Consider the following 107,929-nt stretch of genomic DNA (forward strand, 5'->3'; position numbering starts at 1 on the left):
GTATCATGCTGTCTTGATGATTACAGCTTTGTAAAAGAGCTTGAAGTCTGGAATTGTGATGCCTCTAGCTTTGGTTTTCTTTTTCAAGATTGCTTTGCCTATTTGGGGTCTTTCCTGCTTCCATACAAATTTTAGAATTGTTTGCTCTAGCTCTGTAAAGAATGCTGGTGTTATTTTGATAGGAATTGTATTGAATATGTAGATTGCTTTGGATAGTATTGATATTTTAACAATATTTGTTCTTCCAATCCATGAGCATGGAATGTTTTTCCATTTGTGTGTGTGTCCTCTTCAATTTCTTTCATGCATGTTCTATAGTTTTCAGTGTACAGATATTTTACCTCTTTGGTTAGGTTTATTCCTTGATATCTTACAGTTTTTGGTGTAATTGTAAATGAGATTGATTCCTTGATTTCTCTTTCTGATTCTTCATTGTTGGTGTATAGAAATGCAATTGGTTTCTGTACATTGATTTTATATCCTGTGATTTTGCCAAATTCACATATCAGTTGTAGCCATTTTTTGATGGAGTCTTTTGGGTTTTCCAAGTATAGTATCATGTCATCTGTGAGGAGTGAAAGTTTGACTTCTCCATTGCTAATTTGGATGTTTTATTTCTTTTTGTCTGATCACTGAAGCTAGGACTTCTAGTACTATGTTGAACAACAGTGGTGAGAGTGAACATCCCTGTCGTGCTCCTGACCTTAGTAGGAAAGCTCTCAGGTTTTCCTCATTGAGGATGAGATTAGCTGTGGGTATTTCATACATGGCCTTTATGATGTTGAGGTATGTTCCTTCTATCCCTACTTTCTTTAAAGTTTTTATAAAGAAAGGATGCTGTATTTTGTCAAATGCTCCTTTCTTTTATTAATGTGGTGTATCATGTTCATTGGTTTGTATATACTGAACAAGCCCTGCAGCCCAGGAATAAATCCCACTTGATCATGGTGAATAATTATTTTAGTGTACTATTGAATTCGATTTGCTAGTATCTTGTTGAGAATTTTTGCATCCAGGTTCATCAGGGATATTGACCTGTAATTCTTCTTTTTAGTGGGGTCTCTGTCTGGTTTTGAAATCTAGGTATTGCTGGCTTCATAAAACGTGTTTGGAAGCTTTCCTTACATTTCTACCTTTTGGAACAGTTTGAGAAGAATAGGTATTAATTCTTCTTTAAGTGTCTGGTAGAATTCCCCCATGGAAACCATCTGGCCCAGGACTCTTATTTGTTGGGAGATTTTTTGATAACTGATTCAATTTCTTTGTTGATTATGGGTCTGTTCAAATTTTGTATTTCTTCCTGTTTCAGTTTTGGTAGTGTGTGAGTTTCTAGGAATTTGTCTATTTCTTGCAGATTATCCAGTTTGTTGGCATATAATTTTTCATAGTACAGTAAAACCTTGGATTGCAAGTAACTTGTTCTGTGAGTGTTCCACAAGATGAGCAAATATTTCTAATAAATTTTAACTTGTTAAAAAAGCAATGTCTTGCAATATGACTAGTATGTGATGCTGAACATCACATGATCACAGCTGAACCAATGTTTCTTTTCTCTCTTTCTCTGCGGGATTATGCATCGTCTCCTATGCTCAGAGGTTTGGTATCAGGCCGTGGTGTTTGGCAGCAGTCGGTGTTTTTTCAGAATATTGGAAGGTGCCCACAACTGGCACTGGTGTATTTTTTGTTACTTCAAAGCACCTATGGACAGTCCTTTGCTTTTCTGTACAAGTTAAGCTTAGGAATGCATTGCCTCATTTTAGGTCAGGTTGCCCGCAGATATATACCTTTTTGTCTGCTGCCTTATTGTCAACTACATTAAATACAGTATATGACAAGAATTTGTTAATACCGTACTGTAGTCAACATTTGTGCGAGCATATACAATGGCCCCCATGCAGAAAAATGTTGACAAGAAAGGCAGTAAGAAGAAGGAGATGATTACAGTGGAAGTTAAGGAGGGAATTGTTGAGAAGTATGAATGAGGTATGCAAGTGGCCATAATTGCAAGATTTTATAAGAAGTCTACGTCTGCATCTTGCCTACAGAGGAGAAGGAGAAAAAGGCAGAGGAATCCCCTCACTTCAAATGAGATTAGGAAGATGTATAAAATATGGGAAACAGTGCAAAATTTTGCAGAAAAGCATCACCCAAATAAGGCTGTAGCAGTGTGAGCAATGAATCTGTTTAACAACAATGCAGTATCACATTTCCACGAAATTGTTAAAAGAAGGCAAAAGCAAGTGTTATTGGATAGGTTTCTTGTTAAAGTTGCACAAAAAGAAAAAGATTCCATTGAGCCAATAGATAGCAGTGATTCCTTTAGTGATAGTGAAAGTCGTCCTACACACCATCCCTCCTCTCTCTTGTCTCTCACACCAGCCACGAAGGTTTTCAAAGGTAAGTGCAGGTTAATTTATTTGTCTTTCTATTTTTATTTTTTTATTATTTTGTATTACAGTATTTTAACCATTTTTATATGAATATTTTTGGATTGTGGAATGAAATCTGAGTTTCCATAATTTATTATGGGGAAATTCGCTTTGATATACAAGTGCTTTGGATTACAAACATGTTTCCAGAATGAATTCTGCTCTCAAACCAAGGTTTTACAATATTCTGTTATAATTGTATTTCTGTGGTGTTGGTTGTGATTTCTCCTCTTTCATTCGTGATTTTATCTATTTGAGTCCTCTCTCTCTCTTTTTTTTTTTTTTTTTTTTTTTTTTGAGAAGTCTGGCTAGGGGGTTATCGATTTTGTTTATTCTTTCAATAAACAGTTCTTAGTTTCATTGATCTATTCTACTGTTTTTTTTAATTATTATTCTATATCGTTTATTTCTGCTCTAATCTTTATTATTTCCCTTCTGCTGGTTTTGGGCTTTATTTGTTGTTCATTTTCTAGCTCCTTTAGGTATAAGATTAGGTTGTGTATTTGGGACCTTTCTATCTTTCTTGCTCTTGAGATAGGCCTGAATTGCAATGTATTTTCCTCTCAAGACTGCTTTTTCTGCCTCCCAAAGGGTTCAGACTGTCGTGTTTTCATTTCATTTGCTTCCATGTATTTTTAAATTTCTTCTACAGTTTCCTGGTTAACCTATTCATTCTTTAGTAGGATGTTCTTTAATCTCCATGTATTGGAGGGTTTTCCACATTTTTTCTCCTGGTTCATTTCAAGTTTCATAGCATTGTGATCTGAAAATATACATGGTATGATCGTGATTTTTTTGTACTTGTTTGGGGATGATTTGTGAACCGGTATGTGATCTATTCTGGAGAATGTTCCATGTGTACTCGAGAAGAATGTGTATTCCACTGCTTTAGGATGAAATGTTCTGAATAGATATGTTAAGTCCATCTGGTCCAGTGTGTCATTCAAAGCCATTGTTTCCTTGTTGACTTTCTGCTTACATGATCTTTCCATTGCTGTAAGTGGAGCATTTAAATCTCCTACCAGAGGCACCTGGTGGCTCAGTCAGTTGTGTCCAATTCGTGGTTTCAGCTCAGGTCATGATCTCACAGTCTATGACTTTGAGCCCGGTGTTGGGCTCCAAGCTGACAGTGCAGAGCCTGCTTGAGATTCTCTCTGTCTCCCTCTCTCCCTGCCCCTGCTTGTGCTCTCTCTCTCTCTCTCTCAAAATAAATCAATAAACTTTTTTAAAAAGTAAAATAAAGTCTCTTACTATTATGGTATTATTACCACTGAGTTTCTTTATGTTTGTTATTAATTAATTGATTCATATATTTGGGTTCTTCAAGTTAGGGCCATAAATATTTACAATTGTTAGATCTTTTTAATGGATAGGCTCTCTAATTATGACATAATGCCCTTCCTCATCTCTTATTAAAGTCTTTCTTTTAAAATCTAGTTTGTCTGATATGCATATGGCTACTCCAGCTTTCTTTTGACCTCCAAGAGCATGATAGTTTGCCCTCCATCCCCTCATTTTCAACCTACAGTTGTCTTTAGGTCTAAAATGAGTCTCTTGTAGACAGAACATAAATAGATCTTGTTTTTTTATCCACTCTGATACCCTATGTCTTTTGATTGGAGCATTTAATTCATTTACATTCGGAGTGGTTATTGAACAATATGAATTTATTGCCATTGTGTTACCTGTAGAGTTGATGTTTCTGGTGATGTTGTCTGATCCTTTGTAGTTTTTGTTGCCTTGGTCTTTGTTTTTTGGGTTTTTTTTTTTCCTTTACACTCAGAGTCTCCCAGAAAATTTCTTATTTTAGTGGTTTAGTGGTCATGAACTCCTCCAGTTTTTGTTTGTCTGGGAAACTCTTTATTTCTCCTTCTATTCTGAATGACTGCATTGCTAGATAAAGAATTTTTGGCTGCATATTTTTCCCATTCAACACATTGAAAATTTCCTGCCACTCCTCTCTGGTCTGCCAAGTTTCAGTGGATAGGTTTGCTGCTAACCTTATGTGTCTACCCTTGTAAGGTTAAGAACCTTTTGTCCCTAGCAGCTTTCAGAATTCTCTTTATCTTTGTATTTTGCAAGTTTCACTATGATATGTTATGGTATTGAGCTGTTTTTGTTGGTTTTTGGGAGAGTTCTCTGTGCTTCTTGGACTTGTATGTATGTTTCCTTCCCCAGATTAGGGAAGTTCTCAGCTATAATTGGTTCAAATAAACCTTCTGCTCCTTTTTCTTGTTCTTCTTCTTCTGGGACTCCTATGATACAGATATTGTTTTATTTCATGGAATCACTTAGTTCTCTGATATAATAATTTCCTTTCCTTCTTTTTTTTCAGCTTAATATTTTCCATAATTTTATCTTCTCTTTTACCTATTCTCTCCTCTGCTTTTTCACTCCTTGTTGCCCCGTATCCAGTTTGTTTTGCATCTCAGTAATAGTATTTTTTATTTCATCTTGATGAGTTTGTAAGTCTTTGATCTCTGCAATAAGTGTTTCTCTGGTGTCTTCTATGCTTTTTTCAAGTCCAGCTAGTAGTCTTATGAATGTTGTTCTAAATTATTTTCAGATAAATTGCTTATATCTGTTTTGATCAAGTCCCTGTCTGTGATTTCTTCTTGACCTTTCTTTCTTTTTTATTTTTACTTTTTGCAGAGAGAGACAGAGACAGAGAGAGAGAGTGAACACTAGTGGGGGAGGAGCAGAGAGAGAGGGAGACAGATAATCCCAAGCAGGCTCTATGCTGTCATCAGGGTAGATCCCAATGCAGGGCTCCAAGTCATAAACCATGAGATCATGACCTGAGCCAAAATCAAGAGTCAGACACCCAACTGGCTGAGTCACACAGGCACCCCACTTCTTGACCTTTCTTTTGGGGAGAATTCTTCTGTCTTATCATTTTGGCTAAGTTTCTGTCTTTTCCATGTTTTAAAAGCTCATTGTGTCCTACACCTGAGAATACTGCTATATTAAAAAGGGCTTATACGCTGTCCAAGGCCTGACACTTCAGGAAGTGTTTCTGGTGTATGCTGTGTGCATTGTGCTATTGTGTTTTGGCTGTTTTTTCCCTCTTGTCAGTCCTCTGCAGAACTCCTCCTTGCTTGAAATGGTTGTGTGTTTGGACCTTTAATTAGGTGTGCTTTGATTTGTTTGTTGAAGTAACCCTGGAAAAAGTGGAGGGGAGGGGAACCTGATCCAAAAAAAAAAGAGTAAAGAAAAAGAAACAAAAACCAAACAGAGAATAAAAAGACTATAAGGCTGTTTCCAAAGAAAAACAAAGGAGGGAAAAAATAAGAAAATAAAAAAATAAGGAAAAAGAAAAGAAAAAAAAAAAGCCTGATCCAAAAAAAGAAAAAAGGAAACGAAACAAAACAAAACAAACAGAAAGGAACTATGAGCCTGATTCCAAAAGAAAAAAGAAGAAGAAAGAAACAAAGCCTGTAGGTGTCATTTTGATGCCCTGGATTTCCAGTGTACTTGGTGCATTGGGGATGTTGGCTGTGCTGGTCTTCTGGAGGAGAGGTCCACTGCTTTGGCTTAGAGTCAGTCTTGCCCCAGTAAATAAGCAGTTGCCAGGAACGTAGGGTAGGGTTTGGTGTCAGCGGTCCTGCCTCCCCTGGACACTGCTGTTGCTCTCTGAAGTCCCATTGTGTTGGTGTTGGGGGAGGAATGGTGCCACCCCAATCTCTCAGCCCCAGACCAGGAAGCTCACACACTCACCATTCAGGCAGCTCTCACAGAATGATGAGGACAGTCAACTCGCCCTGCACCACAGCTCTCCTGAGTTTTATCTTTGGTGCGTGGCTGGGATTCAAAACCCAAGGTCCTAAAGGACCTGGTACCACGTGGATCTGCTCCTCTCCTCCAGAGTAGAGCCTCTCCACACTAAGTGAAGTCCTCTGTCCCTGAGAAACAGTCCCACGCCTGCAGTGTATGGCATCTATGGTGTAGCACCACTAAAAGCAGCAAAGGCTATATTCCCTCTGGGTGCACCTCTGTCCCCCAGCAATGAAAGGCCTTTTGCTGGCACCTGTAGGGCCTTTTGTCCTTAGGTGGCAATAAATCCTCTTCCAAAAGTATTCCCAGTGTGCCCCATAGATCACTGCACCATAGTATGCACCCCGGGGCCAGCTCCCTCCTCCCCAGGAGTGAGAGCCACAGCTCCAGTCTGGAGAAAGTTGCACAACTCCAAAATCTTAGAGTTTGAGCTCCAAACATTGTTTGCAAAAAAAAAAAAAAAACAAACAAAAACAAAAACTGGGACAGTCAGTACTTCTCACTCCCCCAGTCCATGGTCCAGAGAGGTTTTCATTCTGTATGAACTCAGTGCAGCACTTTCTTAACCCCTCTCTCTTTCTCTCCCTTTTGTCTTTCCATAGAAAGGGTTTCATCCCCTCCAAGGCACCATCGTTTTTCTCTCCCCCAATTCACTTTCATGCACCTCACACCTGCCAAGCTGTCTCCCTCTCAACTGTGGACATCCTTCTGTCACTCTGAAGATCTATTTCCTTGGTTTTCAAAGTGATCTGATCTCAATACAGCTGTGTTTGAGAAAAAAGGAAAGCCTAGGGTCCCCCCTACTTCTCTGCCATCTTAACTTCTCCAGAGATCAGAATATTCTGACCCCATCCCACTTCCCACTTTGGAATAGCTGCCAGGACATGCTTCCAGAGGCTCAGATAAGTTGAGGGTAAACCCCTCAGTTGTCCATCCCCAGAACTAAGTAACCTGCACCATTTGGTAGTCCCATTGACTGATTAGATGAAAACCGCTTTTAGTCAGTTGGGTAGATTCAGGGTGAATAACAGCTGAATAGTGCTTTGCATTTGGAGTGAACACAGGATGACACTGGCTAGTCTCTATCACTTGGAGTTGTACCTTTTCTATCATCTTTAAAATGAAAGCATCATAGAAAGGGAAAGCTTTCTTAAATTTGGTGGACCCTAAGATATCACTAGAAATAATTAAGGAGAAATCTGAGCTTCTTTCTTCTTCTTCTTCCTCTTTTTTTTTCCTAAGAAAAACCAAGAAGGCCAATTGTACAATCCTATGATCCTGTGAAGGCTTTGCCAAGTCATAAGAGCTGAAATCAGATGGTTTGTGAGAAACAACAAAATGGATTTGAATTCCAGTGTGTCTAATATCACTTTTCTTACCAAAACGGTTTCCAGCACATGGGTGGGTTTTCTCAGAATTACATTTATGACTAGTTCTGAAGATCTCCCTGAAATCATTCTAATACTGTCTTTGATCTGCACAGTTGGAGGTAGGTGTAACTATTTCTTTGAGTTTGTTCTATGGATATATCTTGTAAATGTCGCCATATAGAATTGAGGACAGTAGCAGTAATAGAATATTAGAATTTTGTTCCTAAATTTATACTTTTAACCCAAGATTACCAACCAAATGAATCCAATGATAATCTGTCCCTGAGAAGAGACATGCAGAGTCTGATTCATTGTCTTCATCCTCTTTGGGTTCAAAGTATTCATGTCTTTTTACTTGGTAGGTCATGGTTAGATTTAAATGATTGAAAGAATTGAAGCAGATAGTCAAAAACTCAAGGGTTGGTGTATTTTTCTTGTTATCTGCTTTATCATAAACTATTCACATATTAAAGCTAGTCGTGTACTGCTTTGTTCACTTGAACAAAGAATTTTTGGGTCTTCTGAATGTGTCAGTTACTTTTTAAGCACTTGGTAGGGTGTCCCATAGGTTTTGTTCAAATGATAAATTATGTTTAGCCTTTATGAGAAGAAAAGAATACTATAGAAATCAAAAGATTTCTTTTTTTTTTGCATTCTTTGACTGATTAGAAATTATATTACAAAAAAGTGGAAAAAAGAAAACATTAAACTGAAGGAAATGCGAAGATATTGCTTATTGTACTTTGATAGAAATTCATTATAGGCTGCCTAATGCATAGTAGATAACCAGTAATAGGAAGCTAGTTTTTCTCATTGGGCAAATTATTATACCTAGTTCCTCATTGTTATTTTGAAAATCATCCAGGAGATTTCATTAAACTTTAATTATTTATTAACCTCTTGCTGCAGGATTGCTGAAGAAACTAATATCTGATTTATAACATGTAAAAAAATTCCTATAAGTGTTTAGTAATAACCCAAGAGCCAGTGATTGCTAGCAATATTTACTAAAGATTCTAAGGAAATGAGATATTTCATACAAGAGGAAAATACAGAATCCAGCAGATTAGCAATTACACTGATTCAGTGTGCTTAAGTATGAGAGAGGCTTTTAATTACTGGAATTAAATAAGTAAAAAGTGGAACAGTATTTCATTGTCCTCAGCATTAAGAAATTATATCAAATTAAAGTTCTGTGTCATATTTCATTGCCTTTCAGTAAAAATGTATTTTTCTGCAGCATTTTTGAACCTGCACTTAAAAGACTTTCCAATTCCTCTCCCTGTGATATTATTTTTAATTGGATGCAGTTTTGAAATATTAAGTTTTACATCTGACAAGGTGTGTATAGTAAATATTTTGTGTTATGCCTCAAATTCATACAAATTCAAAGATGGAATTTTAAGGAAATTTGTAAAAAAATACTTGCCAATTCACTGTTCTGCCAGTTGATAGATGCTTGTGATATGGATACTATCAGATCAGATATGTGAAAAAAGGAACCAGGCATGGAAGAGCTGAGATCCAGCTAAACACAGTCAAAACAGAGCCACTGTCTGGAAGGGGGTGGGCAGCTCAGAGAATGAGTACACATACAGCTACTGAGAGTGTGAGCAGCTAATGAGAGTTTAAGCAGAATTCAAAAGTTTAGACAAGAATTGGTACATAAGATAGAAGCACAGAGAGAGGGGGTGCCTGGGTGGCTCAGTTGGTTAAGTGTCCGACTTTGGCTCAGGTTACAAATCTTGTGGCTTGTGGGTTCCAGCTCTGTGTTGGGCTCTGTGCTGACAGCTCAGAGCCTGGAGCCTGCTTTCGATTCTGTCTCCCTCTCTCTCTGCCCCTCCCCTGCTCATGCCCTGTCTCTGTCTCTGTCTCTCTCTCTCTCAAAAATAAATAAAAACATTAAATTTTTTTTTTAAAAAAGAAGAAGAAGAGGAAGAAGGAAGAAGAAGAAGTCCAGAGAGATTAAGCTGCTAGTACAGGTCTCTTGTAGCAAGATAATTCTGACATTGAACCAATCTATTGCTTCAGTTAGGAATATTTTACAAGATTCCTATTACAATAGAGGCTAGTCTTTAAGTGTGTATGGCTTACAAGATTTCAAGAAACAGATGTTGGACCACTTACCTGGAGTTGGAAGTAAGGAGGAAGGCAAACTGTAGATATAGTCATGGCAGCTGCAGTGTTACAAAAAGTTGAGAACAACTGGAATCAGGTAGAGAAGAAAGACTATCTTACAATAAGGGACGTAGAATGCATTATTGACACATTAAATAGTTCTCTAGCCTCGGGGTTGGCAGCAAACTTTTTCTATAGAAGACCGTCTAGTAAATATTTTAGATTATACAGGCCATATGAGCTCTGTCACAATTACTCAACTCTGCCATTACAATTCGAAAGCAACCATAGACAATATGTAAGGAGTGGCATGGCTGTGCTCCAGTAAGACTTTACAAAAACAGGCATTGAGTCGGATTTGGCCCAGGGCCATAATTTTCCATCACCTGCTCTAGTCAATCAGAACATGAATGAGAACAAACAGATGTGATATTAACAAACATTATGGAAAACATGTATTCGTATAAGAGCCAGAAGTATTCTTACTTCATTTGTTATGAGCACATTATTACTATGAACATGTTATGTAACCGTACGATTTTGACTTATATGCAATATTAAGTACTTCTATAAACTTTTATATTTGTCAGTAACCTTTTAGAAGAAGAGAACATAAGAACTCTGAAGGGCCTAAGATTTTACTCTGCCTGCAAGTAATAAGTTAGCCTGTCACAGTTTCATGGTCCTGGCAAAAGACAAGGGACTTCTGGGCCCGAGACAAAGGACTTTAGTACTGACAGTAATAGCAGAAACCAGACTATCAGCATCTTCTTGTGCCTGTTCCATGAGCCCCGGGAGCCGCAGGGAGAAGCCAAGAGGGTCCATGAAACCCACATACACAATGGATTGCATTATAAGAGAAGAAACCTTAGTTTAAAGAACTTGAATATTTTGTGATGGGCAGTAAGCTCATCCCACCTCTTGCCCTAGAGAGAGACACTATCTTTATTGCACTGTACAGTATAGTAAACCAATTCTTTTCTCTAGAAGGAGACACTTGGCTCTCTCTTCCAAAGCTGTTAGCCATACAAATATTTTTGAAAGATAGTCTGGAAGAAAAGCAATCAATGCCTCCACTCATAAGATATGGGGAAACAAGAGAGACCCAGGCAGAATCATCTCCCAAAGGCAAAGATATCACCTCACACAGCAAGTAACCAGTGTTTCCTTAATAAACAAATGTTGAGTGGATGCCCATAAGAGGATTTATCAACTAAATATTTTATGACAAACACCATTAATTAATCATTTCATTAACAGCATAACTTCTGAGTTTTTATTCCTACTATTCTTCCATGCACATTTTCCATATAAGCCATGGTTAATTATTTGTAGTTTCTGAAATGCGATATGATTGTTTATTCATTTGTACACATCGTGCATGATAATCCATCTACGTGAAACCTGTCTTCCTCTTGTATGCCTGAAAATCTCCTACACATTCTTTTGTACCCATATCAATGTAGTTTCTATAGCCGCTATTTAAAAAATAAAATGGGCATGGAGATGTGCATTAACGTTCCTCTGTTACTGGTAATAATCTGATGGAAAATTATGAAAATGCAGTAGAGTTAAGACTTTAGCACCTATTACATTGTGATATATCTTTCTCTTTTGCTAGAGAGAGGGGTGTCTGGCATGTGTTGTATGCTAATAGGAGGATGGATAAGTGAGAAATGATGTACTTTTATATTATTAGGTGCAAAGATACACAGATGCCATACAATGGATGAGTCCAAAATTATTTTTTAATATATTTACACCAATAATTATCTTTAACGTTGCATTCGACATGGATGTTTACATGCTCCAAAAGTTATTTTGGCAGGTAAGAAGTAATCTTTTCCAATAATATCATTCACTCATGAACTACTATATGTTATCTATGCTCCGAATTTTTAAAATTTTGCTCTAAATTATAAAACAAAGAAGACAAGGGAAAAGTACGAAGTGTGGGAGAAGTAAATTTAGCTTTATATTTTAGTGAATAAACCATATCTTAGCGACTGACCAGCATATTGAGGGCTCAGGAAAAAAAAAATTACAGAGGAAAAAAAAGTAATTCTGAGAATCTGATTTGCAGGGCTTAATGCCAGTTATAATTTTAACTCTGAGATGCTATTAGAGAGCTATTATGAAAACATTTGGTCCAGTTTTTTAAATTATTGTTGATAAAAGTCTTTTTTAAAATACCCACCTTCTAAAACTTCTCTTACTCACATCAACAAAAACAGAGAATACTCATAGAAACAGCTATAACTTTAAATCACAAACCATTATGTTATCCTAATCATGTGATATTTGAACCCCATCAAGGAAAGAGCTTGAAGAAAAAATACTCCAAATCTTAAGCAGGGTATACATTTCTTATAAAGTAATTAAAACAGCTTTGTAAATATAAGGCCATTACCTAAATTACATTAGAAGCAAAACTATTAAAATAAGCTGCACTTTCTATACATATACATATATATTGCTTTTTTTCTTTAATATTGGTAGTAAGAGCATTTTTCCACATCGTTACAAAATTTTTATAATTTTTAAAAATTTTTTAGTTGAGATATAATTGACATACAACATAATATTAGTTTCAGGTATACAACGTAATGATTTGATACTTGTTGTATTTTGAAATCATCACCGGGGTGCCTGGGTGGCTCAGTCAGTTAAGCGTCTGACTTCGGCTTAGGTCATGATCTCACGGTTCTTGAGTTCAAGCCCCACATCGGGCTCTGTGCTGATAGCCTAGAGCCTGGAGCCTGCTTCAGATTCTGTGTCTCCCTCTCTCTCTGGCCCTTCCCCTCTTGAGCTCTGTCTCTCTCTCTGTCTCTCAAAAATAAATAAACATTAAAAAAAATTTGAAATGATCACCAAAATAAATCTAGTTAACATCCATCACCACAGTATTATAAAAATTTTTTATCATAATTTTAAGATCTACTCTCTTAACAACTTTCAAATATACAGTACAGTATTATTCACTACAGTCACCATGCTGTACATTGAATCCCATGACTTATTTATTTTACAATTGGAAGATTGTACCTTTTGACCCCCTTCATCTCTTTTCCCAACCTCCTGAGTCCTCACTTCTGGCTATTGACAATCTGTTCTTTGTATCAATGAGCTCAGGGTTTGTTGTTGTTGTTGTTGTTTTAAGATTCCACATATAAGTTAGGTCATATGACATTTGTCTTTTTCTATCTGACTTATCTCATGTAGCATAATGCCTTCAGGTTTCATCTATGCTGTCCCAAATAGCAAGATTTCCTTCTATTTTATGGTTAAGTAATATTCCATTGCATATATAATACATTTTCTTTATCCACTCATCTATAGATAGACACTTAGGTTGCTTCCATGTCTTATTACTGTAAATAAGTATTGTAAATAGTGTAAATTCACATTATTGTAAATAATGTTACAATGAACACAGAGGTGCAGTTCTGAATTCTTATAGGTAGCTTCAGGCACAGTCACATTTCTCCAAGACCATCTGGCAATGAAATCTTACAACATAGCTGCCACTGATAGAATAAAAGAAAGTAGAAGGCAATGGTGGGAAGGCAGAAGGCCAGGTTCCAGTTCTAGAATAATAGAATTTTTCTTCCCATCTTTTCTATAGTCCTCTGCCAATTCTCTACATTCTTTCTATTTTATTTTCTCCTCCTTTTCCTCTTTTGTAACTTCTTTGTAAACTTGTGTTCTTTTTCTCTCTGTTAATAGGCTAGGTTTCAGTTTTATGCATAGTTAAATGTGTATATATAAGTGTGAGTATATATGGTGTGTATGCATATACCTTTACACATACATATTTATATTCAATGACCTTATCAAGAAATTTAAAAGTTCCCTTTTAATTATATGCTATTTCTTACAAGTGCTGTGTCATAGGTCCTAAGAATCTCATTGCAATATTTGCCTCTTATTTCCAGACTTGCAAGCACATATTTGTTAAATAAGATAATTTAAAATTTCCCTTTGATGGATTCAGTGTGATTCTGTATCTCTAATAATCCTGATAATCTGCTTTTCAAAATAGGATAAAAAGGCAATCTGATTTTTCTATACATAAAATTTCTTTGCAGATAATTTTAATTACAATTCCTGGCTTTTTTATGAATTATACATTAATTCTTTGGTATCTGGCATCTGTGAATAAATTACTTTTGAAAACCACTCCATGGTTATTATTTGCAACTATCCTCATGAGTTCAGATCCCATGCTGACTGCAGCTGCTATAAGAGACCTTGGTAGGTATATGTTTTCCTCTTTTTCTACACTTAAAATATCATATTCTGCATTTAATGTGTCTAGTGTTAAGATCTTTTGCTCACTGTAGCTTCTCACTATATGAAATGAGGTTCTGGGCATTGGGAATTAAGCATAGAGATTCAGGTTGCTGATGCTTAGAACAAAATGAAATGCTAGTGATGGGCTTACCTAGTATACATATTTTTAAAATCTTTCATCCCCTTGTGGAATAAGACAGGGGATTATTTGGAATCCTTGACTTTACACATGCTTCTACCTTAAACCAAAAGTTCTGAGGGTGAACAATTTGCATATACATTGTGATGACATTTCTATTGTCAAATACTGCTTTTCCTTTGAAAATACTTTAATTAGGATAATGCCATCTGTAAAAAAACAAAAAAATTTGGAGTCATCACCATTAAGACCAAAAAATGCAGAAAGTCAAAAACAGTAAAGTCACTAATCTTACAGTGTTTTCAGAGTGTAGTATTTTAGGAGAAATAAATCTATATTTAAAATTAAGTACCAAGTCAGGGTGCCTGGGTGGCTCAGCCGGTTAATCCTCCGACTGTGGCTTCAGTCATGATCTCGCTGTTCCCAAGTTCCAGCCCCATGTCAGGTTCTGTGCTGACAGCTCAGAGCCTGGAACCCTGTATCTCAGACTCTTTATCTACCTTTTTGCCCGTCCCCCACTCACACTCTGTCTCTCTCTCTCAAAAATAAATAAACATTAAAAATTTTTTAAACAAATAAAGTACCAAGTTGATGTAACACACACACACACGCGCACACACACACACACACACACACACACACACACACACATACACACTTCTCATTTTATGACCATTATAGGGGGAGAAGCTACTAGAGGGAAGTAGAAATAGAATAGAGGAAACACATCAATGTACCTAAATGAATAAAGGAAAGCCAATTCTCAAATCAAAGAGATTAAGATTGTGAGGTAAGAGTTTTGGTGCCTGGGTGGCTTAGTTGGTTAAGCGTCAGACTTCGGCTCAGGTCATAATCTCAAAGTTGGCCAGGCTCTGTGCTGACAGTTCAGAGCCTGGAGCCTGCCTCGGATTCTGTGTCTCCCTCTTTTTCTCCCCCTCCCCCACTCATGCTCTGTTTCTGTCTCTCTCTCAAGAATAAACATTAAACAAAATGGTTTAATTAAAAAAGAAAAACAGAAAGGAGAGGAGGCCCCAGCGTCTATCCCCCAGCCCTGCCTCTATGGGACTCTGTCAGTGCCCGCCCCTTTTCCACTCACAGGACTTAGTGAAGTTTTGTGCTACCTGACAGCATTACATACTTCTTTCAACTTTATAATCTTATAATCTGGTTAGTAATCCAGTGATTGCCTGGCCTATCATTGTTGAATGTAAATTATTGGGTTATCTTCCAAAGTTATGCTCATACGTTTTGGCCATCTTGCCGTGACTTTTGGAATATTGTTTTTCTCCTCACTTTGTAGTTTTTAAAAAAATAAAAATAAAGTACTTTTCTCTTGGCAACATTTTTGCCTGAGTTGACAAAGCAAGATTTTTATATTTGTTTTCTTTTACTCCCACACACCTACAAAATCTGCCTATGCTTATGAGTGCATGAGTACCTTCACACCGTCTGTTGTCAACATGGTCTGTTGACTCTTATGCCCCCATGTCAGTTGTGTATTTTCACATATTTACAATTTGTTATAGTTCTATTTTCCAAGTTGGAATAATTATATAACAGTACCAGTTAGTTTTTTCTCAGTTAAGAACAACTCTGAGTTTCAACAACTGAGTAAGAAAAAACACAGTGGCTTCAAACAACAGTTATTTATTCTTTTTCGTGAGTCTGGCAGTTGTGATGATACGGCCTGGGCTCACTAATGAATCTACAGTCAGATGGAAGATCATCCAGGGGCTAAGTGATCTAGGATGGACCCTTGGAGAAATCTACCTTTCTTCCACATATTTTCACAATCCTCCAGTAGCACAGCCAGGGGACATTATAGTGGTGGTGGCAGAGGTACCCGAGATAGGAAGCAAAAATGCTTCCCAAGCCTCTGCTTGCATCAAGTCTCATAACAGAACAGACTGGATCTCTTAGAGGAGAGAAACTGTAGTTTTACAGGAAAGGGCATGGATGCATAATGAGGTGAAGAATTAGACCATCAGTGCACTTCCCCTCCACAAGAACACACTGCCTTGACTTGACTTGTCTTGCAACAGCATACTTAGTGTGTTAGGTTGTGATCATAGAATGGTTGGGTCATGAAATAACATTTCCTTCCTACAGACATCTAGAAAGTCATTAAAGATGCTCAAAGTTACAGTTTTGCCGCTACAGGCATATTTAATAGAGAAAAATGATCATTGATCGCTAAACTTAGAGTATCACCACAAGTGGAGGGAAATTAGGATGGGAGTACATAATATGAGGGTGCTTTCCATTTCATAGAGCTTAATCTCTAAAACCTTTGACAGGAATGTATGGAAAAGTCAGAGAATTTCTAATCATAGTGAGATTATCTTGACAATTGCATGAATACTTTGCTTAGGCACCATGTTATAAAGCTTGGCTTATGAATTTCCTTTATCCCTCTGTCATTGTTCCTTATCTTGCCTTAAATATATAATGTGTATTTATATTGACTATATCACCAAATTAAAAAAATAATGAACTTCATGTTTTCATCTGGGCTTTAAAACAAGCAATAACAGCTCTAGCTTATTATCTTAGTTAAATAAACCATACTCAACCACAATAAATTTGGTTCCTAATTATGGAAGTCTAGACTTAACTTAAAGTTGATATATAATTAAATTTCCTTGAAGGGAGTTTTCAAATATGACCAAAGTCTATTTAAGTATATGGGAAAAGTATGTGATATAAATCTATAGATAAGAATATACTTCTACTTGCTAATAAAAGTTTAATCTTTAATATTGATGATTTTCTTTAGTGAAACAAAATATTTTCTTTTCCATAGGTCTTTCTAGAAGCCTCACCAATTTAATTAATGGAGAAAGTCTGATGACCTCTATAATGTCTTTGATTATGTTTAATAGTATTGAAGATATTAATGGCAACCTACAAAAGGGGAACAATTCATTAGGTAAGGACCTATTTTTTCCCTAAATTTCTTAAAATTAGAATCTTATATTTTCTAAAAGCTGATATGGATATTGTAATCTTTTACCGTACTTTATGCTTGTACAAATATAATTGTGAGCATTAGTATAATGATTTACCCTTTACAAAGCACTACCACATATCTCTTATTTAATATTTGTTGTGGTTTTATTGTGAGACTTGGTTGAGACTTTTCATGAGGACTCTTATAGGGGAAGCATTCTACAGACCTAGGCTGAGTCCAAATGCTCAACAACAAGAACATGAGAGATGTTGTTTTCTATGAGTTGAAGATGAACTCGGAAGACAAGCTAGGCAGTGCACTTGCTGGTGGTGAGAGGCATACAGCCGTTGCCCTTGGCTTCACTGGGGCAACATGGAAAGCTGTCAGCTTAAAGAGCAAGTATGAGTGACATGGCCATCTTCAGGGCCTGAGAACAGGGCTTTAAGCAGAGAGATTGCAAGGCCTTCATGAGTTCATTTACCACATTCAGAAAACCCTGAACCTAAGTATCGTTGATTACTTTATCATATGTTTGTGTATTTTATATATATAATGAATGATACATGCACACTATGATGAATGATTATAAAATACATAGATGTGTAATTATCACTCAGGACAAGAAATATAGTGTCACCAGCAATCCCAGAACCATCTTATATGCCCCTCCCTGATCAAAACCCCATACCCTCTTCCTGCAACAGTGGTTCTCAGAGGATAGTCACTACCTTGGGCAGGGCGGCGGGAGAGGGTGTCCACAGGACCCTTTAAGGATGTCTATGAAGTCAAATATTTTCAAAGTAATATTAAGAAGTTATTTACTTTTTTTAGTGTGCTGCCATTTGCACCGATTTTGGAAAAGTGATGATTAGAGGCTCCTGGAGAAAATTCTTGACGTATACTATTCCACTCACTGGATGTCTTTTGTGCCCTAAGGCCTTCTGTGGCATTATCTCATTTCACCCTTCTATCGTCCTGAAAAAAAGAGCATTTAAGGGGTGCTTCCAGACTACATTCTAGTGCATCAAAGGGGTCTTTAAGATGACAAATAATACGTTATATTGGAGCCAGATCCTTCTACTACCCCCTTTCCCCAGCAATTAAGTATATCTCAAATTACTTTTCTAATCACTCAGGAAGAGGAAGTTTTAGCTATATGTAGTGGCTTTCATGGTCCCTGGAAACTACCTCGCTGTTGGGCAGCCAATGTTCCTGTTTACCTCTCTTCTGACCCATCTTTGCCTTATATCTTTATAATCAATGCCTAAAACTAAGAATTAAAGATTATTTTTTCTGAAGAACACACATTCTAGGGATCATCACCCCTCTCATGTCTTCCTCAAGGGAGCTCGTCCACATGGTGGACAGTTACCCTACTTGGGCATCAGGAGAACCCACCTTTAGCCTTGCTCTACATCCAGTTAGCTTACCCAAGCCATGGCAACTTGGAACATCTGTGGTGACCCTGGAAACCCAATTTAGCACAGGAAGGTATATCTTCTTTAAGTGCTTCATATATTCCATCTGTGGTATGTGAGAAAGTCTAACCACCATAGACATTCAACCTCTTCCAAAATCCAGACCACACAAGCAAGTGATATAATATGTCACTCAGAGAGTTTTTACCATAAGACCTCCTGCAGATAGGGCTTTCCTGAAGAAGACCAGGGTGAGCAACACAGAGAGGTCTATGTTCAGAAATATCTTAAAAACTCAAGGGCCACTCTTGGGGGAAACTGAAAAATGCAGAGAGGTATCATCATACACGCTGGTTGGAAGGATCCATGCCCAGGCCCAAACTTGGTCCAATATTCTACTAAGCTCCATTTAAGATAGTAAATATTGACCACAGAATGTCAGAGAACCTTATCAGAGTTGACATCTACAGTCTAATCGAGAGAACATGTTTTATATTCACTGGCAAGTCAAAAGAATATAGGGGGGTACTGATATGGAAATTCATTCATTAACCCATTCATTCATTCATTAATACAACAATTATTTATTGATATGTACTATGTGACAGTTACTATTCTAGGCCTTAGTGCTTCAACCATGAACATAATAGTCCCTGCTTTCACAGAGTTTGCTTCATAATTTTGATAATAATTAATGGAATAGAATTTTGTGTTTAGGTTTCAGAGGAGTAAATACTATAAGTAGTCACTCTACAATAATAAAAACTCTGCTGAAGGAGGAAGAGAACAGTGAACTTATCCCCTCAGCCCTTAGGAGTTTCTCTGAATTTTTAACAGCTTTGAAAGAAAACTTTCCTTTAAGAAAAAAGATGTATGACAAGATTTGCTGATATTTCATTTATACCAATTGACACAATAGTGAATCAATAATTTTTGGATAACTCAGATAATAATTATTACCTTTAAAAACTCATGAAATTATTTAAACAGTGTTGCTCTGTCTTTTGAAGTTAGCGCATATTTCATAAAGAGAAAAATTAAGAAGAGTTACTGTACTTAGAGGTCTGTCTTTTCCAATTTGCATGTTAGGAGTTTAAAAAAGTTGTAAGAAATATTGGATTTGCTTTGAGGTTTTTCCCAGTCTAATAATTCCATTCAGTAAATATTTTCCTGATTAGAAACTATTTTCCTTTCTTAAAAAAGAAACTGGGGTGCTTGGGTGGCTCAGTCAGTTAGTCATCTGACTTCAACTCAGGTCATGATCTCACAGGTAGGTTCCTGAGTTCAAGCCATGCTTCAGGCTCTGTGCTGACAGCTCAGAGCCTAGAGCCTGCTTCAGATTCTGTGTCTCCATCTCTCTCTTCCCCTCCCCCACTCACACTCTGTCTGTCTCTCTTTCTCTCTCTCAGAAATAAACATTAAAAAGAGAAGAAGAAAGCAACTTTCTTCTTTTTTGTTTATTTATTTTATTTTGAGAGAGAGTGCGAGCATGTACCTGCATGCCTGTGGGTGCAAGTGGGGGAGGGGCAGAGAGAGAGGGAAACAAATAATCCCAAGCAGGATCCAAGCTGTCAGCGCAGAACCTGACATGGGGCTCGAACTCTTGAACCATGAGATCATGACCTGAGCCCAAATCAAAAGTCGGACACTTAACTGACCGAATCACCCAGGCACCTCAAAAAAGAAAGCAACCTTCAAATTGGGTCTTCTAACTCCCATTCCCTGCATCCTTCTGAAACCAGAGTCAACCTCCATTCTTTGTTTCAGTTGCAGGAGGTACTAGACTCCCCAGATTGCCATTACGGGTAACCCCATGCCTTGAACAGGTATGACCTAGAAGGCCACTCCTGAAACTCCCCTTCCATGTTCATACTATCCCTACAGATGCTACATCTTTCCACTTAGCAGACCTAGAAACATGGGCACAGGACTAGGTAAGAAGGAATCTAAATTGTCTCAGCACTCTGAGCAGTGTCCTCTCCCACAGTGGACGTTTATAAATGGGACTCATAAAAGATTTTTTTCTCTTTCATTTTGCCACCTCAGAACACAGTTCAAGATTTACTTATTCTCAAATTTAGTCTCGCTTTTTGTTGTGGTTGCTCTGACTATTTTCTGTTGGCCATTCTTTGTTTTCATTTCGTTCTTGCTCTCCACCTATTCTGTTGCAGTTGACCCTTCTGCTTTCCTGACCCCAGAACCTGCTTTTATCTGTGATTCAAATTCTATTCCTCTGTTCCTCACCCTGTAAAAGTGGGGGGATTTCCTCACCCACTGGCATGCCTGATTCCAGCAACCAAGGCCATCAAGGGCTTAGGCTTCCTGTTTTCCTGGGAAGGACATCATAACGATTGTGGAAAGAAATTTGGCAAAATATGACAATATCAGTAAAGGAGCAACTATTCTTTAGTGCAAATTCCACTTCTGGAGCCTAAGGAAGTAATCAGAGAAGTACAAAAAACCATGTGCAGAAATATACACAATATACAATGCAGCATTTTATCAGGGAAAAAACTGGAAGCAAATGAAATACTCAACAATAAGGAACCAATCAGTTGCTTTGACAAGCCACAACAATACAGGAGATTCACTAAGCTGGGACCCAGAGGCATTCCTTTTCTGTATTTCCTGTGTGTATCATGTTAGATATAGAATATAAGTTCCAAAAGTTTGGGGACTTTCTACTTCTTATTCATTACTGTATCTCCAAAATTTATTACACTGTTTGGCACTGAATAAAAATGTATATTTCTTACCGGGGATCGAAAGAAGCTCTTTAATGAAACTGACTGAATTTTACCAACTTGTATGGCTCTCAGCGTTTGAATAGAAACTCTTTCAATGTAGGAATAAGAAAATGCCATACATCTACCCCAATGGCTAGTTTTAAAGATAGGAACAAAAAGAAAAGTTGACCCAGATTATCACTTAAAATTAAGATCAAGTAAGCTCTATTAACTATTTTCTGTTTGTTCCCCTTTCTTTCAGTTTTTGACATCCTATTTGAACTTTGGTCTTATTTTCTAGCAAGTTTCTTGTTTGGAATTCTGAGTTCAAAACTGATCCAATTGTGGATGGCTACTGTTTTTGGTGATGATGTCAATCACATAAGTCTCAGCTTGTCAATTCTGTACCTCATCTTTTTTATTTGTAAGTCTGGGGCCTATGCCTAAAATTAAATGACACAAAAAAACTCAATACAAAGATATGGGAAGATACATACCAGGCAAAGTTGGTAAAATAAACCATTCAATTTATCTGGAGGAATGTTTTTTTAAAATAACCTATCAGAAGAGATAAAAATATTAGTATCTATACAACAGAAATCAATGTGTCAAGATATATAAAGTAAATGCCATTATAAAAGACAAAAGAATTTGACAAAATCACAATTTCAATGAGATACTTTATCATGCCTTTCCCAGATAATTTCATAACCAATTGAACAAAAAATAATTATGGCTATAAAAAGATATAAATAAACACTTAAGTGTTTGGTTTATAAGATATACAGTCTTATCTCCCCAAACCAAATACATATCCTTTACATATATACCTGTAGACCATTTAAGGAAATGAACTAGACTCAAAGAGCATTTTAATAAAATCCCAAATATTGTTCAATCACAATGCAATTATAATTTACTAATTACAAAAGGAGGGTCTTTAAAAATAGTCATTCTAACAGCCTGAAATTAAATATACTTTTCTGGACAGCTTTTAGATCAAAAAGGAAATCAAAATAGAAGTTTCATATCAAGTAAGTCTAAATATTAGAAAATCTATCAATATTATTAATCCCTTTGCCACCATTTCTTCCTCACAGGAGTATGGTAGTTATTAATCATTCATCATATTATTGTTTTCTGATGCAGCCTCAGAATCTCATTCAACCCTGCTCTTCAAGACAGCCCTGCAAAGGACTTGGAGTTAGCATGTGCAGTAAATAGAGTAAAACCTTGGTTTGTGAACATAATTCTTTCCAGAAACGTGCTTGTAATCCACAGCACTTTGTTTATCAAAGTGAATTTCAAGAACCATTCGCCCAGTTGTGATCACATGGTGTTTGGTGTCACATACTACTTGTATGGAAAGACATCACTTGTTTATCAAGTTAAAATTTCTTAGAAATGTTTGCTCATTTTGTGGAACACTCACAGAACAAGTTATTCGCAATCCAAGGTTTTACTCTAATACCTAGTTATCTAGTTACCAACTTATACTGTGCACTTTCATTTACATTTAGGAGTAAAACAGTTGCCTATTCTCATATTGATGATTTAAAGTAGCTCTGGAAGCTTTAGCTAATGCAATAAGAAAAAAAAAAAAGAAAGACATTTATCCATAATTTTAAAAGAGAAAATGATTTCATTAGTGACAACATTTTAAATTACGTAGAAAACTCAAAAGAATTAATTAGTAAACTAAGCCCAAAAGGCTTTTTAATAGCTTGATATAAGATAAATATACAAAAAAATCGTGTTCTTATAAGCCAGCAGTAGTTAGTTAGAAAATATAATGAAAATTTGATACTCGTTACATTGGCAAAAAGTTATAAAATATAAAGGAATAAATTTAAGAAGTTTGAGTCTAAACATGGAAAATTATAAGAGTTTACTGAGAAATATAAAATTGGAATAAACTGAAACAGAGAAAATCTTTTTAGATTTGCTAGACTAACAAGAGTCATTATTTTCATGTCTGAGGAAGGAAAGGTAGAATATAGGATCTTGAGGCTTCCTAACTAATCAGGAGATTAAAGCCAATTATAACCAAGTGAGTTTATAGAATCAAGTTAATGAATTAATAGACATCTAGGGAACAGCCAGTACAGATACATTCATCACGTACTACTTTAATTGTGGATACCTAAATTTCTACAAAAATATATTCCAGAAAATATAATTTTTCTCTAACATTAATTAGTAAGTGAGCATAGCCTCAAGGTTAAGGGTTATACCCCCCAAAATAATTATAAACTTTTAGAGTTAAAATGTCTTTATAAATATTTTAGAAAGAAAACTTCTAGGACAGAATTTCCTGAAAACAAGGTACAGAGGAAATATAAATCTAATGTAAAAGGACTTTCACTCCGACCTGGCTTAATGTTCATATTATTAGTATCTTCAAGATATTCCCTATAAATATTTTTCAGGTGTCACTGTTACCTAATAAATTACAATGACTAGTCCAGGACTTGATCTCCTCAAAGTGCCTATGTCCACATTTCCTGAAAACAAGGTACAGAGGAAATATAAATCTAATGTAAAAGGACTTTCACTCCGACCTGGCTTAATGTTCATATTATTAGTATCTTCAAGATATTCCCTATAAATATTTTTCAGGTGTCACTGTTACCTAATAAATTACAATGACTAGTCCAGGACTTGATCTCCTCAAAGTGCCTATGTCCACATTTTTCTCTTCTTTTATATTTCAAAACTGACTTAAGGTACCACTTCCCGGCTTAAGGTACCATTTCTAGCCAGGACTAAACTAAAGAATATAAAACTTGTAATTTTCCATCTCTGGAAGGGAAAGACTCGGTAGTGTGATAATGATACCAATTTCATAAAATTAAAATGTATTACAGTCCGAATTAAATAATAGAAATTTGAGGGGGGGGGTTGAAATTTTACAAAACAATTTGAAATATCATCTGGAAATACTAAATGTGAGAATAGACAAGATAGCTTAAAAAAAAGTGGAGAACTTTCTCTACTAGGTAGGTATTAAATATTTAACAAGGCACCAGTAAATAAAATACAACTGTTGTAACAAAGCAATGTAAAGTAAGCCAAAGAGATGGAAGGGAAAATAACTGATCCAAATACACCTGGCAATTGACAAGTAATGACAATATGATAAAGGTGGAATATCCACAATACTCTTTACTATTAAAACAAATTTTAATTTTAATTTTTATTTTTATTTATTAACTAGAACAGAGTCTGCTAAACAGTAAGTGGAAAAAAGAAACTAGTTACAGAACTCTACTACTGTACAATCTCATTATAGCTTTTTTTACTGTGTGACTTTGTGTGCATGTATGCTTGATGTATGCCATGGTGAGTGTTCACTGGGAACTCACTCCCCTGCTCTCAAAAATCTTGATCCAATTATCTTAAATTCCCAGTTCTTTAGCCTCTGAGCACCCAAAGATCTATCTCCTCATGATTTCTGAAAAATTTTGTAGGTTAGCTCCTCATTATCTCTGCTACCTCCTTTTAAATATATAGATGTTTTTGGTTCTTAGTAAATTTTACTGAAGATGGGGACAAGGAAGCTCATAAGGGAAGTTACATTATGTAATTCATGATTTCATAAAACCTGATAGCTACCTTTAATCTCACTTTTCCATGTTTCCTGCTTAATTTTTACCACTTGTGTCCAGTATTGTAATTCAGCAAGTATCCTTTAATACTTGAAGCTCCTTTTTGGGTCTCATTCTCTATTCTCAACTAGCTTATCAAATTATTTCTTCTGAGAAAATGTAGTCCTCTCCATTATAGAAATTCCAATAAATTTTTTGTTAAAATTATACCTATCCTGCTTGACTTAGAGTGGGCCTATGTGTTAATAAACCCATCGTATGTTGAAAATTTCTTAAGTCAAAAATGCATTTAGTATATCTAACCTACTGAACATCATAGCTTAGCCCAGTCTACCTTAAACCTGCTCAGAACATTTACATTAGTCTACAGTTGGGCAAATCATCTCACACAAAGTCTATTTTATGATAAAGTAGATCTCATGTAATTTATTGAGTGCTGACTCAAAGAGAAAACCAGAATGGTTGTAAGTGTATTGGTTGTTCACCCTCATGATCACCTGGCTGATTGGGAGCTGCGGCTCACTGCCACTGCCCAGCATCACAAGAGGTAATGTTCCCGCATATTGCTAGACTGAGAAAAAAAAATCAACATTCAAAATTTGAAGTACCATTTCTACTGGATGCATACTGCTTTCACACCATTGTAAAGTCAAAAAACTAGAAGTCAAACTTGCATAAGTTGGGGATGATCTGGACCTGAAGCCTGGGTCGTTGAATTATGGGTCCTCTTTAAAAAAATAAAAATTAAAAAATTTATACACACACACACACACACATATATATAAAATCTCTATACTGTACCATATTATTTGGATTTTTTACATTGATAATATGCTACTTTCATATTGCAAGAGGGAATATAACTCTACTACAGCTACTTTTAAGAATATTCCAGTTTTTCATGCTTTTCATTCTCACACAGTAAATGCACCCAAACAAAATTAAACTGGGGAAGTATATCCTTATTGGGTTTCTACCAGTTTGACTCCCTTAGTCCTGCCACAAAGTCAAACCATTTCTATCTCCTACTGTCTCCCAAGAAAGAAAGCATATGAAGTGGGCTAGTCCAAAGAACTCATTTGCTCACTTCCATTTTATCCCTCCAGAGCCCCTCTAAAAACATGACTCCTGTAGAGGGTGCTTTGGCTGCACGAGAACACATTAAAAGAGTTTTATGAGCTTCAAATTGTTGGCAATGATCTGAAGCCAAAACTGTGCAAGAATGTTAGACGCCACCATACAGTTGGGTGTGAATCTGAGGAGGAAGAAGGACAATAGGTGGTGGTAATAACCTGCAATATAATCCAGTTGAAACCAAGTAGGGTAGCCTCTCTATAAAGTTACTATACTATCAAGATATCTGATATTTTCATCTTGAGCAAAATTTGTACCACTGTTGATCTTAAATTAATACTTTATATTTATTTCTTTTTAAAATAGGTGACCTAGTTGGAATGTCTGGAATATTTACCCTGGCCATTATGGGACTTTTTTTAAATTCTACCAGTTTTAAACCAGGAGTTGAAGCACTTCTTCTAGAGTGAGTAGCTAGCATATTTTCATATTTTTTCATGCATTGGCCGCTATAATATTGTAATAATAGCTATATCTACATATCTATCAAAGTAAGATATTGACTTGAAAACTACTCAATAAAAACCTTTCCTAGAAACTCTATTGCTTGTGTCTTCTAATCCTCTAATTTTTTTTTTTAATTTTTTTTTCAACGTTTATTTTTGGGACAGAGAGAGACAGAGCATGAACGGGGGAGGGGCAGAGAGAGAGGGAGACACAGAATCGGAAACAGGCTCCAGGCTCTGAGCCATCAGCCCAGAGCCCGACGCGGGGCTCGAACTCACGGACCGCGAGATCGTGACCTGGCTGAAGTCGGACGCTTAACCGACTGCGCCACCCAGGCGCCCCTAATCCTCTAATTTTAAGCAAAATTTGTAACCTTACCTGAGTTCATGTTGGCTCTATTTTCCCCCTAATTCTCTCAAGTCTCTGACCATCTACTCGGTAATTCCCAGTGTAATCCCACTAGACAAGGCGAGGACTAAGGTAAGGCAAGCGAGACACTCATCACAAGCACAAAATTTAAGAAGGTGCCAAAAGACTCAGTAATCAAGATAAATAATCTTTTAATGCAATACTTTTTGGGGGCGCCTGGGTGGCTCAGTCAGTTAAGCGTCTTTCTTCGGCTCAAGTCATGATCTCAAAGTTCATGGGTCCGAGTCCTGCGTCTGATCTGTGCTGACAGCTCAGAGCCTGGAGCCTGCTTCAGATTCTGTGTCCCCCTCTCTCTCTGCCCCTCCCCTGCTCACAATCTGTCTCTCTTTCTCAAAAATAAATAAACATTTTTTTAAATTTTTAATTAAATTTTAATGCATTATTTTTGGAAAAAAAAAAGAAATTAATGCAAAAAACCCCTGGTGAAAATGTAAACATTTTAAAGAAATATTAGAACAAGACTACTGATAGTTCCTTTTGCTTCAAGCTCCAATATGGCTCAGCCTGGCGCTACTGCTAGAAGACCAATATTTTAAGGACAATGAAGAGATGGCATGCAAAGCAAATTAAAAGATAAAGCTAGGGCATTTGAAGAGGACTGGCAGTGTTATAAAAGAAAATATGGCCATATGTACAAATTTACAAATTGTGCCCTGCTCAAGGGCATCCAGCTTAGGGGAGAGTGGAATTTGTGCCAGCCTGCTAGAAGGGTGCTTTCTGTAATGATACAACACACAGGCTGAGAACTTGACTTAACTCGCACAATGACAACATAGAGTAACAGAGGCCCTGAACATAATCAATGATTTTTGGAGTTTTGCAGAATGTTATAGAAGATAGAATAAACTCAGAAGTCAGAAATTTGAAAGTATAGAATCTTAATAGAATTTTGGAACTCTTTACTAAAATTTCATGTCAATTACAAAGGAAGCCAATTGTACCAACACCTACGCAGAATTACTTGGGCCACAATTAATTATTGTAGGAAGAAATAAAAATGTTACATGTTTTAAATCTGATTTTGGGAAGTGATTCTGAAGTCTCCCTTCACCTTTTTGCTCTAACTAAATGCTGGATCTCCCCTGAAGGCATTTACTCCCTTGCTTTCTTTAGAAGTTGTTTTTCTCACCCACATCCTGGGTACTACTGAGCCTAGAGTTGAGGCTGGTGATCTTTCTATACCTTAAAGTCATTTCTAGATCATACTTTCTCATTCTTCCCGAGAAGAACCCAGTTTTGAAGCTCATGCCATCAGATTTTACTATCTGCCACTCTCTTGACTGTAGTTATGTCTAGATCCCTGAATCACACTCTCCATTTCGTGAAGATATTGACCATCCTCTCACTGTGACTCTCCAGCACCATTGCCCTATCACCATTCTCAGTGATTTCGGTTCATACCCACACAGTTGATCCTTCTATTCCACCTTTCAGTTCCTGGACCTCCTCTCTTCCTATGAACCTGTTCAGCCCCCCTACTTCAGCCACCCACGTACATGGTCATATAAATGAGCACATCATAATCTCAATGTTAAGAATCTTACTGTCAAAAATATGACATGTGTCAGGTCCTACTCTCCAAGACAGTAAAAACCTAAGATGACAATAGCAAATCCTCCTAGATTCTACAACAATCTGCTGCAGGGCCTTGCGACTCTCCAAGACAAGAGGATCATCATCTCCCATGTTTTCAGCTTACAGCCTCTAGGACCCAGATTTGAACAGTTCTGCAAATATGCTGACACTACACTGTGTCAATCTTATGACCTTTTACTGATCTTCATCCACCTCACTTCCTTCTTACCCAAATCATTTCTTTTGTTTAAAACCACCCAATAATTTCTCATCTCTTTTGGTAACAGGTAAAATCTTTTTAAAAATTTTTTTATTTGTTTTTTTTACCTTTTTTAAATTAATTTTCAAAATTTAAATCCCAATTAGTTAACATGTAGTGTAATAATGGTTTCAGGAGTAGAATTTAGTGATTCATCACTTATAACACCCAGTGCTCATCCCAACAAGTGCCCTTCTTAGTATCCATCACCCATTTAGCCCATTCCCCTACCCAACACTTGAGAGCAACCCTCAGTTTGTTCTCTGTACTTAAGAGTCTTTAATGCTTTGTCTCTCTCTCTGTTTTAATCTTATTTTTGCTTTTCTTCCCCTATGTTCATCTATTTTGTTTCTTAAATTCCCCATATGAATAAAATCATATTTTTATTTGTCTTTCTCTGACTGACTTCTTTCACTTAACATTATACACTCTAGTTCCATCCACATTGTTGCAAATGGCAAGATTTCATTATTTTTGATGGCTGAGTAATATTCCATTGTACATATATACCACTATTTCTTTGTCCGTTCATCAGTAGATGGACATTTGGGCTCTTTCTACAATTTGACTATTGTTGATAGTACTTCTGTAAACATTGGGGTGCATGTGCCCCTTTGAATAAGCATTTTCATATCCTTTGGATAAATACCTAGTAGTACAATTGTTGGTTTGTTGGATAGTTCTACTTTTAATTTTTGAGGAATCTCCATACTGTTTTCCAGGGTGGCTACACCAGTTTGCATTCCTGAACAGTGGTAGAATAGGTGGATAAAGGTGTCCTCTTTATCTGCATCCTTGCCAACATCTGTTGCTGCCTGAGTTAATTTTAGCCATTCTGACAGGTGTGAGGTAGTATCTCATCGTGGTTTTGATTTCTATTTGTCTGGTGATGAAGGATGAGCATTTTTTCATGTGTCTGTTAGCCATCTGGATGTCTTCTTTGGAAAAGTGTCTATTCATATCTTATGCCCATTTCTTCACTGGGTTATTTGGCTTTTTGGGTGTTGAGTTTGATAAGTTCTTTATAGATTTTGGATACTAACCCTTTATCTGATATGTCATTTGAAAATATCTTCTCTCATTCTCTTGGTTGCCTCTTAGTTTTACTGATTGTTTCCTTCACTGTGCAAAAGCTTTTTATCTTGATGAGGTTCCAATAGTTCATTTTTGCTTTTGTTTCCCTTGCCTCCAGAGACACGTCAAGTAAGAAGTTGCTGCAGCTAAGGTCAAAAAGGTTCTTATCTGCTTTCTCCTCTAAGATTTTGATGGCTTCTTGTCCTATGTTTAGGTCTTTCATCCATTTTGAGTTTATTTTTGTGTCTGGTGTAAGAGAGTACTCCAGGTTCATTCTTCTGCATGGAGCTGTCCAGTTTTCACAACACTTTTTGCTGAAGAGATTGTCTTTTATCCATTGGATATTATTTCCAGCTTTGTCAAAGATTAGTTGGCAATACATCGGTGGGTCTGTTTCTGGGTCCTCTATTCTGTTCCATTGATCTGAGTGTCTGTTTTTTAGCCAGTGCCATACTGTCTTGATGATTACAGTTTTGTAATACAGCTTGAGTCCAGAATTGTGATGCCTCCAGCTTTGGCTTTCTTTTTCAACATTACTTTGGCTATCTGGGGTCTTTTCTGGTTCCATACAAATTTTAGAATTGTTTGTTCTAGCTCTGTGAAGAATGCTGGTATTATTTTGATAGGGATTGCTTTGCATACATAAGTTGCTTTGGATAGTATTGATATTTTAACAATATTTGTTCTTCCAATCCGTGAGCATTGAATATTTTTCCATTTCTTTGTGTCTTCTTCAATTTCTTTCATAAGCTTTCTATAGTTTCAGTGTATAGATTTTTTACCTCTTTGGTTGGATTTATTCCTAGGTATTTTATGGCTTTTGGTGCAATTGTAAATGGGATTGATCCCTGATTTCTCTTTCTGCTGTTTCATTAATTGGTGTATTGAAATGCAACCGATTTCTGTATGTTAATTTTATATCCTGTGACTTTGCTGAATTCAGGTACCAGTTCTAGCAGTTTCTTGATGGAGTCTTTTGGGTTTTCCACGTAAAGTATCATGTCATCTGCAAAGAGTGAAAATTTGACTTCCTCCTTGGTGATTTGAATGCTGGTCACAGCCTAGAGTAATTAGCCTAAATTCAGTCATAAAGAAAGTATTTTGAATGTTTTGACTTAACATTTCCTAATATAGGATGTTTTATATTGAATTTTTCTCTAATAATGCCTAGGTATTTGTGGTTCTTAAATATAGTTCAAAACTGAAAATTCTTATTTTTTTTAAGTTTATTTATTTATTTTGAGAGAGAAAGAGAGAGTAGAAGGGGCAGAGAGAGAGGGGGAGAGAGAGAGAAAATCCCAAGCAGGTTTTGCACCATCAGTGCAAAGCCCCACCAGTGTGGGGCTTGAATTCACAAACCGTGAGATCATGATCTGAGCTGAAGTCAGACGCTTAACTGACTGAGCCACCCAGGCACCCCTGAAAATTCTTATTAATGTAACAGGGAAAGATTTAATTTTTATACTGAATTTGTTTTTTGGCCAATTAGGAGTCCTGGAGAAAAAATAATCATTATCTTTAAAGGGTAGCATATGGTTAAACCAAGCTACCTTCATCTCATAAAATGGTATTCATGTACCCTTCTAATCTTTTCAATTTATTTTTTTATGAATATAATATTGTGACATTGAATACATAAAATTCATAGAATGTACACATGCTCACAAATCCCCAGTGGAAAATCTACAAAGGGCACTCATTAGAATAAAGGATTAATTTACATCTTCTAAGGACTAGCTAGATTTTAGGACAAGCCTTCATCCTATCATTGTGTAAAGCAGACTGGCAGTTTAGTATTCCTTTTAAAGATAAATGATTTTAGCTCTTTCCAATGATACAAGGAGTTCACAATCAGTATTCCTAAGCTACATGAACCATAATGCCCGAATAAATTCTGTCAAATAGTACAACTACAACCAAAACATGTTTTCAAAATCAATCCAAAAGAAAGACACTAATTTACCTGTAGTGTAAACTGATTAAAGTTGCTTTAGAATTATTTATTTACTTGTCTGAGTGCTCCTCTCTTCCCAGTTAAATTATAAGCCCCTTGAGTGTGTAGGTAAATGTGTTAATTACCTTTATTTTCTTCTTCTTTTTCTTCTTCTTCTTCTTCTTCTTCTTCTTCTTCTTCTTCTTCTTATTTTAATGTTTCATTTATTTTTGAGGGGGTGCAGACAGAGGGGAGGGAGGATCTGAATCGGGCTCTGCACTGACAGCAGTGAGCCCAATAGAGGGCTCAAGCTCACAAGTCATGAGATCATGACTTGAACCAAAATTGGACGTTCAACTGACTGAGCCACCCAGGTGCCCTATCTTTATTTTTTTGACTAGACCTAGCACAATGCCTCACATAGATAAGCCTTATGATAAATGTGTTAGATTAGTTAACTATAATTAACTACATTTTTTTTTTCTGAAAATGCAGATTCTGGAATTGTCTATCATTTGTTGCTTTTCTTATGGTGTTTACCTTCACTGGACTTCTAATTCCTGCACATACATATTTATATATATCATTTTCTGATATATATTATTCATTAAATATCTATTTCACACTTATTGTTTTAAGGTAAGAATTTCATTTGAATTTTTCTATTTATAAGGCATTGACTAAACCCAAAGAGATTTTTTAAGTAGAAATGTTTCAGGGCGCCTTGGTGGTGCAGTCGGTTAAGCGTCCGACTTCAGCCAGGTCACGATCTCACGGTCCGTGAGTTCGAGCCCCGCGTCGGGCTCTGGGCTGACGGCTCGGAGCCTGGAGCCTGTTTCAGATTCTGTGTCTCCCTTTCTCTCTGCCCCTCCCCGTTCATGCTCTGTCTCTCTCTGTCCCAAAAATAAATAAACGTTGAAAAAAAATTTAAATAAATAAATAAATAAATAAATAAATAGAAATGTTTCATTCCTTAGCATGAAGAATTGCCTTTTAAACTTGCCAAGGAATCACTAGCAAATTAGTGTTTTAGTGTTTTTTGTAACTGTATTAATTCCAGTTTTAACTGAATTTCAAAGCAATCTAAGCACTTTATAAAATTTTTGATAATTAGAAGGAAAAAAACGTTTCATAATTTTACTACCTAGAGACAACTGCTATTAACATTTGGTATATTTCATCCAATGTTATCTTTCCGATGAGGTTTCATAAAGTTCAACACTGATCTTAAATAAAAATTCTATGTTGCTTTAGTTTGCCTAATATTATATAACAAATAATTTCCTGTTGTGATTAAATTATAGTTAGAAATAGCTTTTTAACAATCATAAGAATATCTTCTTTGTAAATGTCCTTTTTGCCTAAATAATTTTTGTAGCTCTCTTTCAATGATAAGAGGTGGGAAAGAGTCTGCCTTGCCCTTGTAAGGGAAGAGGAGGTGACACAGAGGAGGAACAACCACCATCACTGCAGTCTCAGGATTCTTCAATCTCCATCACTAGTGTTGTTAACATGCTGCTTCCATCTAGGAAAATTAATAGAGAGTTGACATCAGTTGGCTAGTGCCAAATAAATAGAAATGAGTCCGAAATTATGAGATACAACTAGTGTAAAATGTAGGAGATGTGCGATTAAAAGAAAAAAATAAAAATGAATTGGCCAATATTAGATAAATTCAGCAAGATTAAAATCTACAAAGGAAAAAAAAAGGAGGGCACTTTTTCCCTTCACTTCTCACTCATTAGATTTGCTTTTATTTCTTTTTGGGATCCAGAATAAAATATATCAACAAAGCATCTCTAACTTTTTCTTTCTACCTCAAGAAACGCCACTCAAGGGTGATGTGGAATTAACCTTCTACAAACCTAACAGAAATAAATGAAGAGAATAATGCCATACTCTTGTATCTCTCCATGAAATGCCCTTCTGCCTTTTTTTTTTTTTTTTTTTTTTGGTGCCATGCTAACAGTGTGTGAAATATGGCTCATTTGTTTGAGAGTTGGTATTCCACAGGGAATATATTGGAGTAGAATAGAATGAAATGGGGGTAGTGGTGAAAATATCTATGGCAACAATAACTTTTAAAAATCTCTTTTGTCTTCTAGACTTCTGGTTTTTCTATTAATGAGCCCTCTTTTGTCTCGACTTGGTCATGGGTTCAACTGGCGTTGGGCGTTCATAATGATCTGGAGTGAAATGAAAGGAACACCTAATATAAACATGGCTCTTCTCCTTGCCTACTCTGACCTTTCTCTTGGAACTGAGAGGGAAAAATCTCAAGTAAAGATAAATGATTTGGTTTTTTTGAACATATTATGAATACTGTTGCTGTGTACTTAAAATATATTTTCATAGTGAGGTAGCTCATGCCACTTGGACTGTGGGAGTGATTTAGCCATGATGCCAAGATTGGATAGAGGAAGAACACCTGGCAACATTCCTCTTCCTGGGGAACATTCTGGCTTAGGAATTCCTAAATCCTTTCATTACATTCTTAAAATAGGTTTATTACAAAGGTTAAAGGAATTAAAACTTATAAATAATTTAAGGAACACCTGGGGGCTCAGTTGATAAAGCATCTAACACTTAATTTTGGTTCAGGTCATGATCTCATGGTCATGGGATTGAGCCCTGTGTATGGCTCTGTACTCACAGCATGGAGCTTGCTTGGGATTCTCTCTTCCTCTCTCTCTGCCCCTTCCCCATGTGCACAAGCACACGCGCTCTCTCTCGGTGTCTCTCCAATAAATAAATGAACCTAAAAAATACTTATAAATAATTTAAAATAGTACCTGAAACAGAGTATGTACCTAATAAGTGTTTTTATTTTTACTTACTCCTAATACCCATTTGAGAAAAGCAGAAACCTCCTTATTATTGGCTCTATTGCTTTCTGTAACTTTGTGAAGCCACATTTAGTAATGCTAGGAATCAGAACATTTTAATTGTCAAGTGAAGTTACCTTTTCACTTACAGTTACCCCAAACTCTACCTAACAGAACATAATGGGCTTGACTCTCCCTCTACCTTATTTCAAGGTAAGATCATTACAAGGAGCTCTGTAAGAAATTTCCTGTGCGGATATCACAAGCATCTAATACTTCCATTGTGGTGTTTTTTGTTTTTGTTTTCTTTTACACATAAATTCCAAATATAAAGGAAAGAGCATCCAGGGAATATTTGTGTGTCTAATTAGATAATAGTCCAAACATTAAAAAATTAAGCATTCAAACACTTCTTTTAATTTTTTTTTTAACGTTTATTTATTTTTGAGACAGAGAGAGACAGAGCATGAACGGGGGAGGTCAGAGAGAGAGGGAGACACAGAATCTGAAACAGGCTCCAGGCTCTGAGCTGTCAGCACAGAGCCCGACGCGGGGCTCGAACTCACGGACCGCGAGATCGTGACCTGAGCCGAAGTCGGCTGCCCAACCGACTGAGCCACCCAGGCGCCCCAAACACTTCTTTTAAAACCGAAACTATCTATTATCCCATGACCTTCTCTTCCTTTTTAACCTATATACACATGCCTAAAGAATCAAGGTCAGTTCCTTACCATACATATTGACCAGTTCAATGGTAGACATCACGCACAGATCTGGGTTCTGAAATTTCTAGTTGACTGCTATTTGCTGGGTCACCATCACCAAGTTATTTAATTCCTACCTCATTGCACATGTCCGTTTCATCATTCTAAAACGGACTTAATACCAATGGTTGAGGCACGTGGGTGGCTCAGTCAGTTGGGTGTCCAACTTCGGCTCAGGTCACGATCTCACAGCTTTGTGAGTTCAAGCCCCGTGTCAGGCTCTGTGCTGACAGCTCAGAGCCTGGAGCCTGCTTGGGATTCGATGTCCCTCTGTCACACTGCCCCCACCCCCCTCAAGAATAAATAAACATAGGGGCGCCTGGGTGGCGCAGTCGGTTAAGCGTCCGACTTCAGCCAGGTCACGATCTTGCAGTCCGTGAGTTCGAGCCCCGCGTCGGGCTCTGGGCTGATGGCTCAGAGCCTGGAGCCTGTTTCCGATTCTGTGTCTCCCTCTCTCTCTGCCCCTCCCCCGTTCATGCTCTGTCTCTCTCTGTCCCAAAAATAAAAAAATAAAATGTTGAAAAAAAAAATTAAAAAAAAAAAAAAAGAATAAATAAACATTAAAAAAATTAAAAGATAATAATACCAATGGTTGTTTTAGCAAATGTTTACAAATAACTTTTGTAGGGGTCAGAGGGAGTCCTAATTTGTAGTATTTGCCAATTTCCATTGTGTAATCACTCTCACTAAGAGAACATCAATCAGCTCAATAACTTCCTGAAAATTTAATGATCAGCTCTCATGAACTGGGAAAAACCAGCTCTAGCACACCACTATCTCAAAGGGTTAGTATGAGAAATAGAAAATGTACATAAAATGCTTAATACATTGTTTAGCATATAGTAAATGTACAATAAATATGAGCTATGTTGATGATTATAATGCTTTGAGATAAAACCTTAGTAAATAAAATCATTTAGTGAGATGCCCTCACTAGAGTAGTAACTAGTTGAAAAGAAAGTAACACTTCATTTAATTTGGCTGAACCCTATAGCTAACCTTTTAATACTTTTTAATACTCACAAAGCAGCACTAGAGTAAAGGTTAAAAATAACTTAACCTTGTGTCTACTACTCACAAGTTTATTGACCTTGGCTAAGTGACAGTGCCTAAGTTTCCCATCTGTGCAATTGGACAATATTGGTATTCACTTCACAGAACTGTTGTGAGGATTAAATAAGCCTGATATATCGTGCTCTATGCTTACTATACAGAAGTTAACTTTTATTACTATTAAATTAACAAACTTAGTGATCCTCAATTTTGGACGCACTTTAGAGTGCTTCAGGAACTTTTAGAAAATTATCAGTGCGTGTGAAATTCTGGCCACGGCCATGATGAATAGTGGATATCAGACTTATATCCTATAGTAAACAACTATAAAACTGGTTAAAATATATGAAGCGATCGAATACAGTTTTCAAATTTTCTACAATTTTATAATAAACGAAAAACAGCCTAATTTTTTAAAACAGGCAAAAGAGATAAACAGATACTTCACAAAGAAAGATATATCTACCACTAAGCACATTAAAAATGCTCAACATCACTTCTTTAGGGAAGTGCAAATTAAAACTACAATGAGAAACATAATGTTCATTTACATGAAGGTTTTAGAATTGGTAGTTTTTGTCTATAGAAGTAGAAATCAGACCTCCTGTGGGGTAGGGGATTGATTGGCAAGGAGAACTAGAGATATTTGGGGGGGGTGGGATATAAGAATATTTTACATCTTGATAGGATTGAGGGTTATGTGGGTGTATACAATGTCAAAATTTATCAAATGGTAAACAACTACATTTCAACGTATATACATTATACCTCAGTTTTTCTAATTACTAATGTGTGGGCTCCACCCTCGTATAAATCAAAATATTCAGTGGAGCATCTTGGGCACCAGTATTTTAAAGTTTCCCCATGATTCTAATATGCCACCTGGAGAGTCTCTGGTGTGGTTTCACGCTCTGTCTCTAACCTCCATCTGTAGCCACAAAAAAAGGAAAGGCTGGGGGTATGACATAAGTTCTGGAAATTAGAGTTATGTAAGTCAACAGAAGTGTGCAGTCTTAGATTGAAAAGTATTGTTCCAACTGGGAGTATAAGCAGAGAAAAAAATCAAGTGGCACCAGAGATATTAATTGCCCCTCCCTCCTGACAATGAAGGGATGGCAGAGAGGCAAAACATGAGGTAAGCAAACATAGCAAGACCCCCGAGCTCTTCTCTTACCCCAGATGAGGAGAATTATTTGATACAGAGGTGCCTGGTATTGTTGAACACAGAACTTCATGGTTATGCCCATGGTGGCGTGTGTAGTGAATAAGAACCGATAAAGTACAAGCATATTCCCAAGGCCCAAGAAGTGCAGCAGTGAAATTTAAGGACAAGCTTTTTATGTTCCCAATGTCTCCATAAGTATTTGTTTACTTGTCAGATCATGTGTCCTGAGTATTGATTTGGTTCCAAAAGCATGAATAAAATCTATGCAGGGAGATAGAGAATACCCAGAGTACTTTCATCATGCCTGACATTCATATTCTTCTCTACTATGAGCATTTATTGACTTAATACAGCCTGGTTTAACTTACATTAGCAAATATAGAATATAGTGCATGAAATTGTCATGATTACTTACTTTGTATTTTTCTTTCTACTCTAGGTATTATTTCATGGAGTGTCAGTTTGCTTAGTTACCTTGATTGTCAATAGATTTATTTTGCCAATGGCAGTTAGTAAACTAGGTAAGCCCTACTAATTACTATTCTGAGTGAAGAGAAACATTTTCTAATAACATTTTTAAAAATGTTTATTTGTTTTGAAAGAGAGTTCAAGTAGGGGAAGGGAAGTCAGAGAGACAGAGAGAGAGAGGGAGAGAGAAAGGAGGGGAGGGAGAGGGAGGGAGAGCGAATCCCAAGCAGGCTCCACACTGTCAGCAAAAGGAATTTCTTGGCTGGTTTTAAGCAAGTAAGTGTAATTATATGGTTAACTCTACTTCTGTGGATAACTGATTGTGGGATGAAGAGCATTAAAGCAGAAATAGCAATTTTAGGAAGCAACTGCATTATGCAATATGTCCGTTTTCATCCCTTACTTTTTAACAATTGAAAAGTCGAGATCTAGAGTTAAAAATTCATGTGGCAGTTGAAAACCTAGAAAAAAAAATGGCCCTGATGTTTTAATCCATTATATTCTCAACTGCTCTATCACCCTTCCCATTGCACACAGCGTTTTCTCTCTAATGGCAATTCATTTTTTAATTTAAGAGAGAGAGAGGAAGGAAGAGAGGGAGAGGGAGAGGGAGACAGAGAGACAGAGAGACAGAGAGAGACAGAGAGAATGAGTGAGGGACGGGCAGACAGAGAGGGAGAGAGAGAATCCCAAGATGGTTCTGTGCTATCAGCACAGAGCCGGACACAGGACTCCAACTCATGAAACTGTGAGATCATGACCTAAGCCAAGGCTTAACTGACTGAGCCACCCAAGTGCCCCTCTAATGGCATTTTTAATCAATCTGAGAGTCCATCTTTATGAATGGTATTTCATTACCCAATCTGCATTCCTTCCTTGTATTTGTAACAAAATCTTTTCTCTTTACTTTTTTAAATTCTCTGAGCCTTAACATAGTAAATTGGGAAGAAAAGATTAAAGAGGGAAAGTTTTGCAAAGAGCATCATATGTTCTACTTAATAGCTAAATAAACTTAAAATTCTTATTGTGGAGTATGTTTACTTGCACTAAGAGCAGTGAACATTTGCTTACAGAACATCATTGCTTTCCAAGGAAATGTCTATGGCTCATAAAAAGGAATTTGTGCTTAATATTGAGAGTCCTTCAAACCTTAATGAGGTCTGGAGACAAATACATATCAAACACTTATCATATAAATATATACAATATTATATTTAGTAGGGTAGATGTGTATATGTATATATACTCTGTATATATATGTATATATCTATATCAATACCTCCTGCATGTGTATCTCTTGCATATATGTATATTTACATATATTCTGTATATTTGTACATATGTACATATATATGAGATGTATATGTCAGGATGTCTATGTCAGAAGTACAGATATATGAATGTGTAGATATATATCTCCTATATCTCACATATATATGTATATGTCATCTATTCTGTATATGATATTATATGTATATATCATATATTTATAAAGAGATTTACAATAAGAAGTTGGCTCACATGATTATGGAAGCTGAGAAGCCCCAAGATCTACAGTCCAAAGGTCTGAGAACCAGGAAAACCAATAGTGTAAGTTCCTGTCCAAATTGTGAAGGCAGGAAAGGACTGAATCCCAACTCAAAGACTATGAGGCAGAGAGAATGAATTTTCCTTTGTTCTGTTCAGGCCTCCAATGGTTTTGATGAGGCCTGCCTGCATTGAAGAGGTCAATCGGCTTTGCTCAAGTCTACCAAGTTAAATATTATTCTTATCCAGAAACACCTTCACAGACACATCAAATATCTGGTTATCTTGTAACCCAGTCAAGTTGACACATAAAATTAATCATCACACCTCTTTTCTTCTGTCTCCTCATCTATCAAACTGGGAAAAGGGACTTACCTTAAAAGGTGGGTAAGGTAATCAGAGACAATACATTCAAGGTGCTGAGATGTGTTTTTCAGCATATGTTAAGCACTTGATAATTATTAACTATTACTGTTACCATTATGTACCTCAGTGTTTTTGAGGAGTATGAAAGTAGAAAAGCTTAAAATTGTCAGGGTTCCCATTATTAAACAATATATGCTGAGTCTTTAACTTAAATCAAAAATACAAAGGGAAACTTATAATCCATATTCAAAATGGTGGCATCTTTATTATTGATAAAACATGTTCTTTGTATCAAAGGTCTTCATGACGTCACATCAACAAAATATAAATCTCTTTATTGTACATTTCAACACTTTCAAGAGCTAACCAAATCTGCAGCTTCCGCACTCAAATTTGACAAAGATCTTGCTAATGCAGATTGGAATATGGTTGAGAAAGCAATTGTCCTTCAAAACCCATATGCAGTAAGCAAATAGTATCTTTTGTTGATTCTTTCAAAGCAGATATAACTAATTATCTTAAGTATAAATGTTGTAAATATTAATTCACAATTTTTAATACTTGTAATACAGAAGTTGTACTGGGGGCTCACTGTCATAATAGTAATAAGGGGATCTTAGGGAATTTTGTGATCATTGTGGGGCAGCATAGAAGTGACAACCTCTTTGAGTAGGTAGAAAATAAGTGGTGTAAAATTCAAAAGAAGGAGTGATGAATTGGAGCTCCCTTTAAAAGTTACCATAAAAAGAGGAGAGTGAGTCTTAGAAAATGGCTAGTTTTTTGCTAGATTGACGGTGGACAGGTGTCTTTGTTCAGCATTTATTTACACTACTGTATTTGCCAAGCACCTGCTAGCCCCTAACTTATGATTAATATTATTTTTTGATATAAAACAGAATTCAAAGCCAGTGTCATAAGTTTAGGTGTGAGTGAGATGTCACCTCCTGCTTCTGAGATATGCTTTAGAATATCTGTGGTTGAAGCATATGTAACTCACCAATCAGTAATGGTTGCCATAAGAAGAAATAATAAAAGTTGTTCTGGAATCTTCTCAATGTTACTGCTGTTTTGCTATCTCCTATGTCATGTCCAGTTCTCAATGCAGTGTTTTAATGCATATTGTATGATGCAGTTTTTGCAGTGTTTTTCTGCATCATACAATATGAGGAGCCAAATTCTAGGAGTATAGCCATAAGATAATTGGTTTCTATAAAGTAGGATTCCTCAAAATCCATTTCATATCCACTAACGAGTACTTGACGCTCTAGATGGGGATCCAGAACCAAGCCCCCCCATCTATAGGAATACTGCCAGGAATTTCCGGATAAGACAAGTACCAAATCAAATTCAATTATTTTCTATAATAGCTCCCAATTTCTGATTGTGGACTTTTGCTAACCTGGCTGCATCAGAATCTTCTAGAAAGTTTATTAAAATATGGCTTTATTTCCCAGCCCCTCCCCCGGAAATTCTGATGCAAGTGGCCTGAAGAGGGTCCTAAGAATATGTATTTTTATTCCATTTACCCAGCTGATTCTACTTCAGAGTCAACATTGAGGCCCCCACTCTGAAACCTTATCTGTTTCAGATAGCAGGTGACCAAACAATTGCTTTCTCCTCTTTAGAGTGCAGACAAGGGGGACTATAACAGTATAACAGAGCACTGGCCTTGGACTCAGAAAATCTGGGTTCGTATCCTAGCTTTGTCACTTTAATAAATAGCTTTGTGATCTTGAGCAAATGTTTTATTTTCTCTAAGCTTCAGCTTTTCTCATATGTAAAATGAAATTATCCATAACTCCCATCTCTCAAGGCCAAGTTCATTTTCTATTCTACCTTAATCGATAAGGTTAAAGCAGTGATTGTCAAACTCTAACTGCAGCAAGAATCATGGGATGGGTTTGTAAAATCACAGATTTCTGCCCTGTTCCCCCAGACGTGAATTTGCATTTCTAACAATTTTCAGGTGATTCTGAGGCTGCAGGGGGACCACACTTTCAGAACCATTGGCTTAAAGTGGGATTATATACATGGTAGCTTTATAAACTCTCAATAATGCCATGTAAAGGTAAAAATATGATATAACTCCTTTTCCCAAAAACTGGCAATTATTTTACCTTCTAGATAACTGTGAAATGATGACGAAACTCATCTGAACATTTTTTCTGTATCTAGCAGATTTTCTATAATTTTCAAACCAAATTGTTATGTGAATTGCTTGAGGGTTATGCTAAACAATATATTAATATTCATGTATTACTTTTTTGTTATTTCTTTCTACTTAGTTGAGCCAAGGAGAAACAACAGAACATCAAAAGGTGAAATGTCTAACTTGTAACAAGGAAATAGATGAGACCCTTAACATTGAAGCAATGGAGTTGGCCAACAGGCGTCTCTTGTCAGCACAAATAGTTAGTACTCGATTATACACTTTTAAAATGATATTTGTGGGGGCTTCTGGGTGGCTGAGTTGGCTGAGCATCCAACTCTTGATTTTGACTCTGGTCTTGATCCTAGGGTCCTGAGATTGAGCCCTGCATCAGGCTCTGCACTGACAGCATGGGGCGTGCTTGGGATTCTCTCTCTCTCTCTCTCTCTCTCGCTCTCGCTCTCGCTCTCGCTCTCGCTCTCTGCCTCTCTCCCCCTCTCCCTCTCTCTCCCACTTCAGCTCTATCTCTCTCTAAAATAAAAAAAATAAAATTATATTTTGGCCTAAAATTGTACTGAAAGCTTTCTCCCTTGCTAAAGACATCTAGATTTTGCTTACCTGCTGAACTGAATAGATTGTTATAAAGGCAAAGGGAAGTTTGGCATTGTCTTAGGAATCTGCTTGATTGCCAAAAGAGAGAAAAGAAAAATGGATCCATCCAAATTGGCCTAAGTAAAAGGTGTTTTATTAAGAGGATTTGGGAATCTCACAGATCCCAATGGCAGGAATTACAGTTGAATTCAACCTTCACACGTGTTATGCGGTCATTTCGATGACACCATCCACCTCCAGTTCCACGCCAGGTTTTCATGAAAGATACCACCAAGTCTGCTAATAACTGAAAATAGAGAGTAGTAGCTTCCAGATCAAATCTTGAATAAAAATTAGAGAAATTCTGTGACACAGCCACAGAGCAGATTCTGTGGGAATTTGCTAATAGCTTATTTACTATTGTTCATGTTGGGCCTTCCTCATTGCATATGGAACTGTCATGCATGTCTCATCTATTCTAGCCATACAGGATTCCAAGCATTCTATATGTTCAATCTAACTTGGGAAATGGAAGGTTTGTAGGGTATAATTGTTCTCTCTTCAGCAGTAGTCCTGGCAGACAGGTTGAATCTCAAAGGCAGCTTTTCCAAGGACCTGAATAAATTTCATTAAGCAATTGAGGCAGTGCCATTAAGGATGAACTTATGCCCATATGGTGCTTTGCTCTACCAGCAGATTTTATGACATCATGTCTTTGAGTCACTTCCAGATTTTTAATTTATTTCAGGAAAATATGTATTCAAGATCTCTCAAAATCAATACAGGACATTCCATTTTGGATCTTGCTTTTCATTAATAATATGATGTATGTCTTAGGATTTATTCTTTTTCAGTCTTTATTCTCTCCATTCATAAAATAGGAAAATGCTAACTACAGGAACTCTTAGGTTCTTTCCATATATGATATTCTACATTTTCTGCAACATATCGACCATGAATCTTTTTGGTTTCTTTCCCTAAATGTTTGTTTTCTACCATTATATCTTTGTTGATTTTTGTGCTACGTGTTGGGTCTGAATCAGGAAATACTTTTGTTTGTTTTTGTTGTTGTTTATTTTTGAGAAAGAGCATGGGAGCACAAGTGAGGGGGGCAGAGACTGTGAGAGAGAGAGGAAGAGAGAGGCTCTATGCTAGCAGTGCAGAGCTCAATGCAGGTCTCAGTTCTAAGAACCATGGGATCACAACCTGAAACAAAAATCAAGAGTCAGATGCTCAGCCTACTGAGCCACCCAGGTGCCCCAGGAAATCCTTTTTTTTTTTTTTTTAATTTTTTTTCAACATTTATTTATTTTTGGGACAGAGAGAGACAGAGCATGAACAGGGAAGGGGCAGAGAGAGAGGGAGACACAGAATCGGAAACAGGCTCCAGGCTCTGAGCCATCAGCCCAGAGCCTGACGCGGGGCTCGAACTCACTTTTTTTTTTTTTTTTTAGGAAATCCTTATTTTTTAAAGTAAGTTGGATCTTTCTGCTCTGTTCTCCAGCTCTTTATCTCGCCTCACATCTTTTTAGCCATTCTTTGTTCTAGACATATTTTCACGCTTACCTTGGTTAGTTGATTTGGTTTCTACAATGTCAATTCTAATGCTCACTGCTCCAACCATAATATTAATTGGTCTATTACAGTTTTTAAAGCTTTGATAGTTTTTATTTAAATCTCAGTCACTGTGCTGACAGCACAACGCCTGCTTGGGATTCTCTCTCTCTCCTGCTCCCACTTGCACTCTCTCTCTCTATTATAAATAAATAAACATTAAAAAAAATAAATCTCGGCCATTTACTGTTTTTTTGTTTTGTTTTAAGATTTTATTTATTTATTTTGAGAGAGAGAGAGAGAGAGAGAGAGGGAGAGGGGCAGAGAGAGACCAAGGTGGGGGAGGGGGAGAGGAGAGAATCCCAAGCAGGCTATGGGCTCGACATTGGTCTCGATCCCACGAACTGTGATATCATGACCTGAACCAAAATCAAGAGCTGGACACTTAACTGACTGGGCCACCCAGGCGCTCCTCAGTCAGGTATTGTTCACTGGGACAATATCTTCTCTACTATTGTACATTAGAAGAGGAAGCACAGCATGGTGAGACAGTGGTATAGAAGAGGCAACAACCCCCAACCATAATGGGGGGAAGAGGAGACAGGTTTTAAATTCAGAGAGAACTGGGTTTCTAATGTGATCTTGGGAAAATGACTTAATTCTCTGAGCCTCAGCTTTCTCATATGAAATACAGATTAAAATATCTTCCCCATAAGTTTCCTGCAAGAATTAAATAATTCTGCATAAAACATGTCAGTTAATGTAATAGTATGGTAGGGAGATCAATAAATGGTGGTTATTTTAAGGAATCAACCACTCTCTAAATTCTTCTTACATTTTGGTGTGAATGATCACTTAAGAATTAACATATTTCTAGTATCTTAACTGTGTTGTCATTTGTGTTGCTAAGCTTTCATGAGTTCCATATTACTTTCAGTTTCCTTAGTTTTCTACATACTATGGTGTTTACTTTTGAGGATATTGAAAATATGTTCATCTCACATTATTTTATAAATATTATAATGAAGCTTAAGTAGACTGTTGAATTCCTGTATCATGGACAAACAACCTTTTGTTCCCTCATTCTTTTTTTTTTTTTTTAATTTTTAAAAATTTTTTTTTTCAACGTTTATTTATTTTTGGGACAGAGAGAGACAGAGCATGAACAGGGGAGGGGCAGAGAGAGAGGGAGACACAGAATCAGAAACAGGCTCCAGGCTCCGAGCCATCAGCCCAGAGCCCGACACGGGGCTTGAACTCCCGGACCGTGAGATCGTGACCTGGCTGAAGTCGGAAGCTTAACCGACTGCGCCACCCAGGCGCCCCAGTTCCCTCATTCTTTAAATTAGTTCTATCCCTTTCTGGCATCCCCCAAGAACAAAAATGCATTTTAATATCCATATCCTGTACAGACAGGACATGTTCTATGAAAGCAGAAGTCTTTAGTTACATCATGCATTCCAATTTAGAAAGTTGGTTCATACAGAGATTTTTAACAGTGTCAGTACTCTGAGGCCAGGGCAGTGTTGGACAATGGTTTCTTCAGCATCAAAAGTAGTGCCTGAAGCAAAGTGGTCTCTCAGTATACAGACTGAATAAACAAATGAATATTTTCTGTACACAGTGGCAATTCACTTAATACTTATAATAGATTGGAGAAAACAAGAGTTCTGTTGTCAAAACATTTGGAAAAATTAAAGATATAAACCAGGATCCTCTACTACAGGATTTCTCAGAGCCTTTAAATTTCTAAGATGCATTATAAGCTTTTAAGATAGGGATATACTCGCAGCAGGAACTTCCCACATTTATTGGGCCCCAGAACTCCACTTATTCTTGAAAGTCTAGTTCACATCTAGCAGGAACCTAGTTTCCCATAGAACCAGTTTGATTCCACCCAAAGCACAGACAGACCTCCTACACTGATCTCAAGATCTGGACTTTACAGAAACATTCTTTTTATAACGATACTAGATTATTTAGGGATTTTGACTTTTTTTCTCACAGACTGTTTTTCCATAAAGGGAATACTAATTTGTTATCATTAACCATGCTACATAACAATTGGACTGCACGTTTCTTTTAGGCAAGCTACCAGAGACAGTACACGAATGAGACTCTGTCCCAGAGTGCGGCCCAGGTGCTGGTGGGTGCAGTGGGAAGCTTCGGTGAAAAGAAGGGAGAGTAAGTATATTGGCAAGAAAACACCGCCATCCTCAGCCACTGCATTTAGGGAATCGGGCAAATGAGTTTTCTCGCTCTTTCTGAGACTTTGGGATCATCCCATATTATGTGTGAAAGCCACTGACTGCTCTACACCCCCAAATCAGGCCAAATGACCCACTTTTAATTTCCCAACTTGCTCTACTTTTTCACACTTCTGTAAATTTGAACAAGGCGCTTCTTCTGACTGAGATTCTCTTCCCTTTCTCCTTTTGCCTCCAAAGCTGAGCTGTGGTAAAAGACTCTTGTAGACTACTTGAATGCCTCAGTAAGGTCAAAGACTTCCTTAATTCCTCCAGGCACATCTTTTAATGAGTATTCTCTCTTTTTTTAATTTTAATTTTTGTTTTTAAAGTAGGCTCCATGCCTTACTGTGGAGCCCAATGCAGGGCTTGAACTCATGACCCTGAGATCAAGACCTGAGCTGAAACCAAGAGTCGGATGCTCAACTGACTGAGCCATCCAGGTGCCCCTATATGTTCTCTCTTAATCCTCAGCATGTTCTTGTAATAGTTACATTTGCTGTAAGCCTCTGTAGTACACAGCAAGTTCCTTAAAGTCAGCACATTAAGAATAGCCTCAGATCTCCTTGGAAGGACGCAAGATATTTGAGCGGGCAAAGGGACGAGTTAAACTGTCATGCAGGTACATGATGGCCACCCAAAACTCGGACATACCTTCTTATTCTAGACCACACCCCTGGTGCTAAGGACCCCAATAATCTGCTCAGATGGTCCTCAGCTCATTTGTAAGGCCCTCTTGAGCCTTTCCCCTGGGCCATTATCTCACAAGCAAACTGGGCCTTTGGTGTGCACCCCCTGAGAGCCAAGAGAAGTGCCACCATGGTGTCCACTCACATGTACTGGCCTGTGGCACAGAGAGGGATAAAGCCGTGTGTTGGAAGAGAAGCAGCCAGACTGGAGTCTCATTGCAGCAGTCTCATTGCAGTTCAAGTACAGATGTTGAAGAGTATAAGAGATTCCATTTCAAGCCTAGCCATACAAATAATTATAACATTATATTGTCAAGGTAGGAAGATAAAATATATCTTACTTAAAATTTTGTTTTCTTGATTAATGAGTATAAGTACAAGGCCTCCATTCCCCACCCCGCCAGCTCGAGGCCGTTCAAATGCTTATGGGACCTCAGTGGTGTTAGGGGACTGGGGAAGAGGGCTGGGCAAATGTGATCACTTTAAAACAATATGATGAACACTTTTTTTTTTTAGTTTTTTTAAAAACAGCTTTATTGGTGTATAATTGATATACAAAGAAATGTGCATATTTAGTGAATACAATTTGATGAGTTTCCCCATATGCAAACACCCATGATGCCATTACCACAGTCAAGGTAATAGGCATATCCAACACATCCCAAATTTCTTTATGTCCTCCCCCGACCCTTTTTCATGATAAGAACTCTTAACATGAGATCTAGCCTCTTTATTTTTATTTTTTTATTTGTAAAAGTGATATTCTTTATTCAGTTTTTTTTTTATCAGACTGACACGCTGCCTGCTGAGCTAAGATGGCACCTATTCAGTTTTTTTTTAATTTAATTTACTTTTTTAAATTTACATCCAAGTTAGTTAGCACATAGTGCAACAATGATTTCAGGAATAGATTCCTTAATGCCCCTTACCCATTTAGCCCATCCCCCCTCCCACTGCCCCTCCAGTAACCCTCAGTTTGTTCTCCATATTTAAGAGTCTCTTCTGTTTTGTTCCCCTCCCTGTCTTTATATTCTTTTTGCTTACCTTCCCTTATGTTCATCTGTTTTGTATCTTAAAGTCCTCATATGAGTGAAGTCATATGATATTTGTCTTTCTCTGACTGACTAATTTCACTAGAGGTAGTATAATACCCTCTAGTTCCATCCACATAGTTGCAAATGGCAAGATTTCATTCTTTCTGATTGCCGATTAATACTCCATTGTATATATATACCACATCTTCTTTATCCATTCATAGTGCTGCTATAAACATGGGGGTGCATGTGCCCCTTTGAAACAGCACTCCTGTATCCTTTGGATAAATACCTAGTGGTGCAATTGCTGGGTCGTAGGGTAGTTCTATTTTTAATTTTTTGAGGAACCTCCATACTGTTTTCCAGAGTGGCTGCACCAGTTTGCATTCCCACCAGCATTGCAAAAGAGATCCTCTTTGTCCACATCCTTGCCAACATCTGTTGTTGCCTGAGTTGTTAATGTTAGCCATTCTGACAGATATGAGGTGGTATCTCATTGTGGTTTTGATTTGTATTTCCTTGATGATGAGTGATGTTGAGCATTTTTTCATGTGTCGGTTGGCCATCTGGATGTCTTCTTTGGAGAAGTGTCTATTCATGTCTTTTGCCCATTTCTTCACTGGATTATTTGTTTTTTGAGTGTTGAGTTTGATAAATTCATTACAGATTTTGGATACTAACCCTTTATCTGATATGTCATTTGCCAATATCTTCTCCCATTCCATCGGTTGCCTTTAGTGTTGCTGATTGTTTCCTTCGCTGTGCAGAAGCTTTTTATTTTGATGAGGTCCCAGTAGTTCATTTTTGCTTTTTTTTTTTCCCTTGCCTCCAGAGACGTGTTGAGTAAGAAGTTGCTGCGGCCAAGGTTAAAGAGGTTTTTGCCTGCTTTCTCCTTGAGGATTTTGATGGCTTTCTGTCTTACCTTGAGGTCTTTCATCCATTTTGAGTTTATTTCTGTGTATGGTGTAAGAAAGTGGTTGAGGTTCATTTTTCTGCATGTCACTGTCCAGTTTTCCCAGCACCACTTGCTGAAGAGACTGTCTTTATTCCATTGGATATTCTTCCCTGATTTGTCAAAGATTAGTTGGCTATACATTTGTGGGTCCATTTCTGGGTTCTCTATTCTGTTCCATTGATCTGAGTATCTGTCTTTGTGCCAGTACCATACTGTCTTGATGATTACACCTTTGTAATACAACTCAAAGTCCGGGATTGTGATACCTCCTACTTTAGTTTTCTTTTTCAATATTGCTTTGGCCATTTAGGGTCTTTTCTGGTTCCATACAAATTTTAGGATTGTTTGTTCTCACTCTGTGAAGAATGCTGATGTTATTTTGATAGGTATTGCATTGAATATGTAGATCGCTTTGGGTAGTATTGACATTTTAACAATATTGTTCTTCCTATCCAGGAGCATGGAATAGTTTTCCATTTTGTGTGTGTGTGTGTCTTCTTCAATTTCTTTCATAAGCTTTCTATAGTTTTCAGTGTACAGATGTTTCACTTCTTTCATTAGATTTATTCCTAGCTGTTTTATGGGTTTTGGTGCAATTGGAAATGGGATCGATTCCTTGATATCTCTTTCTGTTGCTTAATTATTGGTGTATAGGAATGCAACCGATTTCAGTGCATTGATTTTATATCCTGTAACTTTGCTGAAATCATGGATCAGTTCTAGCAGGTTTTTGGTGGAACCTTTTGGATTTTCCATATAGAGTATCCAATATAATGAACACTTAAAGAAGACAGATGTACAGTGGAAGTTTATAAAAGAATGAATATAACATGCTGAAAAGCATTATTGCTGCATTGTTCAGGCAAGGTTAATATAAAAAAAAGCAACATTGAGCAATTCAACCCAATGCCTGGATTTTTCCTCTTTAAATCCTCCAGGAAGGCAGAAACAATATATGCCTATGATGACCCAAAACCAGGAGGCCAACAGTGGGAGAAGGGGGTCAAAGTGTTGAACAGACTCATAGTGGACAACAAAGGCAAATTTTAGAATATATAATTTTTTAGTCACACATGAAGGAGATAAATATGAAATACTAATATGTGCAAAGGTGTATGCCAAGTACTGTGGGGAATAGCAAGATAAGTGGAATGGTGTTCCAATCCCCAGAGAGCTTCCTGTTAATTACACTTATATTCAGTACTTGCTTCTTTGCTGGGCTGCCTTGGCATTTACTTTGCCATTTGCTGGTCGTTCCTACCAGTAGCCTGTGTGTTGGTGTGTCCTGTGGCAAGAAAACAAGTCTAAGGAGATAAAGAGTTGGGGATTTAAACAGGTCCTGTGCTAACTGCCTGTGTCATTGCCTAAGAAAGAATTCTTTGAATAGAGAGCTTCTATTTATTAAGTGCTGTGCCAAGCATAGGTTTAAACATGTTACATGTACTACCAATTTAATGTTCTAAGATTCCTGTGAGGTAAGTGCTATTATCTTCATTTTGCAGATGAGAAACGAAGAGGCACTAAGAGATTATAAACAGTTTACCCCATGTCACTTGAATAATAGATTACAGAGCTCCCATTCAAAGTTTAAGCTGCCTCACCATCCAACCAAAGAGATATAACTGTTTTCCTAAATCAGGTCTAAGCAGTGAATGTGTTGGTAAAAAATAAGAATTCAGGAGCTTGAATTACTTAGTTGTTTGGGCTGTAAAATACCACAGAATTACTGGTATCACAGAATTCTAGGATTGGTAGGAACTAATCAAATGACCAGATCTTAGTTGAGTCATTAATTCCTTCAGGAGGGTTTCCTGATTCCCCAAGACTATATTAAATGCCCCCATTTGATGGATCCACAGTGCCCTACTGTTTATCATCTCCCCAGCAACACTTACTGCCCTTCACTACAATTGTTATTTTCATGTTTTACTCCACTTATCTGCTGGATCCTTGCGGGCAGAGATCCATATTCGTTTATGGTTTCTCCCCAGCTTTTAGCAAACATAATACGTTCAATAAATATTTTTAAGATTAGGAACAAATCAAGTCCTACATATGTTGGTGATTTTCCATGTAATTGCTACATTATTTTATTGAATCACAAAGAATTCAGTGACTTTCTTCTTTTCAATTATGCCTGTATCCTTGCAGCAGAGAAATTGTTCAAATTTCAGAGTAAGAACAGTATAATCAAGAGGAAGGACAAGGTACACCTTTGAATGCAAGTCACCAATGCCCTTCTATTTAAGGCATATTTTAAAGTGGGGCTTCAGACCCAAAGACAAAACCCTATCCTCTTTCTGGTGAAGATAATGAAAACCAAGGGACTTGCCTAAGCAAGACCAAATCACAGCATATAGATCTGAGCTGCCTCAATAAAAAGCCAGAAGAAACCTGGAGACAATGGGATACATGCTACCAAATTGTCTTTTGGGGTTTTATGACCACTGATTTTCCTAAGTACCCATAACTCTTTACCCACCACGTGTATATTCCCCCTAAGTTTCCCAACTACCTGCCCAGAAGGTAAAATCAAAGGAATAAGAGGATGTGTGAGACAGGCTGGATGTTTCATATCTACTTTCTCATTTAATTATCCCCGACTGGCATAAATATTTTTACATCTATTTTATAGAGCAAACAGGTTAGTGAGGTAATTTGTTTATTGCTTCACTAGGTAATGGGGGATCCAACATGAAAGCCTGGATGTATTTGAATTCCAAATATTTAAATCGTGTTATTCTTTCCTTCCCCAAACCTTGACCTCTCCATTATAAACCATGTTTCTCTGGGTTTTTTATACTCTAATGAGTGAGCCCCACAATCCAAATTCATAATTATATATCTACTTGTATCTACAACTTTGTGACTTGGACCTATGTTCATGAGAGTGCCCTAATCCCAGTTATCGATGGACAAAATTGTCTTGGTACTTTCTGATAATACTACATTATATCTATCCCCCAAATTTTAAAGCATATTTAATGATTGTTTCCCCCCCCCAGATATATGAGTCCTGAGACAATAAAGACTTATTCTGAAAGCAAAAAACTTCTTGCCTTTATTAGAAAAGTATTGCTCAATTGGGTGTACAATACTAAAAAGGAAAAAGGGATCCCATCAAGGTAAGTGATTTTAAATCTTACTAGAAGTGCTATTTTATTGATTTTAAATTCCCTTTTAATTTTTTAAATTTATATCCTGGGAGCGCCTGGCTGACTCAGTCCATAGAGCATGTGACTCTTGATCTCAGGGTTGTAAGTTCAAGACCCACATTGGGTATGGAGATTACTTAAAAATAAAATATTTTACAAACTTTTTTAAATTATATCCTGAATAAATTGGAAAATATTTGGGGGTAGTTTATAAATAAATTACTTATATACATACAAAAAATTACTTGAAGAAAAAAAGAAACAGTATAACAACTTTTTTTATTATGGAAGTAAACTTCACATAACAAGATTAACCATTTTTAAGTGTATCATTCAGTGTTACTTAGTACATTCACAATGTTTGGCAACCATCATCTCTATCAAATTCCATGACATTTTTATTGCATCCAGTGTAAATTCAGCACTCATTAGTTACTCCCCAATCTCCCTGCTCCCCAGCTCCTGCATAGCACAAGTCTGCTTTGTCTCTATGAATTTACCTGTTCTGAATGTTTCATATAATTATAATCATACAATACATAGATTTTTGTTTCTGGCTTTTCACTCAGCACAATGTTTTCATCCACATGGTAGAATGTATCAGTAACATGAGTTTCATCCACTTTGTAGCATGTATCAAGACTTTATTCCTTCCTATGGCTTAATTGTACAGATATATCATTTTCTTTATCTACTCATCATTGATGAACATTTGGGTTGTTTTCACCTTTTGGTTATTGTGAACAGTGCTGCTATGAACATTTATGTACAAGTATTTGAATACCTGCTTTCTGTCTTTTGGGTGTGCACCTAGGAATGAAATTGCTGGAGCATATCATAATTTTATGTTTAATTTATTGAGGAACCACCAAATTGCTCCATAGCTGTTATACAATTTCAAGATCAGGAAATATAAATCTATCAAATTTACTCTCTTTTTCAAGATTGGCGTAATGATGTAGGTAGTTCCATATAAATTTTACGATGTGCTTAGTTAGTTCTGCAAAAAACAAAACCAAATGGCATTGAGACTTTCATAGGGATTTTGCACTGATCTGCAGTATTGCCATCTTAACAATATGAAGGTTTCCAAATCATGAACTTGAGGTGACTTTTCATTTATTTAGGTCTTTAATTTCTTTCAGGAATATCATGTAGTTTTCGGCAAAGAAATCTTTGGTTAAAATTAATCCTACATATTTTTTTTCTTTTTGATGCTATTATAAATGAAACTTTTCTCTTTCTTTTATTTTAAATTATTTATTTACTTTATTTATTTATTTTGAGAGAGAGAAAGAGGGCATGAGCAGGGGAGGAGCAGAGAGAGGGAGAGAGAGAGAATACCAAGCACATTCCACACTGTCAGCGCAGAGCCCTATGTGGGGCTCAGACTCACAAACTGCAATATTATGACCTGAGCCAAAGCCAGGAGCTGGATGCTTAACTGACTAAGCCACCCAGGTGCCCTGAAACTGTTAATTTCATTTTTGGATTGTCCATTCCTAGTATATGATTTTTGTATATTAACTTTGCATCCTGAGGCTTTGCTGAATTCATTGATTAGCTCTTCTGCTTTTTTGTGAATTTGCTAGCATTTTCTATATACGAGACTATGTCATCTATGAATAGAGATCATTTTGCTTCCTCTTTTCCAATTTGGATGCCTTTTATTTCTTTTCTTAGATGTAACTGGAAGAAATATAGACCCCTCTTCTCAATAAGAGTATCAAAGGTTATATGGCTCTCTTTAATCTACCATACTCAATAAATACTAGAAAGATATTTTCATATTATAGTTTTTTAAGCCTTCAATACTGACTAAAGCTACAACTTTCTGAGTAATTATTTTTGATGATGAAACTTGAAAGAGAGATTTTAAAAACTATAATTGATAGTGTACCCTGTAGGCTGTCTCTAAATATCATTCATCTCAAAGAAGTGCAGATTCTGGAGTCCCAATGGCTTGGTTTAGAATCTCAGTCTCTGCCATTTATTATCTGAATGAGCTTTTCAGTTCTCAACATCTGTGTCATATTCTAGAGGCTGATATGTAAGGCCTCTGACAAGGTAACTGACCCACAATGGGTACAAAGTATGCCAGTTGGGTTCTCCTCTGTTCCTCCTGGGACTGTGGGAAAGAATGTATAGTGTGTTTATAAGCACCTAGTCCAGGGACTAGCACTGGGTAAGTACTTACCAGATAGGAGCATTTATTACTAAGTGCTGAATAACATTCCAATAATGTAAATATGTAAAAAATATGTGATGGAATCACAAACGTGAACAAGTCCAATCACTGAAAGAAACTGGATACAAAAACACACATAATTCTTAAAATTAAAAATTCAACTTAAATGATTCCGAATCGAACGAAAAGTGGGTATAGTGTATCTGTTTTAAGGGGACGCAACTAGAGCTGCACGAAGAAGAAGAAATGCCTAGAGCAATGACAAGGCTTCTGTGTCAGTATGAGGGCTCTGAGAGAAAAAGGTCAGGACACTGAGATCTAAAGTGGTAACACTTGGATGGATAGAGCTGAGGATCTTGAACCCCCACATGCTTGTGTATACGCTAACCTGGCAGAGGAGCCATCTTTTTTCCTGCTAGAGAATAGTAGCCTTCTGTCACCTTCAGTGCCCACAAATATATCACAAGGTAAAGCTTTTCTTTGTTTCCAGGTTATTCTCTACCACCTTTCATTGCTTCTAAGGTAATTTCCCGGGTCAGATCTCAACACGGTCAGAGGGGAAAATATAGTGCCTTCTTTAGGAGACTACAACTCATCTACTGAAGGAATTACAGGGCCTGACTAATACTACCAAATACTAGTAGAACATATAAGAGAATGGGTCTTGAGGGTATTGGACCACAAGGTTACAACATAAGGCCAGATTGGGGAGGATTTATTGGCATAGTGGTCTTATCCATGATGATTCAGGGTTCAACATTCTGCCAAGGACACTTGGAGCCGGTACTATTATACTCTTGGGATGGTTCTTTGAAGCTTGACCAGGCCAATAAATTACAGTAAATGAAGTGCAGATGATAAAAATTGGAATATTTAACTAGATCATTATATGAGAATGAAGGACCCACCACATGACTTTGCTCCCTGGAAAGGACCAGAGGACATTTAGTTTCACGAGGCAACACTGAGAAACTCAATGATAGATGTCTTCTGCAAGGCACGGTTGACAGTAGTGGGGGCTGCCATGGAATTCATCTTACCAGTATCGAAAGGATTTGGGAATAGCAGAAGACAGATGGCAGCACTTAAGTGTCAGAAGCAAGGTGAGCATACTTTCTTTTGTGGACAGCAAACCTGGAGTAGCGGTCAGAGTACCTTGACCTGGGAATGGTTAACAAATAATGTGTGTCAAAGGGCAATATAGACAAACAGTTAACTACATTTTACTTGACTTTTCTAAAGATAGAGAACTGGTGAGCAAAGGGATCAGATCAACTACTACAAAGGAAGATCATGATTCCCCACCCTTTCCTTCTGAGTCAGTTCTCAGAACCAGAGCCCTTGAGAAAGATCTACAGCAATACCACAAATACATGGGATAAATACTGCCTCAATCTTTTCTCAGATCGACCTTTAAGTCACTTTACCAGAGTTACTTTGCATTGAGAAAAAGAAAATACCCTGGGGAGCCTGGGTGGCTCAGTCGATTAAGTGTTCAACTTCGGCTCAGGTCATGATCTCTCGGTCCATGAGTTCGAGCCCTGCATCGGGCTCTGTGCTGACAGCTCAGAGCCTGGAGCCTGTTTCAGATTCTGTGTCTCCCTCTCTGTCTGACCCTTCCCCGTTCATGCTCTGTCTCTCTCTGTCTCGAAAATAAATAAACGTTAAAAAAATTAAAAAAAAAAAAAAAAGAATACCCAGACTTTTTTAAAGACCATGGGATATGGCATTAGAAATGGTACTGATACCAAAGGCTTGAAATGTTGTTATAGCTCTCAAGTTAGACAGGAAGCTTTTAGGCCAGATAATATATGGGAGTCTCTGACCCAATCTGTTTCATAATAATCCAGCAAGTCCACTGTGTGGTTATTTCCCTGAATCCCCGAGTGTACAGATGGGATGAGTATATCAATGATATACAATGAGGGAATTACAGTCTTTTCAGTAAATGACATTGGGAAAACTGGACAGCTACATGCAAAATAATGAAACTAGACCACTATCTGACACCATACACAAAAATAATCTTGAAATGGACTAAAGTCTTGAATGTAAGACATGAAACCATAAAACTCCCAGAGGAAAACATGGGAGATACACTCCATGATAGCAGTCATGGCAATGACTTTTTGGATTTGTCACCAAAAACAAAGTCAACAAAACCAAAAGTAAACAAGTGGTACTAGATCAAACTAAAAATTTTCTGCACATGGTCTCCTGGGTGGCTCAGTTGGGTAAGCATCTGACTCTTGATTTTGGCTCAGGCCACAATGATCTCACAGTCAGGGGATAGGCGTGGAATCTGCTTAAGATTCTCCCTCTCTCTCCCTCTCTCTCTACCCCTCTGCCACTCATGTGTGTGCACGTGCTCTCTCTCTCTCTCTCTCTCTCAAAAATAAATAAATAGGGACACCTGGGTAGCTCAGTCAGTTGAGCATCCAACTTTGGCTTAGGTCATGATCTCATGGCTCGTGGATTTGAGCCCCATGTCAGGCTCTGTGCTGACAGCTTAGAGCCTGGAATCCACTTTGGATTCTGTGTCTCCCTCTCTCTCTACTCCCTTGCCCCTGCTCATACTCTGTCTCTCCTTCAAAAATAAATAAACATTAAAAAATATTTTTTAATTAAAAAATAAATAAAACAAGTGATCTTAAAATTAAAATAAATAAAAAATAAAAACCTTCTGCACAGAAAAAAAACAAAATTAAAAGCTATGGAGTGGGAGAAAATATTTGCAAATCATATATCTGATAAGGGGTTAGTAACTGATAGGTGTAAAGAACTCATACAATTCAATAACAACAACAATAAAAAAGCAAAACAACACCCTATTAAATAATGCTCAGAGGAAATAAATAGATACTTTTCCAAAGAAGACATACAAATGGTAAAAAAAAAATACCTGAAAATGTGCTTAATATCACTACTCCTCAGGGGAATGCAAATCAAAATGCAATGAAATATCACCTCACACCTGTTAGAATGCCTATCATCAAAAAGACAAGAGATAGTACCTGTTGGCAAAGATGTGGAAAAAAAGGAACCCTTGTACACTGTTGATAAGTATGTAAACTGATGCAGCCACTATGGAAAGCAGCTTGGAGATTCCTCAAAATAATCAAAATAGAACTACCATATGATCTAGCAATCCAGTGAAAACTCCTTTCATATCCAAGGGAAATAAAAACAAGATATCAAAGAGATCTGCACTCCCATGTTCAATGCAACATTAATCACAGTAGCCAAGATATGAAAATAACCTAATTGTCCATCAGTGTATGATTGATTGAAGAAAATAAGGTATATGAGAATATTATTTGCCATGAGAAAGAAGGAAATCCTTCCCTTTGCAACAATACAGATGGACGTCAAGGGCATTATGATAAGTGAAAATAAGCCCGAAAAAGACAACTGCATGATATCACTAATGTGTTGAGTATACAAAAGAAAAAAATGAAAAAATCAACTCATAGAAATAGAGAATAGCAAAGTGGTTACCTGGTTACCAGCTGAGGGGTTGAAGAAATAAAGAAAGGATGGTAAAAGGTTACAAACTTTCAGCTAGAAGATGAATCGGGTCTGAGAATCTGATATAAGACACGGTGACTCTAGCTGAAAACCCTCAATAGTATAGTTGAAATTTGTTAAAGGAGTAGAACCTGAAAGGTCTCATCCCCCACAGAAGGTAATCATAGGACATGATGGGTATGTTAATTCATTAGTGTGGGGACTCTTCACAATGTATACATTAAATCACCACGATGTACACTTTAAATATCTACAATTTTATATCTAATTATACCTCAATACAGCTGAAAGTTTAAAAAAGGTAAAAATAGCATTCTGGAGATAGAACTGAGATGGGCAGAATTTGACAAGGCTTCGCTTATACTCTGGTTTCTCTTCAAATCATATAAATAGTACGCCTTTTAACAAGGCTTCACTCTATGGCTCCTCCCTCACACAGTCACTGCCAAAGGCTTTAGAGGTCCCTGGGAATGTGAAGACAGGATCATAATTTATTCCTAATGTCATCTTCAGGGTCCCAAATTGTAAAAGTTTCAGGTCCTGAGTAATACAGATCCACCTCTGAGAGTAGGGAGACCCACTACTTACCTAATCTGAATTCAGCAGCTGATTAATCACGTCACTTGAGTTTTAACAATATAATGCATTATTATATTACCTGAAAAATGAAAAAATAAAAATAAGTAAATCCTTGTATCCACAGTTCCACTCCCTGGCATACTTGGTACAGAAACTATTCTTCAAAACATATGCATGAATTTACATTTTTTGGTGAAGTGTGGATGTATACTATTCCACTACCACACCTCCTGGGATTTTTTTCCCTCAGATTTTATGCCTTGACAAAGAAAGATGTTCATGACACATTGTTAAGAGAAAAGAAAAAAAAATTACAGAACAAAACGTATAATTTCTTTTGTGTTTATAGATAATGATTACATTTAGAACAGTATTCAAACTATTAATCATAGTCATCTCCGGAAGGTGGAAGGGATTGACTTTGTTTTATGATTTTTTTTAATGTTTGTTTACTTATTTGTCTGTTTATTTTTAATGTTTATTTCTTTTTAAGAGAAAGAGACAGAGCACGAGTGGGGGAGGGGCAGAGACAGGAGGAGACAATCCAAGCAGGCTCCAGATTCCAAGCTATCAGCACAGAGCCCTATGCAGGGCTGGAACCCACACACCATGAGATCATGACCTGAGCCGAAGTCGGGGGCTTCACTGACTGAGCCCCCCAGGCGCCCCAATGTTTATTTATTTTTGACAGAGAGACAGGGGCGGGGGGGGGGGGGAGGGCACTGAGAGAGGGAGACACAGAATCTGGAGCAGGGTCCAGGCTCTGAGCTGTCAGCACAGAGCCCAATGCAGGACTCGAATTCACAAACTATGAGATCATGACCGGATCTGAAGTCGGAGGCTTGACTGACTGAGCCACCCAGGTGCCCCTGTTTTATGATTTTTTAAAATACTTTCAGTTTGCATTATTCCCCATCTGTGACCAAAAGTATTTCTATTAAAAGTAAAAGTGAATGAAAGTTGACGAAGGTGGGGGAAAAAGAAAGGAAATCAGCCTGAAGACATTTAGCAGAGGAGGAAATTAAAAGGACAGCATCTGAAGTCGGATGCCAGAAAGTGTTAGGGAGTGACTGTTCCTACCCAGAACTAAGCTGGCTTCTGTGCTATAGATGATTAGAACATAGCTGAGCATATAATGAAAATAATTCCGTATAATTATTTTATCAGATAAAACTTATTATTTTTTTTTGCAGACATTGCTTTCTTCAGTCATGCCATAAAATCGTATTTACTAATGAATTTGAGTATGTTGGATATCTTGTGATAATGATGAATATGTTTCCGATTACAATTTCTTGGATACCTGAATTAAATGATATCTATGAGCATGAATTAAAATATTCTAACTACCTTTTTCTTACGTTTTATATCATGGAGGCCCTACTTAAGGTAATCCAAAATTGTGTGTGTATGTGTGTGTGTATGTGCATGAACATGCTATATGTCTCACAGAGAGATTCCCTAACTTCATTTTTCAGCATTAGCTACACACAATTTTCTAAAGGAGTATGTGAAATTCTCTTTCACTTCTCAAACAAATAAACTTTAATTTTTAAAGGTAAATTTTTGGGGCGCCTGGGTGGTTCAGTTGGTTTAGCATCCGACTTCAGCTCAGGTCACGATCTCACCGTCCATGGGTGTGAGTCCCGCATCAGGCTCTGTGCTGACAGCTCAGAGCCTGGAGCTTGCTTCAGATTCTGTGTCTCCCTCTCTCTCTGCCCCTCCCCTGCTCGCGCTCTATCTCTCAAAAATAAATAAAACGTTAAAGGTAAGTAAATTTTTAAGGTAACTCAATAGCCAACATCCATACTTTAAGAACTGATTTTGTATTTGCAAAAATAAATTTCAAAATGGTGTGTGTTGAAGGGAGTTTCAAAGATGTTGGCAGTGTTCTTAAACTTAGCAGGGTAGTAGTGTTCATTTTATTTTTTTAATACTAGATAGATAAACAGATAGGTAGAGTGATACATATCCCTGTAAACTTGAAAAACATTTCATGATTTGATTTTTAAATCAAATATAAAGGTAGTTGTAAAATGAGGAAATAAACCCCCACAAATTGATTATAGTATTGTGTCATATGGATCGAAAAGTGGAGGTTGAGTATGTGAGTACATAGCTTGATGAACAAAAATAAGGGAAAAGTCAGAAGCAACACTAGGACGCCCACAAGAAACATCACTCCCAGTGACTGGAGCTTAGGGATGGGTTGGTCAGCATGGTGATTGGAAAGGTGTTAGATTTGCATGAAGGATATGGAATATGAGATAGGAGATGTGGACGTAAAGAATAAAGAGCTTCACACACCATGCCTATCTCATTCACTTCCCTGGCATCAACTACCATTTATAGTCTAATGACTTCCCAATTCAGTTCCCTGCTCAGATTTTATCAAGAACCTCAGATGATATAGACAACTGATGACTGGATCTCCCCAACAAAATACTGTGCAAACATCTCAAACAGCATATTCTTAACAAACTTATCTTCTGTAAGCCTACTCTCCCTTCAAAATTCCACTGGAAATCCAATTTCCCAGGCTTGAATCCAGTCATTTTTAATACTTCCCATTCTTTTAGCTATAGTAGGTTTTCTGAAACAAAGAAGGAATGAAAGAATGAACTGTCATAAAATAGTAAGGAATTTTGAATATTTTCCCCCTTGGAATGGATGCTTCAATATTCCAACCATTTTAATTTCAAGTTAATATGATTATTTACTAGTATTTCAGACAAGTAGTCTTAAGGTAGATCAGAGAAAAAAATCTAATGAGTGATATTTCAGTTATTGTAGAAAATGTTGCAGTAAAAGCAAAAACAAACAAGATAATGTATTGTTGTTTTTTTTAAATCAACAGATGGCTGCAATGAGGAAGGAATATTTTTCACATACCTGGAATCTATTTGAGTTGACAATTACATTAGTTGGCATCATAGATGTAATTCTTATTGAGACAAATTACATTACTTATACTTTTGAATTTATTCAAACTCTAATCTTTTTTAAAATTGTTCGATTTTTTCGCATACTACGTATTTTAAAGGTAAAGAACTATAAAATCATTCATTTTCAAATTCTAATGACTGCTTCATGAAATATGGACTAAAGTTTACTAGTTTTATGGCTTCCACTTTCTATTGGAATGATGTTTATATTTCAAATGTTATATCCCTTTCACAAATTAAATTTTGTAACAGTGTTTTATGAGTATCCAAATTATATTTGTAGTTTACTTAGCATATGAAAGTATAGAAATGTTCATCACAGCTTTTCCTTGAATAGAGAGTACATGACAAATTCCGTATTAATGTAAATATAAACTAACCCCCAAATTATGTATATTTTTATAGATACCTGGTATAGATACCTGGTATAAAATCAACAAAACAACCATGCAAACCATTCACAGTGACAAAACAAATAGTATAAATTCATACACATCACAAAACCAAAAAATGCACATTTCATGTTATATAAATTCATAGTAATATAAAATCACAGCATCAAAATGACCTTTGATTGTCTAATACACCTTTCTATGACAAGTATGATATTTTTTCTATACAGTTATTTCAATGACATGAAACTCACTCATCACAAAGCATATGAAGTGTGTATATGGATACAGATATACTCTCCCTCTCTCTCACCACCTCTCTCTCTCTTCATCCACAAATAAGGTACATACACATACAAGCACTGTGAGAGATACAAGGCTAAGTAAAACATAGGTCATCTAGAAATAAAACTAATAGGTTAGAATCTTTACATTTAACGTTTTCTTACATATGCTTAAAAAATAATTATGCTACCAAGAGAAATAACTAGGTCTAAAAGTATGCAACTCGTAGCTTTTCCAGTTTTACTACTAAATGAGACCGTAAGTAATGCTAGTGTGCAATTTGACCTAAGGAAGGCAAGTAAAGTGTATTCAGTGACTACTTAAGTCTTTCTGATGGGAAGATACGCAGAGTCTACCAAATATTTTAAATGAAAAAAACTGGTAAACAACTTAAGAAAAGTTTGTATATATATTCAGGAAACTCTGAACTCTTATCTTATGTCAGATGATAGTCCTTGGAACATGAAGACAAATTATCTGTACTCTCTACCCCCAGAGAACTCATTGTAGAAGGGAAATGATATGTCATCTAGATGTTCCAATGTTATATTGTAGAATATACAAGTGCAAAACAGAGTCTGTACACAACGCTAATGAGATTAAAAAAAAAAAAAAAGACTTCCTTTATTAGGTGATACTTGTGATACTTGAACTGAATCTTGAAAGATGAACATAAACTAGCTCTTCTAGGATTAATGGCAGGTGGTTGGAAGGCAGACTATGGAGGTTATGGAGCATAGACAGGACACCAGAAATAGCCAACTCTACTGAAGTGAGGTGATTGCTCAGTGGTAAGAGATAATCTGGAAATGTAAACTTCAGCAAAGAAACAACGAGAAGTTAATGGTGGGGTCACACAAGAAGCATAATTGTGGTGGGTTCTAACCCCCAAATAAACCTTCTAGCAAGAAGATTAGTAGGAGATTTTGCAGGTAAAATAGCAATACTTTATAGACATTTTTTGACTTAAGCCCAAAAGATTAATTGCTTTGTTTTCCAAGAAGTTAAGCCAGTTGAAAATAACATCCAGTTCTCTATAAGGGACATAAGTAAAGAGGAAAGTCATCACTTCACATAGGTGCCCAATGTTATTAGTTACTAGGAAATAGCTGTAGTCATGAAGTTATAAAGTTATCATGAATAAAATAACTAAGAACCTCGACAGGTTACTATAGTTACCGTTGAAAGAATGTTATTTCTTAGCATTATCTACTTTAGGTAAACTAATAGACATATAATTAACTAAATGTATACAATTTATACTAAATAGTAGTTCTGCTTTTTTCAGCTCATAACCCCCAAGTTGCTGCAAATAATAGATAAAAAGATGAGTCATCAGCTATCCTTTAAATATGCTATACTAAAAGGTTATATCCAAGGTGAAGCAGACATAATGACTATAATTGATCAAATTTCAAGTTCTAAGCAAGTTAAACAGGTGAGAAAAACTTTAAATACTAAGGAGAGGGTTTATTCCTCCAGTCCCTCTGTTGCCCCACCCATTATGTTCTCTGTCTCTATGTGTAGGTGTGGTCCCTGACTCCTGATTCCCTGAGTGATTTCTGTAAAAACTTAAACTAGCCTACACCTGTATTACTCAAATGCCTCCTTACTGAAATGTCTGTGCCACAGTAGCAAGTCATGAGGCTTTTGCAACCCACCTTTTCATTCTTGTGGAAGCTCTTGTGAAGCCTGTGTGCAGTGGGTAGTTCCCTCCTGATCCAAGTTGCAGGATCTTTCAGCTATAGCTGTGCTCAACAGGAAACACTAGAGGATGAGACGTGATGGCAGTGTTGATCAACCAGAATTTCCTCATAGTTCCCAAAGGCTCCCCTCCTATCTATATGCCTCATTTCCCCACGGTAAATAGTAATAGAAGCAAAGGTTGGGGATCTGGAAACTGGGAAGAGTAATAATAACTCATCTAGAAGGAAACCTTGTCTAATTCTTTCATTACACAGTTAAGGGGGGGGGGGAGCCAAGAGAGGTTGAATGATTATGCTCAAAGTCACATAGGTAGTAAACAGCAAAGAGAATTCTAGGGCATAAGTTCTAGATTTTAGTTTTCTTTTTTCTTTCTTTTCTTTTTCCTTTTCTTTTTTCTTTCTTTTTTTTTTTTTTTTTTTTTTTAGTGAGCTCTACACCCAATGTGTGGCTCCAACAGTTGCATGCTCTACTGACTGAGCCAGCCAGACACCCCCTAGATTTTGTTTTTTACTGTTTTGACTGAGGCAGACTAACACTACGTTCTCACAAGTTTGTCAGCTATGTGAAACATTTACCTTTCAAGGCAATTTAGAACATCTAAATTCTGTGTAATGTACCCAAATCTTGATAGTCAGGAAAATTGAACTGATGATATGTAGTAGAACACAAAAGTATCTTTCCTTTCTTTATCACCTGGAACTTTAAAACTGTTTTCTTGGCGGTGCCTGGGTGGTTCAGTCGGTTGAACATCTGACTCTTGGTTTCTACTCAGGTCATGATCTCATGGTTCATGGCTTCAAGACCCACATCAGGCTCTGAGCTGACAATGAGGAGCTTGCTTGGGATTCTGTCTCTCCCTCTCTCTCTGACCCTCCCCTGCTCATGCTGTCTCTGTCTCTCTCAAAATAAATAAACATAAAAAAATAAATAAATCAAACTGTTTTCCTGAATTTTGTTACCTTTTCTAACCTGGAAAAGGATATTTAGCCCTGGAGTTTGAGAATACACAGTAGGAAATATAAAAGGACCTGAATCTCTAAGATGTTGTCTGGTTTTAGTCCCTACTGCTCTCACACAGCTTGGCCAAACATTTTACCTCATTTAAGATTGAAAGCTTCCCCTGTATCCCCAATTTAGAGGCTTTAATAACATTGAAGAGGAAAATATCTACCATGTGTGTGTTTTTCAGAATCAATAGTAACCTAAAGCAAGTTACTTTTAGAGAAAAAAAAATATGACTTGCCTTCAGGCTTCTCAAAATCAACCTGTTATGCCACTTTTTACTCTCTCTACCACTCTTCCTGGAGCAAATTAAGGTTATTGCACAAAACTCAGTTCTAATCCCTAAAAAGCTCCCCATCATATTTTTCTTTCAAGTTATTAGGTTAAAAATCCATCAGCTGCAAATGTAAAGACATTTTATAACAGCTTGTTTTCCAATGGGGATAATGCTTCTTTTATTTCGTAGATATTATTAAGGAGGATAATGAAGAATACAGGACATGCTCTGAAAGAGCTAGGTAGGTAACCCTCGTTCTAAAGATTAAGCACAACCATCTCTTATTATCATTACTTCTGAAAGGCAGTTGTTTTGACAACTAAACCGATTGTTAAGGCAACATATTTATTACTAATAATAAAGTGAGTAACTTCAATAATCAACATGATCATATCTTTGGCTGCATGGGTTTAGTGTAATATTACCTCTCCACGCTTGTTCTTTCTGCCTTATACCCCAATGAAGACCTTTTAATTCCTCTTTAAAGGAAACACATTAGCACTGCATGTTTATACACACTATTATCACCTTATAAATTCTATTTTCTTCCAAACCAAAAGTACATATACCTCCCTGAGCAATACAGGGGAAAAAGTTACTTTTTCTCTCCACTTGCCATAGAGTTGTCATGTGAAGATTTAGTTTTATAAGGTGAAATCACAACCGAGCTTCACAGATCTCTGATATGTCTCCTGGAAGGCTCTATGCCTAAACATGGCACCAGCTTATTCCCTGAGTCATGCCACATCATGCTCTTAGTAGAGGATTAATACTGGAAGTGGGACAGACACACTCCTATAGTATAGTGTTCATGTGTGAGGAGAAGGAGGGGGTTGATACCAGATGGTGGGCAGTAAAAGGGTACAGCAAGCATGAGAATGGAACTGGACTTGAGAGATCTTGCATGGCAGATAGTCATCAAGCCAGACAAGAAGTCATCACCAAGGAAAAGCCCAAATGTAGAATCTAAGTGAATGAAACTCTGTGGGCATTTAGGAATCCAGATAAGACAGGCAGAAGAGCATAGATGGATGAGTCATCTAGACGCACAGGCATGCTGGGTGGGCAATGAGCCAGGATGAATGAGAGGACTTAATCAGAAGCCATATCTAAGTGCACAGTTTGTAGTCAAAAATCCTAATTCAAACAGAATGGAAAAGCGGGACATAAACCCCAGACCTAGAAACCAGAAGAGCCTCTCAGTGTTCCATGCAAGTGGATCAGTGTAATTGCTAATCCTACGACTGGGGCTGTCTGTCCTTCCTCGTGGGCATAGGTGTAAGTACAAGCCGACAAGAAAATGGTAAACAGAACTATGCTGCTGCTGGTGAATTATGATTGATTGCAGAGGACTCATCAGGGAGATATATATTACTCTGTGTTGAGGGTTGTACTCCATGGATTTAGAGCAAAAATATTGAGCTTATTGTCCACATGAAATATTTAAATAATGTTCTTATTTTTTCTGAAAATATTGTGTTATTTTTCAGGCTACTTAGAGTATGATCACCCGGAAATTGCTATTACTATGAAAACAAAGGAGGAGATTAATGTCATGCTCAATTTGGCTAGAGAAATTGTTAAGGTTTTTAGGTCAAAAGGGATTATTCATAAAATTGAAGGTTCTGAAATTAATAAGGTAAGGTAGCATATTTTAAAAACAAATATACTTTCTTGATATATAGTCATCCATGATCTTCAAATCTACTTTTGATTTTCCATTACAGACCATCTCTGGTATATGAATATCCACATTAAAATAATTGTCTAAAGAAAAGCACATACCATAAAGCATTTCCTTCTTGAATTCCAGTGGTCAGCTTTTCTTTCCATTTCTTGCCAAAGTGAGGGACCATCTCTTTCTATGCTTTGCTCCCAAATCAGGGGTATGATAAAACTACTCATCACTAGGCTAGAGTGGGTATCAATATTTTCCTGGGAATTATCTGTGCCACCGAAACAGCTTTTCCCATAGAATTCCATGATTTATAAGAACACCCAACTATAGGGTGAAAAATAACTACATTTCCTTTCTCTAAGTTATTTATTAGTACCATGACATATAAAAATATAGAGGGTCCCACTAATTCCATAAGTAGAAAATTTATTCCCCAATTGGGAACCGTATAAAAAAAAATCCAAAAGCTATTATGCTTGTGAATACATATACAAAACTTTTAAACATAATAGTAGCTAATTGAATCTTGTAACATATTAAAAGTTTAGTAAGTATATATTATTAGTAAGTAATATATTAGTAAGTAATATATATTATATATTAAATATATATTAGTAAGTAATATACTATGACTAAGAAGGTTTTAGCTCATAAAATAGCTATAGAACTTATTCAAAGATTTAAAAAGAAGAAAAAACATTTGATAAAATTCATTGTTCAAAATATTTTTAAAAATTCTTACAAGACTAATAAATAGCATCTTTAATCCAATAAAGAGTTTCTATTAAAAATTTAAAATGGGGGCGCCTGGGTGGCGCAGTCGGCTAAGCGTCCGACTTCAGTCAGGTCACGATCTCGCGGTCCGTGAGTTCGAGCCCCGCGTCGGGCTCTGGGCTGATGGCTCAGAGCCTGGAGCCTGTTTCCGATTCTGTGTCTCCCTCTCTCTCTGCCCCTCCCCCGTTCATGCTCTGTCTCTCTCTGTCCCAAAAATAAATAAACGTTGAAAAAAAAAATTTAAAAAAAAAAAATTTAAAATGAACATAGTATTAGATGTCAAAACACTTATAAGTATACCATTTAAAGTCAGGAAAAAGAAGTCTTAGCCAGGTCAAGAAAAAAAAAAGGAAATTGAGAGATAAAATTTTGGGGAAAAGGAAAAGACAGTTATTATATGTTGATGGTTTAATTTAAAATCCTAGAGAATTAATAGGCTTAATAAGATATATTAAGCCTAATAATATAGGCTTAATAAGATAAATTATAGAATATTCAGAAATACTATCAACATTCAAAATTCTTCCCCAACGAAAGAAAATATAGAAAAATATTCTATTCACAGTATTAATTAAAAACTAAATCCTTAAGTGTGAACCTAACATTAAATATATAACACTTATGTGGCAAGAACTGAAAGGCATATTTGAACATGTAGAAAAAAAATCAGTCACATTGAAGACAAAACAATGGGAATTATCATATTTGAGGAACAGAAAGAAAAAGACTGAAGAAAAGTGAACAAAATCTAAGGGACTTGTGCGATCCAACATATGCACTGTGGGAATCTCACAAGGAGAGAGAGAGAGAGGGACAGAGGGAATATTTGAAGAAATAATAGCTGAAAACTTCCCAAATTAGATGAAAGACATAAATATTAACATTCAAGAAGGTCAATACATTCCAAGTTGGATGAACTCAAAAAAACCCACACCAAGACACATTGTAATCAAGCTGTCAAAAGACAAAGTGAAAATTTTTAAATCAGCCACAGAGAAGCAACTCATCACACATGAGCAATCCTCAATACAATTATTATCAGATTTCTCATCAGAAACTTCAGAGATCAGAAAGAAGCAGGCTGATATATTCAAAGTGCTAAAAGAAAAAAACACTATCAACCAAAAATCCTATGTCCAGCAAAACTGTCCTGCAGAAGTGAGGGAGAAATTAAGACATTCCCAGGTGAACAAAAGTGGAGGGAGTTTATTATGACTAGATCTTCCCTGAAAGAAATGTTAAAAGGAGCCCTACAAATTGAAAGAGCAGAAGACAATAACTGGAACCCATATGAAGAAATAAAGATCTTAGTAAAGATAACTACATGGGCAATGATAAAAGATAATATTATTGTAATAATTTTTTTGCAACTCCACTTTTTTTTTTGTTTTCTACATGATTAAGAGACTAGAACATTTGAAACAATTATTAGTCTAAAAGCTAACATTATGATAATGTTGGCTTGTAAGTCTATATGTTGTTTCCTACATCATATAAGAGACTACGCATTTAAAAACATATATATTTTGGACACACAACGTATAAAGATATAAATTTGTAACAACAGAAAGGAGTGTGGATGGAACTATTGAAGGGGCAGAGTTTTATATGTCATGAAAGTTAAGCTGATATACATTTAAATTAGAGTACTACACTCTAGGGTGTTAAATGTAATCATCATGGAAATTAAAAGGTAAATAACAAAGAATATACCCAAAAAATAAATGAGAAAGGAATTTAATTGTTTCACTCCAAAAAAAAAACAAAAAACAAAACAAAAACAAACAAACAAAACAAAACAAAACAAAAAACCCTACGTGCAAAAGAAGCCAGTATGTAGGAAATAAAGGACAAAAAGCTATATGTAGGAAAAATAGTAAAATAATGGAAGTAACTGTTCCCTTATAAGTAATTACTTTAAATATAAATGGATTTGACTCTCCAAACAAAACACAAAGATTGGCAAAATAGACAAAAAACATGATCCAACTATATGACGTTCCTGGGAAACCTGGATATCCTCATGCAAAAGAATGAAGTTGCACGGCTACCTGACACCATTTACAAAATTAACTCAAAATGAATCCATGAACTAATGTAAGACCTAACACTGTAAAACTCTTAGAAGAAAATAGAGGGCAAAATTTCATGATACTGTATTTGACAATAAGTTATTAAAATAACATCAAAGGCACGGGCAACAAAAGAAAAAAATAGAAAACGTGGACTTCATCAAAATTAGAAAATTAAAAAAAAAAGGTACATTATGACCTTCATGTGCATCAAAAGGCACTATCCCCAAAATAAAAATGCAACAAACAGAATAGGAGAAAATATTTGCAAATCATGTATTGGATAAGGAATTAATATACAGAATATATAGAGAACTCTTGAAAGTCAACAACAAAAACCAAGCAGCTCAATTCAAAAATAGGCAAAGGACTTGGATAGATATTTTTTTCAAAAAAGATACACAAATAACCAATAAACACACGAAAAGATGCTTAACATTTCCTTAATTATTAAGGAAATGCAAATCAAAACTACAATGAAATCTTCATACCAATTAAGATGAGTATCATCAAAGAAACCAAAACCAAAAACCCTGTACATCATTGGTGGGGATGTAAAATGGTACAGCCACTGTGAAAAACAGTATGGCACTTAAGAAGAATTTCCCTAAGTTTTAGCAATTCCACTTCTGAGAATATACTTTAAAAAACTGAGAGTAGGATCTCAAAGAGATCCCAGCGGCATTCCTTTGTTTTTGTTTTTGTTTTTATTCTCAAGTTAGTTAACATACAGTGTAGTCTTGGCTTCAAGAGTAGAACCCAATGATTCATCTCTTACATAAGACACCCAGTGCTCATCCCAAAAAGTGCTCCTTAATGCCTGTCACCCACTTAACCCACCCCCTACCCACATCCTCCCCATCAACCCTCAGTTTGTTCTCTGTATTTAAGAGTCTCTTATGGCTTGTCTCCCTCTTTGTTTTTATCTTATTTTTCCTTCCCTTGCCCTATGTTCATCTGTTAAGTTTCTCAAATTCCACATATGAGTTAAATCATATATCTCTCTGATTTATTTCACTTAGCATAATACCCTCTAGTTCCATCCACGTTGTTGCAAATGGCAAGATTTCATTCTTTTTCATACCAAGTAGTATTCCATTGTATATGTATATACCACATCTTCTCAACCAATTCATCAATTGATGGACATTTGGGCTCTCTCCATAATTTGGCTATTGTTGATAGCACTCCAGCAGCATTGTTTACACTAGCTAAGAAAAAGAAGCAATCGAAGTGTCCACTGATGGATGAATGGGTAAGCAAAATGTGGTATATACTCAGAATGGAATACTATTCAGCCTTTTAAAAAAGAAGAAAATTCTGGGGCGCCTGGGTGGCTCAGTCGGTTAAGCGTCCGACTTCAGCTCAGGTCACGATCTTGCGGTCTGTGAGTTCGAGCCCCGCGTCGGGCTCGGCTGATGGCTCAGAGCCTGGAGACTGCTTCTGATTCTGTGTCTCCCTTTCTCTCTGCTCCTCCCCCGTTCATGCTCTGTCTCTCTCTGTCTCAAAAATAAATAAACGTTAAAAAAATTTTAAAAAGAAAAAAAAGAAGAAAATTCTGACACGTGCCACAACATGGATGAACCTCAAGGACAGTCTAAATGATATAAGATAGTCACAAAAACACAAATACAATATGATTCCACTTCTGTATAGAGTCAAAATCTTAACAGACAGAAAGTAGAATGGTGGTGACACTGGGCTGGCTCAGTCAGAAAAGCATGTGATTCTTGATCTTGGGGTCATGAGTTCAGGCCAACATTGGGTGTAGAGATTACTTAAATGAATGAATAAATAAAAAGTTAAAAAAAAAGAAAGAAAGAAAGAAAGAAAGTAGAATGGTGATTTCCAGGAGCTGAGGAGAGAGAAGAATAAGGAATTATTGTTTGATGGACATAGAACTTCAGTTTTGCTAGATGAAAAGAGTTCTGAAAATGAATAGTGCTATGATTCCACAGTATGAATGTACACTTAAAATAGAACTGTACACTTAAAAATACTCAAGACAGGGGTGCCTGGGTGGCTCAGTTGGTTAAGCAACTGACTTCAGCTCAGGTCATGATCTTGCAGTCTGTGGGTTCAAGCCCCACACCGAGCTCTGTGCTGATGGCTCAGAGCCTACAGCCTGCTTCGGATTCTGTGTCTCCCTCTGTCTCTGCCCCTCCCCAGCTGGCACTCTGTCTCTGTCTCTCTCAAAAATAAATAAACATTAAAAAAAATTTTTTTAATTACACACAAAGTAGTGATAGCAATAATGCCTAAAAAGTTCCCACAAATCAATGATAAAGAATCCTATAGAAAGTGAGAGAAGAATATGAAACAGGCATTTCACAGGCAAAAAGAAAAGTTGTTAATGAATGTTTGAAAAGATATTTGACATCTCTAGTAACTAAGGAAATAGAAACTGAATTATTAATACATACCACATTTTGCCCATTAAATCAGCAATAATGGGGTGGGGGGGGAGTCAGTGTTCAATGCTAATGAGGTTATGAGAAAATGGATTTAAATAGAGCAGAATGATGAGGCACCTGGGTGTCTCAGTCAGTTAAGCATTTGACTTTAGCTCAGGTAATGATTTCATTACAGGTTTGTGAGTTTGTGAGTTCAAGCTCCGAATTGGGTGAGCTCAAACTCCACTTCTGGTGAGCATGAGCCCCGCTTTGAGTGAGCCCTGTCTCTCTCTCTCTCTCTCTCTCTGTCTCTCTATCTCTCTCTGCCCCTCATGGGATTCTCTCCCCACCTCTCTCTGCTTCTCACTCACACCCTTTCTCTCTCTAAAAAAAACAACAACTAAGACTGGGGTCACCTGGGTAGCTCAGTCAGTTAAGTGTCAGACTCTTGATTTCGGCTCAGGGAATGATCTCATCATCCTTAGTCCAAGACCCGCATCAGGCTCTCTCTCTCTCCCTCTCTCTCTCAAAATAAATAAATAAACAAGAAAAAAAAAACACTAAGACCAATATACCTGATTATGGGAAAAGTTTACTCTGTAGAAAATAGAAATAATAACCCAAACCAATGTTATTGATTGATTGAGCAAAAAATCATACCAGTTTATTAATTAGGGGATTTTAACATTAAGGGTTTTCTCTCTCTCTCTTTCAAATTTTTTTTTTAAAAATTTTTTAACATGTATTTATTTTTGAGAGAGAGAGAAAGAGCACGCGAGCGAGAGCATGAGTGGGGGAGGAGCAAAGAGATGGAAACAGAATCTGAAGCAGGCTCCAGCCTCTGAGCTGTCAGCACAGAGCCTGATGCAGGACTTGAACCCACGGACTGTAAGATCATGACCTGAGCCGAAGTTGGATGCTTAACCCACTGAGCCACCCAGACACCCCTCAAATTTTTATTTAAATTCTAGTTCGTTAACCTATCATGTAACATTGGTTTCAGGAGTAGAATTTAGTGATTCATCACTTACATATAACACCCAGTGCTCAACACAAGTGCCCTCCTTAATACCTATCACCCATTTAGCCCATCACCCCACCCACATCCCTCCATCAACCCTCAGTTTGTTCTCTACTGTTAAGGGTCTCTAGAATGCCTTACATAACAATGCTAGGTTAAAATTAACATTTTTTTCCAGGGCCCCTGGGTGGCTCAGTTGGTTGAGCATCCAACTTCAGCTCAGGTCATGATCTCACGGTTCGTGAGTTCAAGCCCCATGTCAGGCTCTGTGCTGACAGCTCAGAGCCTGGAGCCTGCTTCTGATTCTGTGTCTCCCTCTCTCTCTAGCCCTCCCCCACTCACACTCCTCTCTTTCTCTTAAAAAAAATAATTAACATTTTGTTCCTATATGGGTAATCAATTGACTCAACCTCATTTATAGAAATGATTATCATACCCTATTAAACTTCAGTGGAGTATTTCATGAATTAAATGACTGTGTATGTGTTGATGAGTTTCTGGATTCTTGTTTCATCGTTTTATTTATCTGCCATTGAATCTTTCTCAATGTATATCACATCATCTTATACTGGAACTTAATAATAAATCTTCATATCTGATTTTATGTATTTTCCAGCTTTTGCTCTTTTCTTCAAGATTATTTTGACTAGTTTTGGCATTTTGTATTTTCAAATAAACATTAGAATCAACTTGTCAATTTCCATTAAATAATCTAATGAACTTTCCATTGGGATTCCAAGAAGCCTGTATGTCATTTTAGAGACAACTGACATCTTAGTAATATTGACAATCTATTAACGTATCTCTCCACTTTAGTTTTAACTTTGGCTCAGTAGTTCTTGTGTTTTTCTGTTCTTCAACCTATTTCATTCATGAACCTGAACTCTTATCTCACACCACACACGAAAAAATCAATTTTAGATGGATTGTACATAACTGTAAGAGGTAAAACAATAAACTTCTAGAAGATAATATAAGATAATTTGTATGATATTGGCATAGGCAAAGATTTCTTAAACAGGATAGAAAATTGGATTTCAATAACATAAAAATTGAGAACTTCTCTTTATTAAGAAAACAAGAGAATTAAAAGACAAGCCACAAAAAGGTAGGGGATATTTTCAAAACAAATATATCCAACAAAGGGCTTATGTCCAGAATACCTGATGGTTTTTAACTGGCAATACCAACTGTAGGCCATCATGTGGAACAACTGGAACATCAGAGTGAGAGTGTAAAGTAATGAAACACTTTGGAAAATTGGTAGGCAGAAGCTTCTAAATTTGAACATATATATATGACACACCAATTGGATTACAGAACCATATAGTCACAGAACTGTGCACATATGTACAGCAAGCAAATACAGCAGCATTACAAAAGCCCAGAATTGGAGCACCCCAAATGTTGATGAATAGTAGATCAATAGTAGACAAACCAGACACAAACAAGTACATACTCATTGATTTCATGCAGATAAAGCTCAAAACCAAACAAAGGTAAACTCTGGTGATAGAAGAGTGGTTGTCTTTGGATACAAGAAATGACTGGAAGAGAATATAAGAGAGGATTTTAGAGTGCAGTAAATGTTTTATTTCTTAATCTGGGTGCTGGTTACCCAGATCTTTTCATATTGTAAATGTTCTTTCTGTGGACATTTATAATTTGTGCACTTTTGAGGTCAACACTAAACCATCCTGCACACCTAGAAAACTGATTTGAGGATTAACACAACAATGTGCACAACCTGAACCACAGAATTCAGCAGGTACACAGTGCAGAGAGGTGAACTGGGGGAGAGAGAAACCACGGAGGGCAGGGAGCTGTTTTTGCTTGCAGAGAGAGGAGAGACTGGGGTTGGGGGGGGGGGGCGGGTACGGGAAAAGCACTCCTCCCCAAAAGCAGCTGGAGAGAAAGTGGAAAAGTGGAAACAGCCGCAGGGACTGAACAAAAAAGGGAGAAAGGAGAAAGGAGAGGGTTTAAGTCCCATTTAAACTCCATTAGACTCTATAATTTGTGTGTTTTTTGTTTATCTGCTATAGTTCAGTAAAAAGGTTTAGTTTTAAGTGTTTAATCTATGATTTCAGAATAATGATACCAGAAAAAGGATATCAGTGGGGAGAGGTTGAAGGGTTCCATAGAAGAACAAAATCTCAGAAGAGCAAGAAAAGGAAATAGTACAAAGTCATATTTTTTAAACATTCTGTGAACACAATTTTATTCATCCTTTTTCTTAAATTTTATGGTTTTAGTTAATAATGGCCAAAAAAAGAGAGATACTTGATTTTCAACCTGTTATCAAACCACTTACTGTTGAAGAAGCACTCTACAATATTCCATGGCTAGATAAAGAAAAAGATCATATAAGCTTCATTCAGGTAATATTTTTATTTCCTGGTAATACCATTTTTAATGTGCCAACAAATGATTTTCTAAAAAGAGACTATGATACTCTCCAGCTTAAAAGTCTTTAAATGTCATTGACCGCCTGTAGGATAAAATCCCCAAATCCCTTTAAATGACATGCAAAGTCTATCCACAGTCTGTCTCTTGCCTCCCTTTCCATTTTAATCTTCTGTTGCCTATTCATCATATACCTCATACTGAACCTTGCATGGTGCCCCAAGCCCTTTAACACTGTTTTCTAATTCCATTCTTCTGGGGGTGCTACTTTTCTTGAAACGCCCTTTGTTTTTACTTTTTTTTTTTTTTTCCAAATCTTGCTTCTCTGGAAACATCCTTACAAAATACTCAGAAAAGTAGGCTTTGGAGGCAAATATCCCACCAATAGAAGATCAACCTGTGATCCTTTCTGAGTTTGGAGGACCAAAGGTGTCAGCGTTGTATCCATTATATACTTTCATTATAGCATTAAGTACATTGCATTACAATTACCTTTACATCTCTCTTCTGTACTATACTCTTTTTTTAATGTTTATTTAGAGAGAGAGAGAGAGACAGAGTGTGAGTGGGGAGGGGGAGGGGGGCAAAGAGAGAGGGAGACACAGTATCTGAAGCAGGCTCCAGGCTCTGAGCTGTCAGCACAGAGCCCGTCGCGGGGCTCGAACACATGAACCATGAGATCATGACCTGAGCCAAAGTCGGATGCTTAACCAACGGAGCCACCCAGGAGCCCCTGTACTATACTCTCTAGCTCATCCATATTTTGTATACCCAAACCCTAGCACTCTGCATATTACACAGAGAGTGCTCAAAGAGTGTTTGTTGAATACGGAAATAAATAGGTCTAACTTGTTCTAATAACATTCTCTTTTTGTATCTACTTGGTGCCAAAGGACCAATTATATTTATCCACCTGCTTAATATATTTTGAATGAATGAATTTTTTATTTCTTTATCTGTTGTTTACAATATAACTATGTAAGAGACATATATATGACATTAGCCTGCATCCGTTCTCATTATTGTCCATCCAGATTAAATATTTTTTTATCTTTCCCTTACATTCTTATTCTTACATTAAATTATTTCTGTTCTAATCCATGTATAAATACCCCATTTATGAAGTTATATAGATCTATGAATATCCACTTTCTTTCTTTGATATTCGTAATTCCTATCTTCTCTTACAAATTTACTAACACAACATGTCAGATCTTATTGAGTGGTATTTTAAAATGCAAAAAATTTATTAAAATATAAATTTCAACATCACCAACTACTGCTAAAATAGTATTTATATCTTATATATTTGGTGATATTTTTAAGGAAAGAGCCAGAGTGGTAACATTTGATTGCGGAAATGATATATTTGAAGAAGGTGATGAGCCCAAAGGAATTTATATAATAATATCAGGTATGGTGAAGGTAAGTCAGAGTTATTCATAAATGCATTTGTGAACATTAGTTAAAAACTCTATAAAATTGAGAATTCATAGTTTTCCATGTTAAGAACTGCATTATTCCTTTATTTAGGACAATAGCTTCCATTCAATTTTCTTATTCAAACATAATGGTTAGCATTATGTATCACCTTTTAAGTGATACTTTCCCATAGATAGTAAGAAACCATCCAAAGGATCATCTTTATGATGGAATATTATCGTATAAGTTGTTTTCTTCTTATGTTTATCTGAATCAGGTATTTAGCCATCCTAAAGCAGGTATAGGTTAGTTGAGTAGCAGAAGAAATCAGAAAGACTGCAGTATCTAAGAATTCTTTTCTTTCTAAGTTATTGCTAATTTAATAAATTTGATTTAAAAGGTACAAGTAATAAATATCCTCAAAATAATATGTACATATTAAAATTGTTAAAACCAAAAGAAAAAAGTCAAAATTTAGACAGTTTGGGTAATTGGCATATGTTTTTTTATCTTTCTTTGTTCTGAACAGCTTCAAAGATCAAAGCCTGGCTTGGGAATTGACCAAATGCTCTGGGAGTCAGAGGAGAATGATGATCAGATAACTTACACAGACTTTATGATCAGTGGGGAAATAATAGGAGAGTTAAACTGCTTAACGAATAAACCCATGATATGTTCTGCTACCTGCAAAACTGTAGTGGAGGTCAGAAAACATCACATTGTGTCTTACTGTTGTATCTCATTCAATATCTAGTATCAAATTTAAGGTTGTTTCTGTACCTAGCATATGTTTGCTGTCTGATGATAATTTTAAAAAATATAGGAATAGTAAGGGAGCAAACCTTGTTACCAAATTATACTTACCCAGTATAATGCCCTGGCAAAATGGCTTATAAATATTGCTCTGCCATGTTGAAAAAAAGATTTTAACCAGAAAAACTGATTAAATGAGGTCTCTCATGGGGAAATTAGAGGAGATATTTTAACTGTAAACACCATAATTTGGGGGACTAAGTAAGGAAAAAAGAGAACTAATAGCTATTAATAAAAAAGTTGAACAAAGTAGATGGAAGTTTCCCTAGACACAATGAGGACAAAATTCTCAAAAAAACAGGGGAACTCACTGGCCTAATTTGAACTCTAAAAGAACAATGACTGCAAACAATTGACCCCACAATATATAAAAATCCATAAGTTGATAATGATACCAAAATTCATTTAATTTCCAATAAGGTTTTTGGAATATCAACATACTACTCTAAACATGGATTGTTCTTTTAAAAAATAGAAAGAATTAAACATTTATCCTGCCTTTCCTCTATGAACTTTTTCAAGGTAACAACAACAAAAAATGAAGTAATATTCTTCTATACAGAATTTCAGCTAACAAATATAGAAGCAGAGACCTAGCATATTTCATTTTGCCATCTGAAATGAAATAATGTAAATAAGCAACAACTATCAACTGATGCTGAAACAACTAAGTGTAATGTTAATGGGAAACATCATAATGAAAGGACCAGGCTTGCACCACCTAAAAACAATTGTAGCATCACTAAAAGTTGGACAATTGGACATCACGTACCTCATGATATGATGCAGCAGAAGTACTGGCACCACCATGAAGTCTTCTTGAATGAGAAAAAACTAAAAGCCTATATATATATTTGTGGATTGTTTTTTTTTTGAGAGAGAGAGAGAGAGAGAGCATGCCTGTGGGAGTCAGGGAAAGTCAGAGAGAGGGAGAGAGATAATCCCAAACAGACTCCATGATGTCAGCACGGAGTCTGACACAGGGCTCAAACTCATGAACCATGAGATCATCACCTCAACCAAAACCAAGAGATGGATGTTAACCAACTGAGTCACCTAGGTGCCCCCTTTCTTTAATTAAAAAAAAAATTGAAAGAGTAAAAACATATAGATCTAACCAGTTTATAAAAAACTCAGGAAGGAGAGAAACAAGTTAATTGACATCAGAAGGGAATAACTAGCTAAATCCAAAGATGTGGGAGGTCCACAGAATGAATGATCCATTTTTTTTTCTCAACACACCAATGACATATAAAGAGGAATGGGAGAAGGAGGAGGGTAAGGGAAAACTTTATGTGTCTATTATTCAGTGATGGATATTAGAATATTTACAAGTAAAATTATATGATACCTGAGATTTTCATAAACATATTATAGCCTTCTGTTTCTGGTTACAGAATAACAATGAATTACTAAACAAACAAACATGATAATGTGGTCTATAGTGTGAAAAAAGTGCACAATGTATAGAAAACAACATTGAAATTGCCCAAAATATGGATTAGGCACTAAATAATTATTAATAATAGATTTGAAGAACTATGTTCTTTGAAATATGTTCAAAAAATTAAAGGAAAATATATCCTTAGTGAGAAACGAGATAGAAAATATCAGGATATTGTGGAAATATAGAAAAGAGTCAAATGGAAATTTTAGAGCTAAAAACACCTAATTGGAGATAGCAGTAAAAAAGAGTCAAGGGTGCCTGGGTGGCTCAGTTGGTTGAGTGTCAGACAGCTTGGGGCTTGTGAGTTCAAGCTCCAAGTGGGGCTCTGTGCTGACAGCTCAGAGCCTGGAGCCTGCTTCGGATTCTGTGTCCCTCTCTCACTCTGCCCCTCCCTCACTCATGCTCTGTCTTTCTCTCTCTCAAGAATAAATAAAACATTACAGAAAACATTTTAAGAGTCAAAGAACTAGAAGACAAATAATAGAAATAATAAGGAAAGAATAGGTGAAATAGAAGATAAAATAATTGGGGCACCTGGGTGACTCAGTCAGTTGAGCATCCGACTTCGGCTCAGGTCATGATCTCACAGCTCGTGGGTTCGAGCCCCTGTGTTGGACTCTGTGCTGACAGCTCAGAGCCTGGAGCCTGCTTTGGATTCTGTGCCTCCCTCTCTCTCTGCCCCAACCCACTTGCATTCTGTCTCTGTCTCTCTCAAAAATAAATAAACATAAAAAAAAATTAGAAGATAAAATTATTGAAAATGATGAAACTGAAAAAAGGAGGGAACAGAAATTACTAGATCACCAGGGAGAATTAGAGAGCTAAGTGATTCCATAAAACGAAACAATATCTGGGAGCATCTGGGTGGCCCAGTCAGGGAGGCATCCAACTTCTGCCACTTAGGTCATGATCTCACAGTTCATGTGTTCGGGCCTTGCCCTGGGTCTAGCTCCCCTCCCTGCCAGGTGCACACAATGGCCAGCTCTGGTCTGGAGAAAGTTGTGCGTTTTTGAAACCTCCAAGTTTCAAACGGCTGTTGCAAAATAGAAACTGGTTCTCTTCATATTTCTCATTTGCTAGTCCATGGTCTGGAGAGGTTTTCCTCTTGTGCTAACTCAATACCGCAATTTCACAGCCCCTCTTTTCTTTTTCTCCTTTTGTCTCTCCACAGAAGGGGTTCCATACCCTCTGTGCCTATGCCATTTTATCTCCCCAATTCACATACATGCACCTCAATCCCACCAAGCTGTCTCCCTCCACCTGTGGAGATCCTTCTGCCACTCCACAGATTGATTTTCTGGGTGTTCCAAGTGATTTGACTTCAATTCAGATGTGTTTGAGGGACAAGGAAAATCCTGGTCCCCCTACTTTTCTGCCGTCTTCACTCCTCTCCCCTCCCCCCAGCCTAATCTGATGAAAGAAATTAAGATGTTCCATGCTCTTAGCTTGGAGCAACAAATATTGTTACAGTGTCTGTACTACCCAAAGTAATCTACAGATTTAATGTAACCCCTATCAAAATACCAACAGCATTTTTTCACAGAACTAGAACAAACAATCCTAAAATATGAATGAAACCACAAAATAATCCAAACAGTGAAAGCAATCTTGAAAAACAAAGCTGTAGGTATTGCAATTCCAGATTTCACATTATAATACAAAGTTGTAGTAATCAAAACAGTATGGTACTGGCACAAAAAGAAACACATAGATCAATGGAATAGAATAAAAAATCCAGAAATAAACCCACAATTATATGGTCATTTGACAAAGGAGACAAGAATAATAAATGGGGGGAAAACAACAGTATCTTCAAAAAATGGTGTTGGGAAAACAGGACAGCTACATGCAAAAAAGTAGACCACTTTTTTACACCATACACAAAAGTAAACTCAAAATGGATTAAGGACCTAAATGTGAGACCTGAAACTATAAAAATCCTAGAATAGAGGTGCCTGACTGTCTCAGTCAGTAGAGCATGTGACTCTTGATCTCACGGTCATGAGTTTAAACCCCATGTTGGGCATAGAGTTGACTTAAATAAATAAATAAATAAATAAATAAATAAATAATAAAATTTTAGAACAGAGAACAGGTGGTAATTTCTCTGACATTGGCTGTAACAGTATCTTTCTAATTATGTCTCCTGAAGCAAGGGAAATAAAAACAAAAATTAACTAGTTGAGACTACATGACAATAAAAACCTTCTGCACAGTGAAGGAAACAACCAACAAAACTAAAAGATAACTAGGTTTCTGGGTGGCTCAGTCGGTTAAACATCTAAATTTGGCTCAGGTTATGATCTCATAGTTCATGAGTTCAAGTCCCACTTTGGGTGAGCTCAAACCCCACTTTGGGTCCCCATGAGCCCCACTTCAGGTGAGCCTCACTTTTCTCTCTCTTTCCCTCTCTCTCTCTCTCTCTCTGCCCCTCATGGAATTCTGTCTCCCTCTCCCTCCCTCTCACTTTCTGCCCTTCACTCACTTGTACCCTTTCTCTCTACCTCTCTCTCAAAACAAAACAAAACAAAACACTAAAAGATAACCTACTGAATGGGAGAAGATATTTGCAAATGACATATTTGATAAAGAGTTAGTATCCAAAATATATAAAGAACTTATACAACCCAACACCAGAAAATAAATAATAATCCAATTTTAAAATGGGCAAAACATATAAATAGACATTTCTTAAGAAGACATACAGATGGCCAACAGACACAACATCACTCATTATAAGAGAAATGCAAATCAAAACTACAATGAGATATCTTCTCACACCTGTCAGAATGGCTAAAATCAAAAACTCAAGGAAAAAAAAGTGTTCACAAAGATGTGGAGAAAAAGGACCCCTTGTGCACTATTGGTGGGAATGCAAATTAATGCAGCCACGGTGGAAACAGTATGGAGTTTCCTCAAAGAAATTAAGAATAAAACTACCCTAAGATACACTAATTGCACTGGGTATTTACCCAAAGAATTTGAAAACACTAATTTGAAGGGATATATAGTTAATACTCAAATTGCAATAGTCAATTTATGGAAGCAGCCCAAGCATCCATCAATAGATGAATGGATAAACTGAATGGGTAAACAAGATCTAGTATATATGTATATACAATGGAATATTATACAATGGAATATTATTCATCCATTAAAAAAGAATGAAATCTTGCCATTTGCATCAACATGGATGGATCTAGAGAGTATAATGCTAAATGAAATAAGTCAGTCAGAGAAAGACAAATGCCATATGATTTCATTGGAATTTAAAAAACAAACAAACAAACAAACAAAGGGGGGAAAGAGAGAGAGAGAGAGAAACTGAAAAACAGACTCTTAACTTTAGAGAATAAACAAGTGGTCACCAGAGGGGAGGAAGATGGGGGGATGGGTGAAATAGGTGAAGAGAATTTAGAGTACACTTACCTTTTTTTTTAAATGTGTTTATTTATTTTTGAGAGAGAGAGACAGAGACAGATAGCGAGCAGGGGAGGAGCAAAGGGAAAGGAAGACACAGAATCTGAAGCAGCTCCAGGCTCCAAGCTGTTAGCACAGAGCCCGATGAGGGGCTCAAACTTATGGACCATGAGATCATGACCTGAGCTAAAGTTGGATGCTTAACCAACTGAGCCACCCAGGAGCCCCAGGAGTACACTTATCTTGATGAGCACTGACTAATATATGGAATTGTTGAGTTACTTTATTATACACCTGAAATTAATATAACACTGTATATTACATACACGTCAATTAAAACTTATAAAAGAATAATGTTAGACAAACTATACCATCTAACTTAAAGCCTTATTATAAAACCTTATAATCAAAACTGTGTGGAATGAGCTTAAGATTAAGACAATATAGATCAGTGGAATAAGGAAGAAAATCCAGAAACAGATTCATATATACACAGTCAATCGATCTTTGACAATAATATCATTTTCAACAAACGATCCTGAAAATTCCAAATATCCACATGGAAGCTATGAGCCTTGGCCCCACACACTATGCACAAAAATTGATTTGGAATGATTGTAGACTTAAACATAAAAATTAGAGCTATAAAAATTCTAAAGGGACACAAAGATCTTGATGTAGGCAAAGATTTCTTAGCAGGACACAAAAAACACTAACCATAAAAGGAAATACTGATAAATGGAATGTCACTAGTATTAAAATCTTCTTCTGTTTTAAAGGACACCATAAAGAATATGGAACACAGACGGTGGGGAATTTTTCACAATATCTATCTGAAAAATTACTTGACAATGGAACTTATAAAGAATTCTTACAACTCAAAAATGAGAAGACAAACCACCAAATTAAAAATTGGGCAAAATGGGGTGCCTATGTGGCTCAGTTGGCTAAGTGTCCTCCAACTCTTGGTTTCAGCTCAGGTCAGGATCTTGAGTTCGAGCCCTGCATCAGTCTCTGCGCTGGCAGCACAAAACCGGCTTTGGATTCTCTCTCTCCGTCTTTCTCTCTGCCCTTCCCTTACTCAAGCTGTCTCTGTCTCTCTCAAAATAAATAAATAAACTTAAAAAAATTGTTTTTAATTACACAAAGGATTTGAACAAACATTTCACAAAAGAAGCACATAGAGAAGATGTTTGATATCATTAGCTCTCAGAGAAATTCAGATTAAAAGTCGTGATGAGGTATCACTACATACCCACTACTTCGGCTAAAAATAAAGATAATGAGTACCACGTATTGGCAAGGACGTAAAGCAACTAAAATTCCCACCCGTGGCTGATGAGACTGTAAAATGTCTCAACCCTTTCTTATAAAGTTAAACACACAATTACCGTATTACCCAGCAATACCACTCATACATACTTACCCATGAGAAATAAAAAGCAACATACACAGTGTCTTGTATATTCTTAATAGCCTATTCCTGATAGCCAATATTCTGATCATTGCTAGCATTGGCATTTTACTGTTAGTTAAAAAGTTTACTTCTCTAAAATAATGTATTTTTAGAAATATTCATATCTTTAGTTAAAGTTTAAATAATTTTTTATACTTTATTTTCTTTTTTTTTCAGAATCTATAACAATAATAAAGAACATCTCATTGGAGCATGTAGCCTTTTAATATTTAATTTATGACAAGATCACACCAATATTTACTACTGTACACATCTTATCAGATTTCCAGGCAACAACATGAATGTTACATCATTTAAATTCTTAGTTTTAATGTTATACGTAAATGAGAAAACCTTATCTCCTTAAACTATAGGTGTACAGAATGAAATATTAAATTTGTATCCTCCTTTTTTCAGACATGTTTTATTCCCAAAAGTCACTTGTATGAAGCTTTTGAGCAATGTTGTCCTCACATTGAATATAAAATGTGGCTAAAACTTGGTCTTTCTATTACTGCCAAAAAAATCAGGGAACGTTTATCTTATAAGGTAAGAAGTGTTTGTATAAACTCACTCTTCTCTCTGAATGGAGTTTTATTAAAGTACTGTTATTAACTATTTAGGAATTTATATTAAACCTTATAAACCATAGGTTATGAAACTGTGTTTTCCTTGTAGGATTGGAACTACAAGATGCAATTAAAACTCTGTAACGTCTGCATAAAGGACATACCAAAGAACACCAAAACTGATATCTATGATGAAACTGTAATCTATGTCATCCTCATACATGGAGCTGTAGAAGATTGTCAGTTACGGAAAGCTTATAAGGCACCTTCTTTAATTCCTATAACATGCTATCAGGTAGGGAAATGTTGATTCATGTCTTCGGGTCAATATGCCATATGTCCAACAATGTGTTAACATTACAAAAATTGCCACTTTTCCACCTTTCCATCCTCTCCCTTTCCCTTACCACTCCAGAAGCACACATACACAGCACACACACCCCAAGTTCGCTGATACCTTTGGCAATGGGTAGCCCAAACACCAAGATATCCCTGTTCAATGTTAATGAGGCTGGCCAAGTTGTACCTCTTGGCTATAGTTAGATTTTGGTGCTGTTGTAAATAACAAAAGAGGGTCTATTAAGTTCATTTACACAATGCAGAAGGACCACTTTCTCTGGACTGCATCAACAGTACTCTAGAAAGGCTCTGCCAGGCCCATGCTGAACTGAGTATCAGTGGTATTTCCTCAGCTACTTTTCAAGTGAATATAGAAGTGAAAGACTCCTCATATTTAAGCTCTGTGTGTGTGTGTGTGTGTGTGTGTGTGTGTGTTGGGTAGCAAAAGAGAGGCACATGTCAGGAGGAATCAGGGGACATACAAAATATAGCTACAGAAAGTAAATTGAAAGAGGTACCCAGAGTCAATTAAATTAGGCATATATTTTTAAGCAATTAATATATGACAGAAACAGTGCTAGATGCTAAAGTGATCAAGACAAATGAGATCTGCAGCTTGCCCTCAAAAAATCTGCCAACTAAGTGAAAAGAAAAACATATAAATTTATTAAGAAAACGTGTGCAGCTATGATAGAAGTACTTACAGGGTAGATTTGAGACACAAGAAAAACATGAGGTGAGGATAAGAGGAATCCCAAGGTGAGAAGGGGTCACAAGAAAAAATTTTCTGAGTGGACGCCACCAGCACCAACGTGATAGCCACATGAGAGGAAGTAAGACATTACTCTTAACTGTGGTGCTCCCTACCTCTATGCTTGAATACATAATAACAGAGCTTGGGTGTGGGTGCTGGTTGGGAATTTAGATGGCCAACTAAGAGATTCTCAAGGGAGCCTAAAACTTACCCAAGTCTGTCTACTCTCCTAGACAGAAAGCCCCACTTACTGTAGATTTGAGTACCAATGTGATTCAAAAAATACCAAAACCACCCACAGGTTGAAGGATTTCTTGAAATCCACTATTTTAAAAAAAAATTGTTTAATGGTTATTTAGTTTTGAAAGAAAGAGAGACAAAGCGTGCGCAGGGAGGGGCAGAGAGAGAGGGAGACACAGAATCAGAAGCAGGCTCCAGGCTCTGAGCTGCAGCACAGAGCTGTGAGATCATGACCTGAGCCCCATTAGGACACTTAAGTAGGACACGACTAAGCCACACAGGCACCCTGAAATCCACTATTTTTTAAACTTTCTTTTCGCCACATAGAAAATCTCTCTGGGTGATGTTTTAAAGGACCATTAATGATTAACTCTCAATCATTTTTCTCATTTGTAAGAGAAATGAGCGAAACTTTAAAAATCAGGGAAAGTATATGGAATATTGAGTTTCAAAAAGCCAACACATCCAGGTACTTTAAGGTAGCTGTCTCATATTTATGTTTACTTTTCAGCCCAGATATTTAGAGAGGTCTTGAGATAGTTAGGAGCTTACCAGAGAAACATTTAATTGTATGACATATACTCATTTATTACCTTATATTCTGTCAAACTTCAGGTGCAAGGTACTGAAGATTTCACAAAGGTAATGATTGTTCAAACTTTCGTTGATGTGAAAAAATTCAGATGGAACACTAGAAAGTATGTACCTTCACATAAAGCATCTCTTCCAACAACACCAACATGTGAGTTAGATTTCTTTGAGTAACTGAGAACTTACTTTCCATTTATAAAATACACATAGATGTATTTGGGAACTATTGTATGAATTCTATCTAGAGCATTGAGAAATAATTTTAATTGCCATATTTGATATCCAATGGGTGAATTCAGACTGAGAATATCCATGTTATGGTAGAAATTATTCTATATTTCAACTATAAGAATAAACATGTATAATCATGTAATCAAAATAATATGGGGGAAAAGTTTAATGAGAGAATTTTAGCTCTTCCCCCAAATTAAAATATTTTATATAGTAGTAATAATGACAGTAGTGTTGCACTGCATGACTGTTCCAATTACCAGTGGGCCCGGCATTCATTCTCAACACACATTAACATAAATGTGTTTGAGACGATAGAACAACAGGTAATTTTTTCTCTTTCCAAACTTTGTTTGTTACATAATCTTTTTTAAAATGTACTTATTTATCTATTTTCAGAGAAAGAGAGAGAGAGCAAGTAGGGGAGGGGCAGGGAGAGAGAGAGAGAGAGAGACAATCTCAAGCAAGCTCTGTGCTATCAGCACAGAGCCAGATGCAGGGCTTGAACTCATGAACCGTGAGAGCATGACCTGAGCCAAAATCAAGAGTGGGACACTTAACCAACTGACTCACCCAGGTGTCACTACATAATGTTTATAATAAAAGACTTTTAAGCCTTTTTTGAAAAAGGTGACCCTTCTTCCCACCAATTGAGTTTACCACCAATTTCAAATCACAGGCCCTGAGTGTGAATGATTAAACCTGGTCTAATGTGATAGTTGGATTAATTGAAATAGTCCTTTGTTTCAGTGCTTGAACTAACACAGTCTTTTTTGAACCAGCTACAAGCAGACTATATAAAGATCTTCAATGTGAAACAAAGAGTGAGGTAAGTTAAAACAGTACTTTTAAAAGCTTTATTTTGGGGGAAAAGAGTGTCTGGAATTTAAACTCTTAATTGGGAGGAGTTTACCTGCTAATCATTTTACAGATTTCGATATGAGCACTGTCTCTTAGACTAGGGTACAGTGGCAATTGTATTTATATTTTTAGCTAAATATTAAATGACAAAGAGAAAGAAAGTTCAGAAGATACCAGAATGTTCCTTTTGAATCACATTAGCAACCACGTACTACTGGGGTGGCAAGGGTTGTCATGTACATAAGCTCCTCCCATGTTTCCACCTGGGGCTGAAATTTTGACTGGTCTGAAGCCTTCATTGCTACCTTGGCTTTGCATCCAGGAGCTCCCAACCTGAAGACAGTTTGCCCGATTATCCACAAGGCCTGTCACAAAGCAGGAGCTCAGTAATAAATGCACTAATTTAATCTACCCCAGGCTAACCTAAGTTCTTCAGAAAATCCCCTAAATATTAATTTTACACTCTGCTATGAACTTTGATAGGTCATTTGGGGATCTCCTGGGATCTTCAAAATCCTGGGCCAACTTTACAGCAAGATCCCAAGTTATGAAACACTGTAGGGCCCTGGAAATGAAACTGGGGCAGAGGAATAAAATGGAAGTACCTCACTACATCTACACCAGCATGCCTGTAGACTGAATCTTTGAGAGTTCCAGATAGGGTAGAGAATTTATTTTTAAATCTAGTTTGTGCCAAGCTGTTTGTATTACTCCAGGAGATGCTGATTATAGTACCCAGAATCTGAGAGATGTCTGCTAAAAATATACAAGCCAGAAAATTGTGTATTTGGTTATTAGAAATAGGTTTTACATCAAGTCCATTTTGCCCATTAGCACTGCATATGTAACTCTGAGAACGCATGCTCCTTCTCCCCTGAATCTCTACTCACAAATGTATGTTGAATGAAAGGTGATTACAGGTTCTGTGGGGGAGGCTGAAGGTGTTTCTCTTGTGTCTCTCTGATCTTCAAGAGGCCAACACTTCTTTTAAATACTCATTGCCCATCCCCTGCATAAAAGCAGGAAGTTCACTCCCTCCCTTAATATTTTGGGGTCTTTCTGGGGCACCTGGGTGGGTCAGTCAGATAAGCATCTGACTTTGGCTCAGGTCATGATCTCGTGGTTGAGAGTTTGAGCCCCGCGTGGGGCTCTGTGCTGACAGCTCAGAGCCTGGAGCCTGCTTCAGATTCTTTGTCTCCCTCTGTCTCTGACCCTAGCCCGTTCAATGCTCTGTCTCACTCTGTCTCGAAAATAAATATATCATCTAATCAAAAATCAGCAAGAAAACAATGGCTTTGAATGACACATTGGACCAGATGGACTTAACAGATATATTCAGAACATTCCATCCTAAAGCAGCATAATATACAGTCTTCTCCAGTGTAAATGGAACATTCTCCAGAATAGACCATATACTGTCACACAAATCAGCCCTAAGTAAGTACAAAAAGATCGAGATCATACCGTGCATATTTTCAGACCACAACGCTATGAAACTCAAAATCAACCACAAGAAAAAATTTGGAAAGGTAACAAATACTTGGAAACTGAAGAACATCCTACTACAGAATTAATGGGCTAACCAAGCACTTAAAAAGGAAATTAAAAAGTATATGGAAGTCAATCAAAATGATAACACCAAAACTGAAAACCTTTGGGATGCAGCAAAGGCAGTCATAAGAGGAAAGTATATAGCAATCCAGGCCATCCTAAAGAAGGAAGAAAGATCTCAGATACACAACCTAACTTACACCTTAAGAAGTTGGGGAAAGAACAGCAGATAAAACCCAAAACCAGCAGAAGACAGGAAATAATAAAGACTAGAGCAGAAATTAATGCTATTGAAACCAAAACAAACAAACAAACAAACAAAAAACAGTAGAACAGATCAATGAAACTAGAAGCTGGTTCTCTAAAAGAATTTAAAAAATTGATAAACCACTAGCCAGTTTGATCAAAAAGAAACAGGAAAGGATCCAAATAAATAAAATCAAGAATGAAAGAGGAGAGATCACAACCAACACAACAGAAATAAAGACAATAATAAGAGAATATTATAAGCAACTATATGCCAATAAAATGGGCAATCTGGAAGAAATGGACAAATTCATAGAAACATATACACTAGCAAAACTGAAACAGGAAGAAATAGAAAATTTGAACAGACCCATAACCAGTAAGGAAATGGAGGTAGTAATCAAAACTCTCCCAAAAAACAAGAGTCCAGGGCCAGATGACATTCCAGGGAATTCTACCAAACATTTAAGGAAGAGTTAACACCTATTCTCTTGAAACTATTCCAAAAAATAGAAATGGAAGAAAGACTTCCAAACTATTTCTATGAAGCCGGCATTACCTTCATTCCAAAACCAGAGACCCCACTAAAAAGGAAAACTATGGACCAGTTTCCCTGATGAACATGGATGCAAAAATCCTCAACAAGATATTAGCCACCCAATCCAAAAAACCATTGAAAAAATTATTCACCACGACCAAGTGGGATTTGTACCTGGGATGCAGGGCTGGTTCAATATCCACAAAACAATTAACATGATTCATCTCATCAATAAAGGAAAGGACAAGAACCATATGATCCTCTCAACAGATGCAGAGAAAGCATTTGACAAAATACAGCATCCTTTCTGGATAAAAACTCTCAAGAAAGTAGGGATAGAAGGAGCGTACCTTGAGATCATTAAAACCATATACAAATGACCCAACGCTAATATCATCCTCAGTGGGGAAAAACTGAGAGCTTTCCCTTTAAGGTCAGGAACAAGACAGGGATGTCCACTCTCGCCACTGTTATTCAACATAGTACTGGAAGTCTTAGCCTCTGCAATCAGGCAACACAAAGAAATAAAAGGCATCCAAATCAGCCAGGAGGAGGTCAAACTTCCACTCTTCTCAGATGACATGATACTTTATATGGAAAACCCAAAAGGTTCCACCAAAAAACTGCTAGAACTGAATCATCAATTCAGCAAAGTTGCAGGATATAAAATCAATGCACAGAAGTCGGTTGCATTCCTATACACCAACAATGAAGTGACAGAAAGAGAAATCAAGGAATCGATCCCATTTACAGTTGCACCAAAAACCATAAAATACCTAGGAATAAATCTAACCAAAGAGGTGAAAAATCTATACACTGAAAACTGTAGAAAGCTTATGAAAGAAATTGAAGAAGACACAAAAAAATAGAAAAAGATTCCATGCTCCTGGATAGGAAGAACAAATATTGTTAAAATGTCAATACTACCCAAAGCAATCTACATATTCAGTGCAATCCCTATCACTGTAACACCAGCATTCTTCACAGAGTTAAAGCAAACAATTCTAAAATTTGTATGGAACCAGAAAAGATCCCGAATAGCCAAAACAATCTTGAAAAAGAAAACCAAAGCAGGAGGCATCATAATCTCAGACTTCAAACTGAACTACAAAGCTGTAATTATCAAGACAGTATGGTCCTGGCACAAGAACAGACATTCAGATCAATGGAACAAAATAGAGAACCCAGAAATGGACCCACAAACGTATGGCCAGCTAATCTTTGACAAAGCAGGAAAGAATATCCAATGGAATAAAGACACTCTCTTCAGCAAGTGGTGCTGAGAAAACTGGACAGCAACATGCAGAAGAATGAACCTGGACCACTTTCGTACACCATACACAAAAATAAACTCAAAATGGATGAAGGACCTAAATGTAGGACAGGAAGCCATCAAAATCCTCGAGGAGAAAGCAGGCAAAAATCTCTTTGATCTTGGCTGCAGCAACTTCTTATTCAACACATCTCCAGAGGCAAGGGAAACAAAAGCAAAAATGAACTACTGGGACCTCATCAAAATAAAAATCTTCTGCACAGCGAAGGAAAAAATCAGCAAAACTCAAAGACAACCAAAAGAATGGGAGAAGATATTTGCAAATGACATATCAGATAAAGGGTTAGTACCCAAAATCTACAAAGAACTTATCAAACTCAACACCCAAAAACCAAAGAATCCAGTGAAGAAATGGGCAAAAGACATGAACAGACACTTCTCCAAAGAAGACATCCAGATGGCCAACCGACACATGAAAAAATGCTCAACATCACTCATCATCAGGGAAATACAAATCAAAACCACCTCACACCTGTCAGAATTGCTAACATTAACAACTCAGGCAACAACAGATGTTGGCCAGGGTGCAGAAAAAGAGGATCTCTTTGGCATTGTTGGTGGAGATGAAAGCTGGTGCAGCCACTCTGGAAAACAGTATGGAGGTTCCTCAAAAAACTAAAAATAGAACTACCCTACCACTCAGCAATTGCACTACTAGGCATTTATCCAAGGGATACCAGTGTGCTGTTTCGAAGGGACACATGCACCCCCATGTTTATAGCAGCACTATCAACAATAGCCAAAGTATGGAGAGAGCCCAAATGTCCATCGATGGATGAATGGAAAAAATGGATAAAGTATGACTCGGCAATGAAAAAGAATGAAATCTTGCCATTTGCAACTATGTGGATGGAACTGGAGGGTATTATGCTAAGTGAAATCAGTCAGTCAGAGAAAGACAAAAATCGTATGACTTCACTCATATGAGGACTTTAAGAGACAAAACAGATGAACATAAGGGAAGGGAAACAAAAAGAATATAAAAACGGGGAGGGGGACAAAACAGAAGAGACTCATAAATATGGAGAACAAACAGGGTTACTGGAAGGGTTGTGAGAGGGGGGATGGGCTAAATGGGTAAGGGGCACTAAGGAATTTATTCCTGAAATCATTGTAGCACTATATGCTAACTAATTTGGATGCAAATTTAAAAAAATAAAAAGTAAAATTAAAAAAAATTTTAATAAAAAAATAAATACAAACATTAAAATTTTTTTTTAATATTTTGGGGTCTTTCTGGGGAATCTTTTCCTCAAACATTTCCTGGTTGTTGCTCAGTGCCTGGAACTGTAGACCGAATAACATAGGAGCTGAGAATATAGGCTTTGGCATGAGATTCCTGGTTTGCTTCCTGGTTCCATCACTTATTAGCCACGTGATCTCAGACAGTTTTCTTAACCTGTTTAAGCATCACTTCCTGCATCTATGCAACAGGAATGATAACCATACGTACCTCGTGTAGTGCTGCCATGCAGATTAAAGAAATGGAAAGTACACTGCATAGCGTTTGGCACATAACAAGCAATCTGTACCCATTAATTTCTGTTACTCTCTGCTAACCCCTTCTTAACATGGTAGACTACTCCAAACTTCTTGTGCCCTCCAGGTACTAAATTTCTAAAACAATAGGGATACAGTCATCTCTTCTAATTCTCCCAAACATGGCTGCTGCTGAAGTCTAGGAAATAACAAAGGGAAATTACAATTTCAAAAATGAAGAAGATGAGGAGAACACTTAAGACAAAATGTTAGATTGCCGGAGTCCAACTCCAGCAGGTCCAGGGGCTCCCGAAGGATGAATGACATCGGTGAAAAAGTGAAAAAAATAAAATAAAATAAAAATAAAAATGGACTGGCTGCTTTATTGTGTTGAACTGGCTGCTTTATTGTGGCAAACGTGGCATTATATATTTGTTAGCAATTTCCTTGTAGCATGCGTCATCTATGTTTTCTAGCATTACCTAATTCTAAAAATGTTCCTATGGGTAATCACCCTTTAAGGAATAACATGGTTATTTTCTCCTAACGTTCCTTCCTGCCCTTTGCTTATTGATTAATTTCTTACGTTATTTTCATTATGTATCTACATTGATCTATAATCTATAGAGCATTTGCTTTGCTGTTTTCATGAAAGGTCATCTATCTCTCAACACCTGAAGTGGAACAGTTACAGGGACATGACCTCTTAGTTGTTTCCCTGAACCATTTGTGGCTTGAGGAACAAAAATGTTCCCCTTGGTGTGAGATGCCAGGAGGGGGCCAGGAGGGCCTTAGGAACCACACCTCATACATTCTCAGAGAGGCAATGCACCTAGGAACTAATGGACCATTCTGTACTTTAACCGACTAGGTTCAGTCATCATCTAGAATGCCTCCTGGGGGCCAAGTGGGCCTAGGAGTTGGAGTAACTTGTGCCCATAGATACACTCCTCTGTTGCCGGTGTGGGGCTTTCAAATCCATTTGCCCCTCCTTGGCTGGGAAATATATGGGGCTATCCTTCCTTCAGGTAGAGGAGTCTTCATAGGGGGTGGCAAGGGCTAAATGTAGGGCCGCACAATTTCCTTGCGGAACCTTATTTCTTTCCCCAATAGTTCTTTTCCCAGGGGGCCTGTCTAGGGCAATTCCCCAACAGACAATTCCCCAGGTACTTTTATTAAGGCCAAATTACATAAAAGCGGGAGTACAAGAAGCTTCACTGTCTATGGGCCGCCCTGCAGTCCCGATCCATCCACTGCCTGGGGCCCTGCCATCAGGCTGGTTGGATAGCTCGGCTTCCAGCATTAGATGATACCTGGAGGCCACTGGTTAGCCTTTCTTTCTCCTTAGCCTGGGCAGGCTGCCTCACTCGTAGGAGTCAGCTTAATAGTAGATATTGAAGAACTGAGTGAGAAGCCAGGGAAGCTAATGATCTCCCTGTACAGATTCCCCCAAAGTGCTCCATTTTCATAATTAAAAAAAAAAAAAACTGATTGCGTGAGGCGGTTAATATAGAGAAAATAGTGTGGAAGTGAGAGACAGTTTATTAAATGGTAAAAACATCACCGAGTGAGTCTTATGGAGACAATTGTCAACTTGTGTTATTTAGTAAATGCTTTTTCTCCCTGATGTTAGATCCTGGTTATGGGTGTTTCTGGGCCAGTTCCCTTCCTCCTCCCCCAACCCCTCCTCCCACCACACCCTAGAACTGTGGCTATACCTTTACATAATAAAAAGTCCCATGCCCCAAATCCAGCAGCTCCTTACAAAGTGTTCTGGCGTCCAGGATGGAGCACACAGCGCTGCCAATGCCAGAAGTTCTAATTCTCAGTCCCCTGCTCTGTAGACCAGATTTGACATCTGTCCTGCTTTATAAATCTGACTCTTATTAATAGTCTCAGAATTTGACTCCTATCTCCTATCTCCATTTCTAGATTCAAGAATCTACAGGGCTATTGGATAGTATCAAGGAGGAAATGGACGTCTATGAGGTCATCTAGAATAAAACTAAATGAAAATCTGGTAAGCTGCCTCAGTTTCCTCAATGTGATCCAGATAATGCCTGTCTCTGGAGATACAGGCTAAAGCCATGTTCGTGTGGCTCTTTTGTGACAGTGTGAATTATATCACTTTCCACTAGCCATTATTTGCAATATGGTCACTTTCCAATAGCCAGTTCATTCTTCTAATGACACTATTTCCAAATTCTAACTTGGAAAATTAACTTTAAAATAAGATTCCTTGATCTAGATTTCTGACAACTTTATAGACTCATGGCCTCCTCTCTACATTCTACTACTTAATTGTACATGCAAAACTGGCTGCCCCCCAATCCAGGAGGTCATTTTTCAGGCTGCCATGTATGATGGAAGATATAAACAGGTAATTCGTGATGACTTTAATTTTCAAGTTTCTGTTCTAGTTAAGGAAGCAAAACTGATTAGAAGGCAGTTATATAACAACACAAGATACACTGTGGAGAGTGGCAGCTTAAACTCAAAGGAATCCAAAGAGAAACAACTCCTGTTTTACATAAACACAGCCTTTGTTGAGAAGGGAAGAGGATGTTTAGAAAAGGGACACAAGACAGCAAGACGTTTAGGGAGTAGACCAGTCTGGCTGTTGGTTGTTCAAAATGCAGCACCAATGGGGAAATATATATATATATATATACACATATATATATATATATATACATATATATACATATGTATATATACACACACATATATACATATGTGTGTGTATATATATATATGTATATATATGTGTATATGTATACACATATGTATACACATATGTATATGTAATGCCTGAAGTTCCGAAACCTCCCACAAAAGTCCACCAGAGTCGTAAGTCAAAGCCAAGCGGCAAGGGTCGTTTATTGCAGGTTCGAACCTGGACCTCTGCGCACTCGTTGCCGGTGACGCTAAGAGTTCCCGATCAGGGTTGGTACAGCGTTTTTATAGACAGAGACAAATAGCACAGGGGAAGTTTCAAATTATGAGGGGCCTGATTAGTTGATTTTAAAGTAAGGACATTTGTTGTTTTCTGATTGGGCGTCCTTTGTCTGTCCTTTGGCGGGAAGGCTTTGTCCGTTGTTACTTGTGGCAGGAGGAAAAAGGGGGAAGGGGGAAGGGGGTAGGTGAGGAATGTGCTAAGCAAGCAGGTTTACAGAAGCGAGAAATGCCGGTTAGTTTGTGTACGATCACTCATTCCATTACATATCAGACTACATTTAGGAAGTTTCACAACCCATTCTACTACACAGCGGGTTACATTCAGGAAAGGTCTCACAATGCTCGTAGCAAACAGCAAGCAAAACAGACTTCTCAGCAATTGTATTTCTTATCAAAGATCCATAATGAGCAGAAAAGAGAACCTAGCTTTAAACTAAGGCAGGGCTGTCATTTGGATTGTTCCTTTCAGTATACACATATGTATATATGTATATATGTACATATGTATACATATATATACATATAGTGTGTGTGTGTGTGTGCGCACGCGTGTGCATGCTTTATATGATTCTAATCTACATAAAGCATATCTCTGGGTTAAAAAATGACCTTCAGATAAATCTTTGTATCTCCATTTAAAAACTTCTAATTCTTAGATGCTACTTCCTGTGACAAAGACCGTTTTAAAAATAGATTAAGGGCACCTGGTTGACTCGGATGGTTGAGTGTCTGACTCTTGATTTTGACTCAGGTCATGATCCCACAGTTGTGGGATCAAACTCCATGTCTGGCTCTGAGCTGAGCCTAGAGCCTATTTGGGATTCTCTCTCTCTTGCACTCTCTACCCCTCCCCCACTAGCGGTTTGCTCCCTCACTCTCTCTCAAAAATAAATATGTGGTTTATATATACAATGGAATACTACTTGGCAATGAGAAAGAATGAAATCATGCCATTCACAGCAACGTGGACCTGGAAGGTATTATGCTGAGTGAAATAAGTCAGCTAGAGAAAGACACATACCATGTTTTCACTCATATGTGGATCTTGAGAAACTTAACGGAAGACCATGGGGGAAGGGAAGGGGAAAAAAATAGTTACAAATAGAGAGGGAGGGAGGCAAACCACAAGAGACTCTTAAATACGGAGAACAATCTGAGGGTGGATGTGGGAGGTGAGGGACAGGGGAAAATGGGTGATGGGCATTGAGGACGGCACTTGTTGGGATGAGCACTGCGTGTTGTATGTCAACCAATTTGACAATAAATTATATTCATGAAAAACTATTTGCAAGAATTATTTGTATTATGATCAATATCTTTACCTGGGAAAAGTATATGCAAAATTATCAGGAAAACACCATGACTCCAATAGGCAAATTTAAGGAAATTTGCCTTCAGGAAATTTTTCTTCAGGAAAAAGACAATACCCAGACTATAGAGAAAATAAGAAGTACGAAATAAAATAATGAAGTATCAACATTTGCTTTTTCAAATTAACAAATTTATTCCATGGTAACATCTGTTTCCTTTGAAATAGAGTTGATGAAACAGAAATGAAAATACTTGTTTTCTTATATTTTGCTGGTAGATGAGTAAAAGGAATTTGAAACAAAAGTCATAAAAATGTTCATATACTTTGACTCCATGAATTTGCTTTTGGGAACCAATCAAAAGAGAATAATCCAAAGTAGTGAAGTAGACATATGTACAAACTGTCCAGTGCACCAGTATTTCTAATGCCAAAAAATTAAAAAGAGTCCCAAGTGTCCAATAGTAAGAAAGTATTTAATTTCGCTACAGAACATCCATTAGAGGAAATATCATCCAACCATTAAAAAGATTGGTTGTATACAGTACAATGTAAAATATGAAAAGGAAGACAAACCCATACATACAGCTTTTTTAACATGAAAAGAATCCAGAAGAGATATACCCAAATGTTTCAATTAGGTGTTAGAAAGGTAAGAGTAGGGATGGGTGTGCTCACTTCTCTTATTTTACATAGTTTTATCGGCCTTGTAATGAACAACATGATTGTAAAACTACTAAGCATCATTCCAATATACATGATCTGAAAGTTGTCACCCTTTACACTTGGCACTGGGGGCGATCCCAGTGCTGTGACAAGGAGTGGTAAGAGCCAGAGCTAAGACTCAGTGTTTCCCACAATGACACATCATGCTCCTGACAGTCCATAAACTGTCCCTGTCCAGTTCAGCAAGCCCCAGTGGCTTCCTGGACTCTGACTCCCAGTTTATACCACACTACCACCACTTTGTGAATCAGGAGTAACTCACATTTCACCCAACGTCCTTCCTCACGTTTAGCAATAATGACCAGGAGGTATTTCCTGCGGGAATGAAACTGACCCTCTAGTATATCCTGTTTGGGGTTGTAAGTCAATGTTGAAAGACTGAAAGTTCTTTTACATGTGTTTTTTTTTTTCCCTTCCTACCTCTGTTAGGAATGGTTGACAATACTATTTTGAAAACTGACGCACGTAACGGCACTGTTGTCACAAGATGCCTCCTATTTTGAATGTGTTTTGAAACACATTTCCCTGCATCAGAAGGGAGTAAGTTCAAGCTGGATCCTGTGTGGATGATCCTGGTGCCACATGGAAAGATGTATGCACCTTGCAACCGTTCCATCTAAAACACATTTCTTGGAAAATTTTCTTCATTTAAAATATCTATTAATTTAAGTATCTAGAACATCTCAGAAAATCATAGAACAAGTTTTAGTTTTAGAGCCAGAAAATAAGTTTAGGCCACCTAGATAGTTTGCATAATGCTCTTAGAGTAAAAATGGTTTGACTCACTTTGTGAAAAACAGAACACTATTAAAATGCAGTTTAAATGTTGATCTTAAACCAAGTATTGATTTCTGTCATTCATTGTACTTCACTTATTTGGGGAGCACTCAGTGAATTAAAATAGTAAAGAATGGAAACTGATTTAGACTTACACAATGTAACTCAGTCCTAAATGAAACTTCCAGTGTCCATTTTGTTCATGGTTTTCACTACAACAACGAGCCCGATGCCTGGCATCCTTTTAAAAAATAATCCCAACCAGTTAAGAGCTGTTGCATGCTTTCTATATGCTAGGTGTTTAACAAATGCTTATGTAATCCTCACAACAAGCATTACAAAAAATAATTTGTAAAATTATTTCCAATTTACAAATGTGTAAACTGAAAGGGTGAGTGTAATTTGCCAAAAATCTCACAGATTTGAAAATGAGCCCGTGATTAGCTCTTATACAACATGTGCCTCCAGTACAGTACATCCTAAAATAAATATCTGAAGAATTAATAAGCATTTAAATCTATGTCTCCAGGACCATGCTTCTACCCGGGGTTGGAAACCTGAATGCTAAATCCTATCTTCTACAGCTGGTGGTAGACACATTTTCAGAGGCCAAGAGTAAAGACTCCATTCATAAAACGTCCTTGTAGAGAAGACAGTTTGGTTTGTTTCTGTTGGGAAAGTCAAATCAAACTACTATCACTTCTCTATAAAACTGAACTCAACAGCTTTTTTTCCCCCCAATGATAGTTAACTAGCAGCTCTGATAGTGTTTGAAGGAACCCTGTTAATGAGTGCCCTTCTTCTGCTGAGTGTTGAACCAAATGAAACTTAAAAGAAAAGATTAAGACCGTTAGAGACTAAACCACACACACACACACACACACACACACACACACACATGCATACACCTTCATTAGTGATGGAACTGACATGAAGAACATGGTTGCCTTCTGACCCCCAAAACTGGTGGATTGACCATTGTAGGTAGATATCATTAAGCTTACTGCCTAGCTGAGAACAATAGAAAATGTAAGATTCGTAAGGTCAAATTCATTCTCAAATCAGAAAGAAGGGGCTGGACAAAGAACGTCGAGATTCTGCTTCCAGATTCATCAACCTGATAAGCCACTCCACCTCAGCAGAATGAATGAGATGGTGACAGGCCATGAGTGTCAGGGCAACAGAGAGTAAAGCCCTCCATCCTGAACAAGACGCCAGGTGGGGAAGGAGCTCTCCAGCAGTAGAAGCTTGTCACAGCAAGCTCAGTAAGCCCCGGACTCTCAGGCAATCCTCACAGAAACTGTAGGAAGTAGGTTCTATCATTGCCTCATTTTACAGAGAAAATAATGGAACTTAGGGAATTCAGGCAAATTGCTCAGTCACACAGATGTAATGACACTGGGCCTTAAATCCTGCAAGCACATTCAGTATAATTTGTGACGCTTTTTAAATTCCCTAGACTTTATCTTGGATATCTGAGCCATTGCAGAAGAGGATACACTCCATAAATATCAGTCGTGGTCAGTGTCTGATCATGTTTGTGTCCTGGGGTGTAAACATTTTTACGTGGGGAAAAAACCCTGAACAAGGCACTGAGATATGAAATAATCCCAGCACCATGTATGACAGATACCCACCCCCTATCAACAGGATATTGGTGTCTGTGTGCCCAGGACTGTCCCCTCATCTGAAAGAACGCAATACACAGACTTTGACCTGAGAAGGGTGCTTAGAGTTCACTTCCATTTGACTCTTCAGAGGAAACCCACTTATTTGCTTACAAAGCCCAGAACGTCTGCTTTTAACTTTCTTAGATAAAAGGCTTTCCTTGGTCCCTTGGTTCTTGGATTTTTTAATTTAGTTTTTAACGTTCACAGTGCTGAAACCTAGTTTGTCATTTTTTCCCCCAGACACTTCATTTTAATCTTCTGTGTTCTATATTAGTGTTACTAATGAGAAACAGGAAACTTTGCAAATGAACATTCTTCCCAAGGGTCGTTTGTGGCTCGAACAGTGACTGGGAAGTGCTATACCATCCACCTGTCATTAGATTTATAAGAGCCCTTTCAGTAAGCTGGACAAATTCCCATTTTGTCGCCAAATGGTCCTCTTAGCATCAAAAATTACCCTCTGTGTTACAGTTCTTGGCAAGTCAGTGGAGCTATATGAGAATATCCCAGCCCCAAAGTTCACTTAGGGAGGTACTGAAACTCCTGTTTCAAACCAAATGCACATTAATGGGGAATACCAGCAACAAATAGCCACAATTTCAAATACATAACTAACTCTCCGACATCAACCAGGACTCCTAATCAGCTCATACTCTGCACCACAAAGTAAGCAGTTGGAAAATTATCCTCAGGAATGCCTCTCAATACTATCACACCATGCAGTCTTGACCCTCCTTTTTAAGACCTTTGGGAAGGAAGCAGACCAGGGAAATCTTAGCTAAGCTGTTAGATTCCTGACTGTACAAGAATTCCTAAATTAACCAGGTCTTTTCCTAGCATACAATGATCCATAAGGGTTTTCCTTACAGATAAATATCTCTCCCAGCTCCCTTCTCTAACCACAAGAGTCTACAAAGGAGTAGGCTAGAGCTAGATCTACCGCATCCAATTCTTTGAGACTGAAGAAGCTTAAAGAATCACTCTTCACTGAAAGGTCTCTAACCTGCCTTGGCAGTTGAACCAGCCAGGCGTTTGAAAGCTACCCAGGAACTGGGAAGCACAACACACTCCAAATATCTGGCATGTTTCAGTCTTTCCAGACACATCGGAATGATACAGACCAGAATTCAAAGCCAAGTTCCTCTTTTCACAAGTACTAATTGAATAGGACAGTGAATAGATAAGGTCCACACTCTTTTTTTGGACTTCTTTCCAGCTTTCTTGTTTATTATGGGGTGTCCTTGAGCAAGCCACTTTAATGTGGGAAACAAAGGCAGAAGGAAATGGCAGATATAATTAAATTTCCTTAGAACCTGCAGCCCGTTGACAAATACTTGAGGCAGGCAGAGTATCACATTTCTCCAGGAACTCCCTACTGTCTTAATGTTAATGCTTTGCTAGAGGGGAAAACAACCTTCACTTGATAATAGCTAGGCCTCCAGGATCCTGTGAGTCTTCTTTAGCATATGAAAATCCCTTTGGGAAAGCTTTCTTTTGACATTATCTCCCCCAACTCCCAAGTATATCAGTCTATCCATCCTGTACTGGGGCAGCTCTTTCTGCCTATGAGTCCTTTTCCCGCGCTTTACTAAAATCACCTTTTTGCACCAAAGACATCTCAGGAATTCTTTCTTGGCCATCGGCTCTAGACCCCACTGATGAGGGAACATAAGGCAAGCCGAGGGCAAAACACAAGCTAGCACATCCTGCCCACTCCCCGCCCCGCCCCAGGGGAGATACATGTAATATTCCTCAGCACTTCTGGCTACCCAAGAACAAAGGAAATGTCAAAAAACAAATGGTTAAACTGATGAGTGTCCATCAGTTTGCAAATACCTTAGTACAATTAAAAAAAAAAAAGGCAATCTTATCAATAGCCTAAAGTCCAGGAACTCCCTACTATCTTAATGTTAGTGCTTTGCTATAAAGAAAAACAACCTTAGCTTGACAATGGCTAGGCCTCCAGTAATCTCTGAGTCTTCTTTAGCATATGGAAATCACTTTAAGAAATTTCTTCTTGACTTTACCTCCCCCAACTCCACTGTATATAACCAGTCACTCTTCACAACCCAGTACAGCTTTTTTTGCCCACAGGTCCTGTCCCCTTGCTTTTAATAAAATCACCTTTTTGCACCAATGATGTCTTCAAGAATTCTTTCTTGGCCATCGGCTCCAAACCCCTATCACCCCAGAACTTCATCACCACCACCACTCCAAAAATCCCATTAACTTTCTTCTATGAGCCTGGGTGTCCTCATCTATAAAATAGAGGAAATAGTATTTACTCATAGAATGCTCGCATGAGCAAATGAGAAGTTATATCTAAAAACATTTAAGTTTTATTTATTTATTTTGAGAGAGAGAGAGGAGGAGGAGGAGGGGCAGAGAGAGAGGAATCCTAAATAGGCTCCAACACCGTCAGTGCAGAGCTCCATGTGGAGTTCGATCTCACCAACCACAAGATCATGACCTGAGCCAAAATCAAGAGCCAGGCGTTTAACCGACTGAGCCACCCAGATGCTTCTATATTTAAAAACATATAACACGGTGCATGGATCATAGGAAGCTCTCAACAAATAGCTATTTTTATTATATTAGCCTATGATCTTGAGATACAGCAAAACAGTCTTTGCATGGGTCACCAATTGTCTACAGTAATGCCAAAGGATAGAAGAGTAAATTTGAAGATTTCAACTCAACTTTCCTCTGATTTCACCATCATCTGCTTAACAAGACCCAGGCTTTTATTTCCAACTCAATTCCTATAGTTCTCATGTAGTAGGCACTGGGGTCAGAACGGAGAAGGATAAAGAGAATCGTCTGATTCTAAGTTTCGTTATTTTGGCTTCTTTTTGTGGGATGTGGGCTGCTCTACTTTCATTTGTGAAGTGGGGGTAGATTATCTAGTCCAGAGTCGTTTTCATTGCAATAAATGTGTGTATTATAAATGTCCCGCTCTTTCCTGCTACCTCACACAACCATAGGAAATTTTTGCGAGCGTGGCTAACACATTCACTCAGCTCAACTTCTCCATCTAGTGGCCTGAGTAAAAGTGAAACTGAAAAGTTAAGGAGTGATTCCCAGCAATGGCAGATTGATTTCCAGCCCTCATCCCTGTGACGTTGGCTGCACTCAAGGAAGCCTTTGTTCTACATTGGAATGAATCTAGCAATCCATGGGGCAATGTCCAGCCTGTTTGCTCAAACCGCTCTACCCCAAATCTGGGATATCTTAATTCATACTGATGAGTCAGTAATAGTCTTACTCACTGGCTAAATGTCCTGGGCCATTTTGTCTTCGTGATGCTGAAAATTTCTGGTTCCCTGCTGCTGACCTCTAGGCAGTGTGAAAGATACCGAAACCATTGAGGAGAGGGACTTTTAGATTGCATTGAATTTTTTTTCATTGTTTCCTGAAGGTAATGGGGAAGAGAAAGGTTAATTCTAAGTTATAACAATGTGTCAAGACTACTTCATATCCTCTTTCTCTCTCTCTCTCTCTCTCTCACACACACACACACACACTCACAAACACCCACCACTTTTTTCATACACAGAATGGCAGACCGTTGGCTGTTATCCCAGATTTCCTATACATAAAAAAGAAGGCTTTAGATAACTTGGAAGATATTTCCTAAAATTTATTGTAGTTATCCAGCCTGGACAAGGAAGTGGTTTTGACAGAAGAGAATGGGAGAAACAGATTAGTGCAGCTCTAGATTTCTTTGACCTGTATTCAGTGGACACAGCTAATTTTTAATATATGCTTTGTTAAGAATTTTCTTTCTTAGGGGCACCTGGGTGGCTCAGTCAGTTAAGCGTCCGACTCTTGGTTTCCACTCAGGTTATGATCTGGCTGTTCTGTGAGTTTGAGGCCCACGTCAGGCTCTGCGTTGGCAGCATGGAGCTTGCTTCAGATTCTCTCTCTCCCTCTCTCTGTCCCCCCCCCCCCCACACACACACATCTGCGCTGTCTTCAACTTTAAAACAAAAAGACTTTTCTTTCTTACTTCATTGTTTCATTTAATTTACTGAGGACAGCATTTCTTGAATTTCAGATATTTCCAAGATAAGAAAATCTGCCACCTAACATCTTTCCTAGAGTTGATTACCTGAAGGTTAATGATAATTTGAATGGAGGTACTGTTAGAGAAATACAATGAAAAACAAAATCCCCTGCTGCCCCAGAAAATCTTTCTACAAAAGTAGAAAGTTTCTTTATTGAATAAGCACTAAACTGGGATGTGAGGCAAACCACAGGTAATTCACTAAGGAGACTGCAAAAACAGAAGAATCTTGCCCGTTTATGGAACCAAGCAGATACAATCCATTGTATACATTTTCTCAAGACTAACAATGACTAGTCCTCAAACAAGAGAATTAACTGTACCACTTGCCACACATAATCCATCCTAAATTAATTTGGTAATGTATTTGCCAAATGTCCTTCAAAGAGAACATTTCCTCTTTTTAACTGGAAGTAGGCTTGCAATTTGGAGCCAGGTGCCCACTCAATTTCTGTGGCTATTCCCCAGGGGGAAACTGGGAGATTGCGTGTATATTCCTTGCTGATTACATTTCAAAGAGATAGCCTGCAGATCCTGATGGAAACATTCCTCGGCTGTTTACTCAGCCTTTCCAGAATTTATGTGCCTTTCAAATACATTAAGAACTTAAAAGTCTTCTAATGTAAAAGCTCTAAAAAGGGGGAGGGGGGGCGGAGAATGTCTGCCCCCTCATTTTTAATGGAGAGAATTAGGCTTCTTATTTTTTAATTTATATTTGCCCTTATAGTACTAAGATGTTGGAAATAATCATGTATTTTGCTTTGTGCATCAAGCCCCCCTAGATTGGCATTGCTCTCCTTTCGCTTACAGACCCTCCTCCCTTCAGAATGTTTTCTCCTCCTAGGCAAGGATTATTGTCTTTCTTCCAGTTGGTAGTAATGCCATCCTGGAAACGCTCCACGGAGTCCCACTGAAGCCTGGGGAGCAGCTACAAGGGCACAGTGATGTGTGGTGGCTCTGGTGTCACACAACTAGTCCCCTCCTTGTGCTGCTCCTGACTATTGCAAGTGCGACCTCTGCATTACCAAGGATGAGCAATAAAGCATTTTGCTTTATTTCATTTCAAGGAGCTCCACGAGGGCAAGCCTGTATCTGCTTTGCTCGACATTGAACCTGCCTAGCATAGGTGCTTAACACACACTTGTTGAAAAAATGAAGAAACAAATGAGTGCCCAAGCTGGAACCGACCATCAAATATAAGCATAATACCAAATATCCAAGTTCATTTCTCTCTTTTTTTAACCTCTTGATTTTTTCTATTGAGACATAATTTACATACAGTAAAATGCACCCTTTTTGGTATAGAGCTATTTTAATTATGAGAAATGCACGCAGTCTGTTGCCACCACCACAAGACACAGAAGAACAACAGAAAAATTCCCTCCTACCCCTTGAAGGTCAATCCCTCCCCCACCCCTTGCTCCTGGCCACTGCTGAAGTGTTTTCTGTCCCTACCATTTTGCCTTGTGCTGAATGTCATTAAAGGTAGGCTTTAAGTCTGGCTTCTCTCACTTCGTATAACACACTCAAGATTCATTCGTGTTGTTGTATAGATTTGTAGTCTATTCCTTTTTATTGCTGGGCAGTATTGGATGGTTGTGACAATGTTTGTCTCGCCATTCACCCCTTGAGGATCATTCGGGTTATTTCCAGGGTTTGAGGGGCAATTCTGAGTAAAGCTGCTATAAACATTTGCAAACACGTTCTTAGAAATCTTATTTTTTATTTCACTTAGGTTACTGCCTATGAGTGGGATTGCTAGGCTGTATAATGCTGCTATGCTTATGTTTATAAGAAAGTACCATGCTGTTTTCCAAAAAGGCTGAATCATTTGGCGTTCCCATCAGCAATACGTGAGACCTCTCAAAGCCCTGCATCCCTTGTCAGCACTTGGTATTATCAATTTTTCTGGGTTTTTTTCAAAGGTAGAAATTCTAATAGGTGTTAGCAAGAAAACCACAGACCCAAAATGTCATTACCCGAGTAATTACCAAGTCACCAAACAGAGACTTAATACCTAACTGCAGGTTCAACCTCCTCCAGAAATGTACATCTTAACTGGTAAATCAGGAATTTTCTGATCAACATCAGTGAAGTAATCTCTCACTCGGGCCCTCTTTATCCCCGAAAAAATGAGATAATCCACCTAATGAGACTCCCTGTCTTCCCCCTAAGGGATAGTGATCTTGCCTGAAACACTTCCTTCTTCTCTTTTGCTAATAACGTGCCTGCCCCACCCTCCTTCTATAAAAACCTTCCATTTTGCACAGCTCCTCAGAGCGTCTCTCTACTCTCTGGATGGGATTCTGCCCAATTTATGAATTGCTTATAAAGCCAATTAAATCTTCAGACTCACTTGTTTGAGCCTCTCTCTTTTTTTTTTTTTTTAAAGTTTATGTATTTTGAGAGAGAGAGAGAGCAGGGGAGGGGCAGAGAGAGGGAGAGGGAGACAAAGAATCCGAAGCAGTGTTAGTGGGGAGCACTGTTAGCACAGAGGCCAACACGGGGCTCAAACTCACAAACCATGAGATCATGACCTGAGCCAAAAATCAAGACTGTTAACCGACTGAGCCTCCCAGGTGCCCCAATTGACTTCCGTTTTTTAACATAAGTGTGTAAAAGTACCGCGTTGTGGTTTGATTTACAGTTCCCTAGTGACTATGGTATTGAGCATTTTTTCATGTATGTATTTGCCATCTGTGTATTTTCTTTGGTGAAATGTCTGTTCAAGTATTTTGGCCATTTTGTTATTGGGTGTTTGTTTTCTTAGTGAATTTTGAGAGTTCTGTGAGAGTTCTGGATAAATTCTTTTTATCAGATATATGTTTTGTTAATATTTTCTATTGGTCCATAGGGTGACTTAGTTTGTCTTAAACTTTTCTTGCTTTAAAACAAAGTTCCCTTTGATTTTTTTTCCAAGACTACAAAGTGGTTTAATAAATTTAGGAATCTGAAGTGAAAAATTCCCATGGCCTGACCGTAATTGCAGACAGGGCTTCCACAGAGCTCAGTGCTCTCATTGACCAACGGCTTCTGGTGAAGGCCAGTAGCCCAATTCCTTCAGAAGAATTTATCCTCGATTCTGACTGGCTTAAGAATTAAATTGACATGAGACAAACTAACGGGAGAAAAACAAAATTGAACAACATGTATATCTCCCATATACAAGGGAGAGACCCAGAGAAACTAAGTAACTTCCCCAAATGACTGGAGCCATAACCTTAAATACCATTTTCAGATAAAGACAAAAGAAAATGTTGGGGTAGAGAGTCCAAGCAGGAGGAAAATGCACAGTAAACTAGGGTAATGCTGCTATGCAGATTTAATTGCTTTCTGCCTTAGTTACAGTTTCTGGAGATTTAGCGTTCCCCCCCCCCCACCTGACACCCTTACACCTGGAGATTTCCCTTGTAAATGTAAATGTCTGTTGCAGTTGGGTAATTTCCACTTGATTTTCAGAGCTTGTTTTATGTCTGAAGTTTCTTTCTTTTTTTTTTTTAATTTATTTATTTGGAGGGGGGGAGCAAGACACAGAGAGAAGAGAGAGAGAGAGAGAGAGAGAGAGAGAGAGAGAAACCCAAGCAGACTCCAAGCTGTCAGCACAGAGCCCGATGTGGGACTTGAACTTACAAACTGCAAGACCATGACCTGAGCTGAAATCAAGAGTCAGGT

General features: G+C 37.3%; 1 protein-coding gene across 1 annotated transcript; it reads left to right on the plus strand.

Moving 5' to 3' along the window:
* Window positions 1-7,541: 7,541 nt before the first annotated feature.
* On the plus strand, window positions 7,542-94,749 carry SLC9C1 (solute carrier family 9 member C1). Its single transcript, XM_047100320.1, has 27 exons — window positions 7,542-7,692; window positions 8,814-8,914; window positions 11,391-11,519; window positions 13,780-13,945; window positions 16,927-17,052; window positions 21,480-21,641; window positions 26,266-26,365; window positions 32,172-32,315; window positions 33,782-33,956; window positions 37,923-38,004; window positions 40,142-40,308; window positions 42,130-42,255; window positions 46,225-46,322; window positions 52,068-52,187; window positions 59,706-59,901; window positions 61,370-61,555; window positions 63,423-63,572; window positions 65,310-65,361; window positions 66,611-66,759; window positions 75,311-75,436; window positions 76,788-76,886; window positions 77,413-77,586; window positions 84,437-84,568; window positions 84,698-84,883; window positions 86,537-86,663; window positions 87,526-87,572; window positions 94,684-94,749. Exons 1-27 carry the CDS (start codon window positions 7,542-7,544, stop codon window positions 94,747-94,749), a joined length of 3,537 nt encoding a protein of 1,178 aa, XP_046956276.1.
* Window positions 94,750-107,929: the final 13,180 nt, after the last annotated feature.

This window comes from Lynx rufus, unplaced genomic scaffold (assembly GCF_022079265.1).
Source record: "Lynx rufus isolate CCGP_SWC_20201006 ecotype Redwood Valley unplaced genomic scaffold, mLynRuf1.p SCAF_5, whole genome shotgun sequence".
NCBI classification, from domain to species: Eukaryota; Metazoa; Chordata; class Mammalia; order Carnivora; family Felidae; genus Lynx; species Lynx rufus.

Coding starts and splice junctions, on each gene's coding strand:
- SLC9C1 (XM_047100320.1), top strand. CDS start 7,542: ATGGATTTGAATTCCAGTGTGTCTAATATCACTTTTCTTACCAAAACG. Junction 13,946..16,926: donor AGCTGCTATAAGAGACCTTG/GTAGGTATATGT, acceptor TCTTTTCCATAG/GTCTTTCTAGAAGCCTCACC. Junction 63,573..65,309: donor GTTCTAAGCAAGTTAAACAG/GTGAGAAAAACT, acceptor TTTATTTCGTAG/ATATTATTAAGGAGGATAAT.